Source organism: Zonotrichia leucophrys, chromosome 2 (assembly GCF_028769735.1).
Source record: "Zonotrichia leucophrys gambelii isolate GWCS_2022_RI chromosome 2, RI_Zleu_2.0, whole genome shotgun sequence".
In the NCBI taxonomy this organism is placed as follows: Eukaryota; Metazoa; Chordata; class Aves; order Passeriformes; family Passerellidae; genus Zonotrichia; species Zonotrichia leucophrys.
In genome coordinates this window covers 86,993,588-87,121,194 of record NC_088171.1, presented here as the reverse complement: position 1 = coordinate 87,121,194, position 127,607 = coordinate 86,993,588, and the positions used below count along the sequence as shown (strand labels likewise).

Here is a 127,607-nt window from a genome sequence, read left to right as displayed (position 1 = left end):
CTCAAAAGGGTGACCTGAGTGTGGAACTAGCAGGGGCACTGGGAATCACAGAGGAGTTGTGTCCCTTGGTAAAGCCAGATCTGCTTTGCTGTGTGCTCAAAACGTTGATCTTGTCTCAGTCAGCCTTTTCTTGTTCCCAGGGCTGGGTCCCATCCCTTTCCCACGCACATGCTGTCTGCTCAGCTCCCAGGCATGCCCAATTAAATTGGAAGCATACCTTATCACAGGGATGTTTTCACTGAGAGGAGAATCTTTCATGCAAGTGAATCATGCAGAGACTTAACGTGCTGCATCAGTGAAAGTTTTTAAATAGTGCTTAGCCAGGCATTTTCTTACCTGTACCCGTTTTTATCAATTGGTTCATTAAAAAAATCACAAGGCCCATGTGTATTGCAGCATTGTTAAGTACAACAGCATTTTGCACAGTACCAAGTGCTTTGCAGGATCACAGAATGGGTCAGGCTGAAGGGACCACAGTGGATCATCTGGTCGAACCTCTGCTCAAGCAGGGTCATCCCAGAAACATGACACAGGATTGTGTCCTGAGACTTCTTGAGTATCTCTGGTGAGGCAGACCCCACACCCTCTCTGAGCACCCTGTTCCAGTGCTCGGTCACCTGCACAGTAAAGAAGTTCTTCCTCATATTCAAGTGGAATTTCCTTCGCCTCAGTTTCTCTCTGTTACCCCTTGTCCAATTGCTCAGCACCACCGAGCAGAGCCTGGATCCATCTTCTTGGCATCCTCCCTTCAGATACTGAAGACATTCATGAGGTCTCCTCTCAGTTGTCTCTTGTCAAGGCTGGACAGGTCAAGTTCACTCAGCTTTTCCTCATAAGAGAGATGCTGACCCACTCCAGGAGCTCCTGTTTCCCTTGTACTGAGGAGCCAAGAGCTGGACACAGCACTCCAGAGGCAGCTTCAGTAGATCTGAGTACAAGGGCAGGGTCACCTCCCTCCACCTGCTAGCAATTCTCTTGCTAATGTGCACCTCAGGATCTTATTGGCCTTCTCAGCCATGGCTCCTGGAGAGCTCACTCATGGACAGCTTGTGTCCACCAGGACTCCCAGGTCCTTCTCCACAGAGCTGCTTTCCAGCAGCTCAGCCCCCAGCCTGTGCTGGTGCAGGGGATGCCTCCCCATGTGCAGGACCCTGCATTTGCCCCTGTTGAATTTCAGACAGCTCCCCTCTGCCCATCTCCACCCTGTCGAGGTCCCTCTGAAGGGCTGCCCAGCCCTCTGGGGTGTCACCCTCTCCTCCCAGCTCTGTGTCATCAGGGAACTTGCTGAGCAGCCCTCTGCCCCTTCCTCTGAGTCACTGATGAACACGTTAACACTGGCTCCAGTGCTGAACCTTGGGGAACACCACAAGTGACAGGCCTCCAACAGGACCCTGTGCCACTGATTATGACCCTGTGAGATCTGCTGTTCAGCCAGTTCTCAATCCACATCACAATCCTGGAACACCCATAGCTCATTGAGTAATAGGAACAATGACAATGTAAACAGTGATGGTGTCTGTGGGGGATGAGTAATAGAATCAGGGATGAGAGAAGGGCTGGGGAGTTGCATGGTGCATTCTCCCTGCTCCTTTGAGTGGCTGTCTATAACCAGCTCTGCTGAAAATGAAGAGGTTATTCTGCTGAATAAGTGTCATATATATCTTGCTGGGTTCCTGTTACACACTTAAGTAAGCAGCTGCTTTGTGATACAGCTCATTTGAACAAGTGCAAATTGCAATTCCTAACCTGGCTTGGTGCAACAAGGCTCTTCCTGCTGTTAATTTTGAACCTGGCTTGAGTTGAATACCTTTCCCTTAGTGGTGTTGCAAGGTGTGTTTTTATGTGCTACGTTGCTGATATGAAAATTAAATACAGCTAAGCAACAGCTCTGCATGCTTTCTGATGTGAATAGTCTCCAACATGCCTGTTTGTGATAGTCTTAGGGAGCTGGAAAAGCCCCTGGTACTTTTTTTATTAATAGCTGGGGCAAAATGCAGGAATTTCCTGAATTAGGGAAGAAGATTTTAGGCTCCTATCCGAGATTTCTGATGTGGGGTGTTGTTTGTGTTTTTTTTTTTTTTTTTGTTTGTTTTTTTTTGGTTTTTTTTTTTTTGGTTTGGGTTTTTGGCTTTTTTTACCCTTTGGCTGGATGAAAATTGACCATGATAATTTTCTCATCATGCACAGAGGATTAGTACAGTGTGAAGCTTTTTGAGGCTTGTGAGGGGTGATGGGTGCTTCACAATTTAAGATTCCTTTTTTTTACATGGAGGAAGAATGTGCTGGGAGACAAAAAAAGTTTGTAAAGCCAGCAGAAATATCTTTAGTGTGAGTTAGGATAAGCAGAGTGGAGAGAACAAGGTCCCCAGGAGCCGTGTGAGTCAGAGCTGCTCCCTGCCCCAGCCCCAAGCGCAGCTTCCCAGCCGGGGCAGAGCTGTGCCAGCTCCCTTCCCGCCGCTGAGCTGGCCCAGTGGGGTGGCTGCTGGGGGGGAGGCCTCTGACTGACACATTCAGGCTGCCTGCGAGGAAATGTGCTCCATGCCTTCAGTTCAAGTGCATGGCAACTCTTCTGCTCCATCAAAAGGAAAAGGCTAGTAGGTGTAACTGTGTATTTATTTTATTTCAAGCTTTGAACTTATATCTCTCTCAGTGCCCAGCTTACATCCTTCCTTGCTGTTTAACTATCAATACTCCTATTATTCTTACTTCTGTGCTACAGGAAACTGTGTGTATTAAAAGTGAAATTGTGCCTTTACTCATTAGCTGTATTGCAGTTGTAAGTTTATCAGGTACCTAAAATGAAGCAAGAGAATATGTATAACCCCTCTGTATATCACTGAATTAGAATGAAGAGTTTAGACTTCTTAAATAACCTCTTCCTTGTTTTTTGGGTGGTGTTTTTTGTACCTACAAAGTGGGGATAACCTTTTCTTGGACAGTAGGTTGAAATGAAGATAGGACGCTGTGGTAGTTAAGAAATAGCTCATAGTGATGGTTACATAGTGATTTGTACTATTACAATGTCCTGGCAACAGTATCCAACACGTTCAGACAAGTTTTTTGTTAATTTTGCCATTTTTAGCAGCATTGCACAGGTGCAATTTGTGCTCTAATTTGTAAGGTTTTAACTCTTCAAAACGACTCAAGTTGTATTAAAACCAAAACCAACAGTTTTTTCCCATTTTGGTTGTGTATGGTATCTGGTATCATGTGAATTTTCATAGAGGCTCTGGAAAAAGGAAGGATTCCTCTGTTCACTGCTCTGTCAGGTATAAAGAAATGGATTCCTGCAGGGTAGCTTGTGGGGGCTTGGTGGTGTTTGTACCTTATTCTTTAAAAGTACTTGGAGGCTTTGATGACATTTCAGAGCCTGCAGTGTGAACTCTTGTGATTTGCATTTGTTCCCTGCAATTTGCAGCTGCAGGCACTGCACTAGCTTTGTTTAAATATAATGCCAAATGCCTTTAAAATGGGTATTTGAACTGTGGCTTAAGGAGACTACTTTGGTAATATTAAAGGCCTTTTTACTGCACACATCAAACATCTAACATGCAATGCAATCTTCCTGAAGCCATTTCTGTATTCTTAGTAACACATAAAGAGAAGTAGCGTGTTTAGGAATGCCTTTTGTAATTTTCCTAGTTGTCTCCCCTTCTCCAGGTTTATTTGAAAATATGACAAATTTGATACATCAGAAATGGGCAATAAGAGTCAAAGTGCTGTTCTGTTTGCAGTTTAGTTGTACTTTACTTGAATTTTTGGTGCTAACTTAAGTAAACTTATGTTATTTATCAGTGTTGTTACTTGAAGTGTGGACTACTGACCAAAAATTATATTTATACTATGCCTGACAGGTTTTACCAAAATACTGTGAAGCAAGGAAATCCAACCCAAAAGGTTTTGTTAAATACAGATTTCACTATGATAAAATGGAGTTTTATGCTGGGGAAAAAACAATTTCATGTAGTATTTGACTTTAATTTTAAACATGATTCTGTTTGCATACAGTATAAAAGGAAGAAACTGGCCATTGTGCAAGTTAATGGAATCCTGTATTCTGTATATCCCAAATAATTAATTATTAAGCAATATTTTGTATATTTAGGTCCTGTCTCAAAAGATTTATGAAATTAGCTTATCATATTAAATTTAATCTTTTCTTTTTGAAAGTGAAAATGGGTTAAGAATTTCCCTATTTAGTTTGCATTCAGAGTCTGATGAATGTTTTCTGCAGTTATTCATGTGAACAAGTTCTTGATTTCCAAAAGGCTCAGCTGAGAAAGATAAAAATGTCATGATACTAATTTGCATAATCTTTAATGTAGTAACCACCTTTAAAATGCCGAGGGTTTGTAGACTGAAAAATATGTGGATTAGCTGAATAAGTAATCTGATTTATGAACATAAAATCTTGGTAGGATGGCTATTAGTTTGCAAGCAATCTGGAGACTGAGCATGGTTATATAATTAATTTATTAATAATTCTAAGGAATAAATTCACAGAAATAAAACTGTCCCATTGAATTCATTACCAGAACAGGGGTTGAAGTCACTGAATAAATTGCTCAGAGGGATTAACTCATACATCTCTGCTTGTTGCAGCAAGTCTTCTGGTGCTATAGCACTCTCGATTCTGTAGTAACTTTGCATTTGCCTGTACATTAAGCCTGTGATATTTTTATTGCAATTGGGATACAAATTTGAGTAAGTCAGTAGTGCCAACAGTGTCTCTAACTGTTAGTGGGCAATCTGTGGGTGTTACTTGCTTTTCTCACTATTAATTCTCAACACAAGAAAAAAACTCGAAATGTGAAGGTGCAGAATTCAACCAAGGTCGGGCATCTGCTTGAGGACATCTTGACTTTGGTGGTTGTTTGTCAGTCTCACTTTTTTTTTCCTAAATGCTAGCTAGGACTTCAAGTGCTAGATGAACTGCTCTGGTGTGTGCAGAACTAGTCAGACTGCACCCCATGTCTGCTCTGAGTTGCTACTGTGCAAACCAGATGATTGGATGGACAAAAAAGCCCTGATTAAATGTGCAGATACTCAAGAAGAGCCCAGTTGGAGCATAAGATAAAAACTTTGAGAAAATGTTTCTCAGCTTCTCTTTTTTTTTTGGTCTTAAAAAAAAATTGTAAATGGATCAGCACAGACAAGCACAGATTCACACTTAAATTTCTACATCCAGTAATTTTAAAAGCCTCACCTGTTGATCCTGGGAAATCCTTACATTTCATGTGTAGTGACCAGAAGAAGTAAATTGATAGTGCTTAGTGTCAGCACAAAGCTAAAATTCCTAAAAAGATTGTCTCTTCTTTAGTAGAAACTGTTCTGTGTGAAGGAAAAAAAAATGAAAATGATTGGAACTCCATAAATCATGGGCTGGGGTAAAAAGGAGTGGATAACAATTGCAGTAGAAGGCATTGCAGAGCCTGGCTGATTGATGAGCTGGCTATGAATCAGCGGGATTGCAGAGCCCTGAAACACACACATCACACGAGCAGGAAGCCTGCAAGGCACACACAGTATTCCCTTTCCTTGTCAAAGCTTTGCTTAGGCTCAATTTGAATGCTATGTCTGGCTTTGGGCATTACAACTCTGGGCTCTCTCCAAATCTCTCCTGTCTTGAAGAGAAGAAGATCCTCTGAGGTCTAGGGAGTGCAGTCTGTGAAAAGTGGTTGAGAATCTGGGTTGTCTATGTAACATAAGGATAAGGAGGAGAAGGGGACTGGAGGAGGTTCCAGCAGGAAAGGAAGAGCAGTTCTTTGTGCCTGCTGTAGATGAACTCAATTTATTATGTGCTATAGGCCATTCTTTATATACTAAACAGACTTCACACATTTTTGTGTTTGTGGGTTTTATTTGTGTTTATGTGGATTTTGGTTTTGTTTTGTGTTTTGTTTCTTGTTTGTTTGTTTTAATAATAATGTCCCTACTAGAAGAATCTCTTTTGTTACTTTCTGTGATGCACTCAAGTGGGAATATATAGAGGAATTTTAATATTTGCAAAGAACAATGCTTGGTTTCTTCTTTCAATGATGAGGTGACAACAGTTTGAGAGGGCTTCAGTTTTCTTTCTAGGTTTTGGTAGAGAAGTCCAAGGATATAAAAGGCTACTGCAAAAGGGAAGGGACCATCTCTCTCTGTGTCTGTAACAATGAAGGGATTAACTTTGCAGCAAGGAAGATTCAGGTTGTATTACAAAGAGCTTTTTTTCAGAGAAGGCCTGCTTCACACTAGAATAGCTTGCTTTTGAAGGTTTTCAAAAACAGGTTAGACATCTGCCACAAAAGATCATGCACAACTGATTCTACCCAGAGACAGGAGAGTAGATTAGATGACCTCTCAAGAATTTTTGCAGTTCTGTTTTCTGTGATTGTGTCAGTTCCATGGTTATTCTTTAAGGGCATGTGCTTTCACACGGAGCAGTGAGAATGTGAGCCTGGCTGGATGGGGTCAGAGTGTTTAACCCAGTGCACCATCCCAGTGGGAGCTGAAAGCAGATGTGCAGGGAATACTGTACAAACAGGGCAACTACACAGGGTGGTACTTTTTCTGTAGATGGTTCCTGTGTATTTAGTAGCTTTTGTTAGATTCCAGTCCCTTGAATTTATCTGGTGGCCCTTGAACAAGTCTGAGCTTTTGGTGTTCATGGTATTCCACAACCAGAAGCTCTTGCAGCTCCATCACCTACGTCAAAACCTTTCTCTTGGTTTTGAACTTGACCCTCTTTTAGCTTCACTTGGTGCTTCTTGGCTCTCGTTTTTTTAGACAGACATTATAGACCCATCCTCTTTGTTGCAGGTGAAGACTTTATCAACCTCTACCTCATTCATTCTTAAACATTTTTGTGTCTTGATTCAAAAGTTCTAGCTTGCATAGCTATTTATTATATGGCAGATGATGTTTGGATTTTCCTTGTTGCTTTCTTTGGAACATGTTGAGCACTACATCCTTTCAGATGGAGGACACAAAAGTCATATAGAAGTTAAGATGCAGTCACTATATAGGTAGTAAAAATATGTTCTTTGTTTTATTCTCAATTCCTCTTCAAGTAAGTGATTTCTTTATTTTTGTGATGCTGTTGTTGAGCACTAAGCTTATGTTTCCATAATCTGCTGTCCTAACCTCAAGGTCCCTTTTCCTGAGTAATACTGGTCAGCTCATTTTTTATTTGAAATTTGGAAAGCTTTATTCTCCTGCTCCTTTTCTGGCTTTCTTATAAATACAACGAGCAGCATGAGTCCCAGGACTGTGAGGACTGTTAAAGTAAAGTTCCCTAACTCTTGTAGGTGATTTTATTCTATTTTTGAAAAATTCTTCATCTGTGCAAGAACCTTCATTATTTTTTGGTAGGTCCTTAGCTTCCTTAAGCCTTCTGGATATCCTGATAGACTGTATCATCTGGATTTCCACTGCCCGTGTGCCTTTGGGAATAAAATTAAGACAGTAGTAGCAAACAATGTGATTATCTTGGACATGAGAAGCTTTTCTACTCACCAAATGCAAATTTGTTGGTTTAGTCACACTGTCATGTTCCAAGTTCTGACACATGGCCTTTCTGTGCTTTTTAATGCTCAGATACAATGATTTAATAATTTCTGTCTTGATTTTTTTAAATACTAGCTTTATAAATGGATGCATTTTACTGCTTGAAGAAAGATTTTGATGAAGATCATTGTTAACTGAGTGCTGTTGAATGTGTCATGTTGTACAATAAAAAATTTGCAAAACAATTTCCAATCTTTTCAGTACTAATCATGCCTATTGAAACAAACTACATTTTTTTTCTCAGTACTGTTTGGTGGTGTGTTATTGCTGACATTATTGACAAAAATAGGTGTATTGTCTTTTATATTTTCTAATTTGTTGTTGAATATCACACAGCAAACTGAAGGAGGCAAAAGGAAAAGTAGCTTCAAATCAGAGTTATGTCCATTGCTGGTCATGTCCATTGCTCTGAATTTGGTAAAAAGGCTGAATTTACTTGCCTGTATTAGGTGCATGTATACAGCCCTTTGCCAGCAGGAAATGTTGCTGATTGTGTCATTATATGAGCAAACTAAGATCTCTGCCCCTTTAATGGAAAAGAGCCCATCATTAAAAATGTAATGCATATTTTCAGGTAATTAAAAATTATGCATCTGAGTACTGTTCAAGGTTTTTCCCTTCCCCCAATTCCTTCCTTCCTCCAGCACACTTCTGGCATGGGAATGTGTTGTTTCCTGTAGCAAATACTGAGGGCTGATATAAACAGAAGATATTGTCTTGATCACCTTTCATCTTTTCTGATTGAAAATGTTATCTGCATGGCTTTTTATTAAAAAAAAATTAAAAGTAAACCCTACAAATATTTAAATTCCTCTCTTGAAGTGTTTTAAGGAATTTGTCTTCTCCAGCTAAGGATCTGAGAATGCATATAATTATACATAATAATTTCACCACTGTCAGATTAGATTGATTTTTAGTCACTTTTGTGCAGATTAGATTCAACTCAGGTGCTCATACTGAAAGGAGGTGCATTAATCTGCAGTGACATTCAGTCTCTCCCAATTAGTAAGTTCTAAGAGATGTTAGATAATGCGAGTTTGGTGATATGAAGCATTTGTGTTCTGCCACAGATTTAGTAAATTTAAGGAGGTTTAGGCCTTCAAAGGCAACTATCAGCAACTTAAGTGTCTGGCTAAAAAAAAAAAAGAATGAAAAATTAATAGGAGAATATTTCTGACAGATTTAAAGCTTGGAGACAAATTATGGTGGTTCAGCTGAGACTTTGAGGGACACTTAGAAAAACCCCCAACAAAACGTTTCTGCAATGTAAGGATGTAACACATACATCTTTGTGCAATCAAGAGGTGTCTTAAAATTTTGGTTGGTGTATTGACTTTTAAAATGTGCATAAGTTTGCATAGTGGTTTCCCTAATGCTACATAACCTTGTTTTCTAGCATGTATGTGTTTCTGTGTAGTGTTGAAGGTCACACATTAATTTCTTCAAACTGCATGTGGTCAGACCATAATTTTAATTATTTGCAAGGCAATGGTACATTAGCATTACAGAAGAGAACAGTGAAGGACAAAGTAGTGAAAAATGAAGTGCGAATAAATGACATTGCAATGTGTGCATGTCTTCTGATTTTGCAGAATTAATGCTGTCAAGGCTGTGCTGTAGCTCGGAGTATATATGTGTTGCTTAATTATCTCAGTTACTGAATATGCTTATTGCATAATCTAGGGTAGGAGTAATTGAGTCCATTACTGTACATAAACAATTGCCAATTTATAGTACTTCAGGAAAAAATCTTCGCTGTAAACAGATGTTACAGAATCTAAAATATTGATGCTATCCTGCTTTTGCCATGATGAAATCTTAAGTGATTTTCTAAATGTGTGCTTTGCCAATGCTTGTTGAAAATTGATGATATTTTCTTTATGTTTCTTGGAGAAAAGAGTCTACTCCAATTATTTTTTTCCTTCCCACTCTTGCTTTAATTTTTGAATGAGCTATTAGTTTATTTTTATTTTTTTAAGGTTGGTGTTAGCTAATGCCAATAAGCCATTTCTTTCTTCTAACTTAAGAAGACTGGCTTTTGATTAAGTGAGAGCAATATAGGATGTGATTTTACTGATGAAGCAATGATGATTTTGTAGGCAGGTAGGCAGTTTTCAATCTCCTGATTAAAAAGATACAAGTTCATTGTATTTCAGAAATGTTACCGTGTAGGAGCTTAGTATGAATACCAGAAACTAGTTTGAACAGCCTGGCAAGATGTAAGGGTTTTCCTGAAGATCAAAATCCCTTGTAGTTTTAAGGTTTAAATTCTTAAATTTTGTTATATAATATAATAATGTTAACCTGCCTAGTCCCAAAGCAGTGGTCAATATCCACTTTTCCACTTTCACATGATTGTTTGTTTCAAATTGCACATGAGGTTAAAAAGAGGGAATTTTTTCTACATCTGAAACTACATAGAAGAAATAAACTTGGCTGGTGGGGGGTTGGGTTTTGGGTTGTTTGAAGTGTCTTTCCTTTATTGATGATCATGAAATATCTACTGCTTTAAAATATGTAACTCCTGCATCAGAAGGAACACCATAGCCTTGTCTGTGTGTTTCTGTTTGGGTGGAGCAGGCCTGGTCTAATTCCTCTTGGAAGCAGAGGAAAACTCTCCATTGACCATAGCAGGAGCTAGAATTCCTGCAGAAAGAGGAGTTACTTCATGTACTTAATGAGATGATATTTCTCTATAACTGGAGTGGGAGCTCTGATGTCTTATGAGAATGAAGTTGCAACCTGTATGAAAGACTGTTTCTAACTGCCCCCTTGCTTTCTTAGCTTACAAATTCTTATTACACTGTATGCTATACAGCAGTGATAGATTGGAGTTTTATAAATATAGAAATATAAATATAGATATAAACAAAGATATATATTGACATAAATATAGATATAGATGTAAGTATAAATATACTTCAATATTATGTGATTGGACGTCACATACCCAGACACAACTATGTTTTTAAAAAAGATAAAACATCTAGATAAACACATATGTAGAGGTATGCGTGAGTGTGTATAAGAAGATGACAGAGGGCTCCCCTATTATCATTAAACTTTGCTGTACAGTACAGTAAGTGAGTACATGCCTCCTGTTATGCATAATTATTCTCAGTCTCAGGGGAAGTTTTGTATCTTACGTCTGCAGTATGAAACTGATCTCACAAATACTCAGCCCAGAAGGGTTCATTTAATCTTGGAAGTAGTCCCACTGAATTTAATGAGCCCTTAGATGGTAAATTCTTTGGGGCTCTTATTTTCCTTTGTGCCTTATTCAATGGTAAGAACAATCTCCATTAGCTTTCACATTAGCTTCTACTGTTACTTACAGCAAAATGCTTTTAGGTTTTGGCTTGAAAATGTTAATTGAAACACATAGGCACAAAAACTCTGAGGCAAAACACAACAATTAAATTAGAATTATTCCAAAATCACGTTTAAAGAATTTGAGTTGGCTTTCTGAAATTTCAAAAGCTATGTTTTTGAGTGCTGCTCCAGGCCTCATCTCATTTTTGCCATCTTTGTGGCTTTTGAGAGAGGAAGGATTGTAGACCTTGGACGGTAAGATTCCAACCTACTGATGAATCTTGATAGTCAAGGTAACTTTGGCTTCTCTTCAGCTGGGTGTAAGTGAAGAAGATCCCAGCTTTTGTTAACTCTGATGCTGGCAGCCAAAGATATCTGCTTTTACCCATCAGAGTTCTTTGAACTCCATTCCAGCTAACAATATTCTTCCAAATGACTGCAGAGGCCCTGGATGAGCCTTCTTCTCTTCATGCTTCCCAAATCACATGCCTAAAATAAGTTTTCTACAGGCTGGATTGGCTCAGTAGAATTGCTGTGGCTGTATGTAAAGCACAAGCTCATTCTAGATAATTGACACCTCATTTTTTTTTCTTCACAGATGGTTTCAATCATTGCTTTCAGAGCAGGGGGTAATTTAACCTTGACAGCAGAGAATTTCTAAAATTTTGCAAGTTTATGAACTTTGTAAACTTTTTCATACAGTTAGAACAGCATTTCTATTCTAGCAGTGTAAAACTATGTCCCACACTGACCAGAGCTCGGTTATGAGGCTGCAGTTCATGAGCATATTCCTTTAGGACCATGCTTTTAAAGAATTAATGGGAAATTGTGCATGGTTTCTTAGGTGTTTTTATCTTGAGTGTTACTCTGCTAGCATCTGTTTTCTTCTCTTCCGAGAAAAAAGAGTGGAGTAGAAAATGGGAGGAAGAGGGAGCAGTAATAAATACAAATATAGGCAATAAAGCCATTATGTTATGAGAAAATCAGGTGAGATGATTTGGTTTGTGTATCGGTTTTTACTTTAAATCTGTATTTGAAAGGCACATTATTTACTGCATTGGTTTTCATGTTAAAAGATGATATTCTGGCTCAGCAGTACTGTCAAGAAGTACAATATGTCCCACCTCATTAAGTACTATATTTTTTCCTCTCCATCTGTCTAGAACAGCAGGAAAACTTGTTTTCAAATAGAAAAATAATCAGTTGTGTCCATTTCCATTCTTTACCTCTGTATCTGTATATGTCCAAAAATTTGTTTGAATTTGAGTAGGGAAGAGTCTCTAGCACAACAATCCTGATAAAGGCACTAGTCAGAAGATCAGGGTGTGTTGTTTGGTAGCAAGTGATCAACTATGAGAGCCCAAACAAAAAAAATAGAGTCACAAACTGGTTTGGGTTGGAAGAGACCTTAAAGAACCGCTTGTTCCAATCCCTGTACCATGGGCAGAGACACCTTCCACTAGAGCACTGGACACATGAGGGAAGGCAAATCTGCCCATTTAATAAAAATAAAAACTCTGGTTGACTGACAGCATAGGGGAAAGAAATTTAGAAAGAGAGGTATTTCCTGCTCTGTTTGAATATGTGACCAGGAGTTTATCACCGTTTGGATATTAGAAGCAGCACAGCATTTGTGACTAAAAAGCATGTTTTACATGGGAGCAAATAGCTGTGCCATACACAGGAGAATGCCCTGGAGATTTTTTGATTCATTACAGACAGAACTGTTCAGATTAAGGGCCTGATCCACCATAACAAAAGGGTAATACTGGACACTTGCTTAGCTGATAGACAACAGCAAGCTTCAGGGCTGGCTTGACTACTGGAACTAGGAGAAAAATAGCTCTAAAAGCCATGAAGAAAACCCAATAGCAAAAATATCTAAACACTGTCTATATTTTCAGATAATTGCTTTCATCACCACTCAGCTTTTGGGAATTCCAGTGTTCTTTAGGTTAAAGTGGTTTTCCTCATGGGACTCCTATCTGTGTTATCTCCTTATTCTCTGCAGCAGCCACTCACAGGTCCTGCAAGAAATCAATTTTAAGCCTGTATTGTCTTTCTGAAGAATACTTCCAAAGACTGAATGAAGGGCTCTGATTAAACCTTTTGCTTTCAGAGGCCTCAGATCATCCTGATAATGTTCAGCTAGTTGGAGTAGTGATACTGAATGAACAAAACAGGGTTAACTTCAAAAGGTCACTCCTTTGCAATGTCAGGGAGAGTAGCCATGGGCAGAAGTTGGCTGCAGATGAGGCAGAAGTCCTACATCAAAGGTTGGGTAGAAAATAGTATTTTGCATCTGAGGTAATACCCGAGGATGTGTAACTGTGTGAAAGAGTATTGTTTGTCTGAAAAGAAGTCATTTTTAAGAAGTAAATAAATACAGGTTTAGAAAATGGCAAATAGGCTAGAATAATTTATTCTCCCAATCCTAAAATATTTACATCCTTTGTTCTGTTATAGACACAAAAGGTAAGAGACCCCAGTGAGTTAACAGAAGAAACAAGCATGCAAATCAATTTCAGACAAGAGACATCAGTCACAAATTTGCCACTGGGTGATGTTTAACAATCTGAGAGGAATGAAAGGAATTTTCAGGAAGAATAATTTACGTGTTCTGGGCTATGCATGTGCTGAAGATGATGTCATACCCTGAAAGAATAACTATGCAGACCATAAATAGTCTTTCAGCTACAGATTTAACACTTACATTTCAAGACGGGAGTGTGTTTTAGAAGAAAATGCTTTTCTCTTTATCCAAAGAAGGATACTTAAAATCATAAAGTAAGTTTTATTGTTAAAACTCTGCTACCCAGTGATACATTGTAATGAAAAGTGAGATGCATGTAATAAAACAGAGGCATGACTTAATAAGGGAGCCCAGGAATGGGAGGCAGGGGGAGACCTTGAATCGTTTTGGCACTATGTCATTGACTTGCTTTGCAGCCTGAGGCAAGAGCCCAGTTTGCCTCCCAAGAAGCAGGGAGGGAGGTCACAGGGTTGCACCCTGCATTACAGGGTCACCTGCAGTGCAGCTGGGATTCCGTGCGGCGCCTCCTGGCCTTGGCGCAAGTGTAGCTGTCTGTCTGAAGGGAATGGGGCTGAGGCAGCTGCAAAAGCTGTGAGAACCTCAGGTTAAAAGCATGGGGGAGGTGCATGTTTACTCACCTAGTGCCTGCGCTGACCAGTGCCAATGCTTCAGTATTTAATAAAACTAAGATCTTGTGTGCGTTCAGATGAGTAGCAAAAAGCTAGACTTTGCTTAGATGCAAAGGTACAACTTTAAAACCATACTTCAGAAATTATAAAATTGTGCTTGCTCCCGGCTCTGATGGTTACCCCAGAATTAGTACAGGACAGTTGGAATGCAGTTAATAACCCTGAGCAGGAACTATTTTACCTTCCATGGCCACAGCCTGTGCTGCACCATTCTGTTGACTGCATCAGACTGACAAGTTCACACAAAGGCTGTTGGATTTTGAAACGGTTCAAAAAGGTCATATTCCTGCACTGTCTTTGACTTTCTTCTATTGTCTCCTTTCCATAGCAAGCTTCACTATCCCACTGGGACTTGTGGTCTTTGGGCATCATATTAAGCACTTTATCTAAGCTCTCTGGAAATACCTACTTACTGAGCTGTACTCACACACATCTGCTACTCGCCTATTATACTGGAAAGCTCATAGACTTTTCCCTCTTGCATTATGGGAAGCTGTCTCAGAAATGGCACTCTGGAGAGTTAAACCTTTTTCTGGAAAAGACTGGAGGAAAAGAAAGCTATGATAATAGATTCATATAGAATTAAATACATTAATGCTGCTGTGTTGGTTCTAGACTATATGCTCAATCTTTTCCTCACCATTTCCTAAAAGTATAGTTCATTGTTTGCACAGTCTCCATGTTTGTTACATTTGAGGAAAGGATCTTTCTTACTGTCCTCCTCTAGGATTTCTGATATATAATTTTAATGAGACATATAATTTCTGAAAATATTGTGGTTTATTTTTAAGTTAGCATAATATTTACCTGAGGGAATATAGGAGAGGTTTCTGTGGCTGTATTGTGTGATAGGGATGAAAACACAGCCTTTTTCTTGGATGCACAAGTTTACTCTCCAGGTAGAACTGTTTGCATCATGTAAAGGATGAGTTAAAAAAATGAAGGCAAGCCACAAGGTTTTTGCCTGCCTTCCTTTCTTCCACAAGGGAAGAAGCACATCAGGCAAACCTCCCTTATTTTGCCTGTGCCAAGCACTGCTGTTTTGGCTGTGGCAGCTGCTCTAGCTCTAAGGCTGAAACAGCAGCTGCCAAGTACTGCCTTGAGGTGCTGGATTTTTTTTTCTCTAATCCCTCCATCCTGGGCTTGTGCTCAGCCACAGTGCACTCTGTTCCTGTACAGGATTTAAGAATTGGGCAGTAAGCATTAAAATAGCTCCAGGTGGAGGGATTTTCATCCACCTTGTCTAAAATCAGTGCAAGCCTGGAAGGGAGGCAGTGAATGTACTAAGATCAAAGATCATTGCTACACAACAAGACAGAAGGAAACATGTTAGAATGCTCTTATCACTTAAACATATCCTGAGCCAAATATTTTATACTTGTATATACCTTGATATTGTGAGGTAGGAGGATTTAATAAGAAGAATGGAACAGTAAAAATTTAGACATCTTCCTAATTCTTGAAAATTGATTACAGGGAAATCTGATGGGTTATTTCTTGGTTATACAGAAAAACATCTTTATACTTTGGATAAATTATTTGACCCACATTGTTATCATCCACTATTTCCAGAAATCAAACCCCTAGGGAAGGTGTGTGAATTCCCATGTTCTAGGAATGATCACAATGGAGAAACTGAATTAACACATGGAGGTGGTGTTTGCCTTTTGCTAGCAGCTTGCTTGTCTACAAAGCTCACCTGCAGCAATTGCATACTGTTGGTACATTTCAATTAGGCATGTACTTCAGAGGAGGCCTAACTAAGGATTGTCTTCAGGGTTATTTCCTCTGCAGACTCCTACAAGTTGTAGAAAACAAGTGAACAGCAAGTCACCTTTGTGTTGAAAAGAGGAAGGAAACCCAAGTTCAGCTGGAAGCTAGGGAGGTGTCACCACGTGTTTGTAGTGGCCTTCCTAATCTTTTCCAGGGTACTCATTTTGGGAGATGTCAGAGATGATACAAAGTTAGACACACCTTTGGTCTGTCCCAAACCATCCATTGGTGCTGGTGTAGCTCACTTACAATGCCATTTAGGTAAATGATAAATGTAATGAAATTATTGAATTGCTGAGGGTATTAATCATTTTAAAAACCCAGTTGAGACATCAAACTGGAATCTAGATTAGGGGTGGAGCACTTTACTGAAAATAACATGTTGGAATGCTACTTAATGCACACTTTAGGAACACCAGACTAATGGAAGACTTACCAAATACTTCTTAAAGGCTTATTCTACCTGAAAATTGAGTGGTAAGTAGTGTATTTTTATCACATCAGTCCAGTTCCTTTATCTGCCAGTAATTTCTTCTGGGGCTTGTAACAAAAAAAAAAAAAAACACCAAACAATGTTCCTGCTTTCTTCTGCTGCTTGTGTTTAACAAGCCATATATATAACAAATAGTGTTTTTCTAACACAACTGTTTATTAAGTTCCAATCATTGCCTTCACTAGAAAGCTGCTGAAGGCAAATGGACTATTCAGTTGTCACTGAAGGCATAGTTTAATGATGCAGTGTATCTCTACACTGATGAATTCAGCCTTTTTATTCTGCTTAATCTATGATGTGTGAAGCAGACGGTAACTTCGCCTTGCAGACCTGTCTGTGGGAAGCCCATTTCCTCTCCTTTGCTCTTCTGTATGTGATAAACAGAGCCTGTTTATTAAAGGAGCCATCAAGGTACAAAGTTGAAGCCTCAGGTGCTGCTTTAACAGTCCCTTTTCAGAAGGTACCTTCTCCTTCAAGCAATCAGTTTTCAAGTGGCCTCAAGCATTCCCTACAAAAGTATATTGTTTCACTTTTGGCAAAAATATTATATTGCTGACCCACTGTGTGAACAGCAATGGTAAATAGTGAAGGATAGATGGAAGCATTTGGGTGAGAAATCTGTGACAGGCTTTTATGTGAAAACATTTAGTGTCTGCTCTCACTTTAATTGCTTATTATTTTTAAGTCAATGACAAAAACATCCTGCTGAAATAGGAACACTGGGATCCCATCTGCAGGGAGAATGGTGGTGTTGACAGACCTTACTATCCTCTAGATGAGACAGTGTATCAGGCAAACTTACTTGTTGCTAGTTTTACTGTTGTTTTTAAAGGCTGCTCCTGAAAAGCTTCAGCCAGGCTTATGAACTTTCAAATGGCTGCATAAAATTATATCTTGTCTTTGTTTATCCATAATATAAAGTTATTGTGGTAAAAAATAAAATAGAGACTTCATCTTTTTTAGAAGTTTACTATACCTTTATGTTGCCTCTATTTTTCTTAGGAGAAAGCTCATTCATATTTCTTCCAGAATGGGACCACTTTGTATAGGCTGGAGCTGTTTGTGATAAATCTTCAGTCCTTTTGGTTGCATGTGTATTTGAATGAAACCTAATAGGTTGTTGTTTTTTTTTGTCTTTTGAACATCCACATTTTGTAGCTGTGGATCAAGTGTTTTGTAATATATTGAAACATTGCTGTGACAGAAATGTGCTAGAAAAACAGGACTCACCTTTTTTTCCTGTTACAGAACTTAAAAATAAGTATCAAAACAACTTACCACATATGGAATAACAACAGGCTGTGTAAGAATGGTGAATATGTTCCAGGTTTAATGTAGATGGAAATGGAAACACTTTCATACCTGCCAAAACCTTTTAATAATGTTTTGAAAACTAGTATTTACATTCTTTGAATTGTTTATACCTAGAAGCAACCTCCTACTATGGCAAACTTGGTTTAAATCCTCTTGGACCTCTGACAACCAAACTGATGAATATACTGATATGCTCTGATGTTATCTTACGTGAAAGCTCATTTTCATCACAGAATGGGTTTTTTGGAAGGGATCACAGTGAGTCATCTGGTTTAACCCCCCTGCTCAAGCAGGGTCATTCTAGAGGACAGTGTGGGAGTTTGTCCAGATGGTTCTTGAATATCTCCAGTTAGGAAGACTCCGCAACCTCTCTGGGCAACTTGCTCAATAGGAGAGTTAAAAAGAAAATAAATTAAGGACTGGGGTGTGAGAAACTATCTCCCAGTGAGAAACTAACAGTCTGGTGATGTTATCCTCTGGTGTATTCCTCCAGTAGGCCCAATAGGAAAGGTACAGTATCAGTCAGGATGAGTTTTAGAAATATTTAAAAAAAATGCTGTGCCCTTTTATCAAAAGCTTTCTTTAATGATCCATGGTCTCCTGCAACTCCTGACTCTTCCGTGGTAAAATATTGCCACATAGATGTCAGGAGTGCCTTGTGGCTGCTATGCAGCTTGCACATGGCACCAAATGATTTAATAATTATTAGGTTGTCAATCCCACATGATATCTTTAGGGCTAGGCTTACTCAGTCCAGTTTTGCAGGTCCAGTCTCACTGTTTTTCTGTCCTGAATTTTCTCACTTACAGGACAGTATGCTAGTTCCAGTCCAATAGAGGGGAAGGAATTCTGTGAAGGAGACCTGTTCTCTCTCTAGTCCTTCCCAGCAAAGGATCAAAGCAGACAAGGGCTGTGCATTGATAGGAAGTGAGAGTGCTGGGATCATTGTACTCCTCACCTTGGGAGGTGAGACACCGTTCTTACCCTCCCTCTGGGTGTCAGCACAGATCCCAGCTGCGCCCTCCTTCCATTCTTCAAAGTCAAGTGAAATCAGCTCCAGCTGGGAGGTAGGACTGGGTTCATGAAAGACTGACAAGTTTTTGTGGTGCTCTCTCTTTCTTTTTCCATTTGCCCCAAAGGATGTTTTAATTGATATCAAGGAAAATCCACTCAGTATAGTCACAGTTCTTTTGGAGCAAATCAATGGTCTGAGTGAGGAGTATAGATATTACCTCCTCCTGTTGTTTGATTTTGAGCAGAGGAGATTTACCCACCTTTATTCACTGCATGTCATGGGAACAAATGGAGGGCATAAAGAACTTTTTTCTTGCTCAGGCTCAAGGGAAAAAAAAAAAAAAGGAAAAAAGGTTCCATTTAGAAGACAGGAGCCTGGGATTCTGGAGTAGAAGTCGTGTATGACTGCCTCTCAGATGGTGCTCCATTTCAAGAGAAGTGGTGAAAGGACATCTGTTGGCAAATTGCCCTTTTTTGGGTTATTGAAAGCAGCAAGTTGAAAAACAGAGCAGATGAGGATGTGCGGGATCCCAACTGACCATAAGAAATCAGATTGCACTCTTTAAAAGAAAACTGATTACCAGACATATTAAACTTTAATCTTATTTGCAGTTAGTGGCCCCAAAGAGAATGCTTTGTTGGAGACCTTCCAAGAAAAGCTATTTCAGACAGCTTGTAAAGCAAAGACAATGCAGTAGAAATAATGCAAATACAGTTCAACTTTTGCTATAATGAAGTTAGTTTATGACAACCTTTGTAACAACCTCAACAATAAATGCCAATATCCTCATTGGTAATTAGCTCTGCTGAGACAAACACTTCCCCAAATTTTATGTGAAGACACTATTTACATATATCTTCCCTTTGAAAAAGCAGACTGTATCTGGCACATAAGTATACATTTTACTTCTAAGGTTTCTAAGCACCATCTAAATACCGAATGAGTGCAAAATGACCTCCACTAAGGTACTGCCTGTTTGCATTCAGTTCAAATGGGATGCAGCCTCAGATGCAGCAAGCTGCTAAACCCTGGCACTGTAACCTCCTTCAGCTAGGGAGTATTTTAATCCCAGTTCTGTGAGGATTCTTTGGCAAGGCTACTCCTGGCTGTTGTCCTCAGGACACTAAGTCATGCTGCTGATGTGTATTATAGTTACATGTGCCTTGCCTGTGGAATCTGGTCACTGATGCTTCCCTTTACCTTGTAGGTAGCCTGAACTTCAGCTCCTCATTTGGCAGCTTTGGCATTTGTCATGGTCAATTCACCCCCCTGCAGCTGTAGGTGGGCTGCAGACAGGATGGAGATCTGTGCAGGGAACTGTGCCCATTAGTGCCTGGTGTAGTACCAATTACATGGGGCAGGGAGGGGCTTGTCTCCTCTTCTGTTTTCCTTACCCGGTGTTTTGGGGGGTTCTGGGCACATGAAAGGAGTGCCACAGCTTGGGCAAACATGTAACCAAAGTAAGAAAAAATACTTAAAGCTTTTTCTTGCTTCCCTCCAGGCAATTCTGCAGTATGTATGTTAGAGGAATTTGAGAGTCTTATGAAATCAAAAGGCTAGCATAGACTATAATTACAAACCATCACAAAGATTTTTAAAAAGTATTTATTCATTCTCATGACCTAAAGATATGCATGTTGTAAAAGATTCCTCCAATAGTAATTTTACAAAGTTGACTCAGTAGTGCTCCACAATCCATAAACCTGAATCTCAGTATAATTCTCTAAATACAACTGCAATAAAGATAGCCCTTAAATTATAGACTACATTTTTGAATGTTCACTTCAAAATTACATCTTTTTATTTACAGAGTTTAGTGAATTCATGTCACTTCTTAAAGTGTCTCTGGCTGTATCTAGACATCTCACATTGACTTTTTCTTTTCATGAAATTAATTGCATTTTTGCTAAGTGAGTTTCCTGGACTTGGCAGCAACGCAATAGAATAGTTAATTGAGGTGTCATAAAGGCATTCCACCATTCTACTTGGGATACATCCTATGGCACCATCAATCATAACAGAACAAGTGTTAATCTGCTTGCATACAATAGATCATAAAAAAAAATAGTGTGAATTTAACACTTTTTTTGACAGGAAAGCCTGACACTTCTTGTATTATCTGCCTGTGTATAAGTACACACATATTTAGTGCCCAGGCTATAAATGCTAAATGAAGGCAGCTCGACAGCTCCTGTGTGCATTGCCTCTCACAGGGAAGCTGCCTGTCAGTGCACACACTCCCTGCTGGATGTATCAGCTGAGCAATGCAGCAAAGCTCAAACATTTAAGTTGTTTAAGCACACAAGGAATCCCATTCAGCTCACGGAAGGTGAACACATGTGAGAGCCCTCCACTGGGCAAAGAATGCCTCCTTGTCCTACTGTTTATGCATTGGCTACCTTGGTATTTTCACAGGAATGTTTACTCTGTCACCTGACTACACCTTCAGGCATTTTCCAAATTTTTTTTTTTTATATTCAAACTGTTTCAGTCAATATTAGTCAAATCCTCTTTTAGTCAAATTCTCAGTGCACCCTGGTCTTCTCAGGAATCCATGCTGCACTTTTGACTCTTCCCCAGCGAGGGGAGAAAAGGCAGATGGACTTCAAATGCAACAACCGTGCTGCTGCCTGCAGTGTACTGTTTTAAGAGACTGGGCCTGAAATAGCTTCAAAATATACATCAAAATATATGGAGAAACAGAGTCCTGTATGCTACCTCACAAATTAAATGCTCATCCTCAACAGATCTGTGGGTACATGAGGATTCTGAACTCACTGGTTTTGTCTGAAGAAAAAGCATCCCAAATGAATGGCTGGAAAACCTAAATGCCTTTAAAAAGGTCTAAGTTACTTTGGAGGGCAGCAAGAGCAAGTACCACAATAAAAATTAACTCTTAGGGTTAAATAAAATGAAAACACCACAACTTCAAGTATGTTGTGGGTAAAGGGCTAGAACCAGACAGTGACCGAACTTAAAGGTCTTTAAAGAGTGAAATAAATGGACACACCAGCAATATCCCCCTAAAAATGATGAGGCATCAGTATGACGTGCCTTCAGTATTCACCTAACTTCGTCTGCACACTTTTTTTCCCCCTTTCTCTGTTTAAGTTCTATTTTGCATATAGGGTTTCTGCCAAGAAACTTGTTAAAAATGTTTATAATGAGCACAGCATGATTATTGGATTCTGTAAACAAATACCTCTTTAAAGTTATATATCATTTCAGAGACTTAAGATTCACTCGTCAGGGAAACCCAGCGTTTTCTTCACTAAAACTTTGTGAGTTAGACTTTCTAAAAGGGACATATAAACTTTGATCTATAAAATTTAAAAAGCTGAATTTAAGATTAGGGAGAAGATAAAACACTTCACAGAATTTAGGTGGCAGAATATATCTTGTTCTTTGTGTGTGAAGCTGTTTCTAGTTGTATGGAATAACCTTAGAACAAATGTAGTCTTAGGGCACGTAGGTAACATTTTGATGCTTCCTTGCCCAGGGGCCACTGCTATGAAGAGGCTTATTGCAGCCTAATGATGCAATGCAACATTTGTTTCAGCTATTCGTCCCAACGTCGCTGCTGGGGCACCACGTTGGCGGCACACAAGCTATGCCAAAGCAGCGGCCCAGCAAGGATCTGGGAGCTGCTGCTGACCCCCAGCACAAGGCGTAGCAAAGACGAGCCGGTGCCACGCGGTTCCCGCTCATCCCCGCCGACCAGAGCTGCTTTAAAAGCACACGTTAAGCGCGGGTGCAGCAGGTGCCCGGGCAGCAGGATGACACAGGGAAACACCACACCTGCTCCCCGGTACAAAGCCTGCACGCCGCGGAGAGCCGCCACCCGGCTGGCAGCCACGCACCCGCAGGGCCGCGCTCGAAGCGCCGCTCGGCCCCCTCGGCCGGGAGCCCCGGGTCGGTGCGTGTTGCACTGGAGCCCGCCAGAGCCGGCAGCCGCCCTCGCCCGGGGCAGGCTGGCACCGGGGCACCGGAGCCCGCCGGCTTTGCTGCACCGGGCTGGGCGGCAGTTCCCGCCCGCGCCGGGCCCCCGCACGGCCGCGACAGCGACCCCCGCCCCGGCTAGCGACATCCCCGCCGCGGCGACCCCCGCACATCCGGGGCAGCGGCGGGGCGGAGCGGGGCCGCGAGGGGCGGTCACCGCCCCTTCCCTGATCCCGCCTCTCCGCGCCGCCGCCGCCGCTGCCGCCGGCGATGGAGACGCGGCGCTGAGCGGGCTCGGGCGGCAGCGGTGGTGCGCGGGAGAGCGGGCGGGGGCGCCGCCGCCGGCGGCAGCAGCGGGAGCGGCGGAGCGCGGGGCATGCGGAGCGGGCGCCGCCGGGAGGCTGCAGCTGCGGGCTCCGAGGCGCCCAGGGAGGCGGCGGCTCCTCCGCGGGGCTCCGTGTGACCGCGCTGCTGCGCCCGGAGCGCGGCTCCCGGCAGCCGCAGGAAGAGGGGGGCCGAGGCGGCGGCGGTGCAGCGCCGCTTCCCCGGCCGCGGAGCGAGGCGGCGAGCGGAGGCGCCCGCTCCCCGGGGCCGTAGCGGCGGCCGCCGGCAGCCCGGCAGTGCAGCGGCAGCGGCGGCCGCGCCTCAAGTTGGTGCGAGGCAGCGGCCGCCGCGACGAGCGGCGTGTGCGCCCGTCCCCGCCGCCGCCCGGAGGATTTACCCTGCGGGACTCTTGTGCTCGGGCGCCCGGTGACCGGGGCGGCAGCGGCGGGGCTGGCGGCGCCCCTCGCCTCGCCCCGACGTCCGCCCCGCAGCGACGGAGAGGAGGGCCGAGGTGAGTGTGGGCTCCGGGCGCCTCGGGTTCCGCTTCCCCCCGCCTCACTCCCGGCCGCGCTGGGGCTCGGGGGAAGGGAAGCTCCAAGTTCAGCAGCGCCGGGTTTCTTCCCTCTCCGGCCGCCTGCGGGCCAGCCGCCGCCTCGGCCGGCCGCCGCTTCCTCCGAGCAGGGTGACCCCGCCGCGGTGCCCGCTCGGAGGCAGCCGGCGCCGGGGACGGGCACACACAGCCTGCGGCTGCCTTCCGGCGGCTCGGCTCGGTGCTCTTGCCGCGGAGAGGGTCGTGGGGCTGGGGACGTCCTGTTGCTGCTGCCAGGGGTCGGAGCTGCCGTGTGTCAGCAGCCTCCGGCAGCGTGGCTGTTTGTGCGTGTGTGTGCAGGGGGAGTACCAGGGCACCATCGTCGGCTCTACCTCTTCGCCGCTGTCACATCAAGTTCGTTCAGTTGATGGTTATTATGTAACATGTGACCAATATTTTAGAGTTTCTCTTATCTGCTGGGCTCCGGATCAGCCTTATTTTGTTGCATTTTAATTCATAAAGCTGAAGAGGCTCGGCAAAGCTCTCATTCTAACTGGTTGCCTAATGGAACTTGCTTTTCATGTGACTTTGGCCGTGTTAACAGATGGTTACTACCTCCTTCCACTCTAGGAAAGCAGAAGTGCGTGTCTTCTGCCCCCTCTACCTCCGCCCCCCTCTTATACTATTAAGCATGGGCAAGTTTCTTTAGGTCCCGCTTGTTTTTAGTAGATTCTGGAACCTGCCACTTCGTGAACTTAGAGCCTGAGATACTGAAATAGAAACTGATTTTTGTGCAGCAGCTGCTGAGAGAAATAACTTTTATGGCGATGAACAGGAGTAAAACAGCCTAACAGCCTCCTCGGTTTATATAAATGATGTTGGCACTACATGAACTGTAAATGAACATAGCCAACAGCTGTGCAAACCAAAACTATGTAACTAACCATGTATTATTATAGCTTGCTGCTCTCAACTTCATTCCTTCGCAAAGACATTGAAGATCATGCTACCCTGAGCACTTGGAGCACCACAGCACTCGTTTTTCTTGTAAATACCAAGAATTACTTATCTTGAAGATAGCACTTGACTTTCTAGTGTGAGCTTCATCATTTTCTGTGACTTGGAATTGTGTCTGTGTCCTCCTGTGATGCTGGCCTTTTTTAAAGTGGTATTACTAGCACTTTGAATTTGTTTGCTGCATTTTCTCAGGCTTACTTGTGAAACAAGAATGTAAACCTGAGATAGTTATTGTCAGTAGGGAAATTGTGGCACTATGGTCATCCTCAGAAAAATGATAAAAACATTACCTGGCAAGGACACCACACACGATTCACCCTTGAGATCAAGGTGGTAAGGACAGCACATGGACTATTACTGGATGATGTCTGTCTGCTCAGAATCGTAAGCTACGTGAATGAGTATACCTTATTCCTCATGTACCTTGTTCTTATAGGAATAGGGGAATTCAAAGACACTAATGTAAGTCATGAAAATGCTTTGAAAACACCATGTGACAGTCATTTCTTAGCCTAGTGGTGAGGTGGTACTGTTTCACTTTTATACGAAGATTTATTCCTCCCCACTCTTCATCTCAAAGTGAATTTGTTTGAATGAGTTCAGGAATAAGCTGTACAGAAAAAGAATGGAGGTAATTTAGAATAAATTTCAATACTGTATGGCTGCTTTAGGAAAATAGTATTCTGCTGTCCTTTCATTGTTGCATATGTGTTGATAACCCATATGTTAGCTGTGAACTTTTAAAATATTTTTTCTTTATTCTTTCACAAAAGGAGTGTAATCTTTGGTCGGAGGACAAAAAGTAGCTTCAGAGACACGCATCTAAAAATAAAGTACTTCCAAATATTTAAATCCTTTGAATGCAATTTGCATCATGTTTTGTTCAAGAGACAAGAAATTCTTGACAGATTTTTTATTTCTAGTAGTTTTTTTTTTTTTTTTTTTTCATTTTAGGGCATATGGTGTCAGACTGTCCACATAGCACAAAAGTTTGATTCACAGGACCAAAATGGTATGGTCTTTGGCTCTGATGTCTCCTCATGGAAGTGCAGGGGCCATCTCTAGAGTTAAGCTGAGCTGTATCAGGAGCTGTCACTGCGTATAAAGAAAATAAATCACTCACAAATTCACATAAATTGATTTTTTTTGTGTGTAAGGTACATTAAAATACCTTTTAATAATTGTGGTAGTGCTATTTAAAATGGTGCTGTTTCATACCTAACCAATCAACTCATTAAGAACTTTGGAGTTCTTTTATCTGTCTTAAATTATAACCAAAATCTGGAAGCATGTTTTGCTCTCCTTCAGGCCAAGTTATAGTGCATCATTTACTTTCCTGTGTTGCTCTTTGATTTTTAAAGTTTGTTTAGAAGGAGGTGGTTTTGATGCCCCCCACCCTCTTTGAAGGGTCAACATGCTGAGTTTAGTATTGAAATTGTGACACTGGAGTTTATCTGGGCTTCATCTGGTTGAATAACTCATGACAGATACAAGAAGTGTTAAAGAAGGTAAATGTTTAATACTTCTGTCGTAGTATGTGTCTTGTACCAATACTTAATAGAGGTAGGCTTGGATCATTACATGGGATGTTCTTATCCCAGTCAATTTTTTCTGTCCTCCTTTGAATAGTGACAGATTTTTTATTATAAAGATGCACTAGACAGAAGTGAATATTCAATTATGCATTGTATCAAAAAAAGAGTATCTCTGGTCTGTGTACTTCCTGCTTTCACTGAGCAGCATCTTAATTTTTGAGGTGTAAATTATTTCCCTTCTGTTTATATTTAGTCTTCTTACAACTATGTTTTTTTATTCTTTGTCTTCTTAACCTTTCTGTTGGATTTCTAATTCTTTACCTAGTCTAATGCTGCAGCAGCCTCTTTCAGGTCATCATTAAGAATGAAGCAGTAGTTTTATATGAAGGCAGTTGAGCTAGTGCTTGTCACTGCTGCTTTTGAATCTTGATACTTTTAATTATCAGCAATGATGTTCTCATATTGAGCAGAGATCTTCTGAGTTCCACAGGGATGCTTGTAATCCTCTTGTTTGTACTAGGCCTTCTTAATTTAGAAGGTTGCTGACCATACTAGTAATTATTTAACTTTCAGTGACACTTCTTCTGCATTTATTAACATTGACTTTTATCTGCCAGTGCATTACCTGTACATCATGGTTGATTAGCTTCCAGCTGGTTACATTTTTGGACTTATGTACTTGACCAACCTATATAATTGTTAACTGTTCTGCTTTCTTTTTCAGCTCATTAATTAGTGCCTTTAAATGTTGCTAGCTTTATGGATCCTTGAGGCATCCTGCTGTTAACCTTTTGTTGTGTTGCAAGTTTGATTACATACTCCTAGTTCAAACTTCCTGTTTCTTAGCTAGGAATAAAATACTTGAAGAGAATATGACAGGAATATTGAAAATATATCTGCAGTGTTGAAATCATGGCTTTTACTCAACTGTTAGCACCAGGTCTATTCCTGACAGAAGTACTCTAAATTTAGCATCCCCAAATAAAATGTTTTAACTGCATGCTTGTCATAAAAGCACTTTGACACCATCTTCTGCTAATTCTGGCAAAACATTTTTTCCCCTTTACAGTCTTTCTAGAGAGCTTAATCCATTATGTGAAATCAGCCCATTGTAAAAATCAATGGAATTGATATACTTTTAGCTAATGTATTAAAGAGCTGGCTAACTGCTCTATTATTCACTTTTTGATTACTTAAATACAGTTTTGCAGTATGAAATATGAAGGTTCTTTAGGGGCATTTACTTTCGGCTAAATTGGAAGCTTGTGACTTTGAGCACTGCATGAATTATCTCATACATGGGCTGTTGTAGGAATTCCCAACTCATGGAAGCATTCTTACCATTGGGTTCACATTAAGGTCTTTTTATAACCCACAAAAGAGAATTAGCTTGAATTCTAAAGCCCTTCACTATGCATCTTACTGAGTGCAGGTTTGTAGTCCCTTACAGGAGAAGGGATTTTGATTCCTCCTGTCTTTGACCAATGGAGCTGAACAGTCAGCATGGAAAAGGTGTGTTTAGCTCATAACCTCAGTTGTCGCTGAAAGCAAATGTGCTTGGAGACTTGGTTAATTAAGAAAAGGTACCCTTTGCAAATTAGTCTTCCTAAGCTGGCTTTTGATACCATTTGCCAACCTTGTTTTCGTGATCCAGAGTTTTATTTTCAGTTATTGAAAAGCTCTACCACAACATGTGTTTGTTTTGATTTTTTTTTTCATTCTCCTCTCTTTAAATGATAAACTGTGGTATGGAAATTGACTATGAAGATACTTTATGAAAAAGAAAAAAAAAAACTGTTTTGAAGTATTTCATTTTGGCATTAGAGTGGTCAGTTTCATTTCTTTGGAATTAAAAAGTTATCCTTGAGAGTAGGAGCTTTGTAATGGTGCCTTTTCTCATGGGAATCACTGTTTAGTGACCACAGCAACTCTCATTGATAGTTTCAGCTCTATTGTCAGACTACCATTTAAGAGAAATATACAGATAGGAATTTCAGCACTGCTTGTCTTGTGTTGCTGTTCTGTGTAATTTGATGGTCCTCAAGACATTTGTGTTTGTTCTCCTGTGAGGAGGTACCACTAGAGAAAAACAGTGTAAAGCAGCAGCAGCTTGCTGCTGTGACATTCAGACTCATGTAAAGCTGCTGTGAAATTCACTCTTAGTTAGGGAGGGAAGTGTTTTCATACTTTTTTTTTTTCTTGTGCTGTGCTGGTATCAACTTTTAGAAACTTTACTCTTTTAGAAAATTTATCCAACAGATAATCCAGTTCAGTGTTTTGCTGTCTAGCTGAAAGAGCTTTAGCATCCTTTGGAGGCAGAATGTGTGAACTGCTCTTTTGTTCCTTAATTCTCATCTTGCTTTATAAGACTTTGTCCTGTAAATTGCAAGCCAGTGTAATATTGTAAATGTTTTGGAAAATTTTACTTTGCTTTCACTAGTACTAATATTGGTTAAACAGTGCAAATGATAGAATCTCTAGGAATTATATATTTTTTAAATGAGATTTCTTACTGTAGGTAAACTCTTAGTATTTTTTGTGCAAATATTTCTTTGTAATGGAATGCAGTACTATTTTCATGTTGAGTTCCAATATATCTTCCTGTAACAGGGTTCTTGATGTGTAGATGGAGTCATAAGACAAAATTTGTCATCCTGGTTATATGGAACAATTGAGTCAGAATAATATTCAACATCTAAGTTGCTTGTGAAAACTTGTTACAGGCAAGGGAGAGGGTATGTCATGTTCTTTGACTTTTTATTTTTACAATGCATTAGAATAGACTCCAGAATTTCAGCTGGTGCTTCCTGTCAGCCACAGGAATGATGAAAATAACAGAGCACATACATAACTCTCAATAAGTAGTTTGACAGGAGGCAGGAATACTGGTCTGGTTTTACAGGCACCACATGACAAAGGCCAACAGAACCTGAAGAACTTGAATCCCAATCTGTTTACTTTTCCATAGCCACAGGTTATTGTTATCTTATCTCTTTTTCATGCCTTTTAAAACCTGCACTCAGTATGCTAGCAGTGCTTTAGTGCAAATTGTGAATGAGAACCAGAATTATGCTGACAATTAAAGAGAAGGCAATTCTTCCAGGGAGAAGGAAACAAATTTTGGGATTGGGCTTTTGAACTTTGCCCTTTTTCTTTTCTTTTTTTTTTTTAAGGGGTTTGTTTGTTTGTTTTGTTTTGGTGGTTTTTATTTGTTTTTCAGATGTCCGTGAGAAACAAACCAGGGGAAGATGGGAGTACTGGTAACAGGTTGGAATCAATTGTCAGTATATATATAGAGAGATTTGAAAATTCCTATTAGATATGGTGAAGCTGACTAAAAAAACAGAATGAAAAATTGATCAAATGACCATGTATGTCTATAAAGACAAAGAGGTATTTAGTATTGGTTTGAATTACAGAATATGCTGAATTGGAAAGGACCCACAAAGGTCTTTGAGTCTGACTCCTGTCTCTGCAGAGCACCTTCCCCAGGGATCGCACCATGTGCCTGAGGGCATTGTTCAAACGCTTCCAGAACCTTGTCAGGCTGGTTGACCTCTCCTCTGGGAAGCCCAGGCGCTTCCAGTGCCTGACCACTCTCTGTGTGAAGAGTGTTTTCCTCTTGTCCAACCCAGACCTTCCCAGACACAGCTTCAGGCCACTCCCTCAGGTTCTGTCACTGTCACCACGGAGAAGAGATCAGTGCCTGCCCCTCCTCTTCTCCCCATGAGGAATTTGTGACCATGATGAGGTCTCCCCTCAGTCTCCTACAGGTTGAACAGACCAAGTGACTTCAGCTGCTTCTCATTCAGCTTTCCTCAAGCCCTTCACCATCTTTGTTGTCCTCCTTTGGACATTCTCTGTCTTTCTTGTATTGTGGTGCTCAAAACTGAACACAGTGATCAAGGTGAGGCTGCCCAAAAGCAGGACAACCCCCTCCCTTGACCAGATGTCTCCGCAACAGCATTCAAAAATGAGTTTACCATGGCCAGGGTGAGCAAGGACTAAGATCAAGCATAAAGCTGCCTCTCACCCCAACCCAAAGTGGGTAACAAGTAGATGTCATTTCATGAGCTCAGTTCTTAACTTTGCTAGGTGTTAATTTTTTAAAAAACAGAGTAAACAAGCCCCATGTACAGTAGGCTTCCAAATCTTCTGATGGCCCAAAAGCTTATTAGTTGTGGGCAAAACTTAAGATTGATCAGAGTTGTCTTTTCACTCAGTGACATTCATCAGTTTGATTACCTCTATGAATAATTTAGCATTAAGAGCAGCCCAGGCTCTTATGTGCATATCCTGTTCATTATGTTTCTGCCTTAAATATATTCAATTGAGAACATTCACTGATGGAGCACTTTTAAAGTATCTTTAAGGACTCATTTAGGTTAAAATTAAACTAATGGATTTATTTAATTTTCAGTTCATTACATACTTAGGGTAATTAGGATTGATACACTTTTCAAACAGAGAAGCTGAAACCTAATTTTAGGTGCAAACCCCAGCTTTAACTACTGTTTCCAGACAATACTTCTGTTAGGAATTATTTCTCTCTGTCCTGATTGGAATATTAATTTGAATGTCCAGTTTGTGAGTTTGCCATTAAGAAGTTAAGTATGCATTTTCACATAACTTGTTTTTTTAGATGACTTTGTGGTTTTAAAGGCTGCAGTCTGTAGTGTCATGTGAATGAATCAAGTATCTGCTATCTTTATCTTTGAAAAATGGTTGAAGAGGGCACACCAGAGCAGTCTCAAAGAGATACTTGAATAACAACTCTACTTAGAATAGCAAAGAAAACCCCCACTCCTGCTAGTAGTCTGTAACTTTGTTCACCCCTTTTCCAATATACTCTTCCAATTTTTTTTTCAGGGCTTGCTGATCACAAGTTTTAGAAAGCTGGGTACTTAAATTAGTAATAGTTTAGTAAACTTGTTTTTTTTTCAAATTCTGAAGATAGTGTGGATGTGTACACATCATGCAACAAATATTGAGCTTTCTAAGGTGCAGCAGAGGTGCTTTGATTTATTTGAAATACATATTTCAAGAAAAAAGAAAGTCATCTCTTAAGGCCCTCTGTCTGCAAAGAATGGTTATGTAGTTGAAGAACTTCTTCAGGCTGATGTTTCTAAATATTTGATTTTGAGGCTTATTTTTGTGAACTGAAAGTCTCAGGAATGGTGTGAAAAATACAAAGTTGTTCAATAACTTTAGGAAGTAGAAGAGCACAGGACCACCTCCATGAGCCGTAATGCAGGTCAAAAATACACTCTGTACCTTCTTAGAGCCTTGATAGGCCTTTAGATTCTTACTGGGACTTGTTCCTTGCTCTAGTGCTGTGTGTGTATAAGCAGAGTTACAGATAGGACAGTCCAGTAAGTTCAACATACGTTTGCTTCAGACTTAGCTTTAATCTAATTAGCTGTCCTCTTGGAAGAACAGCCTGGCAACTTTTTGGAAATGTGGTCTGAGATAGCTGTGAGAAAACAACTCCAAGCTGCTCAGTGGTTCCTTTCCTGCAGCTTCTGCTGTGGTTTAACTGGGCACTGAAGTGAGCAGGGAGAGCCATGTGACATGAGGGATGCTCAGGAATTCTTCATTCTTTGTCAAAGTTCCCTGATAGAATAGAACAGAGTGGGGCAGCTGCTGCTATGTTAGATTGCATACTCATCAAAAATGTTTTATTTGGTTGTTTTTTGGGTTACTTTGAGCATCAAATTGGTTTTATGTATGATCTCACAGGTTTTATGGACACTGGAATGAAAGAATTTGAAATTGTGTAGCCTAAGCTGCCCTTAAGGATGATGTTGATCTATACAGAGTTCCAGAAGTAAATGGCTGATAATCTAGCCTTCAAAACAACTGATGTTATGAGGGCTTAAAATTGTTCTTAGTATAGCTTCAGAAAAAAATAGTCTTCATTATAGGTTTTTGTGTGCTCTGAAATTTATATTTGATGTTTGGCTGTGAATAGATTCATTGAATTGCTGGAAGCTGCATTAATGTTTTATCAAGTCTAAAGTTGTGTGTTGGTAGTTAAAATACTGCTTGTATTTTAACTTTGTTGTTGTACAAAATGTTAAAGAAGAGAAAAGCATTAGTACCATGACTGCCCAGTGACACTAACAGAATCCTACAGAAAATATTAAGCAATCTATCAACTCTTGCTGGAGTGCAGTTGGAAGATATTTAAATGTGGTACATCAGAGCATCTGAAGAAAATCTGAACTTGGATAATTGAAAGGCATGTGGTACAGCCTTTTTTATTTTTTGTTATTACATATTCAAATGTTATTTCATGATATTATTCACATTATTCTGCTATGGTGTCATGTCATCAAATGAAAAAGAGTGTTCAGAAAGCATGAAGAATTCAAGGAGTCTAGTGAGCAACCTGAGCTGGATAAAACATTTTAAAGTAATTAATACATTATGTATGCAGACTCAGCACAAAACTTTTTTCTCGAGCAAGATACACTTGCCAGATTCTATATCTAATTTTGTGCTGCAGTTCTAAATCATAAAATCTTTATACCTGCAGTAGTTAATTAAAAAAAAATTATGGTAACCAATGCCCGCAGGAAACAAAGTAATCTTGTGTATTGAATTTGTTAAATCTTTAAAAAAAGAAACCCTATAAAAACCATTAAACCAACCCCCTTGTTACTAGACATTATTTATCTTCTTTCCTTTCCTCCTCGTGTTTCTTTCTTTTAGTTGCTTTTGGATCTTGCAGCACTGTCAAATCACATCTTTTATTCTGTCTTTCCATGTCCAGGAAAACTAATCACTCTTCTGCAGGCAGTTAATGCTTGAATCTGCTGTGTGCAAGAAACCAATTGACCCAATCTCAGCTGGGATCTGATTCATGAAAGTACAACAATATGTAATTTTCTTGCTTTGGATCATATCAAAGCTTTCTTATGCAGTTTTAGACTATTATGACTATTCATTCTTCCCCCCAAATTGTTCTTTCCCAAACACAGCAGGAGCTTCTAAGAGCTTGAAACAATGGTTTCTCTCTATTTTGCATGTGTTATGTATATTTGAGAGGCATCTAAGGACTCCTTTTTTAACCACATTTTCCTCTGTATGGAAAACTTCATAAAACATCTTGCTTTCTGCCAGTAAAACAATGCCTTTTATTTGTTTTTTTTTAATAGTATACCTCATGTTATTTGCAGTAGAGTTGGATAGCAGTGAGTTGTGGTCAGTAGTTTGCACTAATGTGCTAGTTTGGATCACGAGCATTTTTAATCAAAAAATCCACAATGGAATGATTTTTAAGGTGAGCAAACCTTCTTTATGACCACTTCTGTGCAGAAGTGTCAAATACTATGCACATCAGGCACTTATTTCCAAATCAAATGTTTGACCTTGCAATCTTCATAGCTACATTTTCAACTCTGTGGCTGCAAAAATATTTGTAACCAACTTTCTTACAGCCAAACCATCTTTTACTGCTGTGATTCACTACCGCTTCCGTCGGCAGGGATGAGCTGTGTGGGATATTTCTGGGGAGCAAACCCAAGAGGAATTTCTCATTATTCTAAGAGACTGTTTGCTTCTTTATCTGTCACTTGTAAAATGCTGGCTAATTGTTAGTTTAAAACAGCTTATATCAATTGCTGTTGTAGCAGACCACCTTAGGTTTTCATGATTTGTGATTTCTCCATTTCTTCCATTTCTCTGGGTATGTGATGAGTGGTTGGGTGAATCATTAATTTTATTCAGAAGAACGTGGTAATGATTCAAGAACGAGAGTGGAGAAATGAATCCAAAGGAAGTCAAAATAATAGAGTAATTTGGGGGTTTTGATACATGGTTTCACATTTCTTAGAGATCTGGCTGTCTGAAAGTGAAGCTCAGTGTTTTCCAGAAAATCATCACTTTTAGTGTAACTCAAGAATTTAAATTTAAAAAAAAGGGAAATTACCTCAAAGTCAGCTAACTGAGAATGTTCATTTTACTGTACTTGTGCTTGGAGAGTATCCAGAAAAGATGTAAGGTCTTTTATTTTTCTTCACATGTGAGTTATTATTGACATAATTTAATTTACTAAAGATATTTCAATGTAGTTTGAATAGCTTAATGAGTTTTGTTATGTTTTAACAATTTATTACGCTGTTACATAAAAGGTAAAACTGGGATATGCTAGGGAAGTGAGACAAGGCTTTAAGAGCAAAATGAAGACTGGTATATTTGAAGTAGATTGAAGTCCAGTTATGGTCAGGTTTATTGAAGAGGAAATCATCACGATGGCCCAACTGACAAACACTGTGTTGAAGATTTCCATATCCAATTCTTAGGTTTTGAGGAAAAGAGTTTAGCTCTTTTGGTGGTGGCTGGAACTGGAGAAGTTTAGCCAGTCTTATGCATACTTGTTGAAGAATTATCTTCCTTTTCCAGAAGGGATTTGTTTCAGATGGATGGGTAAAAAGCCAAAAAAAATCGTTAAAGCTTGAATGTTTATGGAGGAACATAAATGAAAAGTCTCCAAGCTTATGAAGTCAACTGTGTGTAGACTAGGGAAATTTTAAAACACTTCTGTGTTAAAACTGTGTATATGTCTGAAAATCTTTGTGTCCACTGTAAATGAAGGTTTACGGAGGAAATACTGTTTTCTGTTCAGCTTCAAAAAGAAAGCTTAAGATGTATAAATAATTTTTTTTGTATTGCTCTTTCCAGAGAGAGGAAAGTTAAGGACAAAACTTTAATACACAAAAAGTAAATACGCAAAACTTGAAAACTTCTGGCTTTGCCTGCATATGTATGGATCAAATGTCCAGACTGAAGTGATGGGAGGGGCATTTCCCTGGGTGTACCCCCATTGGCTGTTCCCTTTTCAAGACAGTTTCATCTCCTGCTCTGTTCACCCTCAGCCCTCTCTCATTGTTACCCTGTGCCCCCACCACCCTCCTGCTCCAATTTGGAGATTGCTTGATGGGCAAAAATCCCCAAAATATTAAATTGACACAATTTGGGAGAAAATTGAAAAAAAAGGCAACTCAACATTTACCTGTTGTTTTCTAGCCTGCCAATTCAGCAGTGAGCCTTGCTTTTGACTGGCCAGATGGGATACCTGAACCTTGGAACAAACCCTAGCATCTGATACCCATTGATGATTTGGTAATTAAGAGGCATAGGGAAGATGTCTTAGAATTGTGAGGGGAATGGACATTTTGGAGGTGGAGGAATAAAGGAGAGCTTGTAAGAGGCGGCAGCAGCAGCAAGGTGCTGAGGTTATTGTTGTCTGTGGGAGACAAACCCGAAAGTTCTGCTGTCCATAAGGCAGGATAAATTGTTTTAACAAGATCTGTTTGCAGATAGACCACAATTTATTTCTAAGCATCAACATTCTGTCGGTCTTTTTTTATTTTTTTTTTTTTTCCAGTGTGCTGTGGCTGGTACTGCAGCTGGTCCTTTTAAATTATAAAAAAAGTTTCCAGATGCTGCTACAGGGCAGTTTATTAGAACAGCATAGTGGTAAAAGTTAAACTGGCCTACTTACTTACATTAATGGATGGTTGATCATGTTTCTTCTCCCTGAAACAAAATTTCCACAGTTTGCTTAGGAACTGTTTGGTCTGAATTTATAGAAAGACTTATTTTTGTATCTTTTATTCTTAATGGGAATAGTTGAAAGCTGCTTGTAGAAGAAACAATTAGCTGATAAAGTGACTATTTAAGTCAGTATGACATCTCCTGTTCCTCTGTTGGAAAACCAAAGAGGAGCACGGGAGAGCAGACTAGATGAGAAGATTAATGTATTGTTCATACATATAAAGTGTGTAAGCTGATGTAATTAAGGAGAGTGATAACCCAGGTTATTTGCTTTCTGAATTGCATGAGGAAAAGGGAGGAAAGAATCATAATTCACTGTCTTTGTGCTAATATTTCCTGCACTAAAATCAAACTGGGTACCTTATTCTTATGGGGTTACCTTACTCTTATAAGCTCTTATAAACCTTGCTTGAATAAACAATATTCTTGACTTTTCTGAATGAATGCTAGTAGCTGATATGATTTTAAAGACTTGACTGTTGCTAAAGTGAAATGTTAGTGTGAGAATGGACAGATTTTTAATATTGCTGTTACCTATACTTTCATTCCAGTTTTTACCTGAATTATCTGCTTTTTATACATGTAATAAATAATAACTTTCTTGGCATAAACCATTGTAATCATGAAAGGAGTTGGTTACATCAAGCCTTGAAATTACTAAATCCTAAGAAAAAGTATAGGTTGTCTTAAGGTGCATTGTATCTATTTTTTAATCTCTTAGTAATGATATCTGAATTATATGTTTATCTTGGTCTTTCTGACAGGGATCACTCTGCATATTAGCAAAAAAACTCCAAATTGCATGTAATATAAAACATCCTACTACACTCAAATTTCCTGCCATTCTCGTGATGTTCATGGGACACTGATATACTTTTCAAAGCATTATAAGGAAATCATTGGGTCACAATACTGAAAAAGTGCACTGTTGGCTCCTCAGCTTGGAATTATAGCAGTAAGTGTGTGCCTCATAAGTAGTTAGAGGCTAGGCCTCCTGCTTTAAAAAAAAAATAAAATCTGATCATGAGACATTGCTTTGTGGAGAACTATTGCAGAAGTAGATTGCCCCAAAGAGCAAATATTCGAGATTGAGGAGAATTGGGATTGGATGGCAAGAGTGATGCTTCCAAGCATCTTTTAGCAGGTAAAAGTAGTTTGCAGTGTGTCAGTATCAGAGGCTTTGGCAGGTTCATCAGGAGCTCCAAATAGTCAGACAGATACTGGGCAACATAAAACCTGTAGGAAAAAGGAACAGAAAAGTTGACAAGAGAGAATAAAATGTGTTCCTCTAGAAGATAACAAGAAGTTTCAATGGCTAAATAATATTTCACTATTCTTCTGTCAAATAGTGGTGTTACAAAGGTTTAGCAAGGTAATGAGTAAAAGAGATGGCAAATCCAGAACTATGAAGGAAATGTGGAAGTGTTGATTGGGAACAATTTGCCTATTGACAGATAAAAGTTCTGACTAGCATGGTTTGCGTGTTCAGCCAATTTCACATGGGAAAAACATCAGTTTGACTTCCTTCCTTCCTGTCCCTCTGGACTCTGAAAAGGGCAAAATTTATTCTGACATAGGATTTAGTTTCCAGGAAAATAGCAGCGGGATCTTTGCAAGTTCTGGGATGGGTTTATATGCCCCAGTAAAATATAGAATCATCACATTCTCTGCTTTCATTTACAGCATGGGGTACACCAGTATAGTCCTGGGATATGCTGGAATAATTGTTGGGGAAGTGGGAAAGACAGTGTCTGTATATGGATAAGACAAATACAAAAAGTTGGGCAAAAAGTTACATGGTATTCCAAACCGTGGACCATGCATAAGAAGTTAGATGTGCATGTTCTTTGAATACTTGTAATTTTCTTTTACATTCATGTGCTGAAGATAACATTGAACTGTAAGTCTTGTACAGATCTTTTTGCTATATTCATTCTTGATGAATTAGCGGAATGTCATTATGGTTTGGAAAATCAAATTTAATTTTCCATTCTGCATGTAATTTTTCCATTAATATGGAAGGCTGATAAGGCTTTTGCTGAAAGGATCGTATTTAAGTCATCATATTTTTATTTAGAGTTTATTTAGAGCTTGCTTTCTGAAAGTGTGCAACACTTTTTGCTAGAAATGTAAGAGCAATGCTGACAAATCAGTGGTTTGAGCATTCTTGGTCTGTAGAACACTTCAGCTTGCAAAGCAAACATCCATTCTCAGCATTTGCTTTTCTTTCAAAGCTGATGAAACACTTGAACTACTACTTATAAGTTGATTCTTAATTTTATATCAAAGTATTTTGAAGCTAAATTTTCATCTATCATCATGTAAACCCAGCTCAGTTATTTTGACAACTGGATGGTCTTCTTTGGTGGGAGCCTCACAGGGAGGAATTTGCAAGCCGGAGGTTTTCAGTTGCAGAGGAAGGTTTTAGAAATGCTGTTTTAGCTGGCACTGCTTTCTCTAGTTTAGTTACTAGTGATGAGTTGAATTTGAGTCTTTAAATAGCACAGTAGATTTCCTAACCTATACAGAAAAGTTAGTTGATCCTTTCCACCTGAGCCAATGTTGAGGAGTCATCTGCAAAGCATAGAACACTGTCAGTGTTATAACAGTGTTATAACAGTTGAGCTGAGAGCTGAATGAGTGGGGAGGCTTTGCTTTGGTCTGTCATGAGGTTGGCAAAAGTATTGAGAGCTCCCTGCTTGCTTTGCTGCATGAAAGTTAATCATTTTGGGATAAGTAGTTTAAGACAGTGTAGTGCTTCCAAAATTTTTTCCCATGTGTGCAAAGAAATTCAGTGTTGCCTGAACAAAAGTAGTACGATAATTTTTTATTGCTTTTCATTTAATTGTATTTTTAAAAGGTGCCTTCTTTCATTTTGATGCATGCTGAAATGTTCTCTAGCATAGCAGATCCACTCATAAAATAAAAAGTTCTGATTTTATTCTTTTCTAAGTGATATTTCTCAATATCCTGACTCTCCTTCAGCATAGTGGGTGCCTAGCCTGCTTGTTCCACTAATCTGTCTTAAGTAATTTTGTTTTTAGGGGCTGATTAGAAACTTCAACATTCTGCTTGTTTTCATATTGCTACCTAGATTATGATGTATACTAGGATGAGCCTCTATATACAAGATTCCTGTTTCATCTCTTTTTGGAATATTCAAGCAAGAATTATTCCTCAATCTTGAATCAGGTGTTAAGGGAAGCAAGTCATGTCTTTCCAGTTATTGAAAATGCTAAATGGTCAAATTCATATCTGAATAACTGGTGGAGATTTCCAGTAATGAAAGTTTCTCATTCCCTGAAGCATTCTGCCAAATATCAGATTAGTAATCCTTTCCTCATGATGTTCTGATGTAATTAACAATGTTTGTGGCCCAGCTGCTCAGGAGCTGGTAAAATTGAGGTGGAAAACTGATAAAGAATAACTGAAAAACACCACAGAGTTGGACAAAATAGAATTACCACATAATAGACATGTTGAGATTTAGAGTAAGGAAAGTGGCAACTCTTAAAATTTAAAAATTACATTGTTAGCATCATGTGTCTGCCTCTGCTGCTAAAGTCTTTTCCTGGGCATTCCTTCCCTTGCTTAGGCAGGTATTGTGAAATAGATTGCAAAAGTTTCTCGATTGCAGTTTATTTCTGTGCTGAATTAGCTCTGAATCTGTGACTGTGATGTTGTCAGAAAGGAGTGTGGGGATAGAGCAAATGCTTAGGGACTAGGGGTGTCATTATGCAGTCCTTGAGCTGCAGTGCTGATTTTCAGCTTTCTTGACATTTTTTTTTCCAGTTCTTTTAAGCATGATGTGTATTAAACTGCATACCTTGTTTCCTGCATACTGAAATATCTTTTGGGTTTGTGTTTGTAAAAAGAAAGATGCTGCAAACAGCTGACTGACTCAGCAATTAGTAAATCAAATGAAATGGAATATTTCTAGGAAGAAACCTGAAGGTTTGCAGCATGATTTGGAAACTGTGGGCTGGATTGCTGCATTGCCAAAGGCTGCATTAAAACAGCAGTGCTTTTTTTAGAAGAGCTAATTCATTGGGTTATTGTCGCAGTTTCCTCATCCTTGTTTTGACAGTGTTAATGGCTCTTAGAATGCTGTTTCAACTACCTGAAAGTAGTTACTGTCTTTACAAAAAAAGGGACAAGAAAAAAATTGGGATCTGTATTACTAACTGAATCCATTGTTTTGGAAACTTGATAACGTAATGCTTCCTGTGTTCCTCCATGGTAAACAAAACTTCCTGAATTAGGGACCATTATCTCACCTGAAGCCAGAAAAAGTTTGCCTGCTTTATTTTCCTTAGAAAAATGGAATATTTTGTTGCTGCTGTTGTTTAAAATGATCTTGCTAGTCTTGCAAGTGAGAAATGATAGTCATTTGTCAGCTCAGCCAAATTTCAGATACTGTTGCAAGCAGCAGAGCTTTGCCTGGAGGCAGATGCATATATCCGAAACTAGAATTTCTGTGGGAGGGTTCGTATTTGTGCATGAAGACATATGCTCAGCCAAGCAGTTTGTTGGTTTGGGTATGTTTTCTCCTGTTGACACTGACAGACAGTCTTACTGAAAAGCTTTAAATCTGGCAGAAGGCAGAAAACCATTCCCTCTTCACTATTTATTTCCCTCACCACAAAATTTTGTTTTTAAATAGAACATTAATATTTTCAAAGGACTGAGTCCCTAGGCCAGACTTTTTTCTTTTTTTTTTTTTTCCTAGGGGAAGTTGTCAGTACCACTTCTGTGCCCTAGGGTAACTTTTTTTCTAAAGGTTTACTCTTGTGTACTGTAAACTTATCTGTTCCCTGAGTTAAAGTCCTCCTAATAAGCAATGTGTTATTTTGGACTTTGGAGTTATGATGTGCTTGTTCACCTCTTAAACAGCTGTCTCTAAGATTTCAATTACTTACTGGGGGCTAATATTGTAATGTGTGATGATTTAAGACTTAGTAAAAGCTTGTGGACAAGAATACAATTTTCTCATTTTCCTCTTTGATTAACAAGTGCTAATTACATAGTGCAAGAAACTACTTCCTGTTAGATTTGTGAGGGATTTTTTATAGTTTCATTTGGTTCCTAAGTTGGTAAATATATAAACAGCCTTTTTTAGCTTTGTGTACAGCCGCAAATGATCTAATTTAGAACTCCAGTATTTATATTTCTTTTGCAATGAAGCTATAGAGCTGAATAGACAGCGGCCGTCTCATGCCAGAGAGCTGCAAGAAATGATTTCTCAGTGTCCAAAGAGACATAATTAGTTGTGTGGAGCAGTGGTTTTACTTTGGGGATTTTCTACCACTTAGCACTTTGTTTATTATCTTTGTGAAAAAATATTAATATCATCGATGCCCTTTGTAAATGTTGAGAAGCATTGTGTAAATGTGACATTTGCTTTTGCAAATTTACTGGATGATTTATTTCAAGTACTGCCTCTTGTGAATGGCAAGTCTTAGGATCTTGCTCGGTTACCTCCCCCTCCCACTTTTCTCGCTCTTAAGTAATGTGCTATCATTCCTGCTATAATACTCTGTGTGTGTGAACTCAAAAAATCTAAGCCTTTGATTAGAAGTAGAACAATTCAGTTCTCTTTCTCTGCATATAGGATAGAGTTGCTGTAACTTTATTATCCTGCAGTTGTTAACACTTGAGAACTGATTTCTTGGCCCATGGAAGGCAGAGGTTGTAGTCCTTTAAGCACCATTAAGGCTGTATATTTGTATATATACCTGTACCTTTGGATCCCTCTGATCATCTCTGAGGTAATGGGAAGTATTTGTAGTTATTTCACTCTGTAGTTCCATTAGTAATTATCAGTGGAAATTAATAAAATGGGTATGGGAAAAACTCATATACATTTTTTTCCCCTAAACTGTTCTCCTGTGCCATCTACACCTGTAAGCTTTACTACTGTCTGGGTGTTTGCATCAGGTCCGAGAAAGGGAGGTTACAGATTATTTGTTTGAATATTAAATCTAGAATAAAGCAGGCAGCTCTCCTGAAGCCCTCTGCATGCTGTTGAAAAAGACATTGATCATAGGGCATGCAATTTTACAGAATGTAAAATTTATGAGGGCAGCTGTCATTGATTTCAATGTAGTTATGTATTTAGCTGTTTTGCATTCACTATTAAATAAGATGTTTTTACTCAGTAGGTCTGGAAACATTTGGTCTTTTCTCATGAGTTGGGGAAGACTAGAAAATGTTAAAGCCCCATCTTTCTCAGCTAAAGAGGCCCTTGTTAATGCATTTGCCAGGGTTAATATTATGTACACTTTTTCTAGCAAAGAGCAGTATTCTGAAAATGGAAACTGAGCTACATTTGTAAGAGCTAAGTGAAGAAATTCACGTTGTGTACATGGCTATGCACACAGATATGTGTAGCTGGGGTTATTGCTGGTTTGAGCCCTGGATGGGCTGGTGATCCTGCCTGGCTGCTGCTGCTGGCTCTGAGGCTGCTGCCATGCTGGTGTTTTTTGGGGAGATGACTTATCTGTTAGAGTGAGTGATAACCATCTGATGTCTCCTGAGCTTCAGGAGTAATTTGTGGTGACGAGTTGCGTGTGAGGTCCAAAGTCAGCGCTCTTTGCACAGGAAATGTCTTGTCTGCAGTGGCAGGGATGTGCATCTGCTTCTGGGCCCACCTGAGCTCTTCCCAGCAAGGGTGAGAGGACAAGACTGCATTTGAAATTGGATAGGAAAGTGGAATTTTTAGAGCAAAGTACAGCTCAGTCTTTGTTTTCATAGCCTATTACAATGGAAACATTACTGGGAAACTACGCTACCCACTCTTTATAAACAAACAAATGCAAACAAAACACTTTAGTTGACACAAACATTAAATTTTTTTTTGGCTTCTGGATTTCTGCATAGTGAATGTTTTGTCAGCTGAAGGGGCTGAGAGGTGTCTAATGCATTTTTCACTGTGGCTCACATCCTCCATACACACCAGTGCTGGTGGCTTTGCATACTTGTGGAACAATGAGGGTAGTGTTTCCTGGTGGCTGAAGAGAAGGTGCAGAGGGTGTCTGCCAGCTCGAAGCAGTCAACACACAACTCTTTGTTGATAGTCCCACTGGAGGCAAGCATGTCTGGATTGATGCTCTGTGCTCCTACTTAAAGCTGATGTAAGTTCATGCTATCAAAATAAACTGGTTTTGCTGATTGCCTTACTAATGTTTATGAATCATTATAGTTTAGAAAGATTTATATCATCTTTACAAACCTGCGGTGCTTCTCCTGATTTTTGCATAATTTGGGGTTTTGTCTTTTTGGAGAGCAGTTGGGAGGTTATGAAAGATAGCTTTTTCTGTATTATTTTATTTTGATTTTTTTGAGTGAATTGAACAATTCTGTGTAGGTAGTTTATATTATGAAAAAGCTATTTTTTACAGTCCAAAAGAATTTAGTAGTGATGCAGAATATGACAGTATACACTTCACTGCTGAGACCCATAGACTGTCCTGTATTTTTGTTTTTTTTCTGGTGCTTTCCAGCAATGTTGTGCTCTCAAGCAACATGAAATAGAGCTTTTCAGTAGTCTTGATTTGGTTGGGGTGTATTTTACAGTTGGGGGGTTATTTACAGTTGACTTCTAAAAATCATATTTACTTCACAATACCTCTGTGGGTTCAATCACTTTTGCTCCCTTTCACACACTGCTTGTGTTGGCTTGTGCTGCTTTGAGTCCCTGTCCCCATGGGCAGCAGGAGACCTGTGAGAAGAAGGTGCTGCTGCACTGTTTGCATGGCTGTGTGTGCCAGAATCATTGCTTGGGTGCTGAACAACTTGTTAGTGAAGGCCAAGAAAAGCAGTGTCATGCATTTTAGATGTCAGTCTGATCAAAGCCACTCTTACCTTGACAGTTTTCCCCTAAGTTTTGGCGGGGTAATATGATAGCCGTGTGTACTTAACAGCTGTTCAACATAATACCTGTCTTTATGGTTTTGCTGCTTCTGTTATAAATGATGCCTATGAATCTTTTTTTTTTTTTGAAACAAAGTGCATGCAGAAAAAAAATCTTTGAATTGTCTCCCTTAAGAAAGATTTACTCAAATGATTTTTTTGCCCTTGCTGTCTTTCTGTATCAGATAAAACCATGGAGACTTATGAAACAAAATTGTGGTTGTTTTGTTGTACTCTGGGTTTTTTATGTATTTTTGGTCACTTCAGGAATAACAGGAAGATGATGTGGTTTTCTCAGTGTTACAAATCTGTTTCCTTCAGAGTTTAATGCCACCCTAATAATGTAATGCTTTTCTGTTCAGTCTCTAGCACTGATTTTTCTGACCTTGTGTGGGATCATACCATTGTAATGAGTTTGTAGAAAAAAAAGTTGATGCAATGGAGTTGGCTCCATATTTTATGGCACATGCATGATTTTGAATGTGTGGGGAAGTGTTTTACTGAATACAAAAGAATTTGACTGCACAAACTAGAAAGGTAATGCATGGCTAAAAAAATCATATGGTCAATCTGTATTATTTAGGAAGAGGTGAAAGTGCTAAGTGGAGCTTAGGGATAGCTATTTCATTGGGCATAGATAGCCCTGCATGATTGTTGCTGTTTTAAACATTAAATGTATCAGAAGAAAGTTCTCTGCATAATAGGAGTGCAAATATTGAGACTATTCAGTTTAGCCACTTGCTTGAATATGAGTTATATTTTGCACTCTGCAAGCATTGTGGCTGTGAATCTGGTCAGCATTTTACCTAAAATTTGTTTAGGTTTAAATAAGTTTCAAATAAACCTTTCTTCATTTTTAAGTGATGTCCTGGTTTTTGGCTGTGATAGAATTAATTTTCTTCTTAGTAGCTGGTACAGAGTTGTGTTTTGGATTCAGTATGAGAAAATTATGTTGATAACACACTGATGTTTTAGTTGCTAAGTAGGACTTACTCCAAGGCCAGGAATTTTTAGTGCCTCATGCTCTTCATGGTGAGGGGGTGTGCAAAAAGCTGGGAGGGAGCACGGCTGGTTCAGCTGAGCCAAACTGGCCAAAGGGATGTTCCCTACCACAGAACATCCTGCCCTGTATGTGAGCAGGAGGTGGGGGGATGGGGAATTGGCCTGGGCTACAAATGCAGGTTGGGTGGGGAGTGGTTTTTTTAGTGGATGAGAAGCTCAAGATGACCCAGCAATGTGCACTCACAGCCCAGAAGGGTGAGCATGCCCTGGGCTGCGTCCAGACAGCGTGGGCAGCAGGGCAAGGGGTGGGGACTGTGCTCTGCTCTGTGAGAGCCCAGCTGCAGTGCAGTGCAGTGCCCAGCTCTGGGCCTCCAGCAAAGAAACCATGGGCACCTGCTGGAGCGTCCAGAGCAGGGACACCAAGATGGTCAGAGGGCTGGAGCACATCTCCTGTGCAGACAGACTGAGAGATTTCTGCCTGGAGGAGAGAGGGCTTCAGGGAGACCTTAGACCTTCCACTACCTAAAGCGGGCTAAAAGAGAGTTGAGGAGGGGATTTTTACAAGGACACATAATTATAGGACAATGGGTAACTGCTTTAAACTGAAAGAGGCTAGATACAGATTAGGTATAAAAAGAACTTTATTGTGAGGATGGTGAGGCATGAGAATAGGTTGCCCAGAGATGTTATGGATTCTCAGTCTCTGGAATTATTCACGGCCAGATTGGATGGGGCTTCAGCAACCTGTTCTGGTGGAAGTGTCCCTTCCTGTGCTGGGGGGCTGGAACTGGATGGTCTTTAAGTTTCCTTCCAATCCAGACCATGTTATGATTCTGTGAAGATCAGAAATGCATAATCAAGGCAATGTAATATCCTCTCTAACAGGAAGCTTGTGGACTGGAGAAAGCCACAAGCTTTCTGATACTGTGGTACTGTTACAGAGCAAACTAAGGAAATACGGCCTAGATAAAAAAAGCTATTTTAGGATATGTGTAAACTCATTAGGTTAACAGTAGCCAGAGGTTTTTCAGTAGTTCTCTTTAGTAGTAAGGAAAGCATATTGTATGGGATTTTGTAAAATTGTTTCAGTTAACTGTTCTTGTTCATACTGGCTAATTAGTGTATGGTTATGAAATCTAAAGATGTGTTTGGGAATAAATGCAGTTACACAAAGATAGGATGGCAATTCAGAAAAATCTTAAATATTGGAAAGATGGCCTGGGAGAAGAGGATTTGATTTAGAAGAATAAGTTGAATGCTATATATTTAGGTCAAAATAAAATATGGAGAACATCTGTTAAGTTTCTCCTGCCACTCCATTCCTCACCATGGATTATAAAATGAAAGCTGACACTGAGGTATGGTTGACAAAGAACAAGTGTGTGTATGTATTGACATGACTAATTGGTGGTATAATCTGGAGGATGTGGAGTTGAACCTTTTGCTTTGTTCTATATTATGAAATTCAAGTACTGTATCTGTTTTGGCCAGTGTACTTCAACAAAGATGTAGGCACACTTAATTTGTCTCAGGAGTGTAATGACTGATGATTTAGAAAAGGTGCTGCGTGCAGAAGGCATGATTGAATTGGCATTTTTGTAACCCAAAGAAAAGATCAAGGGAAATAATAAACTTTTAAGTTTGTGGAAGCTCACTACAAATAAGTGAACATCTGCCCTTGGTAGCTGTGCCTTGCTTACTAATGGCAACATGGACCATTCCCTGTGTGTCTTCCTCTTACTGTTTGGCTTCTGGTTTTGTGTTTTGTAGGGACTACTTCAGGGGCTGGACAGCACTGAGCAAAGAATCTTAGGATCCTTTGAAAAAAATATATAAATTAGCAAAATCACTAAAGTAAGGCTCTTCATCCAACCAGGCAGGTGTAGAGAGAGATACTTCAGTTTAAACTTTAGAGCAGGTAGAAGAAAATTAGCTCCCAGACTTGCCAGCCACTTGGCCAGGAGCAGACCTGTTTCCTCATCAGTAAAAATGGATCATGTTCTCCACCCACCTCTGTAAGACACCTGTGTTTTAGTGAAGAAAAGTGCTACACAAAAGGCTAATTTAACATAAGCAACATTCTTTTTTTTTTTGTGTGTGGGTGTATTGCATGCTACGCTGCAGCGTGTAGAGCCTAGTCAGATATATCATGGGAATCTGTTTAACCTCTTGAAGGCAACAGCTAATTGGCTTTGATAAAGGAGGCTGGGTCTCTTCAGAATGATGTCACAATCTATTATATTAACATGTTCAGAAAATAAACAAACATTATTTATGTTAGGTTTCCTGCTGGATGTATCTTGGATCATTTTTTTCTGGCCCTTGAAACTTCCCTGTTTTTTTCAGATTTGGTACAAATTGGTATCATTTCAAGGAGCTCTTTAGCCAGTTCTATTAATATTCAGACTTTAAGCCAAGACATTTTCCCCTTCTACTTTGGTATGCAAAAAAAAAAAAAAAGAGAGAAACTACCAAGTATTACACTAATTTTATCTTCTTCAGTATTGGGGTAATAATTAATAATTAAGTGGTTGACAAACACCTTTTCTATCACTGCCAATCTTAACCTTCTTTACACTTTCTCCATACTGTTGTGTTACCATAGTATCAGCAATTTTTTTTCTCCCTCCTTTGTACAAAGTTTTTCACCTGGATAGATACCTAGAGGTAACAGTTTAAACATGGAGAGCAAGAAACTTGACTAGCTCAATAGGTTCAGATATAATATGGCAAATTCAAGATACAAGCTTGAATAATGTATGGTAAATGTTACCCAAGTGTAGACAAACTTCAATTGCATTAAAAATTGAACAAATCTCTCTTGAATGTTAAGACATATTCTTTAGTTTTCAGCTGTTTAGAATTATCTTCAGACATTGCTGTGTTAACTGGGCAAAGGCATAGATTTGAAGGAATTCATTCAGTATTGCTAAAGTTTTAATGGAAAAGACTTGGAAAGGCTCAGGCATCATTTTTCAGGTGTCACTTTTTTTTTCTAGAAGTGAAAAAACGTTGCTTCTTAAGTGTCAAGTCTGTGTTACTGTAATAACGCCTTTTTTTCTCAAAAGCTGTCATTATAAATGCTAATGTTTAACTTGTGGGCGAGAGATGAAAGAATGTAAAAACCCCTACATCTATAAAATAGAATTTGTATATGAAGATTCAGTCCAAAAGAGTGATCATCTGGGGAGCTGCTCATGTGAATGTGTGCTGTTTTTGAGGAGGCTGTTTTCTTGCCTTATTGAGAACAATTCATAGTTTGTTGTGCTAAGTATTCATGATTGGATAGAGAACGACATATATAGAACTCAAAAATAGATAACAGCTTATTTGGGAGGACAGGCAGTCCTCCCACTTAAATCATATCATCTGGAAGGCTAAAAAATGTTGATGACTTGTTCCACCTCTCCACTCTTCCCTGCATATGTTGTTTTCCTCACAAGCACAGTTCACTGCCTCTTTTTAGATACAGTCTTTGACTCCTTCTCCCTTGCATGGGATTTTAGATTTTGAAATCTTAAATGGGAAACTTTCTTCCCCTTGCACCTCAAGCTCTGCCAGAACTGAGCTAGGAACTTATGTGAATTTCTGTTTTTCCTCTAGGACAGCCTTAAGACCTTTCTGGTGGAATACCTCTTTTGCTTCTACGTTCACGTTGGAATGGCCTAGGCCAGTCTGTTGCTGTACGGTTCCTGCTACAGGTGCTCTGCAGCAATGGGTCAGGATTTTGCCACCAGTGCTGCTGGACCATCCAGATGGCTGTAAACCTGCAGAGGAGGTGAGTACAAAATGTGTTCCAGGAATTTTTGGTGCTTTGGTCAGGTCTGTCTGCTTTGGGTGTGTTTCAGAGCAAAGGGACCACTTAGCCTGCATGTGTGCTTTGTCACTGGATTGCACTGGGATTGTGTGGCAGGGTTTTGCTAGTGACTTACTTAGAGGCACCTTCTCTGGGAAGCTGCTAGAAACTTCCCCTGTGTCCAGTGGAACCAATGGCAGTTATCTTCCAGAGGGACCTACCCCTGGCCAAGGCTGAGCCCATCACTGACAGAGGTGGAGTCTCTGGGGTACTGCATAATAAACCCGTGCTGGAGCAGTGTTCCTGAAGGACTGCACCTATGGAAGCAGTTCATGGAGAACTGCAGGCTCATGGGAAGGACTCAGGTTGGAGAAGTTTGTCAAGGGCTGCTTCCTGTGGGAGCAGGGGAGAAGTGTGAGTAATCCTCCCTCTGTGGAGGAAGGAGAGGCAGAGCCAGGATGTGATGAACTGATTTTAACCCTCATTCCCTGTTCCCCTGTGCTGCTAGGGGGAGGAGAAGGTTAAGAAGACTGGGAGAGAAGTTGAGCCTGGGAAGCTGGGAGGGGCATGAGGAAAGTTTTTTAAAGATTTGGTTTTATTTCTTATCCTAGTCTGATTTGATTGGTAATAAACTGAACTGATTTCCCCATCTGGAATCTGTTTGGCCTGTGATAGTGAGAGATTTCTCCCTGCCCTTATCTTCACTCACAAACCCTGTGTTATATTTTCTTTCCCTTGTTCAGCTGAGGAGGGATGGGACAGTGACTTTGGTGGGCACCTGGAATCTAGCCAGGGTCAATAGTCTGCATGCATATTCCATATTTTGCTGTTCCTTCTGTATCCTGTTGGACCAGTTCAGTTGTCTGCAGCTATTAAACAAGTTTCCTTAAGAATCCCTTTAGATGCTAGTGCAGACCTAATTAAACTGTTCCTGTGGTTTTCTCTGAGTATTGGGAAGCACAGTGTCCAAGTGGATAAAGGACCTCATTATTAGTTTTTCTAAATTCACCTTTACCCTCTCAGAATATCTTGAAAAGAGTTATTTAGTCCAGTGAACTGAAATTCAGATCCACTTTCCATCCAGATGACCTAAGAAATCCTGAGTTTTATTTTCTGTGTTTCTACAACAAACACAGTCCCCTTAAAGCATCCTTGTCAGACAAGAGATGATTTATTAAACCACCACTGTGTAGTCATTGGCTGTGCAGTGAGGTGTTTAACAACTGAGCACTCCTGAAGCCTCCTCTCTGTGTGCCTCTCCTACGCTTTTTTAAAGCTTGATTGAAGCAAGATGGAAAGCCAAAGTTTAGTGGGATGGACAGGCAAAGATGTGCTGTGACAGGTCCACTTCCTTTGGCAGAAAAGTTGAACCAGTGCAGTTGTATTTAGTGTGTTAAATGGTGTCCTGCGCTTGGAGTCATTGGTATTGACATTTCATGCTAATTTTTCATCCTGATTTTTTTCTTTCCTGAAACCTATTAGTAGTTTTCATAGATTAGTTTTTACAGATTGAGTTCTGAAGGACTCTTTGGGTCCAATTCTGGGGTTCAGGTTCAGCATTGTAAAATGGGAAAATGTGTTTCATGTTTGAGTGGGTCCTTTTCCAGTCAACTTCAAAAGATCTAACATGTAGTCTTAAATTCAGTCCTTCAGAATATATATATATATGTATGAGTATAACTGGAACAAGTATCAGTTTAGAGGAGAGGAAAAAGTATATCCAAAATTACTACCTAATAGTCTTTAATAGTAGAGGCTGATAAGAAAAAAAATCTAGGGTAAAAAACAGTAGAGCGATTTTTTACTTCTGGGTTTACTTCTTTTGGCCACTCAAGTGGTATCTTCACTATTTTTTTTCATGATGGCCCAATCACCTCTTCTGTGGTTGCTGACTAATGTTGAGTTTAGTGAGAACACAGATTTAAGTAGAAATAACTTCTTTTGGAGAGAATACCCGATTGGTCTGAGTCTGCACTGAGAGACTAATGTGGCTGAATAAACACAATTGTTCCTGGTTCTTTTTCAGCTGTGTCAGTTCTCTGATTAAGTTTCTTTGTTGCTGTGTAGATTTTTGCTGGCAGAGCAGAAGGCTAGTGTGTTGGAGTAGCAGCTACTTACACAGTAATAGTGTGCTGATAAATCTTTAACCATGGGCTGGCTTCTAAGGCATCTCTACTATCTCTCCTTGTAAAAATTCTAGAGCTTTCAGAGAAGGTGAAAATATTTCAGGAAAGGTATTGAAGAGTAATTTCAATTGTCTTGGAGCACAGAATTTTAGAAGATGTTTTAAAAAATATCTGATCTCCTATTTAATTTAAATTGTAGGAGGGATTTTATTTCTCAAATTCTATGAATTTCCAAAACAGCTCCATCACATTTCTTTCTTTAATATTGTCTGACAGATTGACCTTTTTTTTGGTGACCTGTTTGTCTCTTGGCTTCTAGTCGGGAATTAATTTTGAATTGTAAAACAGCTCAAGTTGCTACAAGTTTTATACCTTCAAAAATCATTTGATGTCAAATTAAATACACTAACTGTTTTTTCATGAAGTGCCTGACAGTTTCTGGGGAAAAAAAAAAAGCAAAGTAATAAGCACCAAAGTATTGAAGAAATTTAAGTACTTCACTGAAGTCTGATGCATACCTGCCTTCCTGAATGTTCTGCTGATTTTTTTCCCTATGCAACTATGCAGAAAATTGTTATCATCACACTTATAGGTAACTGGGGAAACAAGTGAACTCTTCCACAAAATAATCTTTCTGCCTTAAATTGCATATCCCACTCTTCAGACTTCTCTGGGCTGCTGTACAGCGCAACAAATAAAAAATTCTAAATTTTATTTGCTCCTTTACCGTACTGATGTATTCTTCATATCATGAGATGACTATTTTATTTAAATTTGTCAAACTAGGATGAAAATGTACAAGCTAGGCTAGATGAAAAACATGTTTTGGAATCACTAGCTTTAAGAGTATAGTCTTGAATTTTAATGTCTGAGAGAATCTGCCTTTTTTTTTTTATATTTAAGAAAGAAAAAGAAATATTCAATAAATAAAATGCAGCAACATTTGAAAAGCATTTCTTACAGAATAATGAAACTTTAGCATTTTCTTTTGAAAATGACCTTGTTTAAATAATTTCCATGGCCTAAGTGAAAACTATTTTTTTAAAGTTTTATTGATTTTTACTTTTTTAGTGTTTTCTCCCATAAATGAACTCAAAGCATGATCAGTTTGTTCTTTTTTTAAAAAAAAAGTGCAGATTTTTGAAGCTGTTAACAAAATAAGATTTTTATTTCTGTGGAATTCAGTTTATCTTTTCCATAGTGCTGCTTTTGACCAAATGTAACCTTGAATGTAAAGTTTATTTTTATTTTTCAATTAAGTTGAAAGCTGGGAAGAGGTGTGTGCATGATCAATTAAAATCTCTGTGATTTAGCCCATATTTATCCACTTCTACAATTACAAATACAGATTTATGGGATGGGTGGATACTGTGTGCCCCTGACTTTTTGAATCATATGTGCTGAATTATATTTCTGAGGTAGGTGGGTTCTTCTGTCACTTTCTCCTCCTCTTCTTTTAGAGTGTTGAGTCCAGCAGTAGCAGATCATTTTCCATCCTGTCTCTACATTACTTGTTATCTTGATTTTTTGTTAGCAAACTAGGAGATGCAGTGTAAGAGCAATGGGGTAGGAGGAGGCATCTGCTTGCAGGGACCTGAATTGGTCATGGCTGCTCCCTGCCAGAGTTAGGGATACTTTGCTTGCTTGAACAGCAAAGGGAAAGAGGCACTGAAAAGGAAAGGGAGGGTAGAACTCTGTGGTGAGAATGTCTCAGTGTGAAACCAGCCCCTGTGCAAGGCTTTGCTCAAAATGGGCAGTACTGATACCTCTGTGAATTCTCTTGTGATGTCAGCATATGAACCTCTGAAGCTCACCTGAAGTCTGAATTCAAGAGTTTAGGCTCAGTTCCTGTGGAGATACCAGTACCAGTGCTTAAGACCAAGATTACACATGGACAAAGATCCAGGACTTCAGTCCTGAAGAAGAGCCACTGCCATAACAGTCTGCTTGAAAGCTATTCTAGCAACTTCTCCCTATCAGTTTCTTCTTGTCTTGTCCAGTCCTGAAAGTGTTCTCAAGTTCTAAAGGATTTCCTGAACTCTGCATTTATTACTCTGCCTTTTTAGCTTTTTATCTGAGAGTTCTTTTGTTCTTATTTTTCTCTTCAGTATAGAACCCAAAATTTGGATATTGCCTATTTTAGAAATAAACTTTACATGGAAAAATTGATGAGTCTCATGGTTGAAGAAAATCTCATAGTTATTTTTTTTATACCATGTGTACATTTGCATGGATTAACAATTAAAACAAAGGACATAAAAGTGCGGTATTTCTCAAATTTTTGTTGTCAGTGATCTCTGAAAAGACAGAATTAAGCAAAACTGCCTCTAAAACAAGTGAGTCTAAGAGGGAGAGGGAAGAATGGATGTGAAGAATCTATTGTTTAGTGCAGTGCTGTGTGTTAATTAAGCACAGAACAGTTGTTAGCAGCAGAAGCTACCTGCTGAGCACACAGCCTTGTGATGTGAGAACAGGCTTAGCTGGGATTGTGTGCTTAAAAGATACATTGCCTTTCTCTATAAATACTGCCTTTTTGCTCTCTAGGTAGACTTTTTATTTGCCTATGGATTTAAACCAAAGGAGCACAAGTTTTTGGGGGAAGCTTTGCAAAACTTTATTGTATCCCAAAATTTGACAGAGATAGCTTTTCTTTTTTTTCTCCATATCTAATCTGTCATTTCTTTCTAGAGAAAGAGAAACACGCACATGGGGTTTTTTTTGTTTGTTTTGTTTGGGTTTTTGTTGCTAGACTTTTGTTGATGGAGATCTGATGTTTTCTCTGTATTTCAAAAAGTGTTTAGCCCTGCAAAAGTGCAGGCTTATTTTGGTTAGAATTTGGATGTTTCCTTAGACATGGCAAGGTGTGGTACTTTTTGATTTTTATTTTAAACCATCTGCAGTGGCACTTTTAAAGGAATGGGAGATAAAACTTGTTAACTTGTTTGAATTCTTTGCCTTTCTTCATTCTACTTGCAATATCATTCTTCATTTTACTTGTGGTGGTAGAACCCACCGTGTGTTAAGGGATTGTCACCCATGTTTTCAAATTATATATCCTAATTCTTCAAGTCTTCACCATTTGTCACACATGTTATCCTTTCAGCAGTTTTTAACTTGATATCTGCATTTGATTTTTCAGCAAGTTCTGCTGTTACTCTAGGAAGAATTCAGCCACCTTCTCTATGATAAACACCCTAAAGCCCCAGCATGTATGATGATTTTTTTCTTTACCTGTGCTTATTTCAAAGCTTTTCTTCTAAAACTCTATTTTAAATATTTTTCACATATGCTGAAGGCAGAGAAAAAAATGTTCTTCAAAGTTATTTGGTATTTTTTTCAATTTTCCCTGCTGGATTTTTCATCTACAGTAGAAAGTTTTCAGGATTAGAGTTTTCTGCACTTACTCACAAAAGGATGATTGAATCTATTGACTGCAATTTACCCAATGTTTCTAGAAGTCTCCTCTATAATATTTTTTTTCTCTAATTAGCTTACTCTGCTTTTCTTTAAATCAAATTCTTGCCCATTGGTGATTCATCCCTAATGATGACTATTTTCCTATGTCGTTTTCTGCCATCTTTAAAAGTGTTTGAAGAATTAATGAACACTTTTATTCCACTCTAGCTTGTGGCTTTGATACATACCTAAAAAATAATCAGAAGCTTTATGGAGATTTGATATCTTTGAACATTTGAGACTTAGCCTGAAAGATTTAATAATTTCTTACAACATACAAGGAAGGTGTCATGGATATCTTGTATAAGATTTATTCATTTGATTGTTCAGAGCCTGCGTAAGTTTTTGTCTATGAAAAATATGCAGTTAGTTTTGTGAAGGTGAATTCACCAGACCTTCAAGTAGTGAAGGATTTCTCATTGAAGTTTGTAATTCTTTCATACTGACACCTGAGTTTCTAGTTTTCTTCTCTTCTAACTTAATAGCAGAATAGAGAGTGAATTTAAGACCCTTTTGTCTGTGCTTATCGCTGTTTTTGAGAAGAATTTGCTTATTTCCTCAAAATACTTCAAAAGCAAATTCTGTCTGACATTTTTGAGTGTTGACATGTGCAGACTGAATATCATAAAATCTGCAGAAAATTCTATTATTTGACACATTTGTTTGAAGAGCAACCTGTTGATAAGTATAGTATCCATTTTAGCTCTGTCTCAGCTGGTAAATTCTGAGTTTGTTGGACATTTTAAGGTTGAACTTTTAAAACATTTTGGAAGCCACTTTGATTTTCTGAATTGTGCAAAGCAATGTAAAGGAAGATGGAAAATATGAGCATTGAGAATATGAAACAGCTTACTGTGGTTTTAGTTCCACATAGTCTAATCTAGTGCAAAAGAAGCTTGCTCACAATACTAAATGAAATTTTTTTCAGAAAGAAATTTAACTTTAAAAAAGTCCTATCAAGTACTCTATTCTACTTACAGCTCAACTGACACTTGCCAAGTTATTTAAAATAGTTTTTGGAAATGTATGAATTTTTGATTATTAGAAATCCTTGACTGCTTACATGCTTTGTTTCTTAGGGAACCCATGCCTTGTAAGGCCAGGTGATGCTGCTTTTGTCTAGAAGCCTTCACGCTGTGTTACATCCTGTCACAAGACTGAGAGCCTAAAACATGTGGAGGTGTTTACAGCTTTTCCTTGCAGACAGCGAATAGTGTACTAATAGCCCAGTCTCTGCTACTGTGACACTACTCCACTGCAATATAAATTTTCGGTAGCTCAGCTTTTAATTTCTTAAAAGTCCATTTAGATCCAACAGGGAGCCTAAAATGACTTCGTTTTAAGCTGTTTCTTCTGACTAATGGTAAACTTGCACAGTCTGTACCTCACATGGCATTGTTTTTCTTGAGGAAATGGAGGTCCTCACCTAGAACACCTGTGTTGATGTGACCTCAATTTTTCTCTAAAAGTCCTGTAGTGTTAGGGTTGAAAGTCCAGCTAACACAGCTCTTCAGGGAGTTATTAAAAACTGGAGTCAGTTTATAGCTCTGGGATGCTGATTGGCAGGAGTGTTGCTGTGCTGAAAAAGCTAAGTGCTGGGTCGCCATCTGTGAGTCTTCCAAAAAGAAAAACTATTCCAGTGGTTCTAGTTCACTTCAGCCTTCCAGGCTGCTGTGAAGGGGAGCAGAAGGCTCAAATAGGTCTTACTGATGCATCTTCAGCCATTAATTATTGCATGTCAAGGCTTTTTGAGCTCAGTGCTTAAATCATCTCTTGCTGCTGGTAACAACAAAAGCTTTTCACTCATGAATTGCTCATTGTCTTTGTGCTGCCTCTGATACTCAGTGATGAAAATACTGCCTGTATTCTCAAGCTGAGTGTTTCTCTTAGTCAAGCACCTTCAGTAGCCCTCCCAGAGTGTGCATGCATTGTAGCTATGGTTTGGAAGAGGAATGTTTGCTCTCTGTCAGCATTTGAGGTGTCAGTAACTCAATTTAAGATGCAGTTGTTTCAGGAGAAGAAATAACTGTCTTTTGGCTTATAAATCTGCTTTCCAAAAAGGATTGCCTGTTCTGCATCTCTCATGAGAGGCAATTCTGTGGTTCAGTCTGAGGGAAAAGATTTGAATAGCAGTGATTTGAACTTACCTGCCAGGACTGTAACAACAGGCAATAACTTAATGGCCATGCAAACACCTACTTCTGTTTGCTTCAAGGTGTTATATATCTGTCTTTTCATTTTCTTATATGTTGCAGTTAACCTGGGCTAATGATGGGCTCCAAATATTTGAAGCAGTTCTGTAAAAAGATGTATAGTTGTTTTTTTGTTATCAGATTTGCAATATTAAGTAGTGTATTTTGATTTCTCACTGGACATAATAGGAGTATATATTAAATTTTAGAGCAGTTGAGAAAATAGGAATGTGTGAAGAATCCCTGAATGAGATGTCTGGTTTTAGATAATTTTTATGCAACCTGTGGAACAAAAGAGAAATGGAGTTGTTGCCTCAGACATTTGAAATCTACTTCAAAGTCATAGAATAGACATCTAGTGAATCTCAGCTGGTTATATGACAGGAGTAGTCTTTGTACTTTTATTGTGTTCTTAATTTCCAAATTTTAGCTATCCTCTTGAGTTCTTGCAATATTTACAGTGATATTCTGATAGGGAATATTTCATCTCCCTCCTGGATCAATTTATTCCTTTTCTTGCATAGCAAAAATTGCTGTGAATAAAAGAATGTAAATCCAAAATCTGTGCATTGAATTGGTTTGATTTTTTATTATTTGATTAAAATATTGTTCTTCTGGTCCTTTGAAACCTTGCCCACTGCAGTTTCTTCCTGCAAGCAAGACAGGGCTTTCATAAAGTCAATCTAAATGGGTCTGTTTATGACTGGGAAAATGTGATTTAAGTGTTTTCAAAGGTTTTCATTTGAGCAGTTGTGTAAATAATCTTTTGTTCCATTCTTAAAAATGCTGTATTGAGGGAATTTGGCATTTTTACAAACTCATTTGAGAAACCATTAAGCACCGATTTGTGAAATTATAAACTGTTTTCAGAAGTTCAGTGACTGTAGTTGTTTCTGAAAACTATAGGTACCAAAATAACATTGCATTTTCAATTAACTTGCTTGCATTAACTGTAAGAACTTATTTTAAAAGCCAAACTTTACAAAAGCCTTTTTTTCAATTCAGAAACGTTATTTCCTTACTATGTAGAAGTATTTAGAGCTAATCTTTAAAGGTTAAGTAAAGACTGCTTGAGTAAGAAGGTCCCTTCCTACCTGAAGTATTCTATGATTCTGTGATTCTGAATAGGGAGAATCAGAGGTTCAAGTACACAATCACGTAGTTCCATACAGTTGTAAGCAGTTTGACAGAGTTGTAGTTGGAGTGCATCACTGTTGTTCCATTTTTGGTGTTGCTTTTCTATGTAATGAGAGATTTTAACCTCACAAGAGCTTCTACTTTTGTAAGTATAATGCATTCTGTTAATTTGTTGGAAAGGAAGCATGAACCAATAGCTTCTGCCTTTGTGTATGAAGTTCTTCATCCTTGTTTTTCAGCTGTAGTCAGCCACTTCAACGTTTGTTATTCTGCCTTTATTCCAAGGCCCACCATTTTTAGAAACACAATTGATTTTTTTTTCAAATGGTCAATTAAAAAATTGACTTATGAATTAAAAAATTGCTTCTGATGAATTAAAAGTGTAGTCTTCCTACTTAGAGAGAGAAGAATAGAAATTTATTGTGCTGACCTACATTTCTCAGATTTTTCTGAAGTGCAGGTTTGCTTTTAATGAATTGTTTTCAGACTAGTATGATCTGCTTTCTCTCATCACCTCCTCAGAACTTTCTTGCTCAATTTTACTGAACAGATGAATAATAAAACCTTTCAAAATCCATCAAATGAGCATAGCCCCATGAAATGTTCTTCTCTTATATTAACTTCTGAGAAGAAGACTGCTGGCATCCTAATACTCTTTAGCCTGTTGAAATTTACCCCATGCATTTGTGTTACTGTGAAAAAGATGAAGAATAATCTGTTTTCCACAGGTGATGGGCTGACCTATTTAAATGGTTTTTTATCACTTGCTTTCATAGCATTGAAAGGTAGGGCTTTGTTTATCCTCAAATCAGCCTGTTTACTGATGTTCTGATGGTAATGAGCTCTCTGCAAACATGCACCACATCCAATTTAGAGCATGGGCCAGTAAAAACGAAAAAAAAACAAAAAACAAACCAAAACAAAACACATCAGCACAGCAGCAAAAGTAATTCTGGAACCTGATTGTAGTGCTGGCATCACTTCTGGTTTCAAATATGAATGTAACCAATGGGATTGGACTCTCTAATAGTTCAGAGATACAGAGCTGTAGACAGTGCTCACTACAATTTGTGTTGGCTCCATTTTTTGGAAATTTGCTCAAAAATCCATACGCATGCCTGATATTACCTTACCAGTATGCCAGTTTTTCTCCTTTGCTATTAAGTAGACTGAGAAGCTGAAAATTCAGTTTTGTGTAGGCCATCAATCTTTCCTTAGATGCTATTCAGTTATTCATTTTCCATTTGGTATAAATTGATATTAATAGCTTAAACATAGTAAATGTTGTGTCAGGATTTTGATAAGCCCTTATTTTGTGCCAGCTTCTGTTTGTTCATATCTGAAATTGCAGAAAACAAACTTTACATCAGCTTTGTCTGGTTACGTGCTGCATCCAGTGTAGAATCCTGATTTAGCTGAATAACAGCAATGAAATCCTTTGTCAAGTCTGCCACAAAGTCTTATTGAAGACTGATCACTGGTATAAACACAGATAAAGTTGATCCAAAGACAAAAATGACTGAGTATTTGTGTGCTATACTGAAAAAGAGTAGGTTTTCTTTTCCATGCCAACTGTGTTTGTAAAAGAGGTTGTTAAGTGCAACAATGTTCTTTATATGAGCAGTAATTTTAAAGATGACCTTTTCCTGTAGTGTCAAATATATCATGGATTTTGTCACAGGGAAGAAAAATTCACTTGACCTTCAGAAATAACAAGACTTGAATGTACCCATTTTTCCTCTTTTCGCTTTATTCTTGATAAAGTACAGCCTTTTTTCCTACCTTTTCCAAGGTGCTTTTAATACTCTTTTTTCTTCTATAGTATAAGGGCTTTGTAATCTATAATCCAGTATTTTGAAGGAATGAAAAGTACTTGGTTTTGCAGAAATCTTCAATTCTATTTCATTACTCTGTAGGTAAATGCAATTATTAAGTCTATGCATTTGAGGATTTATTTCTGTGGTTGCTAGGCTGGTTTTTAGATGCAGTTGACTTTCTTTGCCATAAGAACACACTACTGATTAATTTTGAATTTGCTCTCAGGCTCCAAAGGTTTCTTCCTGCAGAGCAGCTTCTTAGCATGGTAGTACCCAGCCTATATAGATAATACTCGTAGAATCACAAGATGGTTTGAGTTGGAAGGAACTTAAAAGGTCATATTCTAGTTCCAAGCCCCTGCCATGGGCAGAGATGCCACCAGCTAGATCAAGTTGCTCAGGGCCTTATCCAACTTGACCTTTAAGAACAGGAATTTGTGCTTTTTAGTTACTGAATATCTGAGGTTTTAACCTGCCTGTTTTTCTAGCCTTTGAATGTCCCTTGAATTGGCCACCCAGATTCATTCCTGCATGTTGTTTCAGGGTATTGCCTGCATGCTCCAGCCCAGCTGGGTGTCACCAGCAACCTTGCTGAGCGTGTTTTCAGTGCTGTCCCTCAGCTTCTCAGTAAAGGCACCAGCAAGTGTGAGCTCCAGCTTTGGCCTCAGAGAGCTGTCACCAGTGGTTGTCTGTCAGCTAACTTTGCATGGCTGGACAGAACCCAGAAAGCCTGGTGCTCCAGCTAGCTGTCCCCTGATAACCCACTTCTTTAGATTAAATCTCACTAAGTTCTGAAAAGGGACTCTGGAAGACTATCACAGTCCCTGCTGAAGTTAATGCAAACACCATTCACTGCTCTTCCCTTGTTCACCAAACCAATGTTCTCCTTGAAGTGAGTTGCCAAATTGTTAAAGTATGGTATGGCTTTGATGTATCTGTACTGCCTATTTCCCTTTTAGTTTTTGTGTTGTGGTGATCTGGTAGGGATTGGATTTACTTTATTTTGTTATTTGTTTTTTGGTTTGGTGTTTTGTGTGTTTGTATGTAAGATTTCTCACATAATCTTTGCAAGGACTGAAGTGAGACTGACTTAGCAGATGGTTCTCCAGAATCTCCTTTCCTACTTGATGTTAACTTTTTTCCTAATCTTGAGGATTGGGAATCTCTGGATCACCATTTCAGATGTTTCACAGATGACAGAGAATGGCCCTGCAGTAAGATCAACCTGCTCCTTCAGCACCTTCCATGCCACCTTTCTGGTGCCATGGAATTGCACATATCCAAGTGGTTTAAGAGATCCCTGACCCAGTCTGTGTACTGCCTGTGAAGTTTCACTCTTGCAGACTCTGCCTCCAATAACAAAGGGACTGAAAAAGGCATTGAGTATCTTAGCCTTTGCATGCTGAGCAGTGGATCTGCAGTATTCTCAGCCTTTAAATTTTTCTTTTTCTTGCTATCCTTTAAGTGCCATTCTTGTTGCTGCTTTTGTTTTGTTCCAACTTGTACTCTTAGATTATATGAGAACCTCGTCATGTGCTCAGGAAATGTAACTCAGGCTTATTCATCAGTCTTTCAACAGCATCCCTGGCAGTATAATTGTTGTGGAAGGGCACATCTGCAGACTTTCCTTCTGTTGCCACAATTTCCTGGGTTTGTCTCTCTCAGCCTCCATTTTTGGGAGTTTCCATCCACTTATCCTTTGAGTGCAATGCTTAGCTGTCTCTTCTCTTTTTTTGCATCGTGGGGCACAGACTCTCATGGCACTTCAAGGTCTCTGTGGAGATGCACCCACCTGCTGTTCATCCTTGCTCACTTTGCTCCTTAGCCTCTTCCACTGAAGAAGCAGCAGAGCGTTCCTCCCGTGGTTGAGGCCACCACCACCTTCCAGCAGCAGAAGGAGGAACCAAGCCCTGAGCTCTGGGGCAAGGCTCTGGTATGCTAAGAGCAGTTGCTTCATCTGAGTTTCTGGGCCCCTCTGCTGCACTGCTCTACTGGAGAAGCAGATGGGGGAGTGCTGTCATAAAAGCAGTGGTAAAAATGCAGTGTAATTCATGAGATGATAGACTGCCCAAGGGAATGAGAGCCTTCATCAAAAGGTACAGGGAAGGACCTTATCAATGGAAAACTGCGTGTTGAACTTTTGCATCACTGTCTTTTCATCACTTCCCCAAACCCTCAAAGGGTTCAAAGGGGTCACAAAGTATCTTTTTGACATTTCACTGAACTGACAATGGAATTTTCTTTTGTTAGAGGCAGATATACTGCCAGGCTATACATTCCAAAGCACTTGATATAGAGCAGCAAGTCTAGATTGTGGTTCTCCTGTGTCTTCCTAATCTGAGGACCCCAAAGCTCTGTGCTCCTGTGGGTTTTACACTGTTTTACAGCCTTATGCCTCATGTCTCACAAGTCTGAACTTCAAGAAGTGTGAAATTAAAAGAATTGGTAGAGTTTTCTTTCAAAACACGTATTTTATTAGCATTTGTACTCTTTAAGAACAAGCAGGGTGGTGGTGTGACTTCCTTCTTTGCCAAATAATTTCTATGGTATCCGGATTGGACCAGAAGAAACCTATTGTATGAAGAATTTAAGGGCAGTCATGCACTTTGTCAGACAAATTTTTTCTGTATACAGTATTTGTCTCTGCCAGTGGTTGATGTGCATATCTAGGGCAGAGAATAGTGGAAACTGGAATGATACCTCCTTGCTGTACTCTCCTGGGATGCGGTGACTTAAAGTTCACAGTCAGGGACTGGCCAAAGTAGGGGTGAGGACTTGGTATTTATTAGTTGATGAAGAGGCTTGCAGTGCTGGCAGGGGATGGTGGCAGGCAGCTCCCCTGGATGACTGCACACTGTACGGAATAAATTCCTTTTCTGGATTTTAACCTCTTTGCTGCTAAATTCACTTGATTTCTGCCAATATATGAAGTAAGAGTAAAAGGCAACTGTTGATCTCTATTTACCATCTCTGTACAGATTTTGATTATATAGACCTGCCACTTGATTTAGGTTACATCTTTTCCAGCCAGGAAAAGTGCTTCTTTTGTCTTATAATAAAGCTGCTTTTTGTTGTATTCATCCTTTTGCACTTCTCACTTGTTCCTTCTAATCCTCCTATATCCTTTTTGAAATTATAAGACTGGATGTTCACACAGCACTCAAGATGAGAGAGCAGGTACTGTGTAATGGAGTAGTGATGGTTTGGTTTCTGTTTTCTACGTAGTAGTCTGTAACAAATTTATTTTTCTTTCACTGCTGCTGATGGTTTTACAGAATTTCATAGTACAGCTCCCAATATTTTTTTAATAGATAGGAGGATAGAGTTCAGGTCTATCCTTCTATCTATTAAAAAAAAAAAACACTGAAAAAACAACCAAAAAACTTCCAACCGAACCCTGGGATTTTTTCATAATGTATGCCACTTAATGTTTCCTTGTGGCAATTTCATCTGTTACTTTATCATCAGGTTGTTAGTTACAGATCCTTTTGCAGTTCCTAATTTTTTAACAGTCATCCCTGTACACCAAAACTATATAGATGCAAGCTGAGATCCCAAAAATAATTCATTCTTGTCATTTGATATGCACCTCTGCAGGAAGCAGAGGGTTGTACACCCTTCTGGCCTTGTACAAGTGGAAGGCCACAGGCTCCTATGCTGGTGTGCCACCCAGAGCTGTGTGACTTCAGTGTAAAGGAGTGCAGGGAGATAGCAATGTGTCTGCTGCCAATTAGAAGAAATAAGCTGTATTTAGAAAAGGGATGTCATATTTTCCCTTAAGAAGGGTGGGGGGAGGCAGGGGTCAAATTATGGCAATGAAATAGTAAAGGAAATGCAGTCTTAGCAATGCAGGCCTCTAATGAGGTTTTTGTGTAGTCACAACTGATGTGCTTTAACCCCAGCTGGCATCCAAGCCCCATGCAGCAGCCACTCACTCACTGCCCACCACCCCAGTGGAATGGAGGAGAGAATGGAAGGAATAAAAATGAAAAATGAGTTGAGTTAAAGCAAGAGCTGCACAAACAAGTAAAACAAAACAAGGAGTTTATTCACCATTTCCCATGGACAAGCAGATGTTCAGCCATCCCCAGGAGAGCAGGGCTCCATCACATGCAGCGATTGCTTGGGAAAGCAAAAGCCATCACTCCAAACATCCTCGCTTCCATTTTTCTTACCCCACCTTTATATACTGAGCTTTATATGATATGGAATATCTTTTGAGTCAGTTGAGGTCAGCTGTCCCTGCTGTGTTCCCTTCCAGTTTCTTGTGCACCCCCAGCCTCCTCACTGGTGGGGTGGGGTGAAAAGCACAAAAGGCCTCCACAGTGTGTAAGCACTGATTAGCAGTGACAGAAACATCCCTGAATTATCAATGCTGTTTCCAGCACAAATACAAAACATGGCCTCTACTGGTCACAGTGAAGGAAATTACACCAGTCCAAACCAGCACAAACACTTGAGATTAAAGTTCCCTTTTCAATAAATTCTTCAGTTTTCACTGAAAGCATGTAAGAAAAATTTAATGTATGTAATTCGTAAAATCCTAGCATGTCTTTAAAGTCTCCTTATTTTATTCCCTTCATTTTCTATGTCAAGAGTCTTTGCAATTCTGGTTTTAACTGGTATTCTGTTCCCACTGGTAAACATTTCAGGAGTACTTTGAGTTGAAATATGTCAGTAGTGGTTAAAAAAAAATTAAAAATGAAACCCTCTGTATTTTAGTGTGAGGAAGCTCAAAGCTGTTCTTGATTCTGCCCTACTAGTCATGGAAATATGCAGTCTTTGTAACAAAGTCTGTAATTTGAGTAGGGCAAAAGAGAATTTCAAAGATTAGCATTCTAAAATTGTAATGTATACACGTTGAAAAAATATAGAGAGGTTTGCTCTGTAATCAAACATTAAGCTAATAAAGGCATAAAGTGTCAGACTTGCTAACTTTAGCTTTGAATACCTAGTAAATGATCCTGGTGGCTTATGGGTACTTTGTTAACCATGCCTACTGTTTTATTTTACCAAAAGGGGTGTTTGGTTTTGGTTTGCTGGAAGTGCAAAGCATTTGTCTTTGTGATGCTTTTGTAATAGGCAATTAGACCCTGTGTAAAATCCTGGCATTTGTAGGCCAGCATTCCGAGTGATGGACCCAGAATCTCAGTGTGTGCTGCATGGGAGAAGCATGAGAAATATTAGCCATGGGATTCATGCAGTAGAGAGTGATACCCTGCTTCCCCAGATGTTCCTGGTTTTCATTCATTGGGGTTATCCTGGTTTCCAGAGGATCCAGAGAGTTTCTTCTGATGTTATTAGATGTGCCTACCTTCTTTTCCAGTGGCTCAGCAGAGGACTCTGTTTTGGTCACTCATTTTGATGTTTCAGGTGATGAATGTTAACATTATAAAGGATTGGAATAATGCTGCTAAAACTGACCCTATTCCCTTATCTCACTGAAATGCATAGGATATTAATTTTCTTGCATACATCAGAACATAACTAAATTGTTACCTTTAAAATGGAGTTAAAATTTCTGCTTTTAGCATCTCAGGTAAATGTTGTGACTTCTTTTTCTTTTTCTTTTTTTTTTCCAGATATAGAACGTTGTCTCTCAAACTGGATTAAAAAAGCCCTGTTGATATTTTTATTTATACTTTTTTATTTTTGTATTTGACTTAAAGTGCCATGAAAAAATTTGCATATTGCAAGGTGGTCCTTGCCACCTCTTTGGTTTGGGTCCTTCTGGATATGTTTCTATTGCTGTACTTCAGTGAATGCAATAAATGTGACGAGAAAAAGGAACGAGGCCTGCCAGCTGGAGATGGTAAGTTTTCTGCCTAAGTATTCTTTAAACTAATGCTCCTTTAAAATTGCACTCTTTTTAAAGATTTGGGATTTTTTTTTTTCAACAATCTAGCATTGTGGCAGCATTTAGGGGTCACAGAATGTTCTGTGTTTCTTTGAATGATTAGAGAATAACCACGTTGCTTAAGATATACGTTGCAGACTCAAAGCACAAAAGATGTAGAATTTTAAGCACTAATGTATATGAAATAACCCTAAAAAACTGTGCAATAAGAAATGCAGAAATCTAAGCCATGTTAATGCAGTCTAAAGCATATTTTAAATTTCCATGAGTGAGGAAGCAAAGGTGCTATTAACTTCATTAGACCTGCTAATAAAACAAACCAAGCCAACAACCAAGCTCACTTGTCTGCCTCTCCCTGCAAAAAAAAGACTTCAACCAGCCAAATTGAAAAAGACTCCCTGCCCTACAACCCACCTAACCCAAAATTTGGACAAAGACTGTAGCAATAAGACACAGTAAATATTGTAAGATTTATGATAATAGAATGAACTTGGATGTAAAATGACAAATATGAGTGCATGCTTATCTAGATAACTTTTAAGTGAGAGCTGTATTTTTCAATACTGAAGGTTTTCAGATAAGCTTTCAATTTTGTTATTGCCATCTTAGGGTTTTGAGCACCAATTAGATGAGCTGAGTGTGGGGTTGTTTTGTTTTGGGCTCTTTTGACAGCACTACTATTGATCTTGCCAACCTTATTTTTAAGAAGTTAGCATAGTTGATCGCATGGGAGAAAGGATTGGTGCAGGGAGATTTTTCATCCCTGCAATGTCTCAGTGTGTGCATTTAGAACTGCAGGCAGCTGCCACCTCCAGTTTGTGAAGCGTCTAATTCTGTAGTTTGGAGTCTCTCTCTCTGAAAAGGCTGTGTCTGTGTTTCACTGCTGATGTTGGAAACCTTTTGAGTGATGCTAATTGTTAAGTCCAATTGGTTAATTGCACTCAAGGTTATTGCTTTCTATCACAAGAAACTTTTTCGCCTGTTGACGTCTGGTGTGAGCCTTGACCTTCCTGGGAAATTTTCAGAAGTATTTTAAGAATAATGTTGCTCTGTTACAGAGTAACACTGGGCAGATATTTAAGAAGTGTCAGATTTGGTTTACTTGTTTTCTTTCCCTGTGATGAAAACAAGCCAATAAATCTCCACAGAGAGCGCTGTATGGAATGTAGAATTTCTGTGCTCAGCACCTCTGGACTCCCGGTTTCACAACTGCATGTGAACATTTCAAAGGGGTTCTAGTCCACCTGAATTTTGCAGAACTAACTTAAATTTTTCATTGCTGGCATTGCATTTTTTGAGTTTCTTTTTCAGTAAGAGGAGAGCAAAGTGGCAAGAATATTAATGAGGCTCATGTAGTTCTACAGGAACTCAGTCTTTTTTTGTCCTTTTTTTTTTCCCAGAAATTTGGAAATTCTTATGTGGTAAGACAATGACTGATGTGTTGGTATTTTGGAATAGATCAAATTTTTGGCTTCCCATAAAGCAGATAACTTATGCCAGAAAATAGCTGGTGAAGTCAATATCTATCAACTTACTGTGATATACTGATAATGTTGAAATTTCAGATGACTTTATATATGAAATTATTGAGGGAACCTTCAGGTGAGGGAAAGTCTTCAGTTTTGACATATTAGTATTATGATTTTCCCTATGCAACAGTAATTTTACTTAGTTGAGTACAGCCTTCATTCTGACCTTTACCCAAACCCGTGTGTGTTAAAATTCTTGATATATTTTTAAGATCTTATAGTTGACTGGTAAACAAACAAAACCTTGTATGTAGCTTTGTACATTTTCTTGTTTGGGGGGTGGAGTTTTTTTCTGGGTTTTTTTTTTTTTGTTGTTGTTTTTGTTTTTTGTTTTTTTTTTATGGCTGATTTGTAGTAAGATGCAGGAATAGGTCTGCTAGAAACCTTGGTTGACCCTGTGACATTTCCTTTTAACCAAGCTGCATGCCTGATTATAGATATTTTTACTTGTTCCAGTAGTTTGCTGATTTGGAATCTCTAGTGGGTTTACTCCTGCTCAGAGTGCCTGGAGTCATCTCAGATAACATTGAGGCTATTTTGTCTGTGAAGCTTTTATCAAAATCTGCTTTTTCACTTCACTTTTTCCTCTGTTTTTAATTTCCATAATTGAATTTGTTTCCTTGATTCAGCATAAATTATGCTAGTGTTCTGAATTTAATATCCTCTTGTCCTCGTCACTCTGCTTTATCTCTGCAATTCATGGAAGAATTCCATGGCATTTGATGAACTTACTCAACATAGGAGCAAGTTTTTCTGAAGAGTTAATGTTTATTTCACCTTGTGCTTGTTCAGTTGGAAAAATCATTCTTTAGCTATTTCAGCAGGAGCAAAGGATTTTGAGGACAACTTGGGACAGTTTGGGCTTTCATGAAGTTTGAAGGACGTTTTCCATGGGTCTTTAATACAGAAAATGGAAGGATTTTCTTTTTATAGAATTAGGCAAGAGCCATAACCAAAATTGTCTTTGGGCCCTTTCTCATTGGTATTGGTGGCATAAGATACCATCATCTTAAATCAGTAATAGTAAAGGAATGTGCAACTGTGGAAAACTCAGCGTACATGGTTATAGAGAGCTGTAAGGTGCATGAGATAGAAGCTTTGGTGTCTACTCTGACAGAGATTAAAGGGTGGGAGGTGAAATAACACAAGTGTGGAGTTGAGGGCACAAAAGGTGAGGAAGAAAAGGGACAGGCCACTAGGCAGGTAGGAAGGCAGCTGAGGTGGAGGTGCCTTGGGAAAAGGGGACCTGGCTTGGGGTCTGGAGAGTACAAGACTGAGTAACTGAGGTTGTACCAGAGGGGGGGATAGTTGGAATCCAGTGACTGTAGTTGTGTGGAATGATCTATTTGTCTGTGGACTTAACCTTTGCTGCTACCCCTGCCATGGTGGCCCACCCCCTCCACCATGGCAGAAGGCATCTGCAGTGGCTTCCCCAGGTAACCTGGGGAGCTGGGATCAGAACAACAATCCCTGAGCTGGGAGGAGCCTGTGCTGTGCTGGCTGATACTGCTGCTCTTTCTTCTCCCTGCCATGACCACCCCAGAGGGGTTGGGAGAAAACTGGGGGAAGCCCTCTCCCAGTGCTCAGCTCTGAGGCTGTCTCACCTCCACTGATGTGGATGGTGCACACCCTTATCCAAAACACCACACGTGTTCTTCCTATTGCCACATCTTCTGGGTGGTGGCTCCCTGTTTGTAATTCCTGAGGATTACTCAGTAAAACCCACAAAGAGTAATTAATTGTTATCTAAGGAAGGTGGCTGATGTAAGTTTAAATGTTGCTGTGAATTGGAAAGAAAATCACTTAACTTTAGTAAGCATCATCCACGTAGTATTTTTTTCCAAATCTAATATTCATAGGATAGTTACTTGAGCCTTATTGTTTTCATTTGGGGATTGGCATTGCAATTTAGATTTCACAGCCTGGAATAGAGCTTACTTAAAAAATGTAAACAAGTTCCAGACTTAAAGACGGGGCTCAAGCTGTTCTCTAACAGTACAATTAGGGATCATTCTTGTAAACAAAATATACCTAGGTGGTAGTGTGGTTTTACTAATAAAATAATAAAGGGTTTTTTTGTGTAGTTCTGTCTTATTTCTGTAAGAACCCTGAACGTCATCCCTCAGGTCTTGACTTAAATGGAGATGGAATGAGTCATTCTTTACCCCCAGTTATAGGCTTCCTAAAGGTCTGATTGCAAAAAAAAAAAAAAACAACTTCCAGCTTTGGCACTTGATGTGGTTTCTAAATAAGCTTTCAGATTCATCCTCTTTCTCTTTTTCTTTTTTTTTTTTCTGACCTGAAGGTGCATTCCCCTTATGTGATGATTAGAAGCCCTGAATGCTGGGGAATCTTTCAAAATTAGGACTGGTGAATTGCAAGAGTCATGGAATCTCAACTCCTTGCTATTTACACTCTTTTCCTGGAGCAATGACAAAGTTAAACTAGGACCAGCCATTTTTGTCAATTGCCAATCAAGACCTTGCATTCTGAATTTGTTGCTCTGGTAAAGATGGAGTCTCTGAATTGTGTCTTGGTTCTAAATAATCTCATCTGCATGAAAAAATCCTAAGAAGAAAAGGGAGAAATTTCAAGATTTAATTATTGAAAATGTGAACCATTTGTCATAAATCAGTCTTGTTGTATTAAGGTTGAGGTGTGTGTAAGAGGCAGAACTGCTCTGAACTTTTACATGTCCGGACAGCTTCTTGTAATTATGGTCATGCACCCAAAGGTGATTGGACACTTTGCATTGGTTTATGTGGGTTCTAAAAACATCTCACCAGAAGAATCCACCCCTTTTTCCTGGCTTTAGATGGTCTTAGATTTTGAATTATCTGGTTTTCATCAGGCAAATTGCCTGGTAAAAAGAAATTTCTAGTCCACAGAAATAAAGAGTTCCTGATTTTTAAATGAAGTTCTGGAAGAGATCAAGCCTTCTTTGAAACTAATGGTTTACTGATACAAATAAGAAATATCTGGAAATACATTACTAGATCTCTTATTTAATCAGATGGTGATTCAGTCATTCATTTAGTTCTGAAACCTGTAGCTATAAATTTCATTTCCGTTTGTTAGAAGAATGCCATCAGTACATAGAGTCCTTCAAAGGAAATTTTTTTCTGTATTTAACTGACAAAAGAACACTGTGGTCTGAATTCTTAATGATGCATTTATTAGTAATTTTGGGAGACCGTGGTTGGTTGGTGTTTGTGTGAAACCTACATGCTTCTGTGGGAAAACAGATAAACATAAAAAAACCCAAGAGAAGATGGTTCTCAGAAACTTGAGAGAACATATTCTGATGGTTAACTTTTCTTGGAAAGTCATTGCCCTGCCTCAGCTTGACTGTCTGCATTTAGTGAGTTGCACAAAATATCTGGATCTAGTTAGTTGTTGCTGGATTTTTCTGCAAGGAGAATGAAGTACTGAGGTAAAATGTGTAATCAAGCAGTATGAATTTACTAATGAAATTTTAAAATTCAACTGATGAATTTGTGGAATTTGTACACCAGTATGCAAGTCACTGATGTGCTAAACTCTCATCTTAACAGGAAGATCTGCAAATGTGAGAGATGAGCTTTTGGCTGATTTAGCTATTCAGTTTAACTGGTTTAGTGAAAGTTAAGAAAGAACTGGAAGTGTAAATGAAACAGGAAATTATTTTTTTCTTTTAAATAGGTCCTTTGGTATTAAGACACTTGCTCTTCAGAACTCAGAAAAACATGCTGCACACAACTATATTCTGATAGGGTTTTTAAAATTGTTTTAGTTATGTGGAACACCCATTGTTAAATCACTTTCTGTCTAAGTGAACCTGTGTACTCATTGCTACACACTTAACAAAAGTTGCTGTAATAGCCCAGATAATAATAGCACGCTGAATGTATAAAATTAAGCCCAAATAATTACTTTATTGTATACCATAATTTTAAGTTAATTACCCCCTGGAAGGCACAAATTCTAGTTGAAAAGGTTATGCAATTGCAAGTCAGCAGTTTGATGCAGGTTCCAGCCATACCTTCTGAAGAGGCAGAGATGCAAAGCAGACTGCTTGCTCAGCTTAGCCTGTGGCCCATCTGCTCATGATCTGCTGGAACATACTTACTCCATCAATTTTCACTGGATGAATGGCTGGCTGGCAACTTCTAGGGTTTTATAGCTCAACTGGCCATCAAGGAGAGTTTGGTTAAAAGAAAGCACCCCTGTGATGGCAGGAGGATGGGAGGATTTTCTCTGCTAAATGCTCCTGTGTGAATGCAACTACTGCAATCGCTTCAGGTACTTGAAAATGAAAGTTTCTCAAGGAGGATGTGGTGCTTGTTCCCTGTTAGCACTAAATGCAGATCAGCAAAAAGCCTCATTTATTAGTAATACATATTTAAGTCATAGTGCTTCAGCAAGGATGGAAGGCTCAGGACGTTTTTTTTTAATTTTCATTTTATTCTTTACATGTCTGTTTACTCTCTGCCTAAGGTTTAATTACGCTGCGCTATCCTAGATGCAAATTAAAGATAATTTGAAGCTAGGCTTGTTTCTTGGGGATTTGGTGTCTTTATTTTAAAATACTTTCTATTCCTCTGTTTAGATCTTAAATTGCTATTATTTAAATTAAAACTTTTGCTGAATTTGTAAAGCAGTAATATATTTAAATTCAGTATTTGAGCATTTCTGCTTGGGAGAAAAGTGAATGGTACTTGTAAAGAGAAGTGTAACTTTTTAAAAACTGTTCTGATTTTTTAATGTATTTGATTTAAAACCCTAAATAATTCAAGGGTCTGAATTCCTTTTCTCCCATTTTTCCTCTTCAGTTTTATCATTTTTTTGATATTTAAATTTCTTTGGGTTTAGGATGTGTAGTGTTACTGTTTTGAGTACTAATGTTAAACTTCAAAGTGTAATTTTGTTGCATAAAAATAACATTAGTACAAACAAGAGAAATTGTTTCTAAACTGTTGCTGCCAATGTCATTCTGTCAAAATAAAAATGTGGAAATAGATGTAAAGCTACACTTTTACTTTAATTGAACCTTTGCTGCTCTGGGACATTATTTATCACAGAATCACAGAATAAGCTGAGTTGGAAGGGTCCCATCAGGGTAATTGAGCCCACCTCTGGCCCTGCATAGGACACCCTAAGAGTCTCCCCGTGTGCTTGGCACTCTTGTTCAGTGACTTCTTGAACTCTGTCAGGCTGCTGCTGTGACCGCTTCCCTGGGGAGCCTGTCCCAGTGCCCCAACACTCTCTGGATGGAAAACCTTTTCTAATATCAAACCTAAACCTCCTCAGACACAGCTTCAGGCCATTCCTTTGGGCCCTGTCACTGTCACCACAGAGAAGAGATCAGTGCCTGCCCCTCCTCTTCCCCTCGTGAAGAAGTTGCAAACTGCAATGAGGTCTGCCCTCATTATATCCCAGATTTTTTTGCACATGCAGGCTTTCCCGGAAAAGTTGAATTTTCCTTTTACAGGAACTTTATAAAGTCAATTATGATGTAATGGTGGATAGAAATAAATCCTTATTGGTTTTTTACATGAATTCTGGTGTGTAAGAGAAGCACTTAACTATTTCTGTTAAACTCCCAAATGTGAAGATTTGTTTTCACTTTCAAAACCTGGTGGGTTTAGGACTGTTCTAAATGATTGCACTCCTACAGTGCAAATTAATTTATAAACAAACAAAAACAAGCTTAAAAGGAGTTAGTAACATTTTATTTTTTCAAAGTTCCAGAACCCATGCAAAAACCACATGAAGGACCTGGAGAGATGGGGAAGCCTGTGGTCATTCCAAAAGAGGAGCAAGAGAAAATGAAAGAAATGTTTAAAATAAATCAATTTAATTTAATGGCAAGTGAAATGATTGCACTCAACAGATCTTTACCTGATGTCAGGTTAGAAGGGTAAGTACTTTCTCTTGTATTTAAAAATGTACTCTCTTTAAATGACGAATGTGTGAAGACTAAGCCAAAAGAACAGTACAGGTCTCTAAGATATTACCGTTCGAGGAAACAGTTGGAGGATTTCCTGTTTATAAGATACTTATTAGTAAAATAAGATGGACCTACAGGAACCAGTTTTCTTCAGTGTTATTTAACTTTGAATCTGATTACAAGTATGAAGCCTATTCAGGGAATGGAAATTAATTTGGCTGAAGGAAAGTTAACTTAAGCATTGGCATTTCAGGAGAAAATCACTTGTTTGAAAAATTCATGCATTGCTTGTAATAAGGCAGACTAAAATCCTGCATTATATAAAATAAAAGAGATTGGGTGATGAGAGAAATACTTCAAAAATTTTCTTACCTAATGAAATGTGCAAAGGCTCATTTAGATTGCATTACAATGTTTTCTAATATCCATCTGGTTTGGTTTTGATCTTGCCTCTAGAATATTGATCCTTTCAGAGCTATTTGAGTCATAAGTAATTAAAAAGAAAATTGTAGCCTTGTTTTAACAAAAAATAAGATTGCTTTACTCTCCTGGGACTATGACAGGATAGATGATGACCCCCCCCACCTCAACCCCTCTTCTTTATGAAAGGGGCATTCGGGTTGAATAAAACTTATGAAACAAAATTTTCCTAATTATCTACATTATCTTCTTGCAAGAACAATTTCTTTAGAAGCTCTGCTTTGCTGCTGTATATACAAGGCCTAGCTCCTGGATGAATTGTTTTCATCTCTTCTGTCAGAAGATAATATTAGCAGAATGAGATGAAGCTCTTGCTGCTTTTCATTTTTAATGAGTGATAAAGAACTGGTTTGTAGGTGCCTTCATTTGTTGTGATGAAAGTGATTCTATGAGTTCCTGGTAGGGCTGGTGTTCTTGATGCATTGCTGGTGTTCCTAATAATGAAGGCATATTTTTCAAAATATGATTTCACTAGATTGAAATAATGTATTTTAATTTTTAATAGATTTTCAAATATGAAAACGTACTTTTGTGGCTCTAAAAAGTTGACTTAATTGTAACCTTTGTGAGGTCTAGACTTTGAATTAGACAAAAATGTAAAAAAAAATTGTTATAAATTATTAAAAAATTATTACCTAGGCATAACTCAAGTTTGCAGGCAATTGAAATTGCTATTTCAAAATCCAGTTTAGTGAAATAGAAATTTTTGTCTTTCACATTTGGCTATGCTCTGCAGTTATTGTGTTTCACAGTGAGACATGTGCTATAAGTTTTGTAGTGTTGCATTTGCTTCTCTTTTCCATTTTTTTTCTGTGTACAATACTCTCACTATACTCAGTGTGTGAAAGTGGAATCTTAGTATAAAATTTTAGGTATAGCCTCAGGACAGAGTTGGTCTTTTCTGTTCTTGTAAGTTCCTGCCAAAAATTTAACATTTATGTGTGTGTGCATTTTTAGTATTTTTGAGAGAAAAATGCTTCCCAAAAATCTCTTCCATTTGTCATCTTTTCAACGTGTACTTTATAAGGTCATGGTAATTGAGAAGTCATGGAGAATGCTAACCTTTCTCTGTCAAATTTGAGAACAATACTGTGTTTACAATGCAAGGGTGTCTTAATCTGTATGTGTGGCTCAGTATTACGCTTTGAGAACGCTGTAACCATTTTCAGAATTGTGAACACTATAAATACACTCTGGTGTTGTGTGTATGTCTGATGAAACTATTTATCTGATTAGTCAAAATACTCCAAAGTCAGAAACACTCTGTGCTGCATTAGTGGAATTTCTTCTGTTATAATTTGTTCTATCTATGTCCCTGGTAATATGGAAATAGTTTGTGGAGAAGGAGAATGGATAATTTTTAATCATTCCTTACCACATTTATGTGCCTACAGCACAGCTGCCAGTAGCACTTTCAATCAAGGTTTTGAAAAAGCAGGATATGTTCAAAGGCACGCTTAGCTGTTCAAGCATGTAATTATTTTCTTCACAAGTTTTGTGGGTTGCTTCCTTTAATGTGGTGTGGCGGGAAGAAGTGATTATTTCAAGTCCTCTAATTCTCCAGCATGTCAGTTTTTCTGAAGTACAGAAGCCTGCAGAGGTTTTGCCTAGCAGTTAATCATTGGAAAGTTGGTGGAATTAAGAGTGCCAGGACCAATTTGCCACACATATTTAATGGGAATGGCATGACATGTCAGCTCGAGAGCAGTTTTTGAAGTAGAGTGCTTCATCCTTCAATTAGTTTCTAGTTCTGCCAAACCCCTATCACCTGTGCAAAAACAAGTGTTTTGGTCCTAGGAGTGCTCCTAGGATTATCTCCGCAGTTGGTCCACTCTGGGCACCCTGTTTCTGTTTTGGCCAAGAAATTTTGTTGCTTTACTAGAAGAACAAAAATGTGAGCTTCTTTAATAACTTCTAGGCACTTCTCCAGCTAAGGGAACTCCTCAGTACAAGACGTCTACAGAAATTGGCATCTCTGCTCTGCCAAGTGTGCCCCAGCTGTATTTACAGGTTTATATCTATTTTTATTATTTGGCACAAAATTACTGCACACAGACACCTATAAAACCATTGATATGTGCCTGAATTGCTGGTCACTTTGTGTCTGTAACCAGGAACATTGCTCTACTTCTCTTTATCCCAGCTGAGTGTGATTTGCTCAACAGAAAAAGCTAAACCAGAACAATTTTTTTTAGCCTGGATACTTCCCTGAATCTGGACTGGGACACGTTAGTATAACAAACTAATATGATGGACAAGGCTGCAACCTCTGGAGGAAAGCTGTTGCAGGTGAAGAAGCAGCTGTGCATACCAGATTGGTTTGAAGTTGTTAATAGAATTATTCTTGCAAGCATGTCTTATTTCTAGCCTGTGAATCAATCATCAAAGTGGGAGTTGGTTCACAGTTGCCAGGAAAATATGCAGCTGTAGGTTTGACATGACAGCAGAGAGTAGAAGATGGATGATCAGGAACACTGGTGTCTTGCCTTGATTTTGCTGAAGATGAGGGAGGCAATGAATAAAATAGGTGCCAGTGAGTAAAGTACATGTTCAGCTGTGGCTGTGTGCCTTAGATTGATGTTCAGGCAGGAAAGTGGGGAGGTTGAAAGTATGAAATTTGCACATGTTGTATGACTTGGTTTGGCTCTCAGTGCTGTTGGAGGTAAATTCAGAAACTGCTTTGCAAAATGAAGAATAAGTATTGTGTTCTAAGGCTGAGCTTTCCAGCCTGAACTCATTAGTTAGCAATTTGTGGAATATATAAAACTTTTAAGTAGATATTTGTTCCCTGTTGTGAGAGTTTAAACCAAATTCTGAGATTTTTTTTCTCTTGGAAAGAGCCGCTTCAAACACTTTTTTTCCAGGCACAAGCAATCAAGTCTTCAAACAATGAAGGCATAGCTGCAGCAGAATGATTTTGTGTTCATGTGGGCTCTGGTCCCCTCTGGAGCTTGTGATGCAGTGCTAGCAGGATGTCATATTTGCAGGTTGATATTTCTTGGATTGGTGATGGGCTTCCCCAAGCAGACCTGCAGCAAGCAGGAATATCCACGCTCCTAGCTGATCCCTCAGCAATCCTTTTTCCAAGGCTGCATGTTCTATACAATATGTCATAAAAGCTTTTCCTTTTTTCCAATTGGTATAATTTTGCCAGAATTAAGGGTATCAGGCATTTTATTATACTTCATTTAGTTCTGCAGAGTGCTTGGATCTTTTAACTATCATTTTCTCAAACTGTTTGTACTTAGGAAGGTAGGTATGCTGATATTTTGAGTGCTATAAGTCATGTTAAGGTGTAATTAGAGTTTTTAGCTAGATGACCCTACATATTTTGAGTCAACTGCATTTAAATCCATACAAATTACAACTTCAGCCACTTCATGGAAAAAAGAAAGGTGCATATCTCTGAGATCTTCATGTTTTACTGGTACATTAATGTTGTCAGATTGTTATTATTGAAGGGTTTTTTTCTGGATCAAACTACCCTTCTCAGTTCCTGCTGGCAAGCTTGCTTCCACAACTGGGAGGAAGTAGACAATTTTCCAAGTTAAAAGCCATTCTTCTCTGTTACGTGTAGGTTGTGGAGTTCATGACCATTATGCTGGTCCTCTCGAGTAAATCTAGTAAAATAGTAATTCTGACTGATTCTGTCATATCTTTGGTTGGAAAGAACAGAATTTAGATTTCAGCACTGTTAATTAGATGATACAATATAATTTTTTTCAGTTACCACAATGTGGATTTCATATCTGTGCTTTAAAAATGTAATGTTAATTTTAAGTATGACATGTGCATGTGAGAATATACTGGAATTCAAAATTTTAGCTTCTCAAAGCAAATTTATTTGCTCTATACTTTAGGTTGCTATAGTTGAATCAAAATATAACACATCCATAAAATTAACACAGTCTTAATGAGAGGAAAATAGCTTGAGTAGAAGTATTCATAGTAAAACAAATGAAGGCACACATGCAAGAGTGTAGTCTTGGGACTCAAGTGTGATATTTCAGGGTTTTTTAAAAGACAGCACTCAAGGTATTTGCTTCTATATCAGGCTTGTGTAAGTGTGCTTTCTACTTAGTTATTTAATAGCTAAGGGGTAGCTAAGAGAATAGCTAAGGGGTAGTTTTATACTACATATAATTTAGTATAAATGTGGACTGCAGATGAAAGATGTTTTCTCATCACTTCTGTTGATACTAATCTGATGATTATGTGGCCTGGGTGTTCACTGACTGGATGGACACCAAAAAGTGGAAGAAAGTATAGTTTGTTGATTCAGCAAACTGAATCCATACACAGCAGCCATATGACTTACTAGATCTGGTGGAAAGGAGGGGATGGGACAAAACTGTAATGGCAAAAGGTAGGTTTATTGCTTTTGGCAGCAGCCCACAGTTGCACTGGATTATGTGGAATGTGGTGGGAAGAAAAGCTTTCTTATAGAACCTGAGCATTAAAATCCCCATAAGGCCATGGGGATTTAAGCTCCATAAATTGTGATATACTTTGTGAACTTTTGGTAATCATTTAGCTCAGGTCATAGTAATGTAAAGACGATAAAAAAAGAGTAAAGTTGTCAGCATAAGTGGTGGGAGACTCAGGAGCTTTTGACTTAAGCTAGAAATCCAGGCTGTTAATTAACCCGGCACCTGTAAAGAAATCTGCTGACCTCATCACCAGCAGTGTAACTTTCAGCAATGTCATGGAAGTCTGAAAGCATGTGAGGTATTAAAGACTTTACCATTCTTTCAAGCAGGAATGTTTTTTCATCAAGCTTTTGTGGTGCCTATAGCTTGTTACTGGCCCCTTGCAGAATCAATGTTTGGAATTGTTCTTGCTCACATTGATTTAGTGAGTTAGCTGAAAGAATTCCCTATAAGCCTTTTCCCTAGAGAAAGCTTAGAGGGGAAAAAAATAGCACTAAAAATCAGCTTACTTCCTGTAAACCATTTTGGTTTTATTTTGGTGGTGGGATGGGGTTGCGCAGTACACACACAGATATATATATATATATATACCCAGATGTATATGTGCACAAACACTTGGCAGTCTCACAGTCTCATTCTTAATTGCAATCTTCTTATTCATGCTCATCCATTTTGGATGAGCTACCGTATCCTGAAATTTATTCAGATTGTTAGGTCAGGTATGGAAAATAATTGGTCTAGAGATCTAGGTTCAATTTCAGTCTCTGAGGACAGAATTGGTTTTGCTTCTGTCAAGAGATGCTTTTCTGTGATCGCTTTCAGGCTAAGGAAAATAGTATTATTTTTGTGAAGTTCTGCTTGAATTCTGTAACCACAATGGTTTTAAGAACCATTTTGGATTTTGTTTTCAGGGTTTAAGAAGATTTCTACTTGACTCATGAGATAATGCGACCTTTCTTATATCCAAATCTTTGAGATCAGAAGAAAGGAAAATTTCATACTCTTGATGTCAGGTAAATTATGTAATACTATTGAAGGCAGATATTAAGCAGGCTGTGTTAAAATGTTTAAATAAGGATAAGGGATTTGCCTGCATCCAGGGCACCTGTTCAGAAAGAATAATTGAAGTTGTGATATGAATTACAGAAAAGAATTCTGAACTACAGAAAAGAATTCTCTTCCTAAAAGGAATTGTTCTTATTTGATTGGAAGAACCAAATTCAGGGTAGTGTGAAGTTTTGTTGCAGCGTTATCTGCAGTGCTTTCTCTTTGTTCAGTTGCAAGTTAAAAGTGTGGTGGTGTGCAAAATCTGAGTAGTGAAATGTGGTTTGGCATGTTTTAACAGCTAGTGATCCCCTATGTCTCAGAAGACTTGCTTTTAGTCCTTTTAGCTGTAGTGCTTCTGTATGAAAATCAGATCTTTATTCAGCTTGATTGCCTTCAATTTAGGAGCTTGGAGTGTCCTTAAAATTTATGGAAAAAGCAGATTTATTAGCACCCCCTCTTATATGTTGTTATGAGGCTGCTGCTTATACTCAATGATCTTTGTGGGTCCCTTCCAACTCAGCACATTCTGTGATTCTGTGATCCAGGAAAGACTAAGTCAGTGTTTACCAGAAAAACACCACATGACTTGAGTCCTGGTGGTTCTTGATGTGTTGTTTTTACATTTTCTCTGACACCCTGCTACAGGGCGTTCTCCCTTGATGGAAATATAGGTCAGTCTCAGCAGCTTCAGGGTGACTCTCAGAGTCTTATTTCAAAACTTGTTTTCACCTGGATTTAAGTAGAGAGGTGGTTTCTTGTTGGGCATAGCTGTGCCTCAGCTCTGTGGTGTTAACTTTATTGCAGGCTATAACTTAAAGCATATGAACAGGTAGGCAATGGAATACTGACATTTTATAGCTCTGCAGTGATATTCATCAGATATCAGTAATTAAACCTGAAGTTTCATGAGGGGAGTTCAGATTTTCTGATTTTGTTTTCTATCGATCTGGAATTAACTTTTGTAACCTCAAAGTAAAATAAATGTGTGGTTTCAAGTCAAAGGATACTGATGCTTACTTTCCAGAGACTCTCAATGTATTTTAATACTGAAATGTGAGTTGTTTGTACTGCATCAGTAATATTAAACAAATTTATTACAGAGGCTGTGCTGTGTAGTATTTCCTCAATACTTCAGCTCTAACCTGATTTTCAGCAAGACTTGGATTATTCCTATGTGTCATTGTCAAATTTAAGTCCTGAGATGCAGTTTATTTATAACTGCAGTTTTTATTTATAACTGTTGTTTGTAGTATCCGAGATGAAAGACTGTATTAAATTTGTAAGATGACTAAACATGCTTCCCTTCCTGCCCCAGTCTGTTGCTGGTTCAGCTTTCAGAAATGCATTGGCACTGTGTTATCGTGCTGCACGTACAAGCACCAATCTGAGCTCCACTGGGATTTCCCAGCTGAGCTGCTCAGTGCACAGGAGACACTTCTACTTGTGTTCCATCTCTGTCCTTTATCAGAGTGCTTTGGGCTCTGTGCACTGGGTTAGAAAACAAGGATTGCATACATGTTTTACTGCTGTTAATGTTTTTGAGCCATTGTAAATTATTGCTCATGGCTTGTTCCTTTGAAAGGCTGGTGGAATAGGGAATAGAACTGGAAAGAAGCAGAGCAAATCATAGCTCAGGTAGTGTCTGACTCTATTAATTTTCATGATTATTGTTTTGAAGAATCCATATTAAAAAAAGTTCCAATGTGTATCTTGTTCTCTTATTTCTCCTCTGTGGAGATTAACAAGTTGGCAACATCAGAAGGGGTAGAAATCTGCCCTGTTGTACTTTAGAAATTTAGCATTTATTTCTAATGCAGACTATAATTATGGCCTCATCTTCCTAGAAAATTATCTGAAATTTATTTCATATTTTGCCTCAGTGAATTAGGTTTTCCTCATTGTGTCTTGCTGCATAAGCATTATGGTAGTGTGTAACTGATTTCCTATAAGATCTCTTCCCTGCTTGTAGCTTTGATTGGGATGTGATTTTATTTTTCAGTCTATGAAAAGGTATTTAAGAACTATCCAAATAGTAAATCCTTATTTTTCTCTTTCAGAAATTATTTAGTATGCCTTTGAAGGGTGTGCAGAGATCACTACTAACATTGTAAATATCTGTCTTTCAAGACTTGCTAACATTAGACACGTAGCACTCAATCTTGGGTTTCAGGAATAATTTCTAAGTAAATTGATCCATGAATGCAATTTTAAAATATTGATAAAATGCCAAGTGCTATTCTGTAATAAGATGGCTGCACAGTTGCAGACTTTTTCTAATGTCATATTTGGAATACTTGTCAAAGACCCAACAGTAAAATGAGAGAGACAGCATGAGGACAGCACAGGTGTTGTCCCAAGTTTCTGGAGTCTCTGCATGCCTGGCTGTGGCCAGAGTGAGTAGTGTTTTTATCTCTGATCGGACACTGAGGGATCAGATAGGGATCAGAAGAATTTCACCTTCTAATGAATTCAATTGGAGCATCTTGTAGGATCATCTCCTAGATTTCTTCTGCCTTTGCAGTAGTGAAGTACATTTGTTCCCTTAGTCCCTCACTGTATGAGAGAAGAGAAGCTTCCAGTTCTGTCAGATGTGGAGAGGGATTGAGTGTTTATGGTTGTGATGTTGTAGAAAGTGCAAAATGAAAAGTTGTCTTCTTTGCCTGCAAGTTTGTGCTGAAGCAACTATTAAACTCTGAGATTTAATGGCTTAATTTTATTTGGACATAATTGCCATACTTGTTGTCTCTTCTGGTTATTTTTGTAATGTCTCCTGTGGACTATTTGTACTCTGGGTTGAAAGAGAATGTAGGAAAGCAGTTTATTCAGAGGCTCTTCAGATGCATTTGAAGTAGCATCAGGTAGTTTTCAAGTGGTTATACTTAGTCCACTGAATAAAATACTCTCTGGTTTTTTGTCTGAACATTTTCCCATGTAAAACCTGCAAAGCTTCTCTATGAAAGATTCAAATTACCTTCACAAAGAGTCACAATAATGAACAAGGCAAACAAAATTCATAGTAGCTTTTAGCCTTTCATTTAAAAAGCTTTTGTAATGGACTTAAAACTTTGGATTCTCGCTGCAGGTGGTCAGGGACAACATGTGTTTATTTTACTGTGATTGGTCTTCTTTAGCAGTGTTACAGATCAATGCTAGGATCTGTCGACCTTTCTTTGCTTTTAGTCCATTAAATTTGATTTCAAGTTATAAAGTATTCTGGCTTCTAACACTGCCCTGTGTTCTTGGGGAGGTGTGGACTAAGTGTGTAATTGTAATGAACTGGGCCAATCTATTCTCATAGAATCATGGAACAGTATGGTTTGGATTGAAAGGAATCTTAAAGATCACCTAGTTCCAGCCCCTCTGCTGTGGACACTTTCTCCTAGACTGGATTGCTGAAAGTCCCATCCAGCCTGGCTGTGAACACTTCCCAGGGTCCACAACCTGGGCAACTTGTTCCAGTGTCTCGTCACCCTCAGAGTAAAGGATTTATTCCTAATACCTAATCTAAACTGGCTCTATTTCAGTTTAAAACCATTCTCCCTTGTCATGTCATTACAGACTCTTGTAAGAAGTCCCTCTCGAGTTCATTTATACCTGCTCTAGGTTCTGGAAGGTGCTATAAGGTCTCTCCAGAACCTTCTCTTCTCCAGGCTGAACAACCCCAGCTCTCTCTGCCTGTCTGCATAGGAGAGGTGCCCTCAGACATCTTTGTGGCTTTCCTCTGGACTTGCTTCAACAAGTGCATGTCCTTCTTATGTTGAGGACCCCAGACCAGAATGCAGTACTCAATATTCTGAATGTGTGATGCAAGATTGCAAAAAGATAAAATTCTGTGAAGAGTAATTATGAGCACCTTACAAAGGCCTGCAGATGCAGAGTCATGTCTTTATAGTGGTGTTTTTGTAAAACAGCTTTAAAAAGCCTGGTACTAAACTTAATTTTTTTTTCTCGCCTCTGATTTTGATGGGGCATTAAAAATCTTTGATAATTTTAATTCTATTTCTTATGTAATTTTCGCCTTCATTTCTGTTGTGGTTTGACCCCGACTGGCAACTAAGCGCCATGCAGCCCCTTGCTCACTGCCCCCACAGTGTGCTGACAGAGAGAATCAGAAGAGTAGAAGTGAAAAAACTCATGGGTTGAGATATTCAGTTTAATCAGGAAAGCAAAAGTCACATGTATGGAAAGGAAGGTGGTACAAGGAACTCCTGCACCACTGACCATGGGCAGGCAGGTGTGCACCCATCTCCAGGGAAGCAGGGCTCCATCACCTGTAACAGAGACTTGGGAATACAAATGCCATTACTCTGTATTTTAACAATCTGAGCTTTTTTTTTTTTTTCTGTCTCTGTATTTAAAATATATGATGTTTTTGGGGAGTTTCCACAATCTAAATAATATATGGAGTCATATTAGTTGAGAGTTTGCATAATCTACAGTGAATGCTGTAGATTAAAGGAAGGATGATGCATTCCATGAGGAGTAGACATTCTCAGCTGCTGTTTGGAGTCTTCATTAAATTGCTGGGGATGGTATGCCTTCCTGATGTTATGCACTCAATTTTAAAACAGTTTGAGGCATGATCCAACAAAAGGAACATAATGTATTAGTAGCTCATTAAAATTCAAATTGTCCTTAATTCATAGCCTGTGTGTCATACCCCTCATGGTTTTATTCTGCTTCTAATGTTGCATAACTTGGTTGAAACTAATGCTTTATTTTAAATTCTATAGTACTCCTTTCTGGGGTAATTTGTTTTCAAATGAAAGACAAAAGAATTCTTAATTTAAATGTTTGTTAATAGAATAAAACATGAGGTTTCCTTAGAACACTAATGTCTAATCATGGGCATCAAGTGTTCTATTTTGTCTTATGTTCTGCAGCAATGTATTCCTGGGGAGGAAGGAGTTACCAATGTTTTTCAAATTCAAAACAGGAGGCTTTATTTGTATGCATTGATAGCAATTTGTACAGATATAGCTAAAAGGTGTATATATATAGAAGGGCAGGTAAAGGGAATATTAAAAACCAGGTCTCATACTTTCAACCCTTTCATTTGTCTTGCCTGCATCAATGAATCCAGAATCATTTCATGCCAAACACTTTGTTTAGAATAACATTCAAAAATGCCCAGCCAGTTTTGGTTTGAAACCACCCTTGTGTTACTCTTGGCAGCCTTTTACACTTTGTTAAACACATGCCATGGGTTAAACCCAGCTAGCAGCCAGTGCAGGGTCACTCCTAAACTCTTACCCCAGGAAGGGCTGAGCAAACTGGAGCAAAATTTCTCTCTCTATTGTCTGGAGGGTGAGAATAGACACACTCCATTTTGGCAAGGTGGAGATTCACCTTCTGCAGGACAGAGCAGGAGGAATGCCGTGCAGCTGGGGAGGAGGGTCCCCAAAAACTCCTGTAAGCCTTCCTGTTAGTGCTAGAAAGCTTCCCCTCAACGACAGATTTCAAATGTTTTGATTTATTTGTGCTTCAGACAGTGCAATGCTGTATAAACATTGTAGGCCCTGATCACTTGGCTCAAGTTTATACCAGCTCATTGATTTGAGCTCAGTAAAATAAAATCTTCTGTAAAACCATGATAAAAGGTAAGGCTGAAGATGAGAGATTTCATACTACAATAGTAGATCCTGTGGCTGTCCCAGCATGATATTCCTGGAGAATGACACATTGTTACTGTTTTTCATAGAGAACTGCTAACAGGCTTCTCTCAACTTTTTTACAAATATTCTTCCAAAAAAGAAGAGGAGCAATTGGTAGATTTGTGTTACTATTGTAGCTGAAGGTCTACAATCAGAAACTTATTTTCTGGTCTAGGGAGCAGTGCAGCAGAAGGAATAAAACATTTTGGGTTTAAAGTAGCAAAGTAGACTGAACAAATGGCAAACATGGCAATAAAATTATTTGGCTTATGATTGAATTTTTCATCTGAAATTCGTAGAGTTTTTGTGAAAAGCTGTTTTATTTTTCAAGGTATACCAAAGAAGTAGCTTTTTCAGTTGGCATGCTTTGCAAGTTTGTTTTTTTTTTTAACATGTGAAATAAATCAGGATAACGTAGGGATATATGGGAACTTTCCATAAAGATTTTATAATGTTCAGTTCAGTGTGATGAATAATTAAATTTGGCATAGTTGTATAATAAGTAGGCATGATATTGAAGGCAGATAGTGCCTGATCCGACTGCTTCAGTTCTCAGAAATGGTTTCACAGAAGCCCTTCCAGGTATTTCTTCATTTGCACCTGGACTTACTGATCGTTTCTGAGATGTCTGTGCATGCTGTGCTTTTGTCACCACCTCAGAGCTGAAATGCTGGTTTGCTGTGAGAGCTGCTCTGAGAAGAACTCTGGCTAAATAAGTTATCCAGCTAATAAAATATTGAGGTTGGGAGCCTAGTTCTGGCTGACATTCCTCGTGTCACTGTTTGGCATGGTACTGGATGCTGACACCGTGATCTGTTGTGTTGGCAGGCTGCTCCTTAAGCACTGCTTTTGGATATTTAGGGTAGAGGATATGCACTCTGTGTTTCTCAAGCTCTTGGACAGTGCTGCTGTTGGGGTGATAGTCATGAATACGTGTTAATGTATTGTAGCATTTAGATCAGGTTACATTACAGTGAACTGACTCAACAATTTGGGATCTAATAAAAGCTTTTTTGTTGGAATGGAGCTCTGTTGAATATATTTCTTTTTCCACCTCGGTGTTTACCTGTCGTTTGAGATCTGCATATATCTCTTTAATTTGGATTCTTAAAGAATTAATAACATCAAAGCTTACATAAGTAACTGTAATTTTTAAATGTACAGGAGGAGCAGATCTGTTCAGAGAACACTTGTAGTTGTGTGGTTATTTTTTAGAGCAGAATTGGAATTTTTTCAGAATTGTGATCAGTACTTTGTGTACAGGGTATTGATTTTGCTAGAAGATAATGAAAACATCATTTGTTTTAAAATAGTATTGCAGAATGTAAAAATTTGGGGTGTGTGGTGGCCGTGTGGGGTTACTTGAAATGTATGTCATGCTTTACATAAATGCCTTATATATGCTGTTAGGAGAGGTAAACCTATGATTTTCCATGCTAACTTTGGAAAGTGAATATAATTCTCTTTTAATTTGGTGAACTTTATAGCATTTTGAGTAAGTATAAAAACGTGCACTGTGTGCTCCTTTGTCACACTCTGCATAAAATTGATATATCCGGGATGTTAGTAGCGATCCTCAAGAGGGAACCTCAGACTCGCAGCTCTAACTGGAGCCTTGACCTTTACAAATAGCTGCTTTACCTTGGTTTGCAGGTGTAAGACGAAGGTGTACGCAGACAACCTTCCCACGACGAGCGTGGTGATCGTGTTCCACAACGAGGCGTGGAGCACGCTGCTGCGCACGGTGCACAGCGTCATCAACCGCTCCCCGCGGCACATGCTCGAGGAGATCGTGCTCGTCGACGACGCCAGCGAGAGAGGTAAGGACGTCACCCGCGCCCGACCTGCTGCTCCTTGCGCTTCCAACAGTGAAGCTGGCTTCTCTTGCGATCTCTGCTACAAGTTTCTTTTTCCAGCCATTGAAAAAGGAGTCAGGATTCTTTTGTTCTCGTTCTCAAGGTTCTTTATTTACGCAGCCTCCTGCTGGGATCAAGTTTGCTCCCAAGCAGGCTGCACGGGTCCAGATAACTCAGTCCCCTTACTTACGGGACAGACTGCCTGAATACCCAAGCAGTTCTCAGCCTCTGGCAACCTAGCATGCTTCAGTGATATCAGCTCTTTAGTGATGATCAGCTCATTGTGATTTCAGCTCTTAGCTTGCTGGGTGCCCAGGCAGGCAGATGCAGGGGAGAGAGGAGAAGGCAGTTCTGATGTTCCACACCGATCTCTTTGTTGGGTGGTCTGTGAAGGTTCCAGTGACAGCTCTTCCAACCAGAAGAGGCTAAACCAGCCCATTATATAGGATACAGGGGGTTCAGAAATTGTTCAATAGCAGGGCCTAAAGGAGAGAGACCTATAGGGTTACAGAGAGCTAAGCAGGGGTCTGAAGGTGGAAGAGAGGGGCTTCTAGCTATTCACCATGACTGGACATTTCCTATCTTTAGGCCTCTGTTTGCCCCTTGCAGGGCCTGTGCTTGCTACAGTTTATTCTTTCTTATCTGTTTCTTTCTCTGACCCACCGCAGGTCTGTCTGGCAGGTCAGGTTGAGGCACACTGGCTGCCCTTGGGGTAGTGTTATCTTTTTATACTAATAACTATGTGTATATTATTTACCATAACTTCCCAATACCTATCACCTATGTTAGACAGTCTATCTCTATGCTAAACCAATCCAAAAGTGCCACCATCACAGCAGAATATGGAGGCCAAGAAGAAGGAGAAAGACTGGACACATCCAGATTCCTCCATCTTGCCTCCTGAACCCTCATTCTAAAAACCCCAAAATTCTACATTCTCACCCTGTGATAAATTCGCTATCATTCTACTTAAACTTTCGTGGCTTGTAATTCCTCATATAAGGGTGGTAATTTTTTCTCCATGGTCAAGATCAAAGGCTCAGGGATTTTGGGCTCTGTGTCAAGGTCTCCAAGCCCCCTGTCAGGGTCTCGAGTCCTCCAGGGCAGTCAGAGGAATTTCCTGGGTGCCGACATCCTTGATGTGGGCTTAGCCCTCCTCAGCAAAACACAGCACCTGGGGCAGGGGAAGGCAGAGGGAACAATGCCCGTTTTGAAATACAGATGGATCATTCTACGCTGAAAGGTGGTGTAACTTCATCTGTCTGCTTGCTTTTCTGTTGGCAGCATGGAATTTGTGTTTTGCTACAGTTTTAGTGTTTTGCGTTTAGAATTTGATCACATTCATAGAGCTTGAGGGCGTTTAATACCTGAATCACCTGGTGAATAATAGCAAAGGCAGCTCTGTTTGTTGCACACATTTAAATTTACTGTCACTGCCACCGTAGGCTCGCTGTTCAGAGGGATCAATTTTGGTTATTCCATTCATGGGAAGTTAAAATTCAGTTTCTGTGCTGCAGGAGGTTCCATTTCTTAATAAATAGTGCTCCAGATGAAAACTCCATGCTACCCAATGACACTTGCAATGACACAATAAGCAAAACTTGAAGCTGATTTTTTTGTAAAATATAATAATATTATTTAGATTTTAATCTTCATAGTATTTTTAATTGCAGTATATTCTTAATAAAAATAATATTCTATATAATACTTAACATTTAATTTTGGTTAATAGTTGATATTTGGCTTATTCTTTACTTAATATTCTTCATGGTATGGATTATGAAGTACTTTTTTTCGTTGTGTTGGCAAATGAAGGTGAGAGGGTAGTACAGGTTTGCTAAATAAAACATGTTTATAATTTTTATATTTATCCACCTTTTTTTAAATTCTATTTTTATTTTGAAAGTTTTCTACTGGAACCAATGTGGTAGGCCACTAGAGAAAAAGTCTTGACAGTCACCAGTTGTAGGCAGAAGGAATTCCCATGTGTAAGACATAGAAGGGTTTTACAGCATGCTGACATCTCAGCCTGTTGCTTCTCATTCTAGTGATGCAAAATTCATGTTTTGTTACCTATGGTAATTCCAGCTTCAGAGTAAGATGTCTGACTGTTGTCCGGGTGACAAGATCTGCCCAAGATCTGTGCATATGAAGAGAGGAGCTGGATTTGCCCCAAGTAGCCCCATGATACACCGGTCACAGTGTAAGGGAAGGTTTTAGGGTATTTACCGTGGTTAAGGGGAGCTTTTGTAGCTGAAGAGCATTAGAAAGGGATGTTTGCTCTGCCACTAAGACAGTAACAAACACACTGAGCTGCCTCTCCAGGTTCTGTGTGTGTGCTGATGCCTGGCTGGTTGGCTGGGTCGGTGTGGGGCACAGCTGCCTGTGGAGCATGGACAGATCCCATCAGCCTGCTGAGCTCCCACCGCTCTGCTTTCCTGGGGAACAACAGCGCACACACTCGGGTTGTGTTTGCACTTGTCTCTGCTCCTTTCCTCTCTTGGGCACCCTCACTTGCTTTTCTTTTCCTTTTTTACCCAACTCTAAGTGCTTCAGCTAATTCCAGTGCAATTTGGAAGAAAGAACAGAAGCATTAAATACAATTACATTCTGGCAGCAGAGGAGAAATGCCTATGCAAAGTGCCACAGAAACGTGTTCCTGATTAAGTGAGAGGCATGATCAAATTTTGCCTTTTCAAAGGCACAACATCAAGTTTTTGCTTTTTGCATTGTGGGTAATTTGTAATTATACTTCTTGATTTGTTGTTAAAAACCTTCATGTACAAAATTCTATATTTTATTTATCAAAACAGTTCTTAGCACTAATTCAAATCAGTGCTAATTATTATTTGTGACAGGTCAGCTTTCAGTATGACCTAAAAATAAAGAGCAAGCTAATATTTGAATATGTAGACATCATATTACTTATGTTTTGCCTCTTCAGTTCCTGTTTTAGAAAAAAATCAATTTCAATGAGCAATAAGCAATAAGAAATAAGATGTCCTCAGTATGAATCACAGGATTTTAGTCCACTTAAAAAAGCATGTGGTTTTCTCTAGATAAATTTTCTCTTTCTGGGTTTGGTAGTAAAAATACATTAACTGAATTCCAGGCTGAAAGATAGAGTATTTCATACTTCCTTTGGTGCTGTTACTGAACCTGTTCCAGTATTTCTTTTTGAAGCCTGTGATCTTCATTTCAGATCACTTAGGCGTCTTCTATTTGTTGTTATTTTCAACAATTACTGAGGGGGTTATTTTTGTTCTGTTTTCCAAGAGCTTGTTATGGTTCCATCAAGCATGCTTTTACATTAAACAAAACAGAAGGGTACGATGCCTGAAGATGTGAAGGGTTTGTGTTTGCTACTTAAGCATTCTGTTTGTGTTGAATTAAACCAACGTATTTTTCCAGAAAAATACAATGTTCAGCCTGAGTATTGTATATTGAATTCTAACATCAGAGTCATTTTAATTGGAATAAAGTAAGCATTCAGTCTGCCTGAAGCACACTTTGTACCTGCTAGTGTCATGCTCTTAGAAGAATGAATTTGCATAACAGCATGCATTTATTTACACCCCAAAGAAAAGCTTTGGAGAAACAAGATGTATCTGTAAAATTGTTCTCTAGTTACTGATCACAACTGCAACTTTACCAAAGATCAATACTTCAAAATTAAATAGTTTGTCACAGTTAACAGAAGAAATCACAATTAGCTGGTACCTCAGACTAGGTCAGCACCCAGTAGCCAAGTGTGGCATCATGATAGACCACATCCACAGAACTTAGCTACAGAGATGCAGGTCAAAGCAATGTGACTGCAACTAAATCCTACCACCAATACTTACAAAAATATTCATACTTCTTAAGAAAACATGTTTGCATGCTTATGAAAATGATAAACCTGTGGTTTATTGTAGTTTAATAATAAAAAAAGGGTTGAAATATAATTTTTCATTTATATTCATATCAGTGTGACTTGGTAATAGAATTGGCAAGGTATTTTTCAACTAATGCACTTAGTTGACTTGAACTGAATATATTTGCTCTTTTGTCTTCCTTTGTTCTGCTACTTCCACAGAAGGTTCTCAGTCCTAGGTGAAACTATGCACCCTTTTGACAGAGAAAAGGCTTGAAAAGAATATCCACCACAAAGAGTTATAGTTATACCTGTGAAACTACATGAATTCTTAATGTTCCAAATTAAAAGTATTGTGGAGATGTTTGGGGGTTTTTTAAACATTATCAAACCTTCCTCTGTTGTGAAGTGTCTGAAGCAATGCTAAAAAATTAGTCAGCTCTAATCCTGGATCATTTATAAGCAACTGACTCTGTAATGCATGAAACTTCTCATCTCAGTGTTCAATATAGAATTTAGTATCCTCAACAGATTTGAATAAAAAGTCATCTTCATGGCTCTATCCTGATGTTTCTTGTAGGCTAAAGTGTATTACATTCATTAAAAGATTATGCAAATATTTGGGGTTTTTTTTTCTCTAAGGGAAAAAATCAAGTTTTCCTTAAAAAAACTATTCCTAGTTTCTGGATGCATGACTAATCACAAAAGCTAGTTTCCTGCTACTTAAACAAAGGCAGCAATTTGTAAGGGATGTGTATTGCTCTTAGAGTGTTCTGGAGGGAAAATAGCTGCTTAGATTTGAACATTTTACCCTAACTGCTGGTAGCAGAGGAACTTCAGAAATCTGGATGCCTGAATTATTTACTATGCTTTTATAGGGATGAGAGATCAAGCTTTATCTTTTTTGCATATTTTGCTGGAGCTCTAGTGATATTTTAAGGACAAAGTTACTGGAGGTCTGTCACAATGTTTTGTTTCTGGGAATAGTCCATTCTGCAGTTTTGAACAAGGTGATAGTTCGTAAGAATGTTCTTATGGGCATGGTTAAACATGAGAGAAGGACTGTTCTTAACCTTTTTCCCTCTGTAGTGAAAACACTGCACACATCTCTGATTCTTTCATAGAGAAAAAGAAATTAAAAGTACTTGACAAATTGAAATTTTAAATACTTTACCGATAAAATGTAGGTAGGACTCAAGATTTTCATATGCAATACATTGAGCATGACTTTCTGTATGTAAGTTTGTGTTTTATGCAACTTCTTGATTGGCTGCAGTTGTATTATTGCAATCTTTCTCTCTTCCCTCTGCCAGAATTTTACCATTCTGTTAATGTAACTACATTCAAGAACCAATGTCATAGTAATTCATTCTAAGTTTAAAGTGGATGGAACTACTTTGAAAGCTTATCAGTATTACACCTGAGATGTGCAGAGAAACATATTGATTTGTGTAACTTGCTCATCAGATGGTGAGCATAGAGACAAATGCTGCACACTCACTCTATGTACATCATGTGTACATTAAAGCTATAAACATAGCCCTGATAATAGTTCTTTTAAAACAGTGGCTTTGGAAAGCTACACTGTAAAGAAATGAGGCTCTATTTGCTACAGACTCAGTTATGATCTCTGTGCTCCACCCCAAAAGCCTTGCAAAATGTTCTGACGTGTACACTTGGTTGGTACTGAGAAACATGTAATAATTTGAGTCTCTGTTCATATGCAAAGTAAGAATTAAGATGTTTTGAGTTTTTCTGGAGACAAATATTTAGATGTATCAAACGCTTATGTACTTTTAGCACAGTTTAGCTTTCAAGACACGTCAGAACTTATTTCTGTGGGTTTTAGTGGCAGTCCAACAATGCACAGAAAAACACGAGAAGGCAATTAGAACTCATTCATCTGGAGAAGTGGTAAGGATTGGTAATCACCTTTAAGTCAACCCTCCCTCTTGAGGTTTACAAAAGTGTCACTAAGAGTTCATGCTGAGCTTCCCCCCCACCCCTCCAGTGTCACACTTATTTTTGTATGAGGTTCTGAAATCCTGATACAGGCCATGCACTGTTGTGGTACAACTTTCTACTCCCATGTGCTTTGACTGTACAATCTAATATTCCATAGATGAGCAATAAGAATATTTTGCGTTTTTTACACATTTTGAAACTGTAAGTTATTGCAGAAGTCTGTTTCTGTGACCATCCATTGCGTTCTCCCTCACTTCTTTGTTCTTCCTTTGGCATCAATCATCACAACCTAATAGCTCTTTGCAGTGCAAGTAATTTTGAGTCTCTGGATGTATGGTAACTGACTATTGCATTTTGAATAACTAGTTCTTCATAATTCATGCTACATTGAGATTTGTTGGTGTTAGAGATTCTCATTTATGTATAGATTATTATATATTTTTTTTTTAGCTCTTATAGTGATAATCTAATAGAAAAATATTACCCAGAAGGCCCTAGAGAAAGCACAATTGAAAAATCAGCTTGATTGTGTTTTAAACTTCTCACAAAGAAATTATCTGTAAGTTGCATTACTGTAGGAGGCAATTCATTATATTCAGCTAGTCAAAACATTTCTGTATTTCCTTGGTAGAGAAGTCCAAGAGCACTTATGCATGTTTTTGAAAATAAGTGTCACATCATCTCTGCTGTAAATACTTGTGAATTCCATCTTGGTTTTGTCTAAGTGTCCAACCCTCTCTTCCTTTTTGGGTTTTCCATAATGAAGAAATAAAGAGGAGGAAGAACTTTCTGTGCTATCGAGTGAAACACTTGGGAGATGTGGAAAGGAGCATTGTGAAGTGTAGAGGAAACTATCTGAGAAAGTCGAAAAAGGATATACAAGAACAGGGGAAATGTATCTTGATTCAAGTCTCTCCATTAAAAAAAAAGCTGAACTACATAACTAACAGTTTTGATAATTCTTTACAGACTTCTTGAAAAGACCACTGGAGAGTTATGTGAAAAAATTAAAAGTACCTGTTCATGTGATTCGAATGGAACAGCGTTCTGGATTGATCAGAGCAAGATTAAAGGGGGCTGCTGCTTCTAAAGGCCAGGTCATCACCTTCCTAGATGCTCATTGTGAATGTACAGTAGGCTGGCTTGAACCTCTGCTGGCAAGGATCAAAGCTGACAGGTAATTATCCATCTCTTCACCCATCTTCAGTTTTTTCACTTATTAAGAAATTTTCCAAGTATTACAAAATAGCCTACAAGCAAATATCTACTTTCTGAAGAGCTGAATAAATTGTCATTGGTGTAAGGATAAAAGGCTAATTCAGCTAAACTTTTAAAAGTAAAACTCTGTTTCAAGTGAAGTCTATATTGGGATGCATGGAATAATGTGTTAAATAGCAGGAGCAATGAATGAAATTGAGGTGTTCAGTATGCAGCTTGGCCTATTCCTTCATGAATTTGGGTAGATATTCTTGAGAAAGGAATCAAGCCCTGATTTCATGTAACACTACCATTGTGAACAAGAACTGTTTTCAGGCTCTCATTGTGATTTCTCTATTACGTAATGGTTTTGATTGTGGAAATTTGGGCTGTGTCTTGGTCTTCTGGGGTGTATATTCTAAAGTTAGAATAATTACTGGAATCATGCTGATCTGCACTTATATACACAATGGAAATTGTATTGGGGATGAAGGTGAGAGAATTGTCTGCTTTATAAAATATCCCTACCTCTGAACAGTAGCTGTAGTTGTGCACTAGACTGTTAGTCTACATATTAAATAGAATACAACATGGTGCTAAAGATCCCTAGTTTTTTATTTTTATATATAAAAATCACGCTTAAAATTTGATGCTACAAAATGTAGCATTACATGATGAGGGAGCTACAAATAGCAAAGAATCCTTGTTCAGCACTGTGCAAAGACAAAGTTAACTTTGTTATCATTAATCAGGTTTGTGAGACTACAATACATACTTTGTTACAATTTGTGCAAATATCTCCATTTAAGTCCTTTGAATTGAGTTGTAAGCAGTGTCTGAATCTTTACAGTGCTTTCCATGAGAAGAAGCCTGCTTTGAGCATGGTTACTTAAGTGTCTTAAGATGATTAGAATTGGTTTCTGTGAATATGTGTGTTAATAATGTCAGGACAGCGGACAATGAGGCCGCTTTCTGTTAATTGTGATGCAGTAGTTGTACGTTGTTAACAATTACTCTCATATCTTAGTCCTGAGGATGTATAAAAATAATTACCCAGAGTTAATATCCAAGTTTTAATTTCAAAACATGCAAGTTATTTTAACCACCCAACTAGAAACAAGAACCTCTTGTTTTCTATCTAATCACTCTGTAGCAATGAGAAAGTTGAGATCATTATTTCTGTCTGCGGAGGGATGAATATTTATTACTGGTGATAATGAAAATATGATTTAAAAAAAGATCTGGCATGGCCAAAATTGTATCAGATTTATAATTAGCAAGATAGAATTTTAGTATGCTTCCTGTTAATTTATTTAATAATGTTGTTAAGAGACGGTATAAAAATTTCAACTATATGTGTAAAAGCAATAATTTAAAAAAAAACCCCAAACATCTTTTTTACCCTTTTGATTAATAGATTTTATTAGTTCAAAATTTAATAATTTTACTTCTTTCCTTTTCCTAGGAGGACAGTAGTGTGTCCCATCATTGATGTAATCAGTGATGACACCTTCGAATATATGGCAGGTTCTGACATGACCTATGGTGGATTCAACTGGAAGCTGAATTTTCGTTGGTACCCTGTTCCTCAGAGAGAGATGGACCGACGGAAAGGAGACCGAACCCTCCCTGTTAGGTAATGAGAAATTATTTAATGGCTTAAAATCTTTGTCTGAAATCTGCTTTTTATGATAAACTCAAAAATAAGTACTTAAGGTTGTTAAGTACTTAGTCAAATGTTGTAGCATCTTTTTTGCCTGATGGAAGGAACAACATAACAACATAGTTCTTGCATGGAGTGGTTGTCAGTAACTTTTGGTAGAAGTAACGGAATCTATCACTTTGTCACTTTGAAAATATTTTTCAGTTCTATGCTAATTACTGCAGAATTACTAGTTTTCAGGTAACAATTGTAATGATCCACAAGATTTTAATACAACTTTTTTTCTTTTTTCTAATTGAACCTTGTTTTTATCTTTTATTATAACAAAGTAAACTGTATTTTGTAAAGATGCATTGATTTTTTGGTATATGCATGTGTATATATATATTGGTGTGTGTGCATTTATATGAAAACTTTAAGTCTTAAAAGGGGGTAGGGGAGGTAAATTTATACTTGGATGTCATGTAGGTTTATAAGAAAAGTAATGAGGAAGATAGCCTGTGTGTAATGTGTACCTTTTAACAATTACAAACTTACATTTTCTGTCCTTACTTTTCTGAAAACTGGGCATTATTTACTTACATTAAAGCTCAGTAAGCATTATTTACTTACATTAAAGCAAAGTAAGCCTTTGCTGGTTTTTGTTTGTCTTTAGTTTAAGAAATTAAGAGGTCTGCTGAGGATATTGCTCTCTTCCCTCTGTTTCCTTTTAGCAGGGGTAAAGACACAAGTTTTTAGTTAGGTTGTGACCTAGCTTGTATTTAATGTGTCTTTCAGAAAAAGCCCTAAACATTTCAGGAAAATAGCTAATGATATAAAATCATTTATGCTAAAAGTGTAAATAACTGAAATATAAAGTTATGTCATTGGTTTAACATGTAATTTACTTATTATATGTTTGTTGTCTAAAAAAGTTGAAATTTGGGTGATGTTTCTAAAGCTCTGAGAAACTACTAGCAGAGTTGTAGTTTTTGTACCAATAAGGAATCTGTAAGGAAAATCTGGATGCAACCTTGACTGTACAATTTTCTTGTATGAAGCAATAAAAGTGAAAGCAACCAGGTTGCTTAATGGCCACCCAAAATGTTTCAGGAACAGTAGCCTGAAGTACATTTTCCTGTGTGGAGCTGGTTTCCTTTTTATGAGTTACCAGCATTGGAGACAGAAGTCCTTCTGAGGAATGGCAGCAGCTTTCTAGGGACTGTTTCTCTATCCAGACATCAGTTTGAAGTGAGAAGATAAGGAGAACTGCCACTACCTAATTCCATCTCTGAAAAATTTTGAGCTAGCAACTACACCAACAGTAACAGAGTTTGAAGGAAAGCTTACTGAGAAGGAATATGCTAGGAACTTGGGAAATAAACAGCTATTTTGTCAGTGTAAGTGTGAAATGTATCTCAGCATGTTTTTACAGTGACCAATGTGATTTTTTTTTTTCTCCCTCCAGGACACCTACAATGGCAGGAGGCCTTTTTTCAATAGACAGAGATTACTTTCAGGAAATTGGAACATATGATGCTGGAATGGATATTTGGGGTGGAGAAAACTTAGAAATTTCCTTCAGGGTAGGTAAAACTCTGCTGGGCTTTATTAATCATTTGTTTATTAATCAGGACAGTGCATCTGGAGTTCTGTAAAACACAGATCTGCTACCTGCACCAGTGTCCTTTTCTGTTGCAGCTGACACTTCCCTTCCCTGTTAAGTTCCTTCAGCAGAGATACACAAAGACTGTATCTGCCAGTAAAAAATGCATGATGAATTGTTGGTATAGCTTTGTGATTAAAAGATTAGGATGGTTATTCTGAAGAATGAGTGTTTGTGTGTTGAAAGTAATTCAGGTAGAAAAGCTGTTGTGGGAGCAGCAGTTAAGGGTGATGTCATCAGTGCATTGTTTCATGTGCCAGTGACATGTGAGCACCTCTGTTACAAACCCTCTCTTCTTGCTCTTTACTAACTTCATAGGTTCATTTGGTTGTGGATCTAACCAGTGGTATTCTCATTTTTGTTCCTACCAAATGGCACCATTGCCTTTCATTTTACTTGTCAGCAGAAAGTACATAGGTGGGGATTCTTCTGAAGTACTTCAGCTTTCTGAATCTGCTATTTTTCAAGATCCAAGATAAAACTGAAAGTATTTTCAGAGACTTGGGAAGTGTGTGGGTTCTTTTACGTGGAGATTCTGTTTTATAATGGACTAGTTTAGACACCTGTTAGTTCCTGTGATTCATGTGAGCCTTTTCCTTCCTTTGTGGTCAGCTTGCCCTGTTCTTTAAAGTAATCTCTGGCTGATGTGGTATTGCTTCAGGGGCTGAAGTACTTTCATATGCTGCCTTGCTTGGGCTTGTGAGCATCTTTAGCTGTTGAGCAGGAAAAAACATGCAGTTCTCTTCCAAGCAGCATGCATTTGTTCTAGACCTCAGCTAATGTTGTTTCCCCACCTTGAGCAGAAGCAAGTGATTAATGTTTTGGAACTTTTTTTAGTAACTTGTAACTATGCAATAATTGTTCTGTTGCTTCCAGATCTGGCAGTGTGGTGGCACTTTGGAAATTGTAACTTGTTCACATGTTGGGCACGTGTTCAGGAAAGCAACACCATACACTTTCCCAGGAGGTACAGGGCAGATAATCAACAAAAATAACAGGCGGCTCGCAGAAGTCTGGATGGATGAATTCAAAAACTTTTTCTACATTATTTCCCCAGGTGAGCAGGTCTTTGGTTATGAGAAATACTTATTAAGAATTAAAATACTGCTACTACTGGGAAATAAAGTGAGTATTTGTATAAGAATGTTATTGCTTTGAAGTTTGTTAAGACAGAACTCACTTAAGGTGTACAAAAAGTAAGGTCTTAATTGAAAAATAATTTTGTTAGCCAGAGACATGCCCTGAAGGGGTTTTTGTTTGTTTGCTTTTTAACATGAATATAATTTATGAATGAGCTTCCTATGCAATAGAATTGAAGCTCAGTGGAACATCAAAGAGCTCAGTTGTAGTGCTTAAAATTAGCCATCCAAAGTCATATTGCAATGTGCTGAATTTTGGGCTCTGGCTCCCATGTTGTAGGCATTCCATGTTGAATGCATCCCAAGTGACTTAAGTGAAACACAGAAGGAGGAGTGGCAAAAGTGAATATCTTCTGTTTTGACAGAATTTGTGTTTCACTATCTAGAGTATAGGGGCAAGTTGTCAATATAATTGACTGTGATGATTATTATTATTTTTTCTTTATGTGGCTGTTAGCAAAACAAGAGGATGTAAAATATGTGGGAAAATTTCCTGTAAAATCAGATTTTCTGCAAAAAATTCAGGAGAAGAAAGGAAGCCTGGGAAATATTGAATTATTACTTTCAACTACAGGTTATTCTTGTTGTTGTATAAAAAGACAAGCTTCAGGTAGCAAAAGCCAAACGTTCTAAATACTTGAGCCATTAGACTTTATGTACTAAGTGGTAGTTTTATATACCACATCTGTTTTTCCAAAGAAATTTCTTTAAAACTAGTATTTCCTTATGACCTGCTTATTAAACCTGCATTACTGTTGACATTTAAAAGCTGTAATACAATGTAATATGAGTCTGAAAAGTGTCAAATTTTAGATTTTGGATTTTACAGACACTTCTGAAAGCAACTGACATTGTGGATTCACAGTGGTTTTGTCTTAAAAGAATGCTTTACTCAAATGAGACTGTGTAAGACTTTTAATTAAAAAAATTCTGGCTACTATTCAAAGCTTTTTTAGGTGCAAATCAGAAGCTAACAGCTTATTGTTATTGCCCTGTTATGTAATTAATACAGCATTATGAATTCAAACATGAACATGTAGAAACATTTAGAAAAGTTGGATATAAATAGGTGCAGTCTTTTTTGGTAAAGATTGCTCTTATGCATCCATGTCAAGCTAGATTTTAAAAGGTACGAAGTTACAGGAAGACTTAATTATAAAAAATAACCAAGTTCTTCTAAAAATGTAAGTTACTGATAAGATGTGATGAGGCTCTGTTACTTTATATGTCACTCCTATATTCCTTCCATTTTGTGAGGTAAGTGTAAGCTAGAAAAGCAGTGACACTCTTTGAATTTTGTAGGATTGGGGGTTTTTGATATGACTTTCATAGCATTGCAGTACTGTAGAACATGCATGCATTTCCCAAAGACAGGAAAAATTCTGAAACAGTGAAAGTAAGTTCAGCAGTTATCTGTAACTGCACTGTATATTTTCTTTCCTTTCAAAAGATGCATGTCTACATAATTTGTATGCTAATGGCCTTAGTGATTGTTGGGTAGGGCTTTGCTATGGCCAAGCTGCTCTGAGAGCATCTGCCCCCTGTCACATGCTCCCGTTTGTGTCTCTGTGACTGTATTGGCCAGGCACTGAAGTTTGATGCCAAAAATTTCAAGTGTCTGGAGAACAGGATAATATTGTATCTGAATAAGTTGGGTTATTCTGAAATTGATTTGTTGCCTGGGGCTGTGAGGAGGATGCCCAGTACTGTGGGTCATTCTTTAGCTCTGATGAAAACCTGTTGTTCAGAGAATGAACACACAAATGTACTCCGAGCCACTCGTGCCTGTCACCCTCCCAAATCCACATAAGTTGTGAGAGCCAGTAGGTATCAACTAACAAGGATTACCATTTTGGGAAGTTCACAAACAGCTTATTCTTGTAATTCTGGTATCTCCAATTTTAGCTGAGTGTTGCAGACTGTGACTTTGCCCATTGACAGCAAATAGCATCAGTACAGGTTTCAGTAAGTCCCTTACTTGTTTAGGAACTCTGCAAGTTGTTTAGTGAATCTCTGCTAGCTTGGCTCACTTAGCTTTTGCAGATATCCTTCTAATATAAAAATTTAAATGTATCGTTCTTACAGAGTGCTGGTGTAGTAATCTTCAGGCAGAACACAGTGTGCAGCCTGTGAAACTTTGCTGGTACAAATGTGTACTTTCAATATTACTGTGACAGTGTCACAAGCCCTTGCAAGGAGAGAGGTGAGGATTCTTAGGCTGATGCTGGTTTGCAAGCCTTTGGTGCAGATGAATGAGGAAAACAAGCAATCCTCTGTGCACTTAGGACTTTTCTCACTGGTTGATATGGATACAAAAAATTGCATTTTGGAGGAGAGAATATACTGACAAGCATCACTGAGCCTAGCTAATAAGACACACTTGTTTCCTCCTTTACATTTTTTTTCCTCTTCCCCTAAGATAGTGAATCATAGAGGGATTCATCCAGGAAAACAAATGTAAGATTCTCAGGTAGCTTTCGCACTTCACGTGATCTGTGTTGTCTGGGAAAAAAAGTCTTGCTGCTTGAATGATAGGAACTCAAGAGACTTTTTACTATTGATGCAATGTAGTTAAATGGAAAACTGCCCACTTGAAAAGTAAGCCTGAAATCCTTTCCTTCTTTTATAAGTATAACCCAATAGAAACTGCTACTTGTCTCTACTAAGCTTGTGTGAATTTTAGAAGCCACCTGTCTGTTTAGGAGTGGTTAGGTACAGATGGAGGCTGGGCAGGAGCTTGTTGCAGCTGCTGCTTGGCCAGAATGGAGCCTGTCTCTTTGCAGGCAGCAGCTCCTCTCCCCAGCAGTGCAGGCACTGGCTGCAGGTCCTGCTCATGAGCTGCTGCCTTTCCTTGCAGTCATGTCTTACACCAGGGCCCTGTTTCCCAGACCATTTTCACTTCAGCTTTCAAAAAATAAATCCAGCCTTTGAATAATCTGTTTCCTGGCTCCAGTCATTCTTTCTGTGGACTCTGCCACTTTATTTCTAGTGCTGGTGATTCATCACTTTTTCCAGGCTAAAAGCTTAGGACTGTATTGTCCAGGGTGAGGAGGCTTCACGAGATGCTGATGTCTGTCTCACAGCTTGCTGTGATTGGACTGCCTTGCTTTTCCTGGCAGGTGTAGGGAAGGTAAGAGGGCTTCATCTCCCCTCACCTGCTGATCCTTCATCTGCATCAGCTGCTTCTAGGACTTTGTGGATTTCTCAGGGCTGTTCCTGCTGTGGACTGGCTCCCTGGGGCAGAGTTAGAATCTGTCGGCACAGGAGGTACAGCAGGAGTCTGAAGGTGAGCAAGGCAAAGCTGCCCCTTTGGCAGCAGCAGCTGCAATGCATTAGACTGGACAGCTTTGCCCTAAAGGTGTATTCTGAGATATATTTTGGGATGTAGTCAGGAGGTATATTGTGCTGGGCAGGCAGAAAGCCTGGATAGACAGCAGTGTGGAATTACCTAAGCAAGAGTCACCCAGACAGAGACAGGGTGCATCATCCTGAAAACTGGGTCTGTAGGCCTTGTATCTCATCACTGCATGCCATGGTCTCTAGTCAGGCACAGCAGGTCAGGGTTCAGTATGTAGAGACTGGAAATGGAAAATTTTAATTATGGTTGATAGGGAGGACAGAGGAGGGACTGAGTCCACATCTTGCAGTGTAGCTAAGCCTGTGTTCAAAGTATATAACAAATGTTTCCATGTGGTTTTGTGTTCAGATACCAGTCCCTACTAGCATTAATTGAGAATGCAAAGGATGTAGCTATTCAAATTGGTTTTAAATAATTATTGCTTATAGAGTTTCATAATACTAAATAAAAACAAGTTATATTATTTTTATCAGAAGGCTAGATTTAGATGAAATAGTTTTCATACTCTGCTTTTGCAAATGACTGAGCAATTTATAATCATGATGATAACAACATGCTATTTTTTTCAAAGGATTTTAGCATAAATATATTGACACACATTAAACTTGAGCAAGGAAATCTTTAGCTCTTGAAAATTTGAGGATGGCACAACTGTTGCAACATGGCTGGTGTGGCTGGATGATTTGAAGATGTTTTTTGCATTACCAATATTTTATGTATTATATTTTTAAAAATATTTTATATTTTTTGATTATGTCTTTAAACAGGTGTGCGAAAAAAAAGCATGTGATTATCTCACAGCTAACAGCAAGCTGTGTGACAAATAGAATCATCAGGGAGGCTCAAACTTTTAAATGTATTTAGGGGTAGGGGCAGGGAGGTTGAGGAAAAATATAGTTATGGTCAAATAAAGACAACAATAGCAAGGTTTTTTGAATACTGTTTCTGATGTGTGTGATATGGATACTCCATCCCTGAAAATGTACAAGGTCAGGTTAGATGCATCTTTGAGCAGCCTGGTGTAGACAAAGGTGTCCCTGCCCATGGCAGAGGGGTTGGAATGAGATCATCCTGAAGTCCCTTACAACCCAAACTATTCTGTAATTATATGAGCCTTTCCTATATATATATTTTTTTAATGGACAAAAAGTTTGAAAAAAACAAGTGGATGTTTTTTCTGTATTCCTCATGATCCCTTTGGAATCTGGCATAATTGTCTCCTCAGAGGAAATCTGATATAATTTACATTTTGCTGTTTGGTTTTTGTTTTTAGCTGAGCCTTTGAACAAATGCCCAAAGCCCCTAGAAGCTTATATGTCCCTCTTGTTGGTATACATATAAATTTTACTGGTATGTGGAGGAAATAATGATTTAAACCTGTACCTAATTTTTGGTATGCTTTATACTTTGCTGCAGTTTTCCTTGTTTTCTTCCATTCTTTTTTCCCCCCAAAAGAAATTCCCTATAAGTAACTGGCACTGCACTGGAGAGAAATACTCAAGCTGGTTTACAGTAATATTGATAAGGTACCAAATATCTTGGAAACAGAAAAATTCAGCCTCACTAGAGGACACCCCAAGGGCAACTCTAACTGTTCTGCTCTTCAGTCCTTCTGCTAACCTGCTGCTAACTGCATTCTTTGTGTATGGTTTGGGGCAGACCTGACTTCAGAGAGGATTTTTTGAAAACCTTTCTGAATAAAAATGGTTTAATGGAATACAATGTAAGAGAAAAATCAGCTGGCACTTTTTTTGTGTGTGGTGACATTTAAAATGACTTAAGAAACAGCTTGCTTGTATGCTATTAAGTCTCACTTTACATTTAATTATTTATAGATGTGACTTTAATTCTTATTGCCATTCAGTGATGTGACAAAGCCGTAACAGTGCGGTTTTGGGAAGTCAATGTAGCAACCTGAGTATGTTTTGAGTCTTGTTGGATGTTGTTTGTAAAGTTGTTGTGAGAGGGGCATAACTCCTTCATCCATCAGCTGCTTTTTCATCACTGGAAAATGAAGAATCCAGTCCTTAGCTGTGGTCGGGACCTTTCTGTTCTCGCATTAGCTTTTGAGAGAGTATTGCTTTCTTGTAGAGCAAATATTTGCTTTCATGAAGATGGAGCAGCATTCTGTGGCTTGTTTTTTTGTTTTTTTAAAATTTGTCTTGTATTTCTCAGTTCTGGGTTTTCTTCTGTGACTTGAAAGCCCAGACAGAAGTTTTCTGGGATTCTATACAAACAAGATTTTCTTTGCTTTCATTCCTTTACCAGTATAGCTTTCCAATATATTGATGAAAATAAAGTCTTTCATTAAAAAATAAAATCCTAAAAACCTGGCTAACATTTTTTTCTTTCTGAAATATTATGTTTTTCACTGGCATTTACAGACAGTTAGCTAAAGTTTGATCCAATTATCTGTTTCAATTGAGTAGAAAGACACCATCTGCTGGCAAGTCCATTTAACACACAGTATGCCAGCTTAGAAATGTCTCAAACTCTTTCCAAGGTCAAGAATTTTCAAGGTAACTTGCAGTCCTCCAAGTGGAGAGATTTCTGAAAAATGTGTGCAGCTGGAGGTCTGTAGTGTGGTGGCCAGCTGAGCCATATTTGTAGTTTGTTAGAGGAATTTAAATTGCTGGGGCCAGTTTTTGTCCTTTTTTTTAATTTGAGTTTTTTGGTAGTGTGCTGCATTTGACCTGTGTGATATGGAGTGTGGTGTGGGAAACAGAAAAAAGGACATGATGCTTGAAAAGTAGAAATTATCCTACTATTATTTATTATTGGTATTGTTATTAATAATAATAATATAATAATAATAATAATAATAGAATATTAATTACAATAGTGCTGAATTCAGGTGAAGCAAAAATATCTACTGTTCATGCACACTATCCTCAACCCATCTGCAGATGGGACTTGCACAAATTAATTTTCAGAGGGAATTAAAGCAACCATAAAGGAGTGGGAAGGTACAGGAAGAAGGAGCACTTTGATAAATGAGGAGCAAAGGAATAAAAAGGCAAGCAAACTACCACAAAAAATGATAACAGTCATAATGGTGAGCATACTTCCTGCAAATGCTGCGGTTATATTGAACAAATGCTGAATTATTTAAGGTTTAGTGCTCTGTATGAAGGCTGCTTTCTGCCTGCTTCTTTGTGCAGTTAGATAGATGATGAAGAGTCCAGCAGGTGGTACCTGGCTTACAGAAATAAATTAAATTGAAATTCTGCTTGCTCCACAGAAGGAGACTGCTGTGTTATGCTGCATAGATACGCTCTCCAGTTTCCACTGGGGATAGAATGGCATTAGTTACTAAAAAGGTTTCAGCCTTGCTCCTCTATTAACTTAGTAAGCAACTACACTCAAATTGTTCCACAAACCACAGGTAAGAAATTGTCATGCACAGCCCAGATGGAGTGATTCTATCTGTTGTGGAAAGAGAAGTCACAGGTCTTGTCAGACATGTTCATAATGCTATATTAAGCAAAACTCCCTTTGAATAGAGATGACTTTTTAAAGAGAAAGTCTGTCATGGAAGTAGTAAATGATACTGATGGATTTTCTTATGGTTAAATGGTATTTATTGGCAGACATTGAATACAACTTCTTTTTTTTTTCAGGAGTTACTAAAGTTGATTATGGGGACATATCGTCACGACTTGGGCTGAGGCGCAAGCTCCAGTGCAAGCCTTTCTCCTGGTACCTGGAGAATGTTTATCCTGATTCCCAAATCCCACGCCATTACTTTTCTCTGGGAGAGGTGAGATTTCATCTTTCATACTCATCTTCCCTAAGTGAAATACATTGTGCAATAAGTTGTATTTTGAACTGAGTAGTGCATGCAAGTTGTCTCCAGCAAAGTTCGAGTATCTTGCACCTGTGTTTCTGTCCCATGTAGAATGACAAAGCTGGCTTCTCAGTGGGGCAGACTACTGAACTTTGGTATGCAGTACTGTAATTTGAATGTTTTCCTTTTTTTCTACTACAATACAAAATGTCATATAAATGGCTTTAGAAATAATCCTTCAGAAATGTAGTTGTGCATAACATTCTGTATAATGTTCTCTACAGTGAGTATGAGTGAAGTTTTGCTTGAAAGCTGTACTAGGTCAAGCAAGGTCTTTGCCGAAAAGCTGTCCTGAACTTTACCCCCAGAACCTTCACCAATGACCAACAAATTCTAGTGACCCCTAAGCCTTGCTGAGCATTTCTCTCTTTTCTTTAACCTTTTTAACAGATGATGCTGTCCTAAATAAGTAGGCACCCTCTCCTCTGCAAGTCATGTTGAACTAAATATCAAGTTTTCTGTAGAGTGATTTTGTACTATTGATTTTAAAAGAAACACTTTCAGCAGAATGTGCTTCTTCATGACTATCAAGAGACTTGGTATTCATGCCTGCTTACTATATAGTGATATAGGGACTGGTACTTTTGAAGGTTTTGGGCTGCAGACTCAATTGTCTCCATTCTGTTGTAGCTGAATCTTTGAGCAAAAAGCGCCCCCAAAGTGGAAGGATCCCCCAAAGAAAGCAAAGAAACAATCATGGTTCTGTAACTTGGTAGCTTGAACATTTGCTTGAGAGTTTAGACAGTGATGCCTCTTTGCTAATATGGGTCATTTATTTCACGTAACCTCTGGTGCATGGAAAGAATTGGTGCCCACTGTGGTTTGATAAGGACCTAATTTTCTTCTAAAAATATCAGCCTTTAGTGATGTGCTCTTTTTTCCCTCCTAGATAAGAAACGTGGAGACAAATCAATGTCTGGATAACATGGCAAGAAAAGAAAATGAGAAAGTTGGAATCTTTAACTGCCATGGAATGGGTGGCAATCAGGTGACAATTTTTAAAAAGGAATTTTCTTAATGTATTGAATTATTTGAGGCCCTACTGCTTATTGTGACAATTCTTGGATGTTTTCAGTAGTTATCTTCAAAGTATACTTAGAAAACCCTCATGAAAGAAAATACCTGTAAGAGGAAATGCATGAGAAGATTTGGTGTTGGTTTCTGCTTGTATGTTTTTCAGGCCTGATTGCAATACATTTTAGATCAACTTTAAAGTAAAAAAAAAAAACATGGGAGGAAAATACTTCTATGAGCTAGACTTCACCCCCTGTAGGTTCTTTGGAAATGCATTCTGGTTAGAACTCCTGATTGGCATTGTTACTTAAAAAAACAAAAACAGGCCTGTGCCTGAAATATATTCCAATATATCTTTTTCTGGGTGTCAGTTGTGGGAATTATGTTTCATCTGGTTTTTCTGTTCTACTTTCTTAATGATTCTTGATGAATTGTTTTCACATAAACAGAGATTACGTCTGTTTGGGGAGTCTCCTGTTCCTTCACAGCAAGCAATCTTCAACTCAAAAAAAAGTCTGTTTTGACTGAACAGCTTGTGATTGTGTTAATACTTGTTCCTCCCCAAAAAAATTTAAAAAAATCTTTCCATGCCTTGCTATTATGAAGGGAACAGAAAGCAAAAGAAAAAAAATAGTGGGAATAAATGAAGTAATGCACAAATGCTCCCCTTTCCCCTCACTCCAGGAATCTTTTGGTTGAAGCAGTTCTTTTTCAGTTCCTCTCATTCTTTTTCTCTCTAGGTTTTCTCATATACTGCCAACAAAGAAATTCGAACAGATGATTTGTGTTTAGATGTATCCAAACTTAACGGCCCAGTCACAATGCTCAAGTGCCACCATCTAAAAGGAAACCAGCTTTGGGAATATGATCCAGTGGTAAGTCTTCTAAGGACTTTTGACTGTAAAATGAGGCTTTGGCTTTTACGTGAGCCTGCAGAGCAACATATTCCAGTGTGGACCACTGTTGGACAGACAAAATTGGAAACAAAGTCAGGATTATGGTCCCTCTGTTACTAATTCACTATGTAGTCACACAGTGGGCATCTGTGTTAATTACCTGGTGCGTTTGAGGGAACTTTTGGAAGAACATTTTGCATGTGCTTTGGGACCCTGTGGAGAAATGCTATCTGACAGTGTAGTGTCATGTTACAATCAGATCAAAAATTGAGAAGTATTCCAGGTATCCATTGGAGAAATAAGAGTAATGATAATAATAAAGTGGTGACAAATTTAGCACTCAGTATTTTGTCTTTCACAAAGTTAAAAGGAAATACATTTCCAAGTGAAAAATGAGCATTGCAAACTGATAAAGGTGATTTTACATTTCTAATCATGTTATGTCTAAGATATATCTATACCTTAGATATACCTTAAAACACCTTTACTTAAATCATGTTCTTTCTTCTACATAGTGCTCAAATTTACTTTTGAAGTTCATATGTTGAAGTGCCAGATCTAGAAATCATTGTCCAGTGATCAATTCATCTTTAATTTGATAGCTCTAGAAATGATTTTGTAATTGAGTAACGCGTCACAAACTCTGACTTGATGGATAATTAGAAAAAAAGTAGCTCTCGTGCTTTTTAATTTAATATCAGTCATTCCAAACGACAGTTTTGAGACAATTTGTATGAAGAATCTTGCCAGTATTTGCAGTGACTGTTTTTAAAAAGAACTTTCAGATATTTAGCTACTAAAAAGTCATAATTACTACTAATTAAAAAGCAAGGTGGAGGTTATTTCTGACTAAATACACTTGCTGTAGATTTCAGTAGCTGAGATGTTACCAAAGCCTGCAGCCTTTTAGACCAAGAGCAAATAAGTGTGAATGATGATTTTGTGATTAGGATGGCAGTTAATGTGGAAGACAATGGATCTCTGCTAGGATTTCTGCACATTGCTGGCAGTTGTTGATGGGACACTGAAGAAAGCCGAAGGTTTGCAGGATTAAGTTAGTCTTGGGAACCATTCATTTTTGGTTTTAATGTAGTTAATTTACCTGACTTCAGCAGATAATATAAATAATACTACCACCTACAGTGATTTACCAAAGAGCAAGTGCTTTTCATTCGGTTTCTACCTTATCAGTGATAATAAAAATGCATCTTTAAACATGTAAATGCAATAATCTGTCTTGCAGTGATTGTCACAGACTTCCCCTTTGTTGATCCTCAGCCATAAATTTGGTTATATGTGTTTATTCTCTTTCTTTTGTCAGTAGAAAATCTAGGCATAATCTTCAGAACATAATCGAAAGCTGGCTAATAAAGCACAAAAAAAAGTTATAGGGCACTTAAAAAGAACTCCCGCCCACATAGCTGAGTGATTTTTTTTTCCTGTAGTTTTTTTTTCTTTCTTCCTCTGTTCAACTCCCTCCTTCATTCTTCAGCACCTCTGTGAGTGCAGGAAATTGATATGCTCAGGTTTTTGAATTTGATTTTTTTATTACCCTTTGCTACTTGTGCACATAAGGCCACAACTTTTCAGTCATTCCCATGTCCTGGCTGAGCTGCTGAATGAGAGAGGAAATACAAGTAGAAATGCCTGTGGTGCTGTAGGCAAATTGGTGCACTGGGGAGTAACTGTAGAAGGAGTATCTGTGGCAGGGAATGCAGCTTCTGAGGATCTCTTCTCCATGAGGATGGTGCTGAGGTGTAGATGGAGTGGTTTACCAAAGATTGCATAAGTGGGATTAGTAGGTATTGCAGAAGATATACACTTACAAGAAGTTGCGGGTACTTTTCATTAAAGAACATACTTTTAAAAAAGAGCCCAAAAAGTGCTGAAAGAATGTAGTTTAAGGTCAGTATTGTGTCCCCAGCTGAGGGAAAAAAGTAGTTTTGAGAACATATTCAATATGGTCATTCTGACCTGATAAAAGCTATCATTATAACCAACAACTGAAGTTGTATATCTTACCTACTTGTAATTTCTAACTCTTCAAATATCTGTAGCCCTGTTTATAGAATGGTGGGTGTTGACAAAGAACAGAATTTACAAATTCAGACTGTTTTGTTTTTCATAAAGCACTGCTTTTAGTGTCTACAATGCCATATAGCATGTTTAAGTGTTTTTAGGATAGGCATCTGCAGTCAATAACTACAGTCTTGTCTAGTTCCTACTTGCCTATGGAAAAGTTTTGATGCCAAATAGAAATTTTTTGGTTACCTTATGCCTGGTGATTTTTATCAAGCTAATTTCTTTTTATTTTCTCTTTAAGAAACTAACCCTGTTGCATGTGAACAGTAACCAGTGCCTGGACAAAGCCACGGAAGAGGACAGCCAGGTACCCAGCATCAGAGACTGCACCGGCAGCCGCTCGCAGCAGTGGCTGCTCCGCAACGTCACCCTTCCAGAAATATTCTGAGAGGTTCTAGAGAAGAGCAAGGATTGACTGGGCTACCTCGGCTGATACTTTGGCTACGCTGTCAAGTAGCAACAGGAGAAACTTCTGCTCGGCAGAATCCACAGCTCCTCAGCTGTTAGAACTCCTGCAGCTTCTCAGTATCTGTGAACCAGCCTTCCTGTATAAGGATGTGAAACTACCACACATAGCAGTGAAACTGTGCCCACTGATGTTTACAAGATCGAAAGAGTTTCTTCCAGCAAATAATTTAGAGAACATTTGGACAGTGGAAACATAATCAATGAAATAGTCTCTCTGAAGAGCTGCATATCGTTTTAGTTTGCTTGCACATCAGTAACCTCTGCTGAAAGTGCTGTTGTAATGAAGAAAGTTTCAAGAATTCTTTTTTTCCTGGTTAGCAGTGGTAACCAGACTACTAAGTATAGATCCACAAATAAATGAAAGAGAGAGCTGCAAACCAGATTCAGTATCATGACATAAGAATTCTGTGGTTTAAAAGCAAAAAGTAAACAGGGTTTAATGAAGCTAAATCAGAACTATGAAAAGTACAATTTGTTATAGTGAAGTATCAAATTTATATGTAGATTTTATACCTCAGTGGGGGAAAATAACCAAGTCAAAAGGCAATTGTTTCTCTTTTTCAATTGTGTGATAGTCCATAAATACTTTTTTTTTGTCCTGGTGAGTCTAAAATTATTTCGGGCGCAAACAAAATTAGCATAAGAATAAATTGAGCTCTTGAATGTCAGATCCACTTTCCTTTTAATTTTAATTTCTTGGCTGTTGGAATTGTATCTTTTTATTACTGTCTGAAAACTGGAGGTTAACATGCTGTCTAACTCTTTTTTTTTTCCAGACCTGACATTTCAATTTATACTTGGGTCAGTCAGCTTATGGACTTTCATGGCCAAACAAAAGATTTAAGTACACTTTGAGATTAAGTTAACTTCAGTATGCTTTAGCGCCCAAGACTTCTACTACTGTACTACAGTTTTGTTTTCATAGCAATAAATCTTTTGTTCCTCGTTTGATTTCAGTCATCAGAAAGCCAGAAGATACATGATTTGGGTAGAAGATTGGCAAAACTGAAGGTTTTCTGGAATCCTTTTTCACTTCATATTCAGATGTGCTTCATTGTCAAGTGCATATTTAGATTAGACTCTGAATTGTAATGTTGATCTGCTGCTTTTTTCTAATAAAACCTAAAGAAAAATAGTGAAATTGGCATGGTTTTTAAAGTTAACATAGCCAAAAGCAATATGACTATGTCATTACATTGGTCTGCATTTTTTAACTGAACTGCTTTGTTTTGTTAAGAAAAATCTGTGTGGGCTGATCTTGAAAATGAGCCACTGACTGCTCAGAGTATACATTGAATTTTCTTTTGGAAAGAAGAATGAGATTTGCTTAATGGAGAGGATATTTTTATGATAAATGTCATTCTTTGGCCAACTGTCCTGTAAATCAAATTAAACCTAGACTCATGCAAAAGTTGTGTGAAATTATATTTGGCTGTTAAGGCCATTTTAGATTTACTATCTCAAGTTTCTCTTGTCAGTGTTATCTCCATTATTTCTGCTGCAGTACACAAGAGTTTCATACAGAATACAGGAGAAAAGTTAAAAATTTATACTATTACATTGCTACTTTAAAAATACATAGGATGAGACAATGTGGGTTTAATATTAGATAAAACATCCAAATAGCTAACTATCTTTTATTGACCCCTTTGTCTGGATAGCCCTGCAAATCTTATGAGATTGAAGGGGATTTATGAAAGTAATTTATGGGAAATATATTGAAGTATGCCAAGAAGACTTAAAAAAAAGGGGAAAAGTTCATCTTTATGGTTATGTGGAAGATATTATTCCTTTCTTAGGGTCAATGAAGAGGACAAGGTGGGTGACAGTGCCAACTTTTTTTTTATCTTAACAAACAAGCAATTTTTAGGGTGTGTGTGTAGTGGTGCCTAAGAATGCGGTATCTTTTACTTCAGAAACAATTTCCCAAACACAAAACATTATTTTAAAAACATTTCCAGCAAAGAGGCTCTAAATCAGAGTTGGGTAAGTTTTCATGGAGTGAGAAGCAGGAGCATCAGAAATGCAGTGGAAAATTCTTGTAAGTTTTAAAAATTTCTTAATTTGTCTCGGATTGCATATGCACACAGCACATCACTGAACACACAAAACAAATTTTCACTTTGTATTTTCAACTTTTATGATCCCCGCTGTGATCTCCTGTTAACAAAACTGAAATACCACAGCTTGGGAGGTAACTAAACTTGTAGGTGGGCCTCAGTGTTACTGTGATTCTGCCTTTCTTAGTTCAACAAGTCATTTTACATGTTGGTCACACAGAGCTGCAGTACAAATAATTGCACAACTTAAAATGCATGCATCAAGTTGTCAGCAAGCTGAAGGAGCAGTCAGATTTCCAGCCTATAGGTTGCCAGTTCCTTCCTGGTGAGCATGGGGAGGGGAAGCAGCAGTCCCAGGAGTGGCTGCAGCCCTGAGGTGTTTGGCTCCAAACCCCTCAGCTCAGCCAGTCCCATGGTGGGTACCTGGGGCTGCTTGGGGACACTGGGCTGTGCTCAGCCTGTCCATGTCTCCATGGCACGTGCCCAGGAGCTGTGCTGTGTTTGTGGGCAGCACAGGACTTCTGCAAAAAATCCCTGCACCAATGGGCATTTCAAATGTTCTGTCATATTAAGCTCTTTTCATAGCCATAGAACACACGGAGTTATCCTAGAGCTTCTCTTGCCACCGAAGCTCATGTCACCAGAGCTCCCAGAGCTGCTGAAAAGTGACCTTCCTTAGAACTCTGCCCAGCTGTAGTCACCCAGCAGTGGTCCTCCACTTACAGGCACAGTGCTTCTGTATAGCAGCTTTGAGTAGGAGTATTAGTTGGCTCTATCAGTTACAGACATACTTAATTCCTTCCCATCTAGTCTGTCTTCTTGTACTTGAGTCTTCAGATAGAATTTTAAGAACCTCTGTATGTATTTTTATTTAACCTGTTCTGAAAACAACCCAAAGCATTGCCTTTTCCATATTGTGTAATGAGATTTATGAATTGTTTCCAGTAGATATCTCACTTTAGTTCCTTTAGCTTTTATTGCTGTTCAGATCAGATGTAGGAGGAGAAAAAGACCCCACTGCTGTCTTATTTAACCTTGACAGCAAATAGTTGCATGGTAGTGAAAAAAAAAAATCAGTAGCTACGTTTTGAAGAGAATTGGTAAGCTCTCTTATTGTCCTTTGTCTGTCCTGTGCTCAGTGTATTTAGCATAAATTTCCTATGCATGCTCTAAAGGCAGTGTTCTGTTCTCCATCTCTTTTCATTTGCTTGTCTGAAGACATTTATTGAGAAATACCAGTGCCTTTTAACTGAGTTCAAGTAAATTACACATTATGATACAAACTTTAGATAACCACACTGTGCCAGGTCTGATTAGGTCATCTTGAGTCTCTTCAGATACTGAAAGTCACAAAAGTTATCTGTGTGTACAAATGACTGTGGCTGTTGTCTCAAATTGTCAGTTTGTTATATCAGTATTAAGTTGTATTTTAATAGTGTTATTTTTATGATAGTTCCATTCAAAGGGGCTCAGCAGTTGCTTTTCATTTTATCACAGTAATGGTTCTCATCTGAGATATGTACTGTAAGCAAAAGAAAGAATCTGTGTTACAAGTTAGAAACAAAATTAGGATGATACTTTCTAATTCTTTCTTGTATTTGTTCAAGCAATGTAGCACATTCAGAGAGATGAGCAGAACACTGGCAGATTTATTCTGCTATATTTCCCCTTCAAGGTAAGTGAGGAGATGCAAATGTGCTTCAGAAGATTAACTAAGAAATAGTAACTCAAAGCTTTCCTTCACTATGTTAACTGTTCCTTCATGCTTTCAAATGAAGAAATGTAGGAAAGCAAGTGCTACAGAATAAATTTTGGTAGCTTTAGGAGCCCTGTATCTGATTTGAACTAAATTGTAAACAGTAGAGATTTAGGGTAAGAGAGGAATGTGCAAAGTTTAAAACTTGCAGAGTGTCAGAGTGCTGTTTGCTCGCAGTTGTATTACAGCATTTCTTACAGTAATTTTAAAGTGAATAGTTCTCAGGTTTGCATCTTACTCTAACCGCTGATGATTGAGAATTGTTCAGCTAGCCATAGTTGTGATATGTGAAGGTGGTGTTTAGTGTTTTGAACAAAAATATAGTACTTATATAAGTAAGTTATATAGTAAGTTTCAAATGCAGAAAACAAAATTGACACATAACTAATAGGTTATCTAAAGACTAGAAATTGTGACATTGAGATGAAAATTAAGTCACTACATTGTTCACTTATTTTCTTTATGAATCTTGGAGGATGTTTTCGTAGCATTTTGCTTGTAAGTCATGGAGGCCAAGCTGAATGGCCTTACCTTGCTAGGCCATTCAGCTTGGTGATGCTGCTCCTTATCAGAATTGAATACTGAGATGAAAGCAAACTGCTCCTTCTAACAACAAGCCAAGTAATTGTCATAGCACTGGTTCAGGGCGTAGACAGTAACCTGCCTCTGAAACAATCATGACTGGTTTCCTTGCCTCTGGAGTAAATAGTGAGAAACAGAACTTCCTACAGTTTTAAATGCATCTTATTTCTTTTTTTCAGTGGATGGATATCATTAGGAGGTCTGATAACTCTGATGTTTTTCATTGTTGTATTCTTTAGAAAAGCCTTTTGGCCTCACCTCTTGTTGTGTCTCATTTTCATCACCTTTCTCTGAGTCTTATTTTTTATTTTATTTTTTTATTTTCAAAGGCTGGATTGGGGTTTTTAGGATAGTGATGAGGACATATATATATTGCCTTAGAGATGTGTGTTATTTCTGTGTTATTTGTTAGGCATTCCAATAGTGCATTAAGTAAATGTTTTCAGGAAGTGATCCTCAGAGGCATTTTAGTCTTCTGAATATTTATCTTGTTATACAGGACTATAGAAGTAATTATTTTTCCACTTTGCATTAAGTCAGATTTATAGATTTTTGCTTTCTCTCCATGTATGCTGTTTAGTCACCTAGGATTGGTTATTTTGCTGTCTTAAATAACTTGGGACTTCTTCCTCAGTAAAAATGATACTGATTCAGACACATTTCGAATGTTCCCATTTTTGTTTTTCTCTTGGGTTGGAACAGACCTTGGCAGGTCACCTGGTCTAAACCTTTGCAAAAGCAGGGGTGACTTCAAAGTTAGATCAATTTGCTCAGGACCTCACCCAGTCAGCTCCTCTGTGTCTTGAAGGATAGAACCTTCTGGCCAGCCTGTCTGGGTGTGATACCTCTTGTGGTGAAGAATCCCCCACCTCCCACCAGTACCTAGTCAAAACCCTTTCCTGCAACTTTTATGTGCCTTTCACTGCGCATTTCAAAGTTAATCATAAATCTTTACTTTGCAGATACTGTCTGCTCTGTCATTCTCCTGCCTCTGGGACTATAATCAATTGGCTCTGTATAGTTAAAATACTGAGAGTGAACTTGCAATAGAACAGAGGTTAAACCCGTGTTTCAAGAGACTTCACCACTACTTCCTCTAAATTCTAGAAATATGTATTTCATACAAGCTTAATTTTGGCAAAGAGAGGCACCTATCTTGTGAAGCGGTCCAAGAAAAACTGTTGGGTCCATGTCCAGTCCACGGGAAGTGGGAAAGAAGCCCAGCCTTTATTGCTGTGGCGACTTGAGCATTGGAAATATTCAGACCGAAGAACTTGAGAGTAAGTTTTGTATTGCCTTGGCTGCCCAATGAGATCTGGATTGCATCAGAACAAAAACCTGGTTTCAAGTTCAGTGAAAACAGGAAGAATTTTCTAGCTGCTGTTTTCTCTCCTGGTTTGAATTGATTAATTGGGGTATCTGAGTCTCTAGTGGATCTTTTTGGTCTGAAAATGTTTTCAGGTAGCTAACCAGATTAGCAAAATAGCATTTTCAATCTAGGCCAGTTGGATAGACATGGCTCAAATGACCACTTCTGGTGGTAAGTATTCCAGGGTCTTGGGATATCACAGCTGTCACTGCAGATGATGGCTGTGATATGGTAAGTGATGGCTTGTTGAACAGCAATGACCCTTTGCTTGTGCTTTCCCGTGTACTCTTTTGAGCCAGGGAAGTGCTGGGAGGGGGAGTGTCATTTCCATTACCCAGAGTAAAGAACCTCTCCCTGTGTGAAATGATGAAAGAAATGTATGCTTGAGGCAGTGAGATCAAGTTGCACATATAGTTCCGTTTAAATGTGGCTGTACTTACATGGTGAATGAACTGGAAACAAATCTCAAACCCCAAAATCCTCTCTCACATTCCCAGATGCTGAAAACCACAGGAACTGACTGTATTACCCATACTTAGGTCATGCTTGAATGTAGTAGCTCTCAGAATTACCCTTTGTAGTCAAAGCCAATCATTATTCTGATCTGGTCTGGTTTTTTGTGATCTTGAATGTGAATTACTGAATGAAAACAGAGAATTATTCAATTACAGATTATGCATATGTGTGTATTTATGTGAAGTAGTTCAGACAAAGCACATGAAACTACTTCAATCAGAACTGAAGGTGAACCCAGCAGCAGGGGCAGGTACACCCAACCTCCATCAAGAGGCTGTTGTACAACTTTGTTAAATGTTGTAGGCATGCTTAGCCCTGCCTGTCTAGTTTGGCACAGAAATTTGTCAGTGCCACCTCAACCCTGCTCAGTCAGGTCCCTGTGTGAGGAAACACTTCGTGGTTCTCATTCCTTTCCACAGCTCTGGGCTGCCACAAGGCATCATGTGCCATTTCCACTATTCTGCCTTGTACTTTTACCTTGAAAAAAATGCATTTCAACCCTGTGCAACAGTGCTGGAATGTAACTTGGAGGGAATTGTATCTTCTGAGTCATGACTTTTGTAGAAACCAGCTCCATATGGTCTGGGTTTTTCCTGGCTATGGACTTGCCAGGGCTGGGTCTCCTGGGTAGAGTGGTAGAATGGGTAGAGAACAGTCTCCTTAGAAATGCTTTGTTCCTGGACACTTCAATCCAATTGGATCTTCCAGCCTTCTGCAGGATTCAGAAACCATTTAAGTATAATCCATTAACCCTGTAATGGTTCCTGAAGTCAGATTTGTAACAAAAAATCTGGAGTGATCTTAAATAATCACTGACATTGTTAAATTGTTTTCTTTGGGTTTCCAAAATCCCCACCGTCACCCCTCAGCACTTGGTCAGCATAGAAGAGGTTTTTTGCCTTTGCCAGTAACTGGAGATGACTCTTCAATAATGCTCAGGCATTGGCATTTTAGAGCTCCTGGTTCACTGCAGTTGAACCAGACCAGCACACCTGGTCTGCTCTGTGGTTGTTTTTGGAAACCACCAAAACCAAGAGACTTTGGTTTTTGTGGTTTTTAAAACCAAGACCAAGACTCTCAAGTTTGCTTGAGAGCACTTCTCTGCCTCTGCCAGCGTGGGGTTACCACTGTGGAATGTGGATATCATGGACAGGTCAGATTATTCTGCATGGCTAACAGGCAGTGCCTTTGGCATGGTGCAGCTGACAGCCCAACATAACCAGCTGGTGTAATATCCATAACACAGGGAGCCCTTGGGTTTTGGTGTAGAAGCAATTGACCATTGCTGTCCTGGTGCTCTGAGCCTCAGATTTGCTTCTGGCTCATTTACTGCATACTCTGAATATTCTGGTTCAAGTCTTAGTATCTTGTGTGGGAAATATCAGAGGAATATGTAATGGACTTCCTTCCAGACATGGGGTTATTTGAGTCTGCCTGTTAATTGAGTGTTTGACTTGGACATCAACAAGACACAATAATTGTTCTCATCCTGTCAGTGATGCATGGGAAATTAAAAAAGACATCCATTAGATGTGATCCTGGCTGTAGGACTGGAAAGACTGATGTACAAGGCTCCTTCATTTTTCAAAGGGATGACAGAACTAGAGCCATAGTAATGATGGCAATGTGGCTTGATAGGGAGTCTGATGATAGTGGGAATGCCTTTATCACTTTCCCAAAGCTGTTCAGTGCTGTTGCCCCTTCTCTCAGATCTCTTTTTGGAGAACTGTGGAGCACTGTGCCAAAGAGTTCTCCAGTGCTTTATCCCAGGCATGGATATGAGATAACTCTCGGGATCAAACATCTCTTCTGCCCTGCAAAATACTCTCTCAACAGCAGAAACAATTGTACCACCTATAGGTATTTATTATTTTTTTAGTGGGCTGCTCTAACAGTCCTTAATATTGCAGTGGTTTGCCCTGTTTTGCAGACATCATTAATGTAAGGAGTTTTTGGTTTTGTTTTGTGGGTTTTGGGTTTTTTGTATATTGCCACACTTTGATGTGTTAACATTCCATGATATTACATCTCCATAAGGAAGTTACATGAGTCTTAAGCATCCTCTGATAGAACTTGTCTATCAGAAGCACAGAGAAGGTAATAGCACTCAGAGATAACAACTCTCCTGCCCTGCACCAACCTTCACCCAAATTTTTCTTGAGACATGCAGTGAGGTAGTTCATTGTAGATTTCTTCCTGTAGTCATCTGAGGCCCATCCACTCCAATTGTTTCATAAAGGTACCTGGTTTTTTTCATTAAACCCTGCACCACAAAAGCCTTACTTCAAAGTATTACCACAGAGAGTTTTGCTTTAGCTAATGTGTGAAGCTCTTTAGTTTCATTAGTCCACCTGATGTTGTCTGTAGTATCAGCTGTCAAAACCAGGGCCCAGCCACCTCAGTGTCCTGCACTTCTTCACTGCAGTTGTGTGACCACTGGGTTTTACTGTGTTCTTCCGGCCCTTTCTGAAGCAGGTGATGTCACCTAGGGCTGACATGTCAGTGAGGTGTTTGTGAGAAGAGACCCCTGGCAAGCAGCTATCGATGTGCTGGGCACTTCACATTAGCACCATAGGTGCTCCCATACCTATTTATTTTGAAAATAGAGCAGTTTAAAACCCACAAGTGGAATTAATCCACATGTCTTTGATCAATTTCCTCTCTCCTTGCCCATTCTGTGAGAATCCTTACAATTTGTGGCTAAGAAAAGAACTTAGATGGTTCTACACATCCTCACTGAATATGAGGAGAGGAAGAGTTACATTTCCCACCATGGATACTAGAAATAAAGAATTTGGTATTTGTGCAACCAAGATGCAAACTGCAGCCTGAAGAAACCCAGTTAGAGGTAATCTCACTGTATGCAAACTTTTGTATGTTTTTGTTTTAAACTGATGAAGTGAGCTTTGACTTCTGACTGTCTTGATTATTCAGAGCATGAAGCTTATTGAAAGCTAAGCTGTTGCAAAAGGCTAATGAAGTGATTGTTCCTGCATCCTGTGGATGTAGCTTGATGACTGGAAAGTTCAGCTCGATTTTTTTAGGACGTGCCTGGACTAGGAATGTTAACTAGCTAAGATAGATTTAATACAGCTGCATATGATCAAGGAGAGAGTATAAGCAGAAGCTCATATTCTACCTGGTGGTGTTCAGGTTAAAAGGTAATAGGGTAAATGTGATATTGCTTGCTGGCTCATAAAAATGGAAGGAAAAAACAACACAGAAAAGTGGCAGCCCTGCTAGTTGCAATACGGTGTTCAAGTTTTGGCAGTTATGGGGATAGTAAAAAAAAAACCCTCAATGAACAATTCCTTCTCTGATTTCCTGAAAGATTAATGTCCAGTGCTTCCCTACTTATTGAAAGCAGGAATTTTCTCTTATAAAGTCCAAGTTGCTGTATCTTCTTAACCAGTTTTTGCTGTCTCTGCAACCACTGCAAATGAGAAATGTTTTGGGTCAGCACAGGGGCAAGCTGTGCTTTCCCAGGAGTCATTCTGTTGGTTTAAGTAACTTACAATAGATACATATAGCTGAGTCCTAGGAAAAAACAAATTATTTTTCTTAAAGTTAGGAGAGTCAAAAAGTGTGTCTGATACCTAGTGGAAAAAAAAGATGTCTTCACAAGTTTGAGCCAAACTTAAGCCATTATTTTACAATGCTTTCTCTGAAACAAGTGACTGGGCTCAAGCTCATGTGCTTCTTACAGACAGGCTACTAATGCCTGTCACCACTGTGAGGAACTACCAGCTCAGTGACATGTTCTATATGTCTGGTATATGCAGATGCATAGGGAGCTTTTGCTTTGGGCTGCAGAGCACAGCCCAGAGACCTGGACTCTCCAGTTTTGTGGCAGACACAGAGACAGGTTATTGAGAGACAAGATAAGAGGGCCATTAAAATGTGATGACAACTGGAAACGAACATGAAACATTGTGAACTGAAGAGGCTCCCTCTGAAGATTTTCTCATCCTGACTCCTTGTCACTTGCATGGCATCACTTGTGTCTGCTTCACAGGAAGGATTTCTGAATATCCTGAAAGAGGTAGGCATGCTGAGGCTGGGGCAGTGCATTTCTAAGGGTCAAAGCAGCACCAATTCCAGGAGTGGAATTTTGGTGACAGGGCACAACAGTGAGACAATAGTGCAGTTGCTCCATGCCCTGTTCAGTTTTCATTCACAAAAGGGATAGCCCATAAATGCCATCCTTCTCATCCCATTGAAAAGATTGTGCTCATCTTCCTGTCCCTTTTCCTGTGCATGTGTAGAACAGGGTTATTTTTAAAGAAAAGGAAGCCATGCTTAACATTCAAAGGATGTTTTTAGATTCCCTTTTCATGAAAAGGGAGGGTGCAGGTATGGGGAAGCAGAAAGTCTTAAGATAATGTGTTTAGACTTACATGTCTCTGGTGAATCACATGGAAAGTCCTGTTAGTCAGGATTCTGCACTGTCAGCATGAGTATCTAGTTCACAAGAAAAAAAAAATACATAAAGCAATTTTTTAGAGAAAAAACCCCAAAACTACACTGACACTTCGGGTGTTGAGATGGCTGAGTATTTTGAAATCTTTACCCTAAAGGAAGAATACATAACACACAATTTTGCAAAAGAATTGGCAAAATATTTTGATGATGACAGCTAAATGAGCTCACTTCTGCCTTTTGGAGGGGGTCTATTCTCATTCTGTTAACACTGCACCATATATTTTCACTTTGTTTTTCCCCTTCTCCCTTGTAAAAATGTAACTCTGTGGTTACATCCCAGGTGTAATGTTGGAGCAGAGCAGGAGAAGGGCGGGTGTGGGGTCTTGCTGCTCTTGGGTTGCTCTGTGCTTTCCTGGGTTATAATTTTTCTTGCAGTCATGACTCCTGCCATTTCACTGTTACAGTCACTTCATGAGCCTTTTCCCTCACCAAACTAGAGCAACCACCCACCTTCTCTTTCTGACCTCAAACCAGGTACAAAAGACCGCACCACATTTCAGAAGCTTCCCTACACCATCTCACTGACTTTATTGCCTCTCCACTTTTCCTTCCTGTTGCAAAAGCGTTTTCTGTCTGCAGTCTGAGCCCTGATGATCGACACCCGTGGCCTCACTTGGCTTCCTCTCTGAGTGAATCACAGTGGCAGGCACAGCCAAAGCGTGGGCTGCCGTGACTGCCAGCGCCCATTCAGCTCCTGCCCTCCTTGCCACCCTCCCCAGGTGACACACATTGCCTCAGATCACTCGACTGCTCGTGGCATGAATGGGTTTGGTGTTGCACCTACCTGTAAGGCACAAGCCTTTGCAAAGTGGCAGCTGAAAGCCATGGCAAAGGCAAGGTTGTTTGGTACCAGGATTGGTTCCACATGGCACGTGAATTCCACATTGTGTTTTGACAATGTTTTAAAGGTGTAAAAACAAAAATCCCAACTGCTGCTTCTTTGGTTTTGTGCTATGAAGGGTACCAGGAATCTGGAGAGATCAGCAAGGCTTTTGTCAAGCTAGAAGTACCTATGAAAATCTGACTTAAAATCAGGGAACACTGACCAGGCAAAACTCTTTCTACAGCAACTTCCTCACTCTGGAGCTGAATTTTGAGTTTCTCCCAAGATGTTCAGTCTTTTATTTTCCCACTCAGTGTAATGAAAACCTTTCAGAAAACTTCTGGGCACTGCAAGCAAAATCTTTTGTGTAGCAGCAAGGGATTAGGTCTTAGAGAAAACCATTAAACAATTGTTTTATACAGAATTGAAGTGTTTGTATTGGACCACTTTTTGGCACTCTCTTTATTTCTTCTAAAAGCCAGAAGCATCAGTTACCATGAGTACAACTGTGCAAGGCCACAAGCAGCTGCTAAATCATATGGAAGAAATGGAAACTTCTTTTCTGGGCCTAATAGTGCTGTAAATTCTGTGATCTTTTAGGAACTTGTAGGGTTAGCAGTAATAATCAGCAGTCCTGTCAAACTTTGTCATAGCTGGCTTAAAATGCAGGGGGAAGCATGGAATTACACCTATCCAAAGCAGTCTGCTTTGGGGCCTTTCCAAAAGCTGAGGAATACAAAGAATGAGAAAGCAAATCTTGCATGCTTATATCAAAAGGCTTTCTAGCTGTCACTGAAATATTTGCAGCTGCCCAAGTAAACCCAGCCCGCCATGGCACTACATTTTGATTCAGTGCACAATAGTTAAATTTTTTAGTACAGTTATGCATGATTTTTATTTCATTTGTAGATTTTGCTTTGATAGACACCACGTGCCCAAATTTAAAGAGCAGAGGTGGCTTCAGGTTTTAATTTGCACTGCTGATAAATGATCTCTCCTGCGCTTGACTGGGTAAGTAAATGGAAAGTAGCTGTGGTGATTTTTCTTTTTCCTCTCTTCTTTCCTTTTCCTTTTCCTTTTCCTTTTCCTTTTCCTTTTCCTTTTCCTTTTCCTTTTCCTTTTCCTTTTCCTTTTCCTTTTCCTTTTCCTTTTCCTTTTCCTTTTCCTTTTCCTTTTCCTTTTCTTCTCTCTTTGCACTTAAAACAAATACTAATCTGCTTCTTTGGTTTTCAGCTTAGCTATACAGTATTGTGCACATAACACTAATACCAAGTATTGTGTTTTAACTCCCAGTCTTGTTTGTTTTAAAACCAAATAAGAAATTTGTGGAATCTTATGTCATTTTCACCCTGTTTTTAAGTATGAAAATAATGCTGGTTCTTAGGAATTTTTTTTCTGTGCTTGCAGCTTACTGTGCTTTAAAAATGAGCCTAGAATTGACTTGAACTTTAATATCACTCAGCTGAAGTAGGCAAGTAAGTTTTCAGTTATTTCCAATAAACTGAGAATGCTGAAAGGAGAGAGGAGACGATTTGAGTAAAATATCATGGCCTGCTTTTAACTTAGAAATAACAGTGCTGCTCTGAACCTGTAAGTGAGGGTTAAAGAAAAACCTCTGAAAAGGACTGTGGTTTTCTACTATGACACAACAGGACTCGTTTCCTGGTACACAGAAAAGCTTCTCTGGGCTATAAATGTCATCCTCTGCAACTGTGCCATGTGCTGAAGACTTAAGATTGAGAAACTTTCAGATGACAAGTTTGACTTTTTTTAAACTGAGATCAGGCATTTGAAGGAAGTTCCTGAGCTGAGTTTGGATCACAGCAGAGTTCAAAACAGAAAAGTGAGGGGGAAGGTGCTGAGCATGTGGCTGTGCCATCAGCCTCGAGTGCATTCAGGGCCATGCAAGTAGCACAAGTATTTCTTCTCTCTGCTTCCACTTTCTTAACTGTGGACATGTGGATTTAGCGTGTTAGCTGTGGTTAAAGTAGGCTGTTTAAATAATTACATTTCAGAGACCATTACTCAGCATTTTTTACTCTTGTTCATGTCACACAATGGTCATCATCTGTTTGAAATTCAAGTTTGTATGGAAATAATCCAGAGTGCAATAGCTGTGTTCTTATTTCGATGTGTTCCTGTTATTTTTTGATACATCTAGTTCTGTCAAAAAAGAAAAAAAGGGAGATTACAGTAGTATTTGGGGTATTTCATTCTCAGAAGCCACCCACAGTATAGCTAACTTCAGTGAAAGCCTGACCCACAGCTACCAAATAAACTTGCATTATTGTTCCTCTGTTTAAGCAGCACTTCCAGTGGACTTTTCCTTCATTTATCTGCATTGTGCTGATACCAGCAGTTTGCTCCCTGTCAGGCAATGTTTCCATCACACTGCAGATGGTTTTGCATGAGGGGTTTGGCAAGGGAGTGTGTCAGTGCTGCCTCTGAGTAGGCAGGATGTATTAGCCAGCTCTTTTCTCCCTCCTTGCCCTTTTAATAATCTCCTGTCTTTTCTCACAAGGAAGAAAACATTGCACAATATGAAGGTGAAGTGTAAACAAAATTGTTATCTTGGGGCTTTGAAGGCTGGATAGTAGGCTCCTGAGGGAGGCGGTCCCCACAACACATCCATCTTTTCCCAGCTAAACCAAATTTTGCAGGCTGCTGCAATACAGCATGAGCTCCCAAGATTGCACTTGGTTTTACTATTGGTGTTCACATAATTTGCAAGTTGCTTCAGGTGGCTGCCTGGGCTTGCAACTGAAACAGCCGTATCTGTTTATTGTAGCACTCTCAAGGCACGTTTTAAATCTGCTCTGGTTGTTCCCAGAGGCTTTTGGGGGAGCAGGAGTTCTGTCCTCATCCTCTCTTGGCATCCTCCTGCCCTGAAACTGAGGGTGGCTGTTATCTCCTAATGCACACTTCTCTGAGTGGGGAGCTGGTGGGATGACTGCTGTCTGAAGGCCCTGGTGTCCCCAGAGGATGTAGGCTTGTGTTGCAGAAAGTGGAGGTGGGACCTAGAACCAAAAGTTTTGATAGAGCTTGCTATGAAGATGTATCTGTCTCTTATATATCCATAAAAAGCCAACTGCTCTGATACCAGCTTTCAGCATCACAGCCACCCTCTTGACATTCAAACAACTTTTTTACCAGAAATCTGATATATTGTAGATCAGTTCTAAATTTAGATCTGTCTCAAACACACTTTAGCCTAACATCCATTATCAGTTGCTTCTTCATTATTTAATACAGTTCCCATGTTATGAAACTTGCCTTGGTTTGTGTTTGTGCTGGCTTTTTTGTGCTTCCTTATACTTTACCCAAATGAAGGAAATTGGAGGAACACATTCTAGAAGGAAAGTGTTTGGAAGGTGAAGCTTTGTAAGATGTAATTTTGTAGTGTCATAACCAGATCTTCAGAGTTTATATATTTAAAGAGTTGAATTTTTTCTTCCATGCTGCTGCAATAAGAAGGCATTCCCATCCTTTATCCTGTAAAGGTAAGGCGCTGTGTTTCCTGAGCACTGGTACAAGTATTCTCTTCTTCATTAATATTGATGGTGGCTCAATCATCAGCATCACGTTTCCCTTCTCCTATTACAGGACAGACTCTTCACAATAAACCCCAGCTCCCTGACAAATTTTCAGAGCTTGGAACTTCTTTTTCCATTCAATACTGTTGTTTCTGGCAACTGACTTGTAACTGTGTGATGGTGTCCAGTTGAAAGTTAATAATCTCATTTGCTTTTCAGAGTGCTTTGCAGCAGGCTGTGGACAGATTGTCAATTCCCCTTAGTTAGCAGGGCTTGAGATGATCATTTTTGTCCACTGTGTGTTTGCCAAAAATGAAGAAATCCATTGCATGCCTCTTATTCTTTTTCTTTTCCCCTCTATGTAGTAATATTGTCTTGACTTGTGGAGAGGACCACACCTTGCTTGACTGGTTTTAAGCTCAGCATGGCTTCCTGCTGCAGGATTTTGGAGACAGATGGTCCTGACTGCAGCATCAGACCTGTGCTCCAGGTTGTGTGCAATCCTCAGAAACGAAATTGATTTATCCAGGGATAAGTACAGGTCTCCCCTAGGGCTGCTGCTTTGGGCTCCCACTGCAGTCTGATTTCTTTTCAGGCACTGGCAGTGTCAGAGAGGCTGGTCAAGAGCCTGGATCTGTCACAAACTCAAAGCTGCATTGTTTTCTCATGTCATCCCAGACCCTTCTTATTGCCTTCCTCTGCCTGCCTCATCTGGCAGTAGCTAAGGTACCACGTGCATCACTTTGCCAAACGACTGAGCTCCTCCTCATTGCTGCTGGCGAGTTTTCACCTCATTTGCTGCTTAAATATTTCCATTCCAGTGGGTCTCCATGTGCTCAATACCATAACATTCAACTCCTTCAGTCTTCCTGGTGTGTGTAACCCCAACCTATCCTTTCCATCAGTTCTTCTTAGGGGGGCCTGATGTTTGAGAACTGCACAGGGCAGAAAAGGCTTGGACACACGGCTTTGGTGCCTGGTGAGCTGGTCCCAGGGCACACAAATGGCTGGAAATGCATTTCTGCCTTGCTCAAATCAGGCCTCTAGCAGCCAAACCACCTGCTTGTGGCCTCACCCCTGCCTTCTGGCCGCTGTACGTGCATGGATTCAGCTGCTGCTCTTTGAGAGGAATGTGGTGGGAACAGAATTTATTTTGCAAGCACCAAAACCATTTTTGTGTGCAATAAAGTGTAACAAGTAGTTGCAGCAGAAAATAGCCGTAGGACCCTTTTTAAGTAGAAGCCTCTGTGTGCATATTGAATATGCTTAAATACATGTAAAACAGTCACAGTATATTAATATGTGTCTATATGGTATTTTTGGTAGGGTATTTTGCAGAGGGGTTATGGTCTGTGGATGATATTTTGCAGCTAGAAAAAGACAATTAAGTCACTGTCCTTACTTATTGATGAAAATTGTTTGCAGGTAGGGGAAGGTATTTTTCAGGTTATTGACAAATGGGCCACAAAATGAGGTATATCCAAGCAGGCAAACTGCTGTGTAGGGACATGTTGAGGTGCAATCTTTGTTAGTCCACTTGTGTGTGTTGATGTCATTAAATGGGCACTTTCGTGTTCAGTTGCTGCTGCACACAGAGGCATAGAAGCAGATTGAGCGTAATCTCTTTGTCATTTACTTTGCTAATTGGCTGTTAATCAGCGCTCTGTGTGTATTTGGTTCATCTGTGGAGTTTAGCAGTGACATTTCATGTGCTTGGCAAAGCAAGGTGCATTGTTTTGGAGAGGCAGCTGTCCTCTGTGGCCTGTTGGCCCAGCAGTGACCCACACTGGGTGCTGCAGGGTCCAGCTGGGCACCAAGGCAGCAGCTGAATCTCACCCATCACAGACCTTTTCCTCTAGGAGTGTCTTTATCCACCAAACTTGATAGGGGATTTTTGTCTGTCCAGGCAGATACGGTTTTTTTCAAGATAACAGATTTATAAATTTTGGGTTATCATACCTGAGGAATACAAGGCAGGAACTTCATTTCTCAAAGTTTGGGTTAGGACAGTGTGATATCAGTGGGGAGCTGTGAATGATTATCATTCTTTGGAGAGGAAAGATGCTCCTGTATTTTGCATATTGACTGAGGGGGGAAAAAAGAGGAAGGAGCCTCTTGGGTTCTCTGGGAACTAGCAACAATAAAGGACTCTCTAGATGAACAGACTTATTTGCAGCATTGCAGCCCTGTTTGTGTACCCTGAGCTTCACTTGAGGTTGTGTGCAACTTACAGCAAAGGAGCTGCCTTACCAAGGGATAAATATGGTCTCTTGGCAATCTGTCTAGGTAGTTCTGTCAGCAAAGGTTTCAAGGCACCTCTGTGCTCCATTTCCCTTCTTTCTGCCTTGCTCTGCTTCTCCACACTCTGGCATTTGCAGCTGATTTGTTGGTGGGGTATAATGGTCAGGAACTGGGAGTGCCCTGAAGTGAGGACAGAGGGATGGCCAACAGGTTTAACACTTTGCTTGTCTTGGGCCTGAGAATGTTTTTTGTTTTCTCTATTTCTGTAGAAAATATGGGGAGTCAGGAGTGGTGTTATAACTTCTGGATTACAAATGCTTCTTAAAAAAAGACAGAAAAGCAAAATCCTGGCTTAAATCAGGTTTGTTTTGACATTAGCTTCCCAGTGTTTGTTCTCTTTTCTGCACATTTAAAAAATCAGATGTTTGCTGGTTTGAACTGAAATCACATCTTCCCTTTGCTGCCCTTCTTGGCTGATTAGGGGCTTGGAAGCCCATTCTGATCCCTCTGCTTTGGCTTAGCCAGGAGGAGCTGGCTGATAAATGAGAAATGGGAGTGATGGATCTAGCCTGGAAAATTAAAAGCTTTAATAAAAAAAATAACAAATGTGATGCAGGGTACAGAGGCTGGATTCCAAAGACCCCTTGGGTGGGGCAAACACAGACAGGTATGGAGGCACAAGGTCCAGTCACAAACGTAAACTCAGAGCATGACCTTATAAGAAAAAGGCCCTGACCAAAGGAAAGCAAGAACTTTGGGATAGGAAAGCAAGAAATATGGGATAGGATATAGGTTCTATTAGCAAACTGCTGATTCCCATGACCCCACTCTTCCCACTGTGGCCTGGTCAGGTGTCCCCTCCCCTCAGTATCCTGCTTGCCATGGTTTATGGCCAAAGCCCTCTGCAAATGCACCTGAAGCAGGAATCCCAGTTGGATGAGATTCCACAGATGACATCAGTAGCACATCCCCTGAAGAGACACTGTCTCCTGGAGGGAGGAGTTGGGCCTGGGTGGTGCTGTCCTCCTTGCTATGCCCCGAAGCCCTGGAACTGCATTTCCTTCTGGTTGTGTGCCAGAGTGAGTGCATGTGTCACACACCACCCTGCTCTGACCTGGGCATTGCTGCCAGGGCTCAGCAGAGACTTCCAGCTCAAGGAGCAGATACTGAAACCCATTGGGGACAAAATCAAAATGAGGAAATCACCTGGTGTCTTCAATATTGTGTGATTGCAGGGATTTGTGAAGGGGAAAGATCCTTAACTAAAAGCTTTCAGAAGTCTTAATGAAATCAGGTGTCTAAACCTAGAGG

General features: G+C 39.0%; 1 protein-coding gene across 1 annotated transcript; it reads left to right on the top strand.

Moving 5' to 3' along the window:
- The first annotated feature begins 23,361 nt into the window (after positions 1 to 23,361).
- On the top strand, positions 23,362 to 110,067 carry GALNT1 (polypeptide N-acetylgalactosaminyltransferase 1). Its single transcript, XM_064705598.1, has 13 exons — positions 23,362 to 23,454; positions 48,107 to 48,276; positions 64,605 to 64,834; positions 72,133 to 72,307; positions 85,602 to 85,768; positions 92,595 to 92,802; positions 94,288 to 94,458; positions 95,933 to 96,050; positions 97,007 to 97,187; positions 104,248 to 104,387; positions 105,364 to 105,462; positions 106,229 to 106,363; positions 108,708 to 110,067. Exons 3-13 carry the CDS (start codon positions 64,696 to 64,698, stop codon positions 108,852 to 108,854), a joined length of 1,680 nt encoding a protein of 559 aa, XP_064561668.1. The 5' UTR covers positions 23,362 to 23,454; positions 48,107 to 48,276; positions 64,605 to 64,695; the 3' UTR covers positions 108,855 to 110,067.
- The last annotated feature ends 17,540 nt before the right edge of the window (positions 110,068 to 127,607 follow it).

What these genes read in the sequence shown, in the direction of transcription:
- GALNT1 (XM_064705598.1), top strand. Translation starts at nt 64,696, where the DNA reads ATGAAAAAATTTGCATATTGCAAGGTGGTCCTTGCCACCTCTTTGGTT. An exon ending in GCAAGGATCAAAGCTGACAG is followed by an intron (nt 92,803 to 94,287) that starts GTAATTATCCAT and finishes TCCTTTTCCTAG; the next exon opens with GAGGACAGTAGTGTGTCCCA. An exon ending in GACCGAACCCTCCCTGTTAG is followed by an intron (nt 94,459 to 95,932) that starts GTAATGAGAAAT and finishes TTCTCCCTCCAG; the next exon opens with GACACCTACAATGGCAGGAG.